The sequence below is a fragment of the Neopelma chrysocephalum genome, unplaced genomic scaffold (assembly GCF_003984885.1).
Source record: "Neopelma chrysocephalum unplaced genomic scaffold, ASM398488v2 Primary Assembly neopelma1_26, whole genome shotgun sequence".
In the NCBI taxonomy this organism is placed as follows: Eukaryota; Metazoa; Chordata; class Aves; order Passeriformes; family Pipridae; genus Neopelma; species Neopelma chrysocephalum.
Window position 1 is genome coordinate 15,011,932 of NW_020897695.1, and position 144,179 is coordinate 15,156,110.

The window sequence follows — 144,179 nt, forward strand, 5'->3', positions numbered from 1 at the left end:
ATGAGAAAACCCCTTAGATGTCCAACCACCAATATGAGGCTTAAAAACATTTCAGAGGCTTCACAAGTCCAAATTAATTCTGAAAAAGAATTTTGCTATTGAACACTCAGCAAGTGTGCCATAACAATTAACAACAATTAATGGCGTATGCTGATCTAGAAAACTTTCAAGTATATTCAAAATTTTTTCTTTTACTGATTTTTCTTTACCCCGCTCCTGTTTCCAGGCACTTCTTGAAAATACATATAGACAAGTGGTTGGGGCAAAGACAAAAAAAAAAAAACACCCCCCAGAATAGTTAGTAGAATGATGAAAGAGCACAAATTTCAATCCTTTTCAACAAGGAATTTCTGTTATTAGTCCTGGCCCCCATTCTCATACCCTCAAAGAAAAAAATCATTATAAGAAAAAACAGGAAGGAAAGCATTAAAAAACATGAAGCAGCAAAAGCATTTTTTTAAGGTAGCCTTCCAACTTCGGTAACCATTTTTTGCTATTTTTACAGTTCCACAGTTTAAAATAACTTAGTATAGTAAACAAAGATTTTTTTTATTTTTTTTTAATGAATGATATGCTATTCACATGGTATGAACTTCAACTCTATTCTGTAGAATAGTTCAATGACAAAATGATTTTTAAAAGGAAACATTCAGGGCAACTATCTACCGTGAGATGTCCAGTACACCAAAGCAAGCAGCTTACTTCGTTAAACAAAACAAAGGAAAACCTCAATCCCACTCAATTCAGTTCATGCTGTCAAAAAAAAGTTGCAAACAGTCTTCACACTAGTGGATCATTAAAATGCTGTAACTATGTGAATATACAGCTTCCTTTTTTTTTTTTTAAAAAGGCTCCCAAATATTCACCAATTTTGAAAGAATTTTAAAGGTAATCCAATCATCAGACCAGTTCAGTTTAACTACTGCTTGCACTTTAAATGAATTCAGTAGCATTTATCACTTGAAAGACAGCACTAACATAAGCAAATGCTAAATGAAGAAATCTAGCCTAACATCAGTGGAACAGACATGCATTATCAGCATGAAATATTTGAAAAATTTCCCCACCATGCAAACTGCGTCTTACACCTCTCCTTCGATCCCAGCCTTCTACTGCCCACTTGCTTGTCTTGCTAATATGAAGACACAAATAACTGAGACCCAGATCTCTCTGAGTAGAAAAAGCTTTCACAGAAGTTTTGGTATTGTTTTTTTCTTGCAATAGCCCTCTACAGATTCCCAGTAAGTTAGCAGAATATAGAAAGGTTGTGGAACTGGGTTTTTTTATCTAGAAAAAATGGTCATATCACTAGAACAAAAAAGAGATACTTAAAACAAATAATTATAAAATTATTACTCGGTAAATCTGAGTAGCATTTGCTTTAACTTTTTTCCCCCAAATTCATACTAGCCATAAATGATTAAATACGTCTCTAAAAAGTGAGTTCATAACCTGCCATATATTGTACAGAACAATTTATCACTTCTATTTAAGAATAATTTTCTATATTAGTTTGCATTTTTCTGTATTTTTAATTAGTGACATAAGACACTATTTTTATAAGTTTCACAACAAAGGGAACTAGTTATTTGCAGCAAATTGATAAAAGACTGCAATAAATTCAACATCAGTGCTGTACTATTTCTATTTACATTTAAAATGCCAACAAAAAATGCCCAACTCTCATGTCAGACTAACTTTTTTTGAGCTATACCTTTTTGATTGCTCCTTTCAAGCAGGAACAAGCTGCTAACAAAATGCAAGCTTACTTGCATTTTGTATTTGGGAAAGGCCTTCTTAGAACAAAAAACAGAATTTTCAGCATCAAGATTAAAGAAAACTTTAATTTCCTGAAAATTACAGACTTGTTGCTTTAGAATGACCAGTGCAGTCAGAAGAAAAATCTAAGAATCCTTGTTTCTCGGTCCTGAGACAGATTATCTGTGGATTAATTAGAAGAAAGAAGTGCTTAAAACAAGTAAAACAGAACAACAAAAACAGCTCTAAATCTTTAAATAATCATCCAACGAGGCAATAGAATGTTTTTTTGCCTGTCCCACTCATAATACAGCATTCTACATGGTCAAATTCAAATTCTTCTCTTCGGTACCTTATGTATGAGCCCCCCTTTAACCTCTTCTAATGAGGTATCTTCCCAAATAAAAATACAAGTAACTTTTAAAATATGAATACTTTACAGAGGAGAAACTGCTAGATTAAAACAACCCCTCAAAGCTGACTACATAGCTTTCAGTAATGCATTTCAGCTCCCCACAAAACCACAAAAGAAAAGGTTAAACATATATTGAGTACTGTTAATCATATTAAGCCAAAGACATTAATGGGGGAAGATGAGGCCTAAAAATGGGGGAACATGAGACCTTACTCCTCTCTATGTAACTTAAATACCTATGTGAGCACTACAGGATTATCACTTGCTATTCTCAGGGTGAAAGCCATCCTGGAATTGTGAAATGTGGGGGGAGTGAGGAACATATAAATTCAGATGGAAGAAGAGGTGATTAATGTGAAAATACAGTAAATCACATATATGCCAAAGTAAATGGAAAAGGCATTCAACCCATCCTCCGCCAGAAGAGTTTTCACTACCACACCTCCTGCTTCAAGGAACAGCGTGCTCACTGCTAGCCCAAACACTGAACTGTGATGGAAAAACACTTAAGAATACATAATCAGAGTGGCCCCATTTGCAGAAGCAAGCACATGGCATCAGATAAAATTCTTCTAGACCTGAAGTTTAGAGTGAGATGGGAGATAGTTTGCAGTTCGAAATCCAAAATGTATTTAAAACTAAGAAGTCAGTGTTTTTTACTTCCACTTTTCCTTTCCCATGCTTAGTCCAAATTAGCTATGCCCAGCACATTACCAACCACCAAACCTAAACTAAGGTAGCAATGTCTTTCAGGAACACAGGCCATCCTTGAGCTATACTGCTTCAGCTACGTGTTATTTTGGTTCAGCCTCTCTCCCATTCTTCCATTGGAAATAAAATTCCAAACAATCACATCTGGTTAAAACTGAAGGCAAAGTATATGCTACATGACAGGTAGTACAGGAAATGAGAAACAGCAGCTTTAAATTAGTTTACAGCTGTAATTGATGCAGCGGTTAATGCACTGAAGATGCAGTGATCTGCCAGACTGAGACACACAGGTTGATTTTACAACCACCTTACGTTATTTTACATAAACATTTCATTTAGGGGCATTATAACTGCAGTGCTCGACCTGTGAAAAACTGGTCCAATCAGGAAGCAAAGGTATCGACGAACGTGAATCTTAGTACAGACTCATAAACTAATTTAATACCATTTTGAAGCTATTTAGCTTATTAAATTACTTACTTTGCAAAGTATACCAACTTTAATAACAACTAAACCAATCTAAATGTGACTATATTTGAAATTTTTATGTATTTAGGCAAGTCATTTACACAAATTAATCCAGAAAAAAAATCACAAACAACACTGCCTCAAGGCCTAACTTCTGATTTGCCTATTTTAACCACCTCACTTTCTGAAGATATACTCTTAATAAATTGTAAATTTAATTACAACACTTACAGTTACCATCAGTTTACTGACTAATTTACAGAGGTGTATAACGAGAACGAAGTTCAAGTCACACTGAAAACTTGAAACACAACATACTGCAGTGACAGCAACTGATTTCTATTTTACACCCTTAACTTCAAGAACACAGCAAGACCTGCATAGAGTGTGTTCTGATGTACTCTGCTTAAAATAGCATTGTAATAGAAGTTATTTCCAGGACCTATCATATTCAGGGAACACAGAAATCTGATCAACAAGCTTTTGACACTGATCTAGTTTAAAAGGAATAAAAAAAAGGGGTGGGGTGAGGGAGCTCCTAAAAGCACAAAGATTTAAAGGATTTTGAAAAAAGCAGTAGCACTCAACATTAAGAGCATATCAAGCCAAAAATACGCTTTTTGATTTTACTATAGATAGGAGCCATCCTATTAAACACCCTTCTCCTCCCCCACATTATTACTTTGAAAGGTTCCATGAAATAAAGATACTGTATTCAGTTATTAGTTTAAATGCAAGTACAGTAAATCCAAATTAAATTGGAACTATTGAGATAATTCTCACTACAGAAACTCACCATTCTTTAAACCCAGAAAAATGTGGGGGATTCTGAACTAGTCACTTAATAATGAGAGGCAAGTTGAGAAATCTATTTTCAACAGAAGAAAGATGTTTCAGGAAGCTGAAATTTAATATTATACTACTGTTCAAAGCCTACATGCAACATGAAAACCTCTCATTCATTATGGATCCTTCCTTTCAGGAGCTCAATTTATCAAGATCATAGGATGAGTCAGAAAAATAGTGTTAAAACACAAATATGTCACTGGAGGAGATTCTTGTGAGGAGGAAGAGGTAGCAATCAGCTGGAGTCATATATTTGTTTTTCATAGCAGATAGGCTTTCTCAGCAGAGAATTACTCACAGCAATAACTATATCCACAAACTCTCAAAACTGCTTAAGACATTTCAATGCAGTAGTGACACAGCCCAAGTTGCTGACTGCTTTTCTTCTTTCTCCAAAAGCAAAAATCCTCTTTGAGACCCAAAGCCACTATTTTACCTTTCCCTGTCAAAAAAAAAAATTCTTCCGTTGAACTAGGTGAATACTAATATTTTCTAATATAAATTAAACCTTTTTCTGATGTTTTCTACAGCAAAGTCTAGGCCCACATGCTACTGCCGTGTACAGGCAAAGCCATTTTATACTGGAACAAATTTTTAAATACGCCGTTCTGCATGACCGCCGTTCTAAACAGGTAGAGTATTATCTACTATTACCTATGTTGGGTTTTTTTCACAGCCTCTTCTTAATTGCCAAATTCAGAATTTAAAAAAATTCACAAATAAACCATATTATCCTCAGGAACAAAAAAAGCTGTTGCACGTATTAGTAAAACACCTGTGCAGAGAATTTTCAGCACAACCTCAAGAAAGATGGCTTTTCAAAGAGAGAAAGATAAGGAAATAAATTCAGAGGTTATTCAGCTGCATGTTTCAAGTAATATTATTAATAAACATCTACTCCACACCTCAGTGAATTCACTAGGTGTTAACCTTAGGTATATCACTTATACTGTAATTACTTTAGGTAGCACTCTTATATTTACAATCAGTCTTGAATTCAGTTAACTGAGACATCTAAATCCCAGTTCCCCAAAAAAGCTATATGAAGCACTGGGAAGCATATTTAGCGATACCGCCTTTCAGGATACTACATTGCGATCTTCTCACACCGTGTAAAAGAGCAGACGCTATTATATTGCCAACTTCCCTGAAAGCAGAGGGCCAGCCACTGCCTTCACGCAGGTCACTCTTCAGCAGCAGTTTACTTATTTTGCAGGGTCCAAAAGAAGTCTTGAGCGACTGTCCCCACGTTACCGCAGCCCCAGCTTCACGGGCAAGGCGAGGGAAAAGGGCTGGCCAACAACTCACCGGCTTGCTGGGGTACACCTTGGAGAGGTGAGTCTTCAGCTTGCCCACAGTCCACTCCAGAAAGCAGCTGATAGTCTGATCGGTGTATTTCTGGTTGGGGGCCTTGATGATGAGGGTCACCGGGTGCTCCACGACGCTCTGGTCCATGCTGCCCGCGGAGAAAGAAGGGCGGCCCTTGCCCTGCTCTCCTCCTCCCCGGGAACACGGAGCCGCTCGAACCTCTCGGGGGGCTGCGGGCGGGTTCAGCGGCCGGGAGCGAACTTCCCGGGGGAGCCGCGGGAGTCCATTCTCGTGCCGGCGCTCCGGGAACCGCCGCCACAAGGGACCGCACCCTCGCCACCCACCCCGGCAGAGGGAAGGGCGAGTGTACAGCGCAGTACCCGGAACGCGCCCACCCGAACCAAACCCCTCTACCCGCAACACCGCCTCGGCCTCCGGCCGCCGCCGTCCGCGTAAAATGGAGGCCGGAAGCGCCGCCGCCGCGTCCCCCCGCCCTCCGCCGCTGCCTCCGACCGGCACGGGGGGGCGCCCGCGGGCCGGGCGGGGGCGAGGGGTGACGCAATGGTGGCGGGGGGATGTGTTTGGCCGCGCGGCGGTTTGCGGCCGTAGGCTGAGGCCCCCGGTAGAAGCTGCGGGTGTCCGGCGGCTGCGCGGCTAGATACGTTCATTCGCGAGTTCTCAAGGACTGGAAGCTTAAAGACTTCTTAGCAGCGGAATTAAAGCTTTGTTGCTTGTGTGTCTTGCCTCCGTCACCGCTGCGTGGGAACGCCTCTCTATATTTACCCCAAATATCCTTGTGAGGTCAGGAAATGCTATTTTATGGCCGGAATGGAGGCCATAAAATCACACGGAATCACAAAATAACAGGATGGTTTGGGTTGGAAAGAACCTTAAGGATCATCTAGTTCCAACGCCCGTGCCGAGGGCAGTGATGCTTTCCACTAGACCAGGCTGCACAGAGCCCCATCCAGCCTGTCCTTGAACGCTGCCAGAGATGAGGCATCCACAACTTCTCTGGGCAACCTGTGCCTGTGTCTCACCACCATCATAAGGAAGAATTTCTTCCTTATTCCTAACCTAAACCTCCCCTCTTTCAGTTTAAAGACATTCCCCCTTGTCCTGTCACTCACTACATGTCCACCATCTGTCTTGTAAGCTCCTTTCAGGTACTGGAAGGCCACAACTAGGTCACCCTGAAGCCTTCTCCAGGCTGAAAAAATCCAGTTCTTTTTACCTTTCCTCATAGGAGAGGTGCTCTGTCCCTCTAATCATCTTGGCAGTCTGGTCTCTCTCCCATAGGTCCTTCCTGTGCTGAGGATGCAGTTGGATGCAGCGCTCCAGGTGGGCTCTCAGAGCAGAGGGGCAGAATCACTCCCTCACCTGCTGGCCATGTTGCTGTCAATGCAGCCAAGGACAAAATTGGCTTTCTGGCTGCGAGCACACGTTTCTGGTTCATGTCCATCTTCTCATCCACCAGCACCACCAAGTCCTTCTTGGCAGGGGTGCTCTAGATCTGCTCATTCCTGCATTGTTAACAAGGGTTGCCTCAAACCAGGTGCAGCACCTTCCACTTGATCTTGTTAAACCTCATGAGATTCCTATAGGCCCACTTCTCAAGCTTGTCCAGGTCCCTCTGGATGGCATCCCAGCACCACTCAGCTTGGTGACTTCTGCAAACTTGCTGAGGGGCACTCAATCCCTTCGTCTATGTCATTAATGGAGATGTTAAACAACACTTGTAAATTTAATCATCTTACATGATTTTTCAGTTTCTGGGAAGAAAATACTTTAAGGGATAACCTTCAAAGTTGATGGATAAAATGACAATGAATAAGGGAAACATTCAGTGCATGAGACTTCTACTAAAGATATCTGCAATAAAAGTCGGCCTCATTAACTCAATAAAAACAAGAAAATGCTTATAAAAAATAAATTGTCTCTTGAGCAAACAAACAGTGCTTTCCTTATATTTCCTTCTGTCTTCAAATCCTATATGTAACTACAGAAGGCACAAGAGTTTCAGACAGGTCTGATTTTTCCAGTAGATAGTGTCCCTTTAATGCCAAAGAATCAGATTTTTCATGAAGCTGGAGTGAGGCATGGAGAATTTTGCTAATAAAGACAGGACTGTAAGGAGCTCAAACTTCTGAAGGGAAAGATAAAAAAGGAGCCTGAAGGAATATCATTAGCACCCGAGACCTAATTCTCCCTTTAAAATAAAACCTGAATACGGACAACAGATATTGTGAGAATTTGCAAAAACAGAGAGGTCTTAATTTTTATGTTTATTGATTTATAATTACTTTCCTCTACAACCACTCCTTTGCAAACCTTGTGTTTGAGATGGAGCATGAGGCCTCTGTGTTCCTATAGCACCTGTTATCCTTGAGATGTCTTATCAAATTGTAAATGTGGACGGCTGGTACTTGATAGCACCTTCAGCTGCAATATTTGATGTGCTCATACCAGTTTCCCAGACCTTCCCATGTTACATAAGAACAATTGTTTGCACTTGAAATTCTGAACATGCTGTCACTTCCAGAGCACGTAACTGGGAATTCCTAGGAATTTCCAAGAATAGACTACAATTTCCAAGCACTAGGCAAATATCTGTACATAAGGCAATATACCAAAATGGATCAGCTAGCTGATCATGAGCACTTGGAAGGATTAATATGCAAACAGTACGTTTTAAATTTTGCATTCAGGATGGTTGCAGTTTTATTGCTTGATGATTTGACAGTCTATACACACACATAGGATTTCTATAACACACACTTTAACTAGTATACAAAACCTCAGACTTGAGATGACAAATAAATCTCCTGAGTTACAAACTGAGAACAGTAAGACCTTTTCTGTGGTGGCATTTTAGAAGCTGCATGTTGTGCCAGTTCTGTAGGCAGATCCCTGCACTCTACACAGGCCCTCAGGAGTCAGAATAACACTTGCAACAATCTCATTTTAGGACTAAAACTTAGAACCTTGTAAAAATAGTTTGGCATTAATTTATGTTCCAGAAAATCATAGAATCATAGAATGGTTTGGGTTGGGACCTTATAGATCACCTAGTTCCATCCCCCCTGTCATGAGGGCACAAATGTCTTGTGAATATACATTGTGAAGAATCGTATCACACCAAGAGTCCACTTGATATTTTAACATGCAAGGAATTATGTCGTTATTCTTAATACCTGTCTGGCTTGACATACCTTGACACACCCACTGAAATCTTTTTGCATACTTGTATCATCTGTGACATCTCTGTAGTTCAGAAGAAAAATTGTGGCAAATCATTTTTAAGAATGCCAAAAAATTTATTTTTTTAAATAAAGGAATTAATGCATTAAAATGTTATGAAAGACTGAGGAATCATCTTCTGACTCTTGAAATTAATAAAACAGGTGCCTAAAATGAGAGTTGGGGCTTCTTATACAGTCATTAGACTATCCAAGGAAAAATTCAGATCATATAAGATCCTATGTTTCTAGGTTCTTAAGCAAGTTAGGCACAGAAGATACACTGTATGATTAAGCTACTAGAGAGCATCCAGAGGATTGCAATGAAGGTGGTGATGGGTCTAGAGGGGACTTCATCCAAGGAGCAGCTGAGTTCACTTGGCTTGTTGAGTCTGGAGGAGACTGAGGGGAGACCTCATCACAGTCAGCAGTGGAGGGCAGGCACTGATCTCTTCTCTCTGGTGACCAGTGACAGGATCTGAGGGAATGGTATGAAGCTGTGCCAGGGGAGGTGTAGGTTGGCCACTGGAACAGGCTCCCTAGGGAAGTGATCACAGCACCAAGCCTGACAGAGTTCAAGAAGCATTTGGACAACACTGTCAGGCACATGGTGTGATTCCTAGGGTTGTGCTGTGCAGGGCCAGTTGAACTTCAGTGATCACTGTGGGTCCTTTCCAACTCGGGATATTCTATGATTCTATGATTCTAGTCTATGCTGATATCCATTTATCAGGCTGGAATAGATCAAAATCTCAAGTTATTGGTAGTAAAATATCATCTCTGTTTCTCGATTAAATAATTCATTATTTTATTTATTTATCTTCTGAAAAGATAATGAGTGTATAGTCTAAACATTCTGGAACATTTCTTTCTTTCATTCCTCTGCAGAAGCCAGCAGGGGATAGCTTAGGCGCTGTAACACAAAGTAAAATCACAGCAGCTACAAGCTGAGTTGCAACCAACAAATTCAACCTCTTCTGTTATTTATACTAATAGTTGAGGTCATGTGAAATGACTGACCTGTATGTGGGATGACAACCAGAAAGAACTTGAGAATCTGTATGCTCAGACACATCAGTTCTCTCTGAGATTTTTTAAAAACTGTGCCTTACCATGAAACAATCACAAGGATTCCCACATTACTTCTTTAGAACAAATGACTTTGAGAAAATCGGTATTTCACTCCTTGCCAAGATTTTTTCTTGTAAATCACAGAATTTACATTTCAATTAATGATCTGGAAAACTTGATGTATTTGGAAGAAAGAGTGGGTTTGTGCTGTTTGTGCTTCCTTCAGTTGTATACATGAAGCCAGAGAGGTTTATTCCTTAAGAAAACTAAGGGAAAGGTCATGTTCACATGGGTTTTCTCACTCTGGAAGTGTGTATCATCCCTTCAGTAACAGAAATATTGCTAATTCACAACAGTACTATAGGAATTTCCATAATAGATTTCCATCAGGAAAAATGTCTTTGGAAGCCTTTTTGTTGCCATATTAACAGTACTGACAAACAGGTTTGACTACGTCTTTCAACAAGAAGTATACAATTTGTCAGTGTTATTTCTGATATAGAAATATCAGCAAACAAGCTGAAATGCATATGTGTTTAAATATAATAATGGGCTTCTCTGTTGTTTTTTAGGACTTATATGCTTATGTTTCCTGTATGTACCAGTTGATCTTCCCCTTAGCCTTTGAGCCCAGTGGAAAATTTCCATCAAACCTCACAAGGGGTCACAGTCTCAGATATTACAATCCTGAAGGCTTCAAGAATTAAGGGGCTATTAAGAGAGCGAGAGAGAGACTTTACAAGCATATTCACTGATAAGAAAGCTAATAAGCTTTCCCCTTTCTAGCCACCAGAGAATTCAAATGGAGCAGGCCGAAAGGGAAATACAGAACTACTTGCTTTCACTTGCAAATCATGTAAAGAACGTGACAGTTTAAGGCCCCACTAGTTTGCAATAGGTAGCTGGTGAACAGAGAGCAGCATGGCAGTGGGCTTCTAATGAATTAAACAGGGCTATGCAGTTCCAACAGTTGACTTCTGGAATAAAGTCCTACAAGGCCAAGATCTGGTTTCTAAGAGGGGTGTGAAGGTGGTTTTATTGACAAATCCTGAAAAACACTTTTAACTGTGTGCAATGTTACTAGCAGTGGTGATCCAGTTGGCAACACATGTCCAAGGCATAACCTCTTGAATTGGTTAAATGAAAATGTGATTCATCTGCAAACATTTTTGCCCTTGTGGTATTTTCAAGACTGAAGAGGAGTAGCAATTACCTATACGTTTTCCTTCTTACATTTGAGGTGCTTCAAAAGAGACAGACTGGTAAGATAATGTCTTGGTATCTTATTGTTTCAAGGGAAATCAAAAAGTAAATATGCTGGTTAAACAGCTGCAGTGATAGAAAAGTTTTAGGTGAGCAGTAGCTTTCTGGGACAGGACTTGAGTGGGCCCTTCTTTATTCTGTAAAACAGCAGTATAAAAGAGCTAGACCTCTGTGTTTTATGATGTCAGATCGGATCTCTGATTTGAAATCAGACATGGACTATGGTTGTATAGAATGACTTTTTAGTTGCAGAGCTACTGTGGAGTTTTATTTGGAATTTTTTTTTGTGTGCTAGTAATTATTCCTAAGCATGGGTTCAAATTAGATCTATATTATCAATAATTTGTCATCCATTTTAAACATTATAAGAATTATCAAAAAACATTGTTAAAATGTAAACAAAGTGGTTTTTTACCGAATGCTGAAGAAGAATAATTTCTAATAATAATTAAAACAAATAGCTAAAATGGCCATGGGAAATCTAACAAAACCCAGTAGTGTCATGATTTTCTTTTAGAAGAGCCTTTGTCTTTGTAAAAAATACTATTTCCATTTACCAAATTCCTTGTCTTTTTAAATTTCAAATAATTCTAAGACACTACTAAGATAAACTGGAGACAAATCAGCATCGCTACAGAGAAAGATCTTTCTTGCAAAGCAATAAATACAAGGATGTCTACTCATATAATTGATTTTTAACTTTCAAAAAGCCTTTAACCTTACTGCCCACAAGAGGCTACTGAGGACATCAGTGTTGTGATCCCACTTCTGCTTTCATCAGTAGCATTCTTTACTCGTGTGATGCCCCATTAACATTAAGGACCTAGCAGTTTGCCCACATGGAAGAAATTGCAGTCGGCTCCTACCCAGACGCTGATACGGTATTATATGATAAAGTGACACTGAGACCTGGAATAGTGTTCCTCACTCTAAATGTTTCCTTGTTTTCTGCTACTTGCTTGACTTTTTTTTTAGGTTATAAGCCCTTTGGAAGAGAGACTATTCTCCACAGTGACTAGCTGTAGACCAAGCAACTAGCGGGTTGTGCTTTACAGAAATTTGTGAAATGCGGTAGGTGCATAACTGTCTGCAGAATAGGGGCTTCTTTGTGCATTACATCATGGCACAGTCATGATAGGCTGCCCCACAGTTCTGGGTCCATAACTATAGAAGTAATAAGCCCTAAAGGATCTCTCTTAATTTGAGAACAAAGCAATATTTAATTAAACTAAGAAGAAACAAAGTGTGACCCTTTCTTCATAATTCTTTTTACAATAGTGTATAATTAGTGCATGGAACTTGCCATCTAAACGTACTCCCAAGCCCCAGTGTTCAGAGCAGTGTCAGGAAGCATTTGGTTAGAAAAGGGCATAGTTTATTGGGAAAAGAACTTATCCCCCAGTTAAGAACTGCCCAAGTGCAGTCTGAAGAGATGCTTGTTTCATTCTCTATAATATACAAGCTATGTTGAGGCATTGCCTATAAGAGTATCATCCCTTTCACCTCCCAGAAGCAGTGATGGACTCATCTGGATCAATGGCAATGTAAAATGTAACATCATCGGAAAGCTCACTCCTTCCTATAATCTAATTTTTCTTGGACTGTTTTTAGGTCTCAAAATCTAAGAAAAAAAAGAAAGCAACTTGGTGACAGCCAGAATTTTTCATGCTCAAAGTAAAAATTCCTCTGAAACACGACAGGCTCCTGATTTACATTACAGGTACACTGCCAGATATTTTAAAAGTGTTTTATCTTATCTTGCGTAAAGTTTGTGCCAGCATCCCTGATTTAAGCTCAGGTCAACACAGGCAGAAATGAGGATACAGGCATCTCCTGGCATATACTCAGATAACTGGCATCTGTGTGGTAAGTGTGACATGCTCCAGATACCTCACATTTATATTCACTTGAAGTGCAGTTGATCTATGTATGTGTGCTGGCCACTTATCATTTGATCTGCACTACTACACATCCAGTCAGGTTGCTAGCTATCCAGAAATCCCAGATATGAGACCAAATTCCTGTTTTTCTGTTGGAGCAAAATTTAGGGGGTGAAAGCAAGAAAGGACATGCATGGAAAGAATTAAGATATGTAAGTGAATACCCAGCTTTTTATTAAAGAAAGGATTGCTCCTCCACTAACCGCAACAGTGCTGTTTGTCTTGAGTTTGCCTCCCCAGCTGCCAGGACATGGTGCGAGAAAATGGCAAGGGCAGGGCAGAGCAGAACAAGACTGCTATTTCCAAGCCTTCTTCAGCATGCTCCAAGCATGGCATGGCCCAGCACCACTGCTTTCTTCCAGTGGTATCTGTGGCATGAGGAATGGAGCTAGGAGTGGGGTTATGGCAGTAGTGTCTGGGTGGGAGCAGGGTAGTGATGAAAATGCTTGAAATTAGTATGCAGCTTCTCCCTGCTTGCAACTGTGGTGCAGCCATTATCTCCTGGCAGTATCCCTCCCAGCACTGCCTTCAGGATTTCTCTCTCCCCCTGTACCATACACCCTGTATGTCCGTGCTACACAGTGAAAATAACCACATAATTCAATAATTGTTGGGCAGAGAATGTGCCTTTGTGAGGGGAAAGAGGAAAACCTTTTAAAATTGCCAGTCTAATGATTAAGAAAAATCTGTTGATTCTCAGGCTCTACTGCATAGCTGTATGTATAGCTTATTATTATTATTTATTAAAAAATTACCAAATGCGTGCTAAATATTATCCAATCCATAGAAAAGAAACCATCACTCTTCAGAACAAGTTATCATTTTTGAAGTTCCAGTCCTACAGGTTTGCAAATGTCACTGCACATGATTGGAGAATTACAGACTCTAACTAATAACTTTACTCATGAGCAATCCTAGGAAACTTAATGCATTCACTCAAGTCCATAAGTATTTACAGAAACAAGATCCAATTGTTCTGGAAATACATATATTTTGTGTACTTATAATTTGTTATGTCTGAGCCATTGTCTCATGTCTGTTGTGATGACACTCCTGTTTACTTTTGAGTGGAAACAAGCTGGTTTGGATTCTCCTTCTAAATATTTTGGCATGCTTGTCTTTGTGTGTTTGTCTTTTTAGATGTCATCCTGACATCAGTACTTTGAAAAATATAACCTTCTCAGCCTGAAATGCTGTTCTCGTAGCTATAAGATTATATAATAACATTTATCTCTGTCCATTAAGCATCACACTCTTATTTAAAGAAAGTTTTTACAAGTTTTTGAATATCATAAGAAGAGTCTTGAGTCTCAGTTTAAAGTCTCAAAACCTTTTTGCTCATATACATTGAGATTTACACTTTGTCCTGAGAATCTATAGTAACATTTCATTACAATAACAAGAAACAAAAAAATAACCTAGGAGGGGTATTTTGCCTGTAATTCTTGATGCCTTGGCTTTTGTTTTTTCTAAAAATTGCAAAGGGTGAATTCAGCCCATGGGTTTGTAAGCAATAGGGATTAAACATAGTTATAATTTAATTCAAGCCATGCTGAATTAAAGCCATGCTGAAGTGGTTGCAAGAGGAAGAAAGGCACAATTTCCTCATAGTGACACTTCAAAGAGAAGTCTTAGTCGTGTAAATCTGGATGCTCCAGTTCCAACAAGGGTAGGACTCATGTGTGTATGTAATCAGCCTTCTGCCTACAGAGCATTTAGAGCTTTCACAGCAGCACTGCAGGTTACACAGCTCCTCCTAAACCAAAGGAGGACCGTGGGACTTCATTCACCATGTCCATTCACCAACCTGTCATGAGGCTTATTGGGCAGAGTCAGTTGCTCTGGTCAGTTTTGATGCCTACAGTCATTTCATAACAATGCAAGACTTTTTATATTTACACAAAGTAAATTTCAAAGTATTTTACACAAAGTATTTCACTGAGTTTTTGTGAGTGCTTTTTGGACTGCTCAGCCAGCTACTTGTGCACAAAGTATGTCAGGTATTTTTTCAGTATGCTAGCATGGATATTGTTCCTGCTGAACCTTATATGATTATTAAGCAACAATTTATTTTCCTTTAGGGATAACAAAAGCCTTTTGGTAAAAGGGAGCTTCTTGACATTCATCCAGGATCTAGGTGTTACTGTCGCACAAATGATCTTTTTTATGCATTTTCATTCCATTTTCACACTTTCCTTATATACGAACTTGAAATGTTCTTCATTTGTTTGTTTTAATGAGAGTCTGTGGCAAGACATGGACTTCCTGCAAGACTCCGTGGTCTTAGGACATGTGAGCCCTCAGGTCACATAGCACATGGGGTATTGCATGTCAGGCTCCATTTTCAAACACGTGCATCAGCATACAACGTACATACAGCTCTTAAACATAAGCAAATATCCTCAATAATTCCTGAGTAAAACACATTGCTTTTGCCTGGTTGCTCCGACAACACTGTGTTGGTGTCCAGAGCGTTTCTCTACTTTTACGAAGTGGTCAGCGTTCAGCAAACCCCAACCTTGCATGTCAACCGCGAGATGTGACGCCATCTCATGCTTGGGAAAATACATGGCACATGCTTAGGAGTGCTTATTCACATAGCTACCTAACCAGATGTAAAAGCAATGAGTAATAGGGAGACTCAGCAAGTTCTAATCAGCTATTAATTGTGCGCTTCAGTAATTGGCTTCTGCTGAAAACCAGTTTTCCACAGGCCACAATTTTAGGATGGAAATGGCAAGTTAAATGAGCACATAAAGATGCTGTGGTTAACCTTGTCAGTCAGTAGATGGCTGTATTGCTTCTAGCCATCTTCAGGGAACGGCATTGTATTCCCATGGCCAAGAAAGAGAGCGCCCTTCCCCAGGGATACAAGGAGCCACTGACAGCGCACACAGACCTTTTCACTTTGTTTTTTTTCAGAAGGTTCAATTTGCACAATACTTTTATTTAATTATTTGTTAGTTGCACAAAATCTTTGTAACTCTCTGCTTGAGCAGTCTATCTGTTGCTGTTTTGTACAGCTTAGCTTAAGTAATTATCATCTGCTCTTGACGTTGCCTTAATTTCTCAACAATAGGTTACAAATGTGCCAGTATGAAGGGACTGGTTATTTCGACTGTTTGAAAGTGGTGTGTGAGTTTCTTCAGCTATGTGTGAGCTCAGCTCTGGTCTGTATTCATAGTCTCTGTTCTGGTTCCTCCTCATTCTCACCTTGTGGCCTAGCAATTGTACAAGTGATGAATTTCCTGTCAGTTTAAAACACACCAACACTCACATCACCAAAAAATTACAATTGCTTCATTGATTAGATGCAGCATTGAAAATGAATAAGGACAGAGTTCAAGCTACTCTTCCCTTCCAAAGAAACAGTCACACCACATTGGAATTGCAGGAGACTGCCAGGGCATCAGGAGGAAGCTAGCAGTGTTAGGCTCTCTCTATTCTGCAGAAAAAACCCCAACATTTCAGTTACCCAGAAAATCTATTAATGAGTTTTCTCATGCATTAAATGACCACACAAAACCCTCTTCTCCTCTGCCCTAAAAACACAAGCCAGCATGATGCCAGAAGAGCTCAGTGGTGGTGGAATTTGCAATGGGCACAAGGATATTGTACTGAAAAAAGAGACAAGTTTATTCTTTGGCAATTGTGGGCAAGTACATAAAAATTACCAGCAGGCATAAAAAGCTCAGGAGAAAAGATGGTAAACACTTTCAGATGCAGGTGGATTTATGTTCAGAAGTTGGTGATATCTGAGCGCTCTCATGGTACAAGGAAAGCAGCCTGTAAGCAGGATCTGCAGTCCTCTGAAAGCACCGGGAATGTTTTTAGGGGTTTCAATAGCCCATAGAGCTGCCAAATGTCATGCATTTCACTAAGGCTAGTGAGGACCTTCTCACGCTGACCTGGCTCTCAGCTGGTTTCTCAGGCACTCAGACTGGCGATGGGAAAATGTGTCAGGCTTTGGTTGTAGTTCTGTCTTTGGGCTGTTAGGGGCCCCCATGGCTCTGTTCCTGAGGCTTGTAATCATGACATGTCTGTAACTGGATTATGGCCCCAAGCAGTGGACCTGATCCATGGCAAGGGTACCAGAATAAAGGTTCCCAAGCTGACACATCTGCCCTCAGTTACAGCAGCATCCCCTCCAACATTTTGTTCCACAGGTAAAGTATCTTCTACCTGTAGAAAGTCCAAGTCAGAGCATCCACTGCTTTTCTCACCCAGCAATGTCTTACCCATCCATCATCCTTCTGCCACTGAAACCACCTGGGTCTGATGTCTGTTTCCTTACTGATGATACTACATCAGCCTTGTCAACAAACTTTGACCCACCAACACCCTTGTTACTTCTCACCAGCATCCACATAGCAGCCCTCTCCAGCACTGCACTACAGCATAGCTCTGCTCTGCATGACAGATTAGTGTGTGTTGCCTACTAGTCTGAAAATTGTTTGCAAGCATGTGTAAAATTGCACAAAGAGAGCAGGGTACCATTTGGAACCGCTGTTTCAGTCCTAGTCTGGGGCAATATAATGAGGACAATAATAATTACAGAATCAGAGAAACAGCTGAGGTCCATCAAATTTTCAACTTGGGGAAAATGCCTGCAGTCAAGGAATGACTGTGGAAATGCATGTGGAAATGAATGACCAAGGTCTGGAACAAGATAGGATTTATATTGCCATAGGTTTCATAGTGGATGGCAAAAATCATCAAACAGATTGAAATAGCAGGGGAATTCATCTAGAAAATGCTGTCTTGAGAGCTATGAGAATATGGAATAGTAAAAATCCCTATTCAGTGAGCGGTCAAGAGAGATATTTAACCTTTTTTGGACTGTACACATACGAAAACTTGTGTTAGATGGTTACAAGCTTTAAAGAAAGCTGACCTATTTTGTTGTTTAAAATATTCTGAGACTTCCATGGAGACTTATCTGATGCCACCTATATATAATGACCTAGATTTTAAAAACAGTTGGGAAGCAGATGTCTGGAAATCTGCTGTGAATTTTAACATTTTCCATGCAAAGATTGAGTGTAAACTTGCAGTTTAATTTCACTTATGAAAGGCTGAAATGCTTTTAGGACTTGCCAGTTATATCATTAGGATCATCTTGTTGGAGAGATGACCATGAAGTGACAACAAAGCCATCCTTTCCCAGCCAGATTCCTGCCTTAAAGGACGCTCAGGTAAGCACAGGTCTAAAGTCATTACTATCTAATAACTGTATAGTTGTCTGTGTGCCATATCTTAATGTGCTTCTTAGTAAATGGGTGTTAGTGTCACAAAATTCACTGGCACCACTAGCGCCTGCCGGCTGAGTTATCACAGTGACCAGCAAATGAAGCAGTGAAGAGAATGAATTACTTTGCCAAAATGAAGCACTCAGAATAAAACAGATATGTGATGATTTAAATGAAACAATTTAGAGGATGGCTTCCCCTCTCCTCAGATTAACAGGCTTCAATCTGCAGGTTTTTCTTCCCAGCTATATTCTCTGGAACTCACTCAACCATCCAAAGCATGGACTATATGAAGTGGCATTTCTAGAGTTCAGCAGGCAGGCTGCCAAAAGAATCTCTTCTACTCCTATTTTAACATGAATTTCTATGAGTTGGGGAAACAAAATCAAGCAGTCATATTATTGAAAGGGAATAGCTGGCAGAAAATATGGGGGGGGGGAAGGAAAGGAAACTAGAATGTCTCTTTTTGAATTTTAAATGGGAAAAATATCCCAGAGCTTCATAGGCTCAGAGGTCCAAAAGTCAGCAGAAACAATAAGTAGTAAGCTTAAAAAAATAAATTATGTAGAAGAGGGAAAAAAAGGAAAAATTGTAAAAATAAGCAAAAGCAAGTTAAAGGGTAATTAGTGAGATAAATAATACTGATTTCCAAAAAAATATTTCAGCAGACAGCAAGGGGACACAAATATGTTTTTAGTGGAAGCTGACCAAAGATAACTAAAAATTGGTCTTGGGAGCATAATTGGCTTGACTGTCACAGCTATTTAAATAAGAGTTTTGAAATTATGAAAGCAGTTGTGTGATACTGCTGAAAGTACTAATTAAAATAAAGCAGGCATTTCTGCAGGCTGCTAGTTTCCAAGGAAAAGGTTTGATTAGAGTTTGTTCTTGAAAACCTCTTTTCACAGCTTTTGGAGACCAGTGTACACATGGAACCAGAGAAAAGTAGAATTAACTATGCACTTTTCTCCCACAGTTTCATCAAGACCTTAGTGAATCACAGTCTCCTTATAAAATAAATTCTCATTTTAATCCTCTGCAAGTTGCAGAAGTGTGATTCCTGTTACACAAACAAGGATGACTCCAGACACAACAGTTATGTCTTGAGAAATATCAAGCTAGAACATCTTTCACCAGGGCAAATAAAGACCAAAAATTATAAAATACTATGAAAGCATGTTATCCATTTTAGCAGATGTCAAGGAATATTCTGTGTTATAGTAGTAATACTGAATGAAGTCAGGGCTAATATTAAAGTGATTATTGTTGTGCAGAATGATAACAATAGCAGACATATGTGCTATGAATTGTAACATACCAGGTACTTGTTCAGATGAATCTTTGCAAAAATTAAGTCTAGTGCAATAAATTGTAGAGCTTCTGCTTCTCAGAATAACATGCTTTAAACTATATCCCATAACTATTTGGTGGTTACTCTTGCCACTCTTTTTATTTCTTGACTGTAGTCTCATTTGTATAAGATGATGTTCCTTGAATATATTGAAGTCCAGTATGAGAGGGGACTTCAACCTATTTTATGCTTGCCTCATGGCAGAACAAACTGGTTTTGGGTGAGGCCAGCACCAAGGGTATCTGTATGTCAACTGGAAGGAACCAGGTGGAAACCCTGGGTGAAGGAAGGCTTGGAACGGTGCAGCAGAAGCACAGAGTCTGAGAGGAAGGCAAGCAAAAACCTCGGGATGGACAGAAAACCAATGCTACTAGATGCTTTAAGATCACCTAAGTAACATCCAGTAATTTTCACTTAACTGTTCTTTCAACTTTGTTTCAACTTCTTAGTGAGGTATTTCAGGACTTCAATGAAATGCACATCTTTTCAACTTTTCAACTGTGTTTCAACTCTGTTACAACTGCAACACAAAGAAGCTTTGCCAATGCCTCCCTTTCTTAAAGGCATTTCTGCAGTGGAGAATTTAAACCTCACAGAAGCCGATATGGTACTGCTGTCAGCAAAATGGATTTTTTTACCTGATTTTTTTAACTGCAAATGGAACTAAACTTTTATTAGTGTATACTGAGATTTCCAGAAATGACTAGTTATTGCCTATCTTTTATGCCAACTTCAATTAAGAATAACTCAGGTGGTAAAAACGTGTAGCCACTTAACCATCTCATAGCTTGCAAAGTTTTCTTCTCAACAATTTATAGTTCATGCTCCCTACAAACATGACAAGAGTCAATCCCCAGAAGTTAAATGAACTACATCCTCTGTGAATATACCAGCCCCCAACCATCTGCAGAAGGCCTGAGAAAATAATGCTAGTAGTATAACCCAGAAGGTCAATAAACTGATTCTTTCAATTCTGCACTGTTTTGGATTTGGAGATAAAAGCCAGGATGTGAGCTTTCTGAGGCTGTTGCTTCTCTATCTAGAGCTGCATGTTCATAAACTAAAGACAATTCAGGGCTATGTAAAGTCCTCAGCTTTTCACACTTATTTGATACTTCCTAATTAAAATTCCCCTCAGTGACAGGATGATTGAAACTTCTATGATTCCTGTTGTAGCTATTTTGCAGGCTTCCTTTATCTACATAAACATTTCCTGTTCTGCTTTCTCATCCTCCCCCAGTGTCCCATAATGGCTTCCTATTGTCATTTTTTTACCATTTCTTTCACTTCAGTCCAACTTGTTTTTTACTGATGACAACTCTGTCTGTAATATTTCTTGGGTTAGAAATATGTCACAGCTTCTCCCCAAGTGAACAGGTTTTCTGTGTGCTACTAAATGCTTTAGAAAAACTGTGTAGCATAATGTTTCAAATTCTTGACGGCATCTTAATTTGACCAGAGTTGTGGCACATCTAGTTCAAGTTCTACATCTTACCCTTTCATAATCTGTTTCTGCAATTCATTTGTACAACTGGGTAGATTATTATTCATAAAACACCATAGGTGTAATTCAGGTATAGTTTAGGTGCTGCATTTCTCTGTTATTTATACTTTACCTCTATAATGATTTACTATGGCACTTGTGATCTGCCTGAGATAGTTACAGACCACACAGCAAAAAACAAAGGAAAGACCAATGCTTAACAGCACCAGTATGGAAGCTAGTTCATTAAAGCCAAGTCAAAGTCAAGCCAAAAAAGAGGAATCTTGAGGAGGTTCTTAAGTCTTTGTTATGTGGAATAAGAGAGGCAGTGCATATTGAGGAAGGTCTGGGAAATGAGCCTGAGTGATGTTTGTCTATCCTCACCCCCACTGTTGTGCTCTGACCCAAAAAACTTTCCTCCGGTTACTGCTTAATCCATTTACCTCTGCTTCCTCTCCTACTGGCCTTAAATCATATTAGTCACTTTTACAGCCTTTGCTTCTTATTGTCTTCCTTTCTAGCCATAAAATGTATGAATATTCCCCAGCTACCACCACTGGCCCTGTCCTCCTTCTAGCCCTACCAGTCTCTTGTTTTTTCTATGCCTTCCATTTGGTGTGCCATCATCACGTGCAGTTAATCTGCAGCACATTTTGCTGCCAGTCACCTAAACCTCACCTACACTATAGCTGAGGGGATTATCCCAGTAACGCTTAAGGGTGCTTTAGGCTCTCTTTGGTGCTTTCCATTGCAAAAATGTACAAGCCTGGTCCTTTTCCCTCCCCTGAAGCCCTTTCATGAAATAGGACTTTGCAACAGGTAACTGCATACTTCTCTGAGATGGTGAGTGACTCCATCCTGTACACCTGAAGGTCCTGTTCTGTTAGTGCATTTCAGTTCTCAAGTAAGAGTGCTCCTCATTAACTCATATGTATTCCCATCATAATTGTCATTATTGTGTATGGCCACCAAATAATTTTTTTTGCATCGCTTTACAAAAAAAAGTGGCCATTTCTTAGGGTGCTGCATGTTGTTTAAGAGGAAGATGTTGTTAATATGGCTTCACCTAAATCTGAGGATTGTGTTGGTTATTCCTCAGCTGGAATGTCTCTCCAATAGTTCTTGTCTTTTGAGAAATTAGTAGATATGATATAATATAACTAAAGTAAGAGACAAAGGAGATAATTTATCAGTGCTTCTGTTGAAGGAAGGATTAGAAGAGAATATAGAATATAGAGTATAGAATATAGAATATAGAATATAGAATATAGAATGTAAAATAAAATAGTTCAGCTGGATAAGACCTAAAATGATCATCTAGTCCAACTGCCTGACCACTTCAGGGCTGACCAAATTGAACGTGGCATTAAGGGCTTTGTCCAAATAAATGCCTCTTCAACACTGACAGGAGTGGAGCATCAAACATCTCTATAGGAAGCCTGTTCCACCGTTTGACCATCCTCTTGGTAAAGAAATGCTTCCTAATGTCCAGTCTAAACCTTCCCTGCTGTAGTTTTCAACCATTCCCACAAATCCTATCACTGGATCCCAGGGAGAAGAGATCAGCAACTCAAAGGATATGCCTTCCTGCCCTTTCACCACCTTTGGTGCCCTCCTCTGGAAGCACATTTGGTGCCCAGAACTGCACACAATGCTCAAAATGAGGTTACACCAGCTCTAAATACAGTAGGATAATCACCCGTTTTGGCCATGTGGTTGTGCTGTGTGTGATGCACCTCAGAATGAGTTTTGTCTTCTTGGCTGTCAGGGCACACACTGCTGACTCCTATTGAGTCTCCTGTCAAACAGCACCTCCAGGCCCCTTTCTATGGGGCTGCTCTCCAGCCACTCCTCTTCTAGTTTATACTTGTGCCCAGCATTACTCTGTACTAGGTGCAGAATCTGGCATTTCAGGTGGTTAAATTTCATCCTGTGAATCATTACCCAATGCTCCAATCTATCCATATCCCTCTTCAAGGCCTCTTGTCCTTCAAGACAGTCAATGACACCTCCCAGTTCAGTATCATCAGCAAACTTGCTAATGGTGCATTCAATTCCTGCATCCAGATCACTGATAAATATATTGAACAGAACTATCTCCAGGACTGAGGCTTCAGGAACACTGCTGGTGGCTGGTCTCCATCTAGACATAGCCTGATTCCCAACAACCCTTTCAATTCTCCCCTTCAGTCAGTTAAAGCTTGAGCAAACAATATGCATCTTGCAATCTTTTTTTTAAAAAGCAAGTTTGTTTTTTTTCTTTGCCAGATGAATTTCTATAGCAAATGTGTGTTCTTCACACTCTGTCTCCTCAACTGATCTGAATTTCGTTTCAGTCTTGACAATTACATCATCCCCTCTCAGCCAAGTATCACTGGAGTGTTAGGGAGGGAAATACAGTCATTGATGGGGTTGAACCCTATCCTGTGGAAAGCCAAAAAGAGAAGGATCATTAGTCTGGCTTAAAGCAGCTACTGAATGTGGAATCACTAAGCTGCAAGGAAGTATGTTCTGAGATGTTCCCATTTGCCTTTGCGGAAATCAAGAGATACATAGCTGCATGGTAAACTGGTTAATGCTCCTGAACAGTTTTCTGGAGAGTTTTAAAGAGAGAATATTTCTATATTTCATCTTAGAAATAGTCATGGGAATGGATGCTGCAGTCCCAAGAAGCAGGTTGGATTAAGATGGAAGATGTTCCTTCCATCTTACATCCATACATGGCTTAATGGGTTCAAACATTGATCAGAATTAAGCATTACCTGAATGCTGATATTCTTGATACTCTCTTATATATAGTCTCTCCTTAGCAACTGATGGAAGGAGGGGAAAGTCGTGATTTCCTTGAAGTGCTGTACCATCTGTCAGCTCTACTAATCTTTTCTTCAAACTTATTTTGAGTTAGCTTCTTTTCTCCTTCCGACATTCACTATTCACAGGTTTGGCTATAGTGGGATTATTGTTATGTTCACTTACAGATTATGAGGTATGTATAACTGTTCACTTTAGAAATCTGAGGTATCTCATCAAGTGACATCCCATTGACGCAAATATTGACAACTAGTTTTCCACAAGGGATGTGAAGAAAGGAAGATAATCAGCATGACTCTCAGATATTTCTGCAGGCAGTGCAGATCGTTTTCATCTTTAGCATGACCCCACTGATCCCAGATAGCTTCTGTAGAAAAGCAGCCAGATCTTGAGTTCATTTATGCTGGGAGCTGATGATAAACCTTGCAGACTTTTACCAGAGATTAAGAGGACCATGTTACACAATGGCCATAAACAGTGCTAAGAAAAGTTTGTATTCCTATGAAAGCTGTGAATTACTGAATCTGGCATTTTCATATTTTTCTTGCACTTAAAAAATTATAGTGATTATACAATGCAATAAATATTATTCTTTTGTATTTAAATGTGATTCTTTTATTGAGTAACATCTGGATTATGTTTGGAAAGAAATTATGCAGCTTTTAAAATCTTGTGCCTGTTTTATTAATTTTAGCTTTGTACAGACTCTTTTTTTGGCTTTTAAGTTTTCTTCTTGCTGTCAGTAGGACTTTATTTTAGGGGTTTAATTTTTTGGACTTCCCTTCCGCAGTCTCTCCAACAGAGCACTAATGCTGAAGAGGTTAAAATGACAAAGAAGGTACATCCTCATACAATCAGGATGCTAAATGCAGCTGAGCAAAGCAAAGCAAAGCAAAGTGCAGATGCAAGACAGAAATAAAATATGCATCAAACCGAGAAGGAAAAGAATAAAGAAGTCAGTATGGCAGACAGTGAGAAACTAAACAAACACATTCAAAACACAGCCCACGAGGGAAGCAAACATGCACCAAGTATAATATGGAAGGAAAAGTCAGGCTTGGGCCATCCCCACTCATTGGCAGCACATGAAGAGAGTCAGCAAATGCAAGCTGTATGGGTTTCTCTGCAAACAAAGGCTTGATTTTCAGAAATGGAATTTTCTTCTTCCCGTGAAGCAGCAGATCGCTTTTTAAAAGTCCATCTCTCTAAAAAGTCAAGACGAATACCAGAATGTGGTTTAGTGTTTTGTCTTCTGGGGAAATGTTTATCCACACTCACTGGGGGTAATTGGAAAGGAATCGCTATAAATTATCTGTGGAACTTTGAAATTTATCTTTTTTATTGTGTCATGTTCTGGCAGTTAAGAAAAAGTAAGTTAATGTTGGCAGTTCAGGAGGAAAGCTGGAACAGGAAACATCAGGAACAGCTAATGCAGTGAATAGCTACTCACAGCATAATTTCTAATACGTGAATGGTACACATGCACCTGGAGCAAGATGTGCACATGTATGCCCATGTGCATGTACATGCACACCTCTGCCATGCAGACACCGAGGAAAGAGGCAGAAAGACTGAAGAAGCAAACAGCCTAAATGCAGCCTAAAATGAGTCCATGTTCACACATGTTAGACCTCTGTCCCAAGCCCACCCACAATGAGCCCTTTTTGTTCACTTTGCTAGTCTTGAAAAATGACAAAGAACCCAGGCATGTGGGAAAAAGCTAGTGGTTTGCTAAAGCTCTTAGGAGTTGGTCTGCTTTTTTAATCCTTTGTTAAATGTGCTCGCAGCCCAGACTACATCCTTTTTTATGTTTTGCAAATTGAAATAAAAATAAATAGCTAAAAGGAGCTTACTGGCAAATTTCTTTTATCTATGTGTTGTTATAATTCTGCTAGCAAACACAGAGTTTCTCAGAGGAGGATAGCCAGGGCTCAGGCCTTAAAAGAAGAAGCAGCAGAAATAAGGGAGCAGGGAGCTACATCCTTTGCCACCAGCCCAACATCTAGTACTAAGATTGTCATCCAGGGACAGAGGTGACATATTATGAGCTCAGGAAGATCTCATACATCGCATAGATGGAACTAACAACATTTAAAAAGATGTGTCATTTGAAAGGGTAATGAATAAAGATAAATGTGCCTTGTTCCATTGTCCAGAAATGAGCAGATATTCAGAATGGGGAACTGAATAAACCTATCATTTCACATCACTTACAATTCTTATACCAGAATTTTCACAGCCAGAATAACTTAAAGGGAAAGTGACACAGGTCACCAGTGTAGTATAAAGCTGAATGTCAGATGATGAGGTAAAATCCTCAGTGGCTGTAACATTACGAAGTGTATCAGAGGCTTGCGCTTCCCTGAAGCCAGTGCTGTCTACAAACAGCTCTCACAGCACTTGCACTAGGGGAAGTGCTGATGCAAACAAGGCAAAGTTAAATGAAGTTCAAGTAAAGACCTGTTGCCAGGGGGTGGAAAGGTTTAAGCACAACAGATGCCTCAGCTTGACAACATAAATTCTGCAAGGCCTCAAACAGAAATGGGTGATTACTGCCTTATGTTCCAGCTCTAATCTTAAATTATAGGATAGTTTCCTAATGAGGGGGAACATTGCTGGAGACAGCTGTGGTGGATGGAAGGGAACACTGCTATAATTACAGATCCTTGCACATTGGTGACAGAAGTTCCCAAACTCCAAAGGGAAACACCTTCATAATGTTTGTTTTTGCAGAATCAAATAACATTTTCAATTTGCAGTGGAATGGAAACATTTGAGTATGTAAGCCTTTAAACCAGATTGCAGCCCTACATGGTGCATGTTAGGAGCTGGACTACGTTGGCAGAGGTGAGTTAGTGTGCTGGGATCTTTACTCAGACTGGAGTATGATAATGGCGGTCAACTAGAGAAATGCAAGATATAACAGTGGCAACGGACAGAGAGAAAAAAAAGAAAACAAGGAGACAAGTCTTAGGCAGAACATCTGATATGGTAAAATCAAAACAAACTTGTTCCCTTCTTTCAAGATGACTGCTTGCAAGGGTGTTGAGTGTTTCATACACTTTCTTATAACACAGAGCATGTTAATGGAAAGACCGAGAAAATTAGTCTTGATTTAATACATTCTTTTTGCCTTTGTGAGCTATATAGAGACCACAACATGTGGTCTGCAAACTCCCAGGGTTCCACAAATGACTTCCAAGGGCTGCAGCAGAGGTAACTAAAGAACAACCTGTTGTCTAGACCCTATCCAAGGATCTGCCTCTCTCTGGCAAAGTTTATAGGAACAGGTATAGTTTACAGGTGAAGAAAACTCCAAACCACTGCATTTACGCTATTACTATTACATGAAAAGAAAGGGATACTCTTCCAATTAGTACTTCCATGGATGACTCATCTCCCAGTGGCATGATACGTAATTATATTTTCAGAATATCTTTGCTTCAGCCAGTACACAGAACAAGACCTGGTTATGTAATGAGCAACTGTTCAATGATTTGTGTTCTGGTTGTTTAATGGGGCTTCAGACTTTACTGTGCTGTATTCTTTTGCTCTGAAGGAAGAATTGTTTCTTCCAAAGCTATTTATTTATTGGCATTTAACATTATAAAATCTGAGTATTTCACAATTTTTTTAAAAAAACAAGCTCTGAGGTGAGTGGACAAAAAATGGGAGAAAATATAAACTAATTTAATATGTGAGATATTAAAACCTGAACCTTTTAAGCACTTGATGTTTGGGGGGTTTTTGTATATACAAAAAACATAGCCCCCACTGATTTTAGTTATAACTCCGAACACAGCACTTGCTCACATCAGGAATCACATTGATCACCAGGGAAATTAGGAGCTTCCAGGTACATATATACAAAGTTTGCCCAGTATGCAAAGAGTTCTGGAGCAGTGGGACAGAGTCTAAGGCAGCATATAAACCCTGGGGGCTATTTATCCATGCCACATCTTCTCCTTGCCCTCAGCTTTAAGTCCTGTACCTCTGATTTATCCAGTCCTCACCTCCACTCAAGTAAACTTCCCACTCACTCATTATCGTTTTGCACAGCAAATCCTAGGCCCTAGCAAATCCAAGATAAATGGACAACAGACATCAGCCCCATGTACAGCTTGTTGCTTGGACCAGCACTGTTACCTCTCTCCCTGTCTCAGTATCACTGTCCCCACTGCCTTTCTCCCATGCCATCTCAGCCAGGTTCAGCCCCAAGTTCTCCTTGTGGGTACTGCCCAGGTCCCCCAGCTCTGATGCTCCATTCCAGCTTCTGCCTTGCAGTTTACTTCATCACCTGTGTTCTCTTACTATCTCTGATGCTGGTTTAAACCTTTTGTCCCTCCTCTTGCCACCTCCAGGACCAATTTCCACTGTTCTGAGGCACCTGCTTTGCAGCTTCCCCCTCCCTCCATAGTGCCAGGCAGGGGATGCTGGTTGGAAACCAAGCTATGCCTCCCTCTCAATTCAGATCTCAATATTAAACATGATCTGCCACAGAGCCTTGTAAAATCTGTATGGGGGAAAAAGTTATTTTAAATTTGGACTGGAGTGTGCTCAAGACAGAAAAATCATCAGGGAGGTTAGCTGCTAAAATTGTGAATGCTTCTGTTGAACATTTGTGAATGACAAACATTCAAGGGCCTCCCTCTGCCTGAGAGATCTGTGGCTGGTTTGCTGAAGGAACGTAAAAGAGAGAGCCCTTTCAGCAAGACCACTTCTCCCTCCTCCACCCGCCCCTCCTGACTGCAAAGGCCAAATCCTCATTCCAAATTCCTTTGACCTGAACAAGATAGACATTTCACTTTCATCCTGTATCCGAAAAGTACAGCCATGCATATGTAGGTGTACCTAGTAGAGCCAGACGGCTCTGAACAGCTCAATTCTAGGAGCTGAATTCAGAAGTTATACCTGGTTGTAAATAAGGCTTTGTGAGGTGCGCAGACAACTTTAATAATACCTGGAGTCACCAGCCTCACCTACAATAACCGATTTCATTTGGAAAAATCTATACAAAAACTGTTTTGGTACAGCCTACAGTAAACATGCTTTTGTTTTATCCTTGTCCGCCCCATGTTAATTGTGACAGGTACAGCCTGACATCATTGTAATCTGGGAAACAGATAGTTAGGAGAGGAATTGCAGCCACACCAGCACCTAGCTTTCATCTGACTTCTTTTTGCTCTTTGATCTCTTAGCTGGCTAATTAAGAAGCTTGAATCAGCACCCTGCCAAAATATGTTGTGCCTTATTCTGTACCTTTGGTACTCACGTTCAGAAAAAAGGTATTGCTTATGAGTCTTTTCAGCTCTGTTCATTTAGGTGACCATATAAATGTGTGCTGTGTTCTATTATGGACCCTCCTCTTTTTTCATTTCCTATTTTAAGATGAATTGAGGGGGGAAAAAATATGAGCCTTGACATCACATTTTGCAAAGGAAGCAAATGCACTCCTCCCTAAATCTAAATGAATGGCCTTTTAAGGTGATTGCTGAATTAAATTCCTGTATGATGAAATCAACAGGCATGAGAAAGTTCTTATTTCTGGAAAAGAAAAAAGCTGCAGGGAAAAAAAAAAGAAAACCAAAAAAACCACCCAGTATGTGATTGCAGGACTGCAAGCTGAATAGGAACTGTTTACACTGACTCCATTAGGATACTTTACTCAGCTTTGGTATCTTCACAGGCTGAAGGGAAATGGGGATATACATATTCTGAGCCTGTTAAGCTTCCCTAATGTAAGACATGTGCATTTCATTGAAGTCCTGAAATACCTCACTAATAAGAAAGATGATTGAAACCCCAAGCACATCTTTCTGTTTATCATACACAACATATTTCTGACATACTTTGAGCAGTACTGTATGCAGCCAACATCAGTCTTTATATATATATAAGTGCCTGCTTTATATATATATATGCAGCTAAAACCTAGTTTCTGTAAAGACCTAAAATACCCTTAAGATAGAGTAAAAATAATCTCATTAGGGGAATGAGACACGTCTGGACCCTCTCAGGATAGAAGCTCTACCCAAGCACAGCCTGTCGCTTTAGCCTTGCAGAGGGAAATCACAGTGAACCAAACCACCATGAAATACAAAAATTAATCAGTACCCCTGCAACCTTGAAAAAAAAGAGCCAGAGACCTCCATGAAAGCCATAAATTCCCTTAGCGCTCAGGAGGTCACTAATGGTTGATTAACACTACTGAAGCACTTTTCTATAATTTTTCACAGGGATATTGCAGAAAGACAAGAACATTATGAACATGAAATCTAGCTCCAGGGTTTCTTTCCTCTCCTTATACCTGCTGCCCCAGTGTATCTCCAAAACCTGGGTCTGCACCAGACGTTCCTCCATGTCTTCCATTGTTGGGACTTCTCTTGTGGCTGGATTGTTGATAGGAATATGAGCTTTAGGGCAGGACATGTCTTGTTAGGTGCTGGTATTTTTATTATTATTCCATTAGCCAGACTTGCTTTAAGTAAGGTTAGAGTGATAAAACACTGATGTCTTATCTTAATTGTTCTCCGTGTTGCTACAGGCGATGGTGCTACTCCATAGATAACTGAATATCAGGGGAGGGTGGCTCTTTTAGAGAAGCCTAGATCTGCAGGAAGGAAGGGAATGTGACACCTCAGTATGGATTTAGTTTTAAGATAAATGAAGCAGAAAGCAGTGATTTTCCTTTTTTGAATGTAATTTGTCCTCCTATTACAGATTTACACTTGGTAAATTAGTTACTTGGACAGTTCAAATAGGGAATGGAGAAGGAGCTGAATGATGGCTCAAAGACTTTCCAGAGGCTCATCACTTCTACCACAACAGGCAGGGGAACAACACAGTCAAAGCTACTTTCTGTGTCATAATCTGGAGCTAACCCTGAACTGGATGTCTCAGCAGGGGATGTGACAGCATTACATTTCAACTTCTGTCTTCTTTGCTCTCTGTCTACTAAAACAGTGAATTCTGAGCTTTGGGCTCTACATATATCTTATCCATAGCAACCACAACACTTCCCTCAGATTTGCTAAAATGCAAGTCTTTAATTTAGATCAAGGAAGATAGATTTTCCCCCGATTCTCTAATTCTGAGCTTGACTGAAATTCAAAAGTAAGCATCTTTGTCAGCATCAGGGCTTCCTGATGGCCCTTCCTATCTTAAAGCCTCCAGACACTGGCTTAGTAACCCATGACCTTTGCTAGTAATCAGTGGGAAAGCGCTGAAGAAAAATTGCTGAGTGATGACTCACTCTACCACAGTTTGGTTGCTTTATCATTTTCTAGCGCTGCTGATGGGAAGATATTTTCTATTGTGAGAGGCTTGTTTTCCTGCTCCATAGAAACAATGATCCATAAGGATTTCCTGAGGAGTGACTTCTCCTTAGAGTAAGATTTCTTGTCTCTTAGCCCCTGGAAGACTAATTAAATTACCTATCACCCAGTCACTTATTACCTTCCTGTTACCTCTTGCCTTTTCAATACCTGCTTTATCACAGAGGATTCCTCAAAGGACACAGGCACTGGGAAGCAGGGTATGGAAAATCAGGGGACTCGTGGAAGGTAGAGTGGGGGATTGCACATGGAAGGGAGCAATGCTGTGGGTTCAGTCCTGGCTCTGCTGGCCTTTGATGTGAACTCCAGCTTGGAACAGCTGACCCTGATGAGGGTCATGGCAGAGGGCCTCTTTCTTCTCTGATCAGAAACAGTGCTTGGGGCTTCTTAAAAAAGCAAAGGCTTCACAGCAGTCAAGGTTTATCATTTTGGGCAGAAGGCCCAAAGCCACTACATTCTTCTCCTTTTATTTACAGCCTTGGGTGAGGACTCCTCTCCTCTGATGGTCGCAGATTGTAATGTTTCATTTCAAGCACAGCTGGCTGTTTTGGGCGGTTTACACGCAGAGCTGCACCTGCTAGACTGGACGCTAAGAAAGGAGATGTGTTCTGAGGGATACAAAGAGATTGTCTGATCCGTGACGGATTGCGTGGCACGAAGACCATCCTGTGTGACCTCCTGATGGTGAACATTGGTAAATATGTGTGTGTGTCTTTAGGTTGGTGGGGTAGAAGAGATGTCAGTCACACTGCATAGCTAGCTATTGTCCCTTTTTCTGCTCCCAGGAGGCCGGGAGAAGCAGCTGTACTGCAGAGATGCCAACCATCAGGAAAATACAGCAATTGTTTTATGAGTTTAATGCTATTTATCTTCTACTTTATTTACCAGAGACACATGTAATTCTTAGTGAAAGCCAGTTTGCTCAGGACAAAAGTCTTAAACATTTGCTAATGTGTTTTTCTTATTAAATAGAATTGTTATGTTTTAGAAAATCTAAGCTTTATTAAAAAAAACCAAAACACAAACAAGTGAGAGTGGGGAGTGAAGTACCTCCTCAGCTCATGCTGAGAGAAGACAGCAGCAAGTAATGGAAAGTAGGTCAGCCAGGTCTCATCTTCTTTTTCTAATTACTTGTCCCAGCCAGAATGGGGCCCCCATTGCCCTGGGAACGTCTGGTCCCTGCCCCAAGGGCTCACATGCTGAAGGGTGAATGGTCACTTTGTGTAACTGCATCTGAAGGAGTTCAATCACGATTTCCACCCAAACTGCAAGAAAGCTGCTGGCTTGGTATTTGCCAGCACAGGTACTGCAATCTCCTTCGTGTTTACATACAGGTATCTTAATGGCTGTGACCCCACAGTGAGCGCTGCCAACCTCTGTAGCAAGTGGAATTAATGGCAGCATAGAGGCCTGCTGTGGAGCAGATAAGAGGGATCTAGAAATGACGGAGGCTAGACAGCATTAGATAAATGGTGGTGAGAAAGCCTGCATTAATAGCAGTAATGCAGCTGTGTTTCCTGAATAGAAAGCAAGAAATTCCCTAGTGTGGACATACTTTTCATTGGCCAAAATGCATTCCGAATTCCTCAATAGTAAGGCAGGAAGTGGTAAAATCTGTCAGACAAAATGAACAATATGTTATTTTTTCCAATATCAAAAATACATTTTAAGTCATAACTATTACAGAAAAAACATTTTATGGCCAATCAGATTTATTTTTTTCTGCCATACTAAATTTTTCAGTGATGTACACCAAATGGAATTTCTGTACACTAAAATGTACTTTAGGAGGTTTGTTTCAGTCCAGATCAGTACTTTACCTTATAGGTGCATAATTCAAAAGTACTCACTGCTCTTTCAAATATTTGGACAAATAGAAATTTTGTTTTAGTAGTTTCCCAGTCAAGTAGCCAGAGAGAAAAGCAGAATTATGATAGGCATGAGTTTTGTTCCTTGTGTAAACAGCTGGATTTATGTAATTTCTGATTTAATTTTGTCACTTTGTGTGATTTTTTTTGGTTTACTCCATGACTGCAGTCAGTGTTGACTCTGTACCACAAGAAGTCTACAGCTCTGTACCTAGCTTGCCTCGGTTGGCCATTCTGAGAACATCCTACCAATATTTCCTGTTCCCTCCATTATAAAGGATCTCTGTCTTTTCTCCAATGAGTGGAAGTTACTAAGACCCACCGGGTGCTGCTGCCTGAGTTCAGTCAGCAGAGTAAACCTGCGATTCCTTCCAGCTTCTTTGCTTGTAGATAGAGAGGAAAGAGGATGCTAACTTAATAACTTCTCCCCATTGTGCCCCAGAGGTTAGGCACCTTGCCATATACAGATGTTATCAAAAATGGAATCATTTTATAAATAAACTGTGAATTAACAACAGTCTGGATAAACATTGGTTCAAGACTGATGTATTCCATTCTTTGAGAACATTCTTTAAATAAACTGAATATTTTCATTTTGTACTTCATTATGATTTATCACATTGTGGTTTATTTAAGTCTTTCAATGCTCTTTCTTCCATTTGCTGAATTTTAGATATGGAATTAAAACATGCTTGACTGCACAGTCTTCCTTCATATTTGAAGAAGCCATGTAGCTATCACAATGGATTAAGACAACCTACATTAAAACCCTGTCACTTTTGCAACTGCGTTTATGCAACAAGACAACAGTAGCTAATGGGTCCATCTAAGACATTGAGTTGAATGGACAATTTCTTCATAGCTGTGGTAATTATGAATACTCTGAAAAAGGCTGCTTTGCCGGTTGTAGCCCAAGAAAATTGAATACTATTCTCTTGTAGAAAATGCTCTGCAAGTATTCAGCCATCTTATTCCATTACATACCACTACAAAAAACAGTGAATTGTTTATTCATTGGAAGTTTATGCACATACACTACATCTTTTGAAAGTCCATAAATACTGCTTTAGCCTCCTTTCTGTTGAAGGCACAGGCTCAAGCTAAGACCCTTTCTAAAGGATGACTTCTCCATTTATCCACTATGGACAGCCCATAGCACTAATAGATGCATAATCATAAAAACTCAATGATCTCCAACTCTTTCATATAGGATTCCAACAGCTGCCTTTGCTCTCTGGACTTAGGCATAACAGAGTTACGGGGAGATCCACCCATTTGCAGGAAAGGGTTTATTTTGGGGGACATCCCCCAAAACATCAGGACCAAACTCTCAAGCCTGTCCAAACCAACTTTTTCAAGAAGAAGGGTTTTCCAGGAAAGAATGTTAATGATGTTGAGGTATCTTCACAATAAAACTCCTTCTGGTGTTACCAAACATATCAACTTTCATTTGGTATTTAGTTATGCCTTAAACCATTTATTTACTGTCTAGTAATGATTCATATAACTATATAGGGCTGCCAAATGAATTCCATTACCATGGGGATATTTGCAGACATTTTAAATAGTTGAGATAAATACAATAAACTAGAAAAACACCAAGAAATAAATTGATATAAAATGGGAGATCACTGGCTCGCAAACCAGAATTCAATACACTGAATTTTTGGACCAGCTAGCCAACACAACAGTAACTACATAAGCTGCTTAACGATACACTACGGGTAGAACAATACTACAATTCTTTTTGCAATAAATTAGTCAAAACACTTTTTAAAGAAGGGTAATGTTGGCAAGTATTTGCTTCCTACAAAACTGAACCCTCTTTTGTTAACATTCAGTTCTCCAGCTAGGTATTCAAGGAAATAAAGAACACCCAGCAACTAGCATGAAAGTATCATGTCCAATAGACTATTTTTATCACAGTATCTTTGGTGAAGATGAATAATATCTGAAAACAGGCATGGGCATTAGAAATAGTAGTATATTCGTAAAACAGGAAGTCATGCAATTAGGCATTCCAGGTATCTATACATATATATATATACACATATATATGAAATGGTTTTATTTAGTCTATTATAAAACAGAGATGTTCCCATGCACTCCATAGAGCACAAGATTAACTATCAAAAACTGCTATCAGGGTATAACCAAACAGTATATGCTTCCCATATATTTGACCACAGTTTTTAACCATGTTTTTTACAGAACATTAGGCATTCCATTGGACTGTTGGGGAAAAAAAGTGTTGGCAAGGAGTTTAGAAACACCCTGTGTAGGAAGACTCCATGCTGCCAGTTAATCCAAGAAGGATTCTTCATGACCTTATGACCCAGAAGTTGTTTCAAAAAACATATCTATGATACTATGAAAATAACCCCAACCTTAATTTTTCCACACTAATGCAGATTATGTATTTGCATTAAAATTTATACACGGTAAGGAGTGTGTCTGAAATTTGGCTCTGTAACAAGTACATAATTTCTTCAAAAACTCTCTAATACTTTACCTTTCTGTTATTATAACAATACAAGAACTTTCCTTGTCTAGAAGACCAAGGATATGTCTTGGGTTATGCTAATGCATCTACTTTGAAACAACCTCTTGAAATATTCTTGGCTTATATAGTGGATTCATCATCAAAAAGACCATTATCTTCCATTATGAATCCCAAATGTCTACATAACTGATTCTTTCAGAACTGGGCTCCATTTCTAGTATTGCTTGGTCATCATAGCAAAATCACTAAGGACTTTACTCCTTATGTAAAATAGAAGTTCAAAATGATGCAATTCAGAATATAAATACAAAGAAGTAATCTGAATTAATTTTCATCATTTTCCTTGATCTACGTTTTCAGTTTTATTTTTTTACCACATTATGCATCAATAATTTAACTGGATTGAACTATAATGAACTATACTGTTACATTCATATTTTAGCTCTTTGTGGTTTTCTTACGAAACATAGTTTTGAGATTTTTTCTGTTAACAGGGAGATGTCTATTCGAGATTGTATAATGCTTTAAACCAATTGCAAAATTTCCACTGTCATCCGTGGCAGCAGCCTTCAGCTAGTCCTATGTGTAAACAGATGCCAACCTCACACATGGTTTAAAAAAAATAAAAAAGAGTTTGCATTTTACTTATTGATAAGTATTTTCTATCACCTTTTGTTGCAAAGGACAAGTGAGTAGCTCCACTGGATTAACTGGAGCTATATGCACAGGTGTGTTCAGCTTAATGGCTGCCACTAGATAAACTATCACCACAGCCCAAATGACAGGTACAAATAAGTCATCCTCCAACAAATGCAGGAGATAAAATCAACCAGTGAACTATAAAAGATTGTATTCATTGGTTCAGCAACTGGCTTTAGGCTTGAACCTAAAGATCAAATGCACAAGGAATATCTGAAATTGAAAAGTGTGATTGAGTATCCAAAGTTATTTTCAGGAGGCATAGGGTTGGTGATCTAGTTCCGAGGCACCAATATTTTGTTTATACAGAGTAGCTGCTCAGAAAAAAACCTAGAAGGATGATCTAACTACTTTGGACAAATTATATGTGTTTGTGTGGTAGAATAGAAAGGAGTGGTGGTACAAGTCCTTCTCTCTGTGAAATCCTTTGCTCCTAATGGTTGTGACAAGCAATTCATTTAAGTGCCAGGTGCAGCCTCCAAGTGTGGATCTGGGAGCCAAGTCACATGCCAGTCAGAAGGGTAAGCGCAGTGCTGGTATAGGGACCTGCCTACCCAGAGGGAGCAGGGTCCAGGCTGGTCCGACTTGCAACACAAAGGGAGAGACTTGTTGCCTTGGAATGAATTTGGAGAGGACTCCAGACTGTCAGTATTTCAGTAACCATATCAGAAGCTAGAGTCACATTTTCATAGGTAAAGGAAAGAGAACAAAGTGACAAAGTGATTAAAATGCCAGTAAGTGGCACAATTTACAACACTTGGCTTCAGTTGTTCAGCATTTGTACCCAAGGCCTTGATGTGGCATACTGCTACCTCAAGCCTAATGTCAAGTACTAGATGTACTGTTGCTTTAGTATTTGCAAGGACAAAGCCCAGTTCAATGTTCCTAGCATGAAGTAGATGTCCTTTAATTGAAAGAGGACAACTGGAAAATACAAAGCCAGAGTGCTGGGACCACAGTGGCACAGGGTACACAGTACTTCTTTGCCATCAGAACCTGTCATTGACTTTACTTTTTATAGAAACAATGTGCTGATATGAATGAAGAGAATAAAGAGCTGACTACTGTACATACAGAATTGATGTTTCCATTCATTCTATAGTATTTTACTATTATTTATTCTGTAATATTTGATTTATTCTGTAATATTTTACATCTGGAATTAAAAAACCCCCCTCTGTCTATCATTTATGCAGGAAATTAATTTTAAACTCATTAATTCATTTTAAGAAAAACTATTTTTCTTTTGGAAAGCATAGCTCCTTTCCTGAATTAAAAAAAAAAAAAAAAAGTAATAAAATGTCACATTGCATTACATGTCTAAGTATTTTTTTTTCCCAATCTAATATGCAAAGCATGACAGCAGTACCTTATTCTACACTAGGAAGCACTTGCTAATATAAATAGGCAGTAAGTCCAGCTCCCCAAAGGCCTCGCTCTCGCAGTGGTGGCAGTGTGAGTGTCAGCAGACCCTTCATGCCCGTCAAGCTCCGCTCAGACACAACCGCTCATCAGGGTATGCTCGTCTGCAGCACTGGTTATTAATGATTACGCATCTGGGAATATGGAAAGCCTCTTAAGGATTTACTGAGACTTGCCCAACCCCAGTGGGGTTTACTTATTAACAAATAAACAAACGGAGAACTGGAATTACAGGACGCGTGCTACACACTATTGCTTTGCTCCTGGCCATCCGATCAGTCGCCGCTACTGCCTGCAAGCGGAGGGGCGGAAGGGGGAGAGGGGCCTTTGCTTAAGGCTCTGACTCCCCGGTGTAGGAAATACATTTTTCAACCTGTCAGCTCATTATCTTGCATCTGTGACTGTTGTACAAACAACGTTATTAGATAGTGCATTTTTCAAATAGTTTAACACTATTGGAAGCCTACTGTGTTTCCCGAGCCATGAATCTCACATGGGATGAAGGAAACTGCCATAAAGGTTGTATCTCACCTCACTTAAGGAAGTAATCATTATTGGTGTGAGTGCATAGTTAAGGGTTAGGCTGCTTTCCTGCTTCTACTGATCTATATTCCCTGCTACACAACTACAACTGCACAAAGCAACCATTTTCTACCTTAAACAATAAGTGCATGTGTGTGCCTCTCACAAGGATCACATCATTGGGTCGTAATCTATCAAAGCCTCTTTCTTTAGATAATTGAAGTAATGGATGTATACCAGGACGATACAGTAAACACACTACAAAACAAGAGATGCTGTATTTTTCCCGTAGCAATTGTTCAATAGAAGCCTGTGTTCATAAGTTTTACAGCGTTTTATAAGCATTTGCTGATGAATGTGTCTCTTTCTTATTGTTGCAGAGCACTTTTTTTAAAGAGCAAATGGCAAAACTTAAAAGGCGGCCAAGAGGTGTACATTTTATGTTGCTTCATTTGCATATCTGTAGAATAATCTTGTAGGTGGCAGCCAAAGAAGACAGTCATGATAGCAGCAACAACAATAGTTAGGATAGAATCATAGAATCATAGAATGACCTGGGTTGAAAAGGACCTTTAAAGATCATCTAGTTCCAACATCCATGCTGTGGGCAGGGACACCTTCCACTGGACCAGGTTGCTCAGAGCTCCCTTGAACCTGGCTTTGAAGACTTTCAGGGATGAGGCATTCACAACTTCTCTGGGAAACCAGTTCCTGTGCCTCAGCACCCTCACAGTAAATTTTTTTTCCTAATATCTAATCTACACCTACCATTTTTCAGTTGAAGCCTTGTTCTGTAACATGCTCTCAGAAAAAGTCCTTCTCCATCTTCCTTGTAGGTTCCCTTCAGGTCCTGGAAAGCTGCAATTAGGTCACCCCTAAACCTTCTCTTTTCCAGGATGAACAAACCCAATTCTATTAGCCCTTCCTCCTAGGAGAGGTGCTCCATCCCTCTAGTTGGTTGACGTGCTGCTTGTGAGTTTGCAAGGGTTTTCTGTTTCACGACAGCCCTCCTCTGAACACAGAAAAGAGCCACAAATACAGGCCTGACTCTGGAAACCTTTATGCAAACAAGTGGCCCTACTGACTTGGTATGCCTCCAAATAGGAAAGGGTTGATAGACAAGATATTGGGGTCCAATTAGATGTGACACTAGATGCCTCATACTACTGTTATCATGTGTATTACCGTTTTGCTAGGCAGTTTCTTGTCCTAGTGAACAAAGTGAAAAGGCAGCATTTAAAAAAAAATCATCCAATGTAAGGAGCAACAGATGTCCAAGAGGCAACACAGTACAAGGACTAAAGACATTTCTGGTCAGCATGACAAGCAGTGGTCAGAGTGGTCAAGATGGTGGTAGCCATTATTGCAAATCTGAGATTTAAGGGTGGGTTTGAAGGAGGATGCTGTGCTCATTATTCACTGTTGAGCATCCTCAGCCCCCTATCTTTCAAGAGCTACACTGTTTACAGGAGGGAGAATTCAGGACTTCACCCAGTTGGTGTAATGAAACTGGTTGTTTTGGCAAGACATTGCTTGGTACGCAGAGATCTGCTACACTCGCACAGCAGCTCGAAAGGGCGCTGCATGCATTGGACTCACTGAGCCAGCATGATTCAGTCTGGAGATGTACCACGTGCCCTACAAACCCAGGAGGTATTGGAGTTGCCACGCAGGAACAAGTCAGCGGGCTGCAAGCGCAATAATTCCATCACATCCCATGCTGAAGCTAATGATATGTGCAAATTCACCTAGTGAGTCACGTCTGCTTGCAGTAACAAAAAAATACAAAAACAAAATAGTATTCCTATGTCTCACTGGCAAGAAGAGACTGAAACTGGCTAGGCTGGTTGGGAACCAACCTGGCTACAACCCTAGTTAGGAGATTTTCTAAATAAGGTGAGTGGGTTTTGTTTCTGTATCTGAAGACAAGAGGGACACAGATGGGGTTGAGTTATGGCAGGTAGTGTCCTACACTTAAGTTTGCAAAGCTTTTTATTAATTTCACAAAAAGCAGTCCCAAAATTGTATGTTCCATCTTTGAATCAAATAAATAGAATCTGAAGAGTCCTGAAATTTACTTTTTGAGTTCAGTTTTTAAAGTTCAGTGACATACTTTGTGAAGTCTTTTGCTTTTGAAGGAAGAACAGCAAATGGCTACAGCAATGGAAAAAGTTTGGTTTTATTGTATTGTATACACAAAACACAGTATTCTTCAAACCTCAGGGACCCATTTGCCTTTGCTTTATTTCTCAAAATGAACACAATTTTGCAGAATCTTCCAAACCCTGTGAATTACTGTATGAAAAGAGATACTCCCCCCCCATACACTGCTATTCACAACACAGAAAAATGGGACATTAACCTCACATAAAACCCACTGGCTTGCATCTTGCTTCCTTATTAAGCCTGTGCCAGTTTTGCAGTAGATTTCAAAGGTGCAAGCTCACTTTTGTTTTTCCAGTGATCAATCCACACAGTAATGTTTTACTTAAAAGGGAATTCCCCAAAAAGCATCACTCCCTTTTTGAAGATAACCCCATCAGTTACATACTTTTCTCAACACTACATATCTGAAAACCAAGATAAATGTTTTTGAGCAATTTGAAGCCCTTACTACAATAGAGAAAACAAATATTATTCATTTTGTTTGTTTTCCCACAATGTATTTTTATGGGAGAGCTGCGGGGATCATATTTTGTATTCAGTGAACAACTTCTGTGGTGTAAAATGTCTCTTTTTGGTATTCAAATAACCACGAAAGCTATGTAGCTATATCTCATTGCCATGGACATTACCACCTAAACCAACCAGAATGAAAAAAAAGGTTATTTCTTACCTCATCCATTGTGAAAGACTCAGATTTATGAGATAACATTTGGCAGTCCTGTGACCAACGATAACAAAAATCTCTTTCCCTTGGGCACCCAAGAACCACAGTGTATTGTAACAGTTCCAGTTCTGAAACAGTGCTGAACCACATTGTGCAGGACTGCATACCTTTCCGAAAAGTTTATGCATTTTCCTTGTTGTCATAAAAAGTATTTATCAAATGCCCCCCCCCCAAAAAAAGTTGGACATTAGATAGGAAAGAATTAGATGGATAGAAATCTATGAGAAACTAAGGCAAACTTAGTGTCTTCGTTGTTGCTCCTCTCAGCCTGGCTATGACTCTACCTACAGAAATATTGCATTATTGAAAATTGTCCTTCTGCTGCTGAAATGAAAATTGCTTTTTCCGTCTTCCTAGAACCAGGGCACGCTGTTAAGATGTACTTATAATAATGTCAGCAACAAATTATATAATAAACAAAAAATTAATGTATTTTTATCTTTTTGCCAAATATCTTTCCTTATTAGAGAAATGCACTGTGCCTGTTGTGAAAGAAAAGGCAAGGAAAGGACCATATTTGAAAATCCTTAACACAAAAGAAAGTATGTTAAGTTTCAAATCACACATCATAAATACAGGTCTCCAGTATTTCAGTTTGGGCATAAAATATCCCAGAGTTTAAAAGCTCCAAAGATACCTGTCCCAAACATAAAAAGGAAAATACAGCACTGAGAGATGTATTGGAAAAGCCAAAAGGCATTTTTCTGCCTCTTTCGGAGTCCATGTTTTCCAGTGTCATTTCTTTACTGCAGCGGGCGTTTATCCCGGCTTGTAGAAGCAGTTCAGAGGAGCCAATTCACGGTCTCAGGGACGTGCTAGACCAGCCAAGGCGGTAGGGCTTGTCAGTGTGACTCCCAGGGCGCCGTGAACATCCCTTTGGCCTCCTAGAAGGATTTTACCTAGTGCCTGCCAACAGCTGCGTTCAAATGGTATTTTATTTTTATAATTTTTAAGTGAGTTTTCATTCATTGCGAGGGACTTGGGCATCCAATGGTGACTTTATGGGGGGGAGCAGAGGGACGAGTGCCTTCCTGTGCCCCGCAGTGCCGCAGCCCCAGCGCCCCCCGAGGAACAGGGCGGCTGAGGGGGCCTCGGCTCCTCTCCTCATACCCTCGCCCCCCTCTCCCGCCGGCCTCTCCCTACGCCAACTGCGTGAGCGGGCGGGCGCGGGCAGCGCGAGGCGCCGCAGCGTTCAATGGGCCCCGCAAGGCGCGCACGGAGCAGCGACGCTCCGAGAATCGCCCCGGCGCAAGGTGGGGGCGGTGGAACCGCCTCGCCCAGCGCGTCAAACCCGGCCGACATCTTTGTTCCGGGCAAAGCCCAGCCCGGCCGCCGCGGGGCTTTCGCGCTGCCTCAGCGTGCGCCCGGTTTCAAAATGGCGTCCGAGCGGTGCCTTTTTTCTCCGACACGGAGTGCGAGGAAATAAGAGCGAGACCGACCCCGGGCTGGGAGGGGCGGGGGAGAGACACGGGCACCGCGCTGGGCGGAGAAGCCGAGCCGGAAGCCGCTGCGTGCTCGGGGAGGCGGGCGGGGAGCGTGCTCGAAGCGGGGCGGAGGCGGCGAGGGAGAAGGAGGAGGAGCAGGCGGAGGCGGCGGCGGGAGTGGAGCCGCTAAGTCCGTCCGGCCGCCGGAGCAGGCGCGCGTAGGCGCCGTGTGCGGAAGGGCCGCGGCCCCTCGGCGGAATCGGCGTAGGGGGCGTTGGAGAATCGCCGGCGGGTTGGCCGGCGGGAGGCGCTCGGGGAGGAGGGGGCGGCCCGCTCGGTGCCGCCGCGGCTGAGGGAGGCAGGGCGGGAGGACGAGCAGCCAGCCGGAGCCCAGCGTCAGCAGCGGCAGCCGCACCGCCGCCGGCCAGCGCCATGGGTGAGTCTCCAGCCCGGGGCCGAGGCGCGGCGGGGTGGCCGTGACAGCCCGAGCCCGCGGCTGTGGGGTCTCCGCGATGGGTGGGCTGAGAGGCGGCGTGGGGGGGATACAGCGGGCACCGCCGAGCCTCCCATCCCGGCGGCCCCGCCGCGGGGCCCCCTGTCCCTCTGGCCGCCCCCCGCCTTCCTCATCTCCTCCGCCTCAGATGCGGCTCCAGCCCCCCTCCCCGCCGCCTCTCCCCACCATCCCAGCAGTCACTTCCTGCCTCGCCGAAATTGTATAATGCCTGCGCGGGGCTTGGAGAGCCGGGTGGCGAGAATGCCGGAGATATTTCTTCTCCCTCGCTTTTCTCCCCTTCCCCCCCTTCTCCCCCCCCAATCCCCGTCCCTCCTCCCCTTTTTCTCCTTTTGCGCCCAAATTTGGGAGGGAGGAATTTGCTGCTGCAGGAATTAAAGCAGCCTTCAAATATGCGGGAGAGGAGCGGGTGGGACTGGAATCGCGGGAGGAGGGGGAGGAAGGAAGGGGGCGCCCGTGCGCGGGTGGGAGCGTGTGTGGCAGCGGGAGCCCGCCGGCCGCCTGCCCGCATCACTGCTGGGCTCTCCTGCTGCTTCTCCCGTGCCCCCCCTCCCCTTTTTTTTGTTTCTTCTTTTTCTTTACCTTTTTTTTTTTATCCTCCCCATAGGGCGTTTTTGGAGAGCTTTATGCCGCTCGGGTCTGGCTTTTATTGGCTGGTGGCCGCCTGCGCGGGGCGGTCGTCCGCGCTGCCCCGCCGGCCCAGCCCCTGCCCTTGCGGCCCTGGGGGACCTCGAACGGTCGGTTTTAAAGCAAAACAGAAAGTAAAAATTACAATTTACGACTAGCTGCCCTGTATGAAGTGTCTTTTTGAGCGATTTCTGTGCGATCCCCTCGCTTAGCGAACCGGTCTTGCAGAATAAATTGGAGGAGTGCTTAGTGTTGGAGGGTGACTGGGAAAAGGGGCCTTTATGCAGGAAGATTTTTTTTTTAACGGGAGACTTAGGGGAAAGCGGCTAAACTTATTTTAGCATGAAGTTGTTGGCTTCACGCTGAACCAGTTATGTGTAAATGTAATTCCGTGAAAGACAGCGTTCAGGAATCTTCTGCATGCAGTTTGTGTTGCCTCCTGCAGATGGAATATCCGTGAACAGAAGACTGTCAGAACTACCCATTCACTGAATGTTTTTTTTTGGCCACTGGACTCTCCCTCTGACTGACAGTGGATTTAGGTTATGTTCAGTGAAAGGAAGGCTTCCATATACAGATATACCTATGGTCTGTATTTACATCGGGACCAAAAAAATGGGTTTGGTCCTTGTGAATATGCAGGCTCAGCTCCCATCAAAGTGAGAAGGGTCACTGCTATATCTCCACTAAAAAGTGTTTTTTTTGTTGTAGTAGTAGCTTTTCGGTGCTAAATGATAACTTAATTTCTGACTAGAACTTTACTGAGATACCAAACTGATATGATTGTGGAGTATTTCTCCTTTATAATTCTGTCTCCTTATATTTTAAAGTTTTTGCCTGCTGAAATGTTAGGAAATAGGAGAAGATGTATTTTTGTGTAATGTTGAACATCTTTCACTTGATGCCTGCTTAGTTTGTGGGATTACTCACATCTTTGGCTGTTGAGTTGTGAACATAGGAGCAGTAATTGATCCTGGCTTTGGATGACTGCATTCATTTTTTTGAACTGACTCGTGGATAACGAAAACTAATAAATAAAAATTTTACTTAGGAGAGAAGATTTCAATAAGCCATTGCATTAAAGGTCAATTACTGCCTTGTCTGTGTTAAAACCTGAATTGGAATGCAAGAGCATCACCTCTTCCGAGTGTTTGCTACTGTGTACTTAGTCATTTTGAAATTGACGCAGATGTACCAAGAGCTGTGCTATCAGTCCATGCACTGACAGTAACTCACGGCTTTTCCTTCTGCTTACCCATAAGGACAAGCAACTCGTCTCAGTTAAAACTGTGCCTCAAATGTCTACTCAGTGCAACAAACAAATGTGTGTTTCTGTATATATGGACTAAAACTTAATTGTTTATCTTATGCAGAAATAAAAGATCAGTTTTTTCTGCTTTATAAGCTAAAATACAATAGACTTGCTTTTTTTCACTTCAGATGTCCAAACATGCTCACTAGAACTCTTCATTTTTTCTTTATCTGGCTTTTAGCTTAGTGGTACTTAGTCTCATTCATGAGGCAGGCTCATGCTTCTTGTACTTTATTTTCTTAATTTCTAGTACCTCAATGATGCTGTGGTGCTGGTTTTAATACTACCTTAAAATACCCATTAAGACAACAAATAGTTATAAAATACAATGGCTGCAGATTCAAAACCTCATTTTGAACACAAAGTCAGTGAAGAAAAATTTGCCTCGGAGAAGGTGTAGGAAAGAAGTTTCTCCTCAGAACTGTACTGTGACATACATTTTTAGCTTTAATTTTTTGCCAGACTATTCACTTAACCTGTCTAGACCAGAGATGCGTATGTATGAGCGACATTCTATTTTCTGTAAGTTGGTACTCCAGCTCCTGAAATAAGCTAGTTAATTGCGAATGTGTTCTCTGTAATTAGAATGGCATTTAGTCACCATTTAAGTAGTTTAGTTAAGCCTCGTTTAAATTAGTAATTCAAATTTGGGGTAGTGTTAAACTGTAGGCGGTCACAAACTATTCCCTAGGAGGGTTTCAACGTCTTGAACTGATGTTTATGGAATAGATGTCTTGCAGAGATGGGAATGATGGCATAAGTGAGGTAAAGACGTTTCTCAACTGCTAGGGCCAGGAACTCGGTTCACAGAAACCAATGACTTCCTGTTCACCTTGCCAGAGTGAGTTTCATGTATGTCGGGGATGAGTCAAATTGGGCTTTCTTTGCAGCCCAGGTTTAATGGTTGCATACTGATAGCTCTGTAATGTCATCAGGTACCTCTTTTCCATTTTGTGGGGGTTTTTAACAGGAAAGAATCGAAACAGCACTTACTTACATAACTTGTAGTTTTGCCTTCTGCTGTAGTTTAATGCAGCTGCCCTGTAAAGCCAGGTATTTGCTGCATTGCGTGAACATCGCTGTGAAACTACTGTAAGTTATTACATCCTTACTTCACATTAAAAATCAAAAAGCAGCCAGTTGGCTCATAAGAACTTCTGAAGACAATATGTATCCACTTTCCTTTTGATAGAGTTTGAGCTAGAGCAATGTAAAACACACGCCTGACTGAACCTCGTTCTGATGTACATCCTGGGCTTCCTTCCCACAGAAGCCACTTAATCTTGTGCTTTTTGTGCATCAGTGCCTTTCCACGCTTCTAAATGTGCCTTACGGGAACCTGCCAGTCACATGCCGATTTCAGTGTTGGGCTGGTAGGGCTGCTGCTCCGAGCAGTGCACTGCCTGGCAGCCCTTCTTAAAGCCACTTAGGGGGAAGAGAATAGTTCCATATCTTATTTTCAAACAGCTCTTTGTGTGCCGTTTTCATGCCAGATATGTGTCATTTAATGCAGTGATAGTTCAGGATGCATTTGCAAATAATTTTGGAAGCAGTATTGCAGAACAATATCACTATGGGTGTTACATTCAGAAGCACTTAAGCAACTAAAATAGAATTGAATTATTTCTTAGTAGCGCAGAAGATTTAGAATTTTTTTTTGTCAACATTGGAAATAACATCTCAAGATAGCACTCTTTTTCATAGCTCTTTTTTTCCTCTCTTTACACTTAATAGTAGTGTGCTTTTTATTTGTTTGTTTTTAAAATCTGAATAATAAAGGTGTTGACATAAAACCACGAGGAGAACTAATTAAAATGTTAGGGAGATTTCTTCCTCCTTTGACCCACTGTAGCTTTAGAGGGATCAATATTAAGATACAGCATCAAGTTTTGGTGTGACATTTTTAAAATACAGCTTTTTAAATGGAAAGATTGCATCATACTCACAAAATATGTGAGACCTGAGGAAAGAAAAAAATTTACTTTAGACTGGTCTTTTATTTGACCACAGAAAAGATGTAAGGGTGGCAGTGGTCTTAGAAGTGTGCTCTTAAAGCAGAGAATAACCCATGTGAAGCTTTTTTTCAGTACTGTTGGGTAAAGCGTGACAGGAACAATGACCTGAAAGAAGGAAATACAAACTAGGTATATAAGGTGTGCTCTTTAACAGTGTTGGTGAGTGTTGAGCTACAAAGTAGTACTTTATCAAATTCCAATCAAAACAATCTTATTATATGTAGAAATCACTCTATCATACAGTGATGTTATTACAAAGAGACCTTTCAGAAAGGCAGCTGAAGTAATTGATGACAGGATTTCTGGAGTGACATTTGTCTGAGAAAGCATTGTAGGTCATTGCAGTTGATGCTGACAAAAATGTAAGATGGCATGAATGTAAGATTGTCACTGTGTTATGAGCAGGTAGATTATTAGAAGGATAATGCATGAAATATTACGTATTTTTATATTTTATACATAAAAAGACCATTCATGTAATGATTCATGTTGAACTTGTAATAAAATGAAACTTGACCTAGTAAGGTGGTCAAAATTGCCAAGAATGCATAAGTTAACATTAACATAAAATTTAAATCAAACCTTTTTTAATCTCATCTATGTATAATTTTTTCACAGTGTGCAGGAAATTTTAGTGTGCCCAGCAGTATCCTCTGCTTTCCTTTTTGTTCTTTCTTAAGAACCTTATCATGCAATTTCATAGCTTGCAGTGGTATAACTGGATTGCAGTTGAAAAATCCTGTCTTGATTGTGTGTTTTTTCTACACGCAGTATAGAAAAACCTCCAATGTTCCTATACTGATGTGATTAGATGAGCTTGCTGATGTAATGGAAAGTTAACCTTATGGTGGTTTTCAGCTGGACATGTGAGCTAATCTCACTTGTTCGATGTACAGTTTTCAGAAATGGTATGAGGGAAGCCTGACCTCACCCCTGATGGTCCAGTTCCTATGTGAGTCTGTTGACCAGCTGCTTGAGAGGAGGCAATTCTGTTGCTCTCCCCACCCTCACAGCAGTGCCTCTTCAACCCAATAGTGAGTCAGTTCATGGAGCTCAACTCATGGGAACTGCCTGCTTTTTCTTCCTCAAGATCATTTTTCTTTCTATTAGTTGAGCTCCCTGAACTTTTGTATCATGTGATCACAGAAGTGTTGGCATGGAAAAAGAAATACAAGTGGGCTCTAAGCAAGAGATGGAACTTCAGCCGACCATTTGGGCAGTAGGCACATCCACACAGTCTGGGTTTAGTGTCTGCTTTAGACTGGTGTAACATGGCACTGCTGTTCCCACCCAGACACTGAATCTTAACGTAGGCTGGAAGTTTTTGGTTTTTGGTTTTTGTTCGTGTGCCCAAGGCAGTAGAGATGCGGGGTAGTTGATCTAGTAGTACAACTTGTTTAGTTCCACTTTATCAGTGGTTAAGATAGGGAAGGAGGGAAACTGTGTCCTGTTGGAGGAATTAGTGCTAGTGGTTAAGAATGCAGTACTCATCTTGGTGCTGAGCTGGTGGCTTATCTAAGGATAAACACAAATGGGCAAAGTTTAATGGCTCTTGTTTCAGCAGCTATGACTCTTTGAGCACTGAATGGCTGAGGTGACTTGGTTTTTATTATCTGCTGTTGCATCGTAGCCTGTGTCGTTTATGGTAATGCTGATATTAACATTGGGACTTTCCAGAGTGATTTGCAAAACTAAAGCGCTGACTAGTGATGGCTGCAGAAATCTAGTAGTGCAGAGGGTCTTTTAGTCCTGACCAGATCCTAACTGTTAAGAAATCTTAAGTAAGTTGAGATACCAGTTTTAGCTAACTTCCTGTCATTTAAAAAAAAAAAGGCAGTTGTGAGGCCTTAAAAGCTGTTGCTGGAGAAAGGTAATTTTCTGGAAGCTTTCTGATGGCAGAGATTTTTCTGGCTGTGTGATCTTACCAATACTCACTGTAGTTTTTTAAAACAAGAATGTAAAACTCAGAGTATATGACTCAAAATCAGTTCTGGATGCCAGCTTAAAGGTAATTTAATGTCTTCAAGTTTGAGATAGTGAAAATTTCCAGAGTAGAAATGATGCCAAGAAACCCATCTTCTTATTTCTCCCCCTCCCCAGTTTAAGGAAACAAACACTTCCTAATTGTAGTTAGTAAAGGTGTACTAACAAACTAAGAGATTCAAGATTATATTAGTTTCTTCTTGGGAGGCTTTGCCAGATGGTTCAAAATCAAGATCTGAGTAATCCCTTGATGATGGGTAAAGGGGAGCCATCCTGTTGCCTTCTTCTGTGTTATTTTTTTAGCCCTTAGTTGAGGGAGAACTTGGAGGAGAATAGTCTGTAAACTGCTGCAATATGGTACTGAAGTTCACAGTCACCTCCTACCGTTCAGCTGTGCCAAATACTGACCTTCAGTGCTCTTATTTGCAATTCTGGGAGCATCTGCAAACCTGTAAATTTTCAGAGCGATGGAAAGAACTTGCAGTTTTTAAGTTAGTGACTGAAGCAATGAGGAGAAAGACTTTAGAGAGACGGGGCAAAAACTAGAGTATGTGGTTGTTTGTTGTACAGTTGTGGATTGGAAATAAAAGGAATCTCCTTTTCAGTCAGTTAAGGGAAAAATGTCCAAATGTTGCAAGTTCAAAACAATGCTGAAGACTAGATGCTGGAAAGGAGGAGAAGGTGGGGTAATGAGTCCCCATCCTATAAAAGTTTGGCCAGGAAAGCTGGGAATTTCAGCAGGGAGTTTTTCTTTACCAGCAATTTCAAATTTAGCAAGTTAATCTTTGAGCTGGGTGATGGTGTTCCTTTTCATGTTTTTAAGTGGGACTCTGTAAAAGGTCTTTGAAATTTATTGTGTTCTGAATCCTTGAACAGTTGACATTTTCAGCCGGTGAGTTCAAAATTTTATCAGTGCTAGGTATTTTATGCAGACCAAGTTAAGTTGTTTGAGTGTTAATACCTTACGAAGGGACACTGACAACTTGTTTGTCCAAACATCTGCAAGAGTTGATTTGGAGAAGACTTTGAAAGTGATGAAGACACAGCTTCTGCAAAGGAATGTTCAAGGATGGGCTCTAACATGATTGCTGAATGATTTTCACTTGGCCCTGGCTTTGTCTCTGGCTTCTTGCCTGGCAATATTCCTGCGAGGCATCCAATGTCCCCTTAGGTAAAGGTGACTCCTTTTTTGGCGCATTTGGTTCTTTGTTGCTGTGGGCAGCAGCAACGATCTGGTTTTCTTCTTGCTTTGAATTGTGTTTCTGGTAGTGAATTTTGGCCATTGAGTACTCTGGTGTGGCAGCTAGGTATGCAGACGATTTAATTCCCACTCTAAAATATAGCAGGGCTAATCATCTGCTCTACTGGTATACATATTTGACCATGTAATGCATGCTCTTCACAGCCAGCTTCCTCACTAATGCCAAAAACAAAAGTACTTGGAAAGTTGGGAAGCCAACAGCTTTGGTGCTGTTAGTCACTGGGGTGGTTTGCTATCCAGCTGTGGTTTCACTCCTTGCACTCCTTAGTTTTGTCATCCAAGCCAATTAGACTGCTGGTGTTCTGGATGCTTTTGGGTTGCCTTCCTCTTTGAGAAATGTATGCAGTAACTCCAAGTTAAAAATTAAATCTTTGACATCGAATAAATTAAATAAAAACTTAGGATTTCTAACTGTCAACATGTACTACAGATGAATGGTAGTTATACCAATTCTGTATTGTAATAGTCTTAATATTAAACCTGGTTGATAGATTTTATTTTCAATATGGACTGTTCTCTGTATCAGTTGCCATTGCAACCTGCAGGGAAACAGTTTTAAGTTTTACTTACTATCTTCCTTACACAATAATTAGAATAGAAGCTATCTTTCTGTGGAATCTCTCTAGCTTAAAAATAAAGGTTATTAAAAACAATGCAACCAGACAGCTGTGGTTCAAAACATATAAGTTTAACACATGGAGAGGTTTCTAATACTTGGCATAATTCTTTTATAATAGCACCTGTGTCTTTTTTAATCTTCTTGGTCTCATTAGAATTCTTTATATTCTAAATACAGAACTCATTGTGGAAATAGTTAAAAAGTATTAGCAATTTAGTAATATCCCTAAGGAGGTCTTTCAAGGTTTGCTGAACCTTGTAGTAGAAGTACTGAAACATAAAAATAAACATAATTTCAGCATATCATGAAAATTCAGTTTATAATTAAAAAGCCTAAATTATGTCTCTTGGTGTCATTAAAATATCCTCTCATGGGGGAAAATGGATGCTGTGGAAAAACACTTACTTTGCTTTGACTGATAATAAATATGGTAACTTTGAGCTACCACTATGCTTATTTTAATGAAAAAAGGTGTTTTAAAGGATTCATTGGTGACACCTTGTTAATATGAGATAGTCTCAAGATTTATTTTAATTTTGTCCAAAGAAATTGCTGGTTTGATCCAAAAGAATTGGTGTTTTCAGAAGTACTTGTGTTTCACTGTTCTGGGGTACTAGTTTGCTGCAGCACAGAAGTACAATAAACTTCAAAAGACAAGACAAGGACACGTGTCTTAAAATTTTAGCTTAAAATATCTGTCTTGGTGAAACCTGCAGGACTTCTGAAGGTTTCTATAGGTTGGAGGGTGAGGTGTTGAGCATAGAAACTAGTATAGGAAAATAAGAATATACAGTAAAACAGATGACTTCTACATCGGAACGAGTTGCATCCACCATACAGAAATGTATAGTAGAAGCCTAGTTATGTCAAATGAAAATTGCTCATGTTAACAGAAGCACCAGTGATGAAATACTGTAATTTTTCTCTTTCAAGGGAACACGCTTCACTTTGACAACGTCAAACGTACTTTAGTATTTTTGCATGAGTGATTCACCTTTCATTAGCATTTCTGCACCTACATGTTGAAGAAATTTTACTAGATCTGATAGTAGCCCTTTAGGCTAGACATGTAATAATGCTATTTCTTGTACTGCCATCCTTACAGCTGCTTGATGAGGAAGGAGAATGAGATATGCTACTAGGGAGTTCACTTTTGTTGGTAGTCGAGGCATCAAACAGAAGGAAATGCAGCGTGCACACCTGCAAATGCCTTTTTCGGAGTCCCTTGGTTGAAATACTGCCAGTTGGATTGCAGGAATCCACTCTTCCTGAAAAATTCACTCCTGTGCTTCAGCATATGTAAGATGCCCTGTTACTGCTGCTTTACCTAGAGATTGGGGTGGGAGTTGGTTTGCTTTTGTGGTGGTTTTTGGTTTGTTTTTTTTTTTAGTCACCACCAGGTGACTCTTTGAGTTAACTGATCAATCTGCAAATTCTGAAAAAAATGCAATGTTAAGGTGAGCCTGAAGGAACCAAAAAATGTTCAACAGGATATGGCAAAGGAACTAAATGATACAGTGTTTCTTAATACTTACTGTACCTTGTTGCTTTTTTTCAACTATGTTTCGAGTGCTAAGTGAGGCTCTTGAAAAGGGTCTCCACGTAGAGGCACTGACCTGCTTGGGGAAGAATTTCCATTTCCTTAGAAATTTTTTTTCAAACCCATGGTTTAGTTGGTTTCACAGGAGATGAAAATAGTGTGAGATAAAACTGTCTGAAAGATCCCACCATTTTGGTTTTGATTGGTAAATTTTTTTTTTTAATTATTTTAGAATCTTTTATTTACATGTCTTTTGGGAAACATCCACAAACTGAATAGACAAGAGATATGTTAAATATGAAGTGGAATACAGATACTTCATTTTAATTTCTGTTGGAGTTTTTTGTTTGTTTGTTTTTATTTTGTGGTGGGTTTTTGTTTTTTTCCTTGGAGGCTTTGTATCCAGGAATCTTTCACAGCATCTTTTAATTTTTTTTTTTCTTTTCTGTCTTTCATCTTCAACCCTTGGTTCAGTGTTTGTATTGGAATAAACATTCAGGGATGGCAAAACTGAGGAGGAGGAGTTAGGAAGGAGATTAACAATCTTGACAGACACACCAAGTGATGTGTGGCTGATGCATGATCTGGTTCTGTTCCTGACACAAGGTCCCCAGCTGCCATTTCATTTCGACCCCTACTTTATAGAGTGGAAGATAATCGGTCACTTTACTGTCAAATGTGATTTTGAGTTATATGCAAGTTGCTGTGTGATGATGGGTTTGTGTACTGCTTTCTGCAGGCAGACTGAGGCTTTTTTTGCAAACCAGAATAAAGGGGAAAATGCACAAAAAAGCCAAGCTTTAAAATTGTATTCCTGTACTTACAGATTTTATTTAAAATGCACAAAAAAGGTTTACTTCATTTGCAAGGAGTCACCTAACTAATTCTAGTGGAGGTTGAACTATTGACAAAAAATTGTTGTTATATGTGGCTGGCCTGAATATTTTGTGTAGTCATCATGGGTAGAACTTTTGATATTGTATGTTTTAGTTATGCAGGCCTGCTTTTATAGTTCAACAACCTTCCCCTCTCCCTGCCCCCTTCCTCCTCCCATCTGTCTATAATTAGTTTTGTTTTTCTAAATAGTTAACTGACTTCTTTTTCCTGTAGTTGTCTGCTTTCTTGCACTTTGGCTGCTCTAAGAGCTGCAGCACTGGCTGCTTTGGCTGTAGCTGCAGTGGTTGTGCACAGTTACTGTACATGGGCTCTGAAGGCTGTCAGATCTCTTTTTAACAGACAAGGTTTACTAGTTTGCCTGTTACATCCTCTTTGTTTTTCTTCAGAGTTTTCTGCTTTCCTCCTGGACATGCTGCCTGTAGCTCAACAGGTGGATTATGCTTCTACTCTTTCTGGTCCTTGCGAGCAGAATCCTTCTTGCAGAATCCTGTTGCTTTTAGACATCACTCGTGTTTGTTTCAGCGCTATCTTTAATAAACTAGATGATAGCGTCTGGCGTGGGAAAAGAGAGCCTAAAGCTCACTCTTCACCTATACTCACTATGCCTAGTGAGATTTTGAAGAATGGTTAAATTTAAAGTCCATTCACTGGATCAGTGCTTGAAATTATTAATTATTGACTTAGTCACCTTGCTACTAGAGACTGAAAGAGATCCTCATTTCTTAATTGTGGTTATGCATTGAAAAGATTTCCTTTTTTTTTTTTTTGTATCCTTTATGAAAAATATTTTTAATTTTTTCTAATGTAGGTCAGACCCTAGGTTCACGCTTGGAAGCCAGATTATCTTACAAAAGCAGGCTGCAGCTGATGCCTGTTTGAGGGAATAGAAGTGCTCATTTCCTTTCCATCAGTGCTAGACTTTTACCATGCAGATGTTATTGACCCAGCAGATATTTTTATTGTACTTTGAATAGCGAAAGGACAAACATGTTCACAGATGTTCAGTGTAAGTTTAACTTCACAAATAGATCTGGTGAGTTTCACCTTTATATTGATACTTCCATACATTTTAAATGCAAAGTTGAGTGGGGTTTTGTTTGATTGTTTTCGGGTTTGTTTGTTTGGTTTTGTTTTTAAAATGTAGATTGTGTATATCCTAATTTTTTTTTTTTTGGTGGAGGAAAGAAACGAAGTTAAGATACTGTGTATTATATTAACAAGTGCTTATGGCTTGTAGTAGAAGTTTGACTACACTAAGTACTGCTACCCAAAGCCACTATTTGAAGAATGCAGTAACAAAAGCTGTCAGTTGTAAGACATGCAGTTGCTGTCTGCCTCTGGGATATGGGAGGACAAGATGGGGATATGCATAAGCTGTTTGTTTGAGGTATTGCCTCGATATTGACAACTGGAAAAAATGCAGAGTTTGTTAAACTGTAGCAAGCTTTAAGGGGTTTTGAAGATGTTGGGAAGGCCTTCTTGGTGAGTTCTGGAGGCTTCTATGTGCTGATGTGGAGACTTTAAACAACTAGCACTGTTAGAAGAAATTAAATGTGTAAGGTGTAGTGCAGGAAATACAAGTACAGTGTTTATAGACTGGTCTTTCTGTGTAAAGCTAGAAATTGTATCCAGCTTATGTCTTACTCAGGCATAATGGTAAGACATTGCATAGAAGTACTGTGGCTGGAGTGTTTGCAGAAATTTAGCTAAAAGTTCCAAAAAGATGGTTTTAATGATTGAAATCATTGTTAGAGCAGGTGCAAATTCTTATATTTTGGCAGCACTGATGTCTTTTCAAGGTAAACTATGAACTATGTATAAAGAAAACTTGTTCTATGTCTAGGTATCTTACCAGATCAAATTGACTCCGTAGCATATGTAAATTCTAGCGTATGTAAATAAAATCCCAGTTCCAGCTGTGTGAAATAAGTTAAAAATGATCACCCTTTTTTTTCATTGTTGATGACAAGAAACATTGCTATACTATGCCTAATGCAATGGGTATCTGTGCCCTTTCTAATATTGCTTTATGTTGGGGTCAGATTTCAACAATTTTTGTATTCTATGACGCTTCTGGATATTTTTAAAAATAGTGTTTCCTTGAAGGTAACTAGGAAAAAAAGGTATCATGTTTCTTACTCTTAAGAGAAAGCTTGATTGAGAAGCACTAAAACCAACTTTGATTGGAAAGGACAGTGACTCCCTGATGTCACACTGCTTTTCTGTTGGGTCTTCTTTTTTTCTCTCCAGCTGTCTTCATTAATATTTGCTGCTGGTTTGGCTATGTCAGAAATCCTTGAAGAATTTTCTTAACATCATGTTACAGGCTGCTGGTTGCTACTAGTGCACAGCAGCTGCACTTACCCATGTTGAGTGTGAGCTGAGCTCTCAGGTTGCACGGTATAGAGGTAAAAAATGTCTTTAGCTCACCTTAGACTTCCATCTCCTCTTGATCAGAGGGATCTGATGTCAGACAGTGGATATTATGCCAGAGACTGTCATCTTTTGGCCCAGATGGTAGTACTTGAAGAATGACTTTAGATTTATCATTTCTGGACACAGTCATGCCAGAATAAAGGAGAGATGTAAATTATGGTCTCTGGGCAAGAACAAAGATGATAGACAGGCTTGAGAGAAAGAAAAAAAAAAAGAAGATTTTTTTTTTATTTATTTTTTTTTAATCGATATTCTCCCTTAGAACTCCTTGGAAAGCCACTGATTTTGGCTCCTTTCTCTCATTTGCATACTTAGAGCAGCTTGCTGCTGGCTATTTTTCCATTGATTCAAATGATGGATCTAAAAACACCAGCTCTGCAGCTGGTTTGTGTGGGCTGTGACATTTTGCTTGAGGGAGATCTACATTAAAATAACTATGAGTGCACAGAATGGATGCATCGAAGGTCAGCTAAGGCCAAATTTGTGATTATTTGTATGCCTTGCTTTCATTTGTGCTAAGTTAAAGCAGAGGTGATGGACAACTGCAAGAACTAATAGATGTTAGAAGACTTGATACAAAATGATAGCTGAAATGCAGTGTAGTGAATACACGTGATATTATTAAATGAAGTGATACACGTGGACTGCTGTTGCGCTGTATGCTCTGTGATAAGCTGTGAGCATTTCTTAAAGCTCAGGAGCAAGGTCTTAGGCCTGTGTACCATTCCCAGTATGATCAGCTCAGTACTTGGCCGGAGTCAAATAAGTTGCATGTTGGGGGGTCAGTAAGAAAGGATCAGAGTAAGTGATACCACATGATCATTCTGTGGATCTGTGAGTGTTTTACCTCTTGGATACTGTGTGTGGCTCTCACCCTGGCCTCTCCAGAAGAGTACAGTGCTAGAGCAGTGTTATGTAAGAGCAGCAGAAGCAGTCAGAGACACGAAATGGCTTCTTTTGAATGAAGTATGCTACATTATTAAGGCTGTTTTCCACCACAGATACTACCGTGCAGCAATAAAGCTAGCAGGAGGTAATTTTGAAATTATTAAGTCCTCCCTTTGACAATGTACAGAGGGAGTGCTTGCTACAGGGACTTTTGTGGATGCTCAGTTTTTATGATGCTAAGAAGAGTGTGCATGGAAGAGGAATTGGTCAAATGATATTGAAGTGTAAAAATGCCCCGATCTTAAATGCTAGAGAGGTAGATTTTTGGTTAATGTGGAGGTGTTTAGAGAAATATAGCTCTCAGTTTACTCTGCTGTATATACTACCTTAGACATATGTTTTCGGCCACTGTTGAAGACAGGAACTTTGGGGTGGCCCATGTGGCTGTTCTTTGCTGAGATGATGGCTTTGATCTTTGTACCTTTTCCACTCTAAAATAAAAATATTATGTGGTAGTGTGGTGAAATGAGATTCCATGTTCTGGTGAGCACCCGTGAAGGAAATAAATACCCTTGAACCCATTACAGGTTCGGGTAGCATATAGCAAAGAAAAAGCATGCTGAATAATTGGAGTAAAAAGAACTATTGAACCTGTCTTAATCATTAAATGGTATGAAGGTCATGTAGTATATTACCATGAAATTAAGCTGTCATATGTATAGAACAAACTAAATTAATGTTACTAACAAAGTAAATTCGGGGCTCTACAAGAGAGCTGTAGAGGAACTTTTTACAAGGACATGGATTGAGAGGACAAGGGGGAATGGCCTTAAACTGACAGAGGGTAGGTTTTCATTGGATATTAGGAAGAAGTTGTTTACTGTGAGAATAGTGAGGCATTGGAGCAGGTTGCCCAGAGAAATTGTGGATGTCCTGTCCCTAGAAGTGTTAAAGGCCAGGTTGGTTGGGGCTTAGAGCAGCCTGGTCTAGTGAAAGGTGTCCCTGCCTGTGGCGGGTGATTGGAAGTAGATGATCTTCAAGGTCTCTTCCAACCCAAACCATTCTATGATTCTACTTAAAATGCTGTGTCCTGAGCACAGTAGGTGGGAAGTATTGTGGGTTACTTTGGTCAAATGTAAGTAACTTTTCTTTTCTTTCTCACCCCACTCCTGTTTCTCTTTCTGGATCGCGGCTGCACCCGAATGGACTTTTTGCTGCGATGGTTCAAATTCATCGTTTTACTGGACAACTTCTGGATGTGTTCTATTGATACCTTCCATACTGGAAATGATGGAAACGTGTTGTTTACAAAGTAGCTGTAAGTATTACTTTGATACAGATGTTTTATAGCTATTGTGGAAATAGAAGCAGCATTAGGTTTTTAGTAGGTGAACTAAAATTAAGTAGCAGCTAGTTGCAAATCAGGAAGGGATAAAATTTAAGGGGAAGCTGTTGTAAGTATTCAAAACATGAGATCTCACTTGACACTATGATCAATACAGCGGAAGGCAATTCTTTAACAAAAAAAGTACTAATTCTTCTAAAAGCTGTCGCAGGAATTGAAGAAACTCAATTCCTAGTTTGTTCTGGTCTGTTTAGAAGTAGCAAGTTATGAAAAAATGCAACCATTTAAAAAACAGTATGTTGAAAGCTTCAGTTTTAAGTGGTGTACCAGAAATATGAATCTGACATCCATCTTCAGTGTTTTGAAAGGCTCTTTCCTGTGGAGTATAAATGCTCACATTAAATACAGCATTAATGCCCAGTGTAACACTTCATGCATCTTCATCTTTCTGATTAGTAACACTTATATTTCATTATCTAAAATTGTGGCTGTAATTGCTGTAGACCCACTTAACAGAGCAAACAACCCGAAAGTTGCCATCTGTTCTCTTTTAGCATTTTATACTCGATCTAAAAGTTCTTAGGAGTAAAACTATCCTAAATGTGGAGCTGTATATGAAGGAGAAGGGAAGAGAAATAACAATAATTCAGAACAAGAATTACATGTAAATCGATTCTTTTAAGCAAAAGAAGCATTAGCTACAGTTAATAAGGGGGTGAGCTGTTTCTGGTAAGCGTGACACACATTAAAAGGTATGTAGATATTAAAAAATGCAGATGGTTGACAAGTAGAACCATAAGGAGTGTCTGACTATGATTAGATATTTTACATGTGGTAGAATGAATAGCAGTTCCATATCCTTAATAGTTATTAAGGACCTGTATTGTTAAGGAGCTCTTTAATCTTAAAAAGCACCCACCTGCACGTCATGTAATATCTGAAGCATTGACTGCTCAGAGTTTTAGATTGTGATAGATTCCATTCCTCACACGTAGTTGTAGTGATAGATTGGAAAATTAAAACAAATATTTGGATTTTAAATTCCTGGCTGATTTTTTTTTTAATGTTTTGAAACCTTTCAGATGAGACTGTTGCTTCACCAAAGGCTATATTGAAACAAAAAAATCTTTGAAAAAGAGTTTCTTGATGACACCAGGCAAAGATTCCTACATTTAGAGAAATAATAACGTTTGTTGCATTGTGTGTATTTGAACTTGAAACTATAACTTAGTCTTTGTAGTGTTGTAGCTTTGCTTGACAATAATGGTTTGTTTGCCAGATGGAGAAATCAGTTATGTGACTTTAGGCAGAGAGTCCACTGATTGACTGTTGGATTGCAAAGAAGCTAGTTATTTTTGCATTCAATGCTCTAAAGTGGATAGTGGATTTATATGCATGCAAGGAAGGTTTGCTTTAATTAAAAAAAAATTGTATTTTTTTAATTTAAAAACTATGAGTTATTACTGCATTAAGTTTGTTCTGTCAGTTTTAGGAAAAAACCCATTGAAATAAGCATGAGTCAACCACATACCAGACTTGAATTAGCCATGCTCTATTGCATACAGTAGAAGAATTTGTTAAAAATTATTTTTTAGAATTCCTCCATCCTCTTGAAGATAATTTTAGGGAGTGGAATTTAAACTTGTAGACAGCACTTCAGCTGTGTGGATGTATATAACTCTCTTAAACTCTGAAACTGAGGCAGTAGCAGCATCACATCCCATCCTCTTAACTTTGTGTGGGCATAAAGCCTGAAGGCTGAAATCACTGCTCCATGAGAGGCAGTGCCTTGTGTTGCTTTAAGTAGACAGTTGTCTCAGAAAGTATCTCTGTAAAATAACTGTCTTGTCTCGTAAGGCAATCCTCAGACCTGCTGTGATAACAAACACATTTCTAGGATTCTGCTGGAAGAGTGATTTAAAGGTAGCACAGTTGATCTTTGGAAGATCGCTGGCTCTAGTACAGTGAGGAAGAGGCATTTTAAGCACTTTCAGCATTTTCATTAATGTGGTGAGAAGAAGTAACGGCTAACATCCAGAATTCTCCTCCTGTTTCATAGTAGAAGCAGTGTTTTGGGTAACTTCTTCACCGTACAAGGCAACTGAAGTTTGTTGCAAGGCCTGCTGCATTGGTGGAGTTCTGGGTTAAACATGAAGGTATCTGGTTGTGTGACCCAGAAACAGGGGGTGTCAGGTTAGTCCCCATCATACTGAGGCAGTACCACCATGAGTTGGAAATGTAGGAAACTATTCATAGTACTTGCCTGTGTTTCAAATGGGCATTGGTACAAAGTTGATTATACTTTAATTTGTTTGCACATTCACACTCTTGCGCTTGCACAATTGTAATGTCACAATTGTACTTGCTCAAAATACTGTTAGCATAGCTGAACTGCTGTGCCAGTTTTTTGGCTATCCAGTCAAAAAAAATCAATTTTCCTGATTTATTGCTGCAGTTCATTGCACTGTCTTGAATATAGGCAGCTTAGGTTGTTGAGAGGTTGGGTAGACAGCACTTTTCTACAAATGTGAAAATGAAGTGAACGTTTAAATAACTAAAAAAAAAACAAAACAAGCCAACTAATAATTCACATGCTTTTCTTTTAACTTTTTTTTTTCTAAATATTTCTTGCTTTAGCAACAGAAGAACCTTGAAGGATATGTGGGGTTTGCAAACCTTCCAAATCAAGTTTACCGGAAGTCTGTGAAGAGAGGATTTGAATTCACACTCATGGTAGTAGGTAAGTTTCTTTCTTTGAGTAGTGATCATTGGAAGTATTTTGTTGTAGTTCTTAAAATCTGTGATGATAATGTAAATGTGTTTTGCATGATCTCATGAGAAAACATGGATCTTTCCCTGCTAGACTGATAAATCTGGAGTGGTTAAAAAGAACATGTTATCTGATATGCAAGTTGATGAGGAGAAGAATAAATAATGAGAACTGGATAGTTCATAGTGTCTTAAGAAAAACATTTGGTGTGGATCTAGTCTAAAATGTGGCTTGCAAGTATGACAGAAATAATTTGAACTTGGATTTTCATTTGAATAAAAAAAAAAAATGAACTTTTTTTATGATTGAGTGCAACATGGCAAACCTTGTACATAACCAGGCAATAGGATCCTGTATATCCTGCACTTCTGTGGCCACAAAACTGTGCTACAAAATCAAAGCTTTAATTTAAACAAACCTTTCTAGTTTGTATGGTTGCAAAGAATACCAAATGTAAATAGTTTGTTCCCTATGGACTACAGAAAATTGGAAACTGTAGTTAGTGTGAATGAATAATACCATCCAGAACAGTTCATTTAGGCTTTAGTGATGACCCAAATTGTCAGATTTCCTGCTAGGACATCTGATTTATTTTTTTTTCTCATTCTTTTGAGTGCTTTTATGATAGTTGACTGTTAGTAAGGTTAGATACGCTTGCGCGTAACTGATACTATACTACTGGATATGTGACCCATTTTTGACATGGTAATGATCAAAATAATAATAATTTTAAAAGTGTTTTGTAATAGCCAACTGTTGCTTTGTTGGTATCTAGCTTTTTCCTTTGTAAATTGGTCAGCTTGATAATGCTTCGATGTTTTGTCATCGAGACAATGGATATCTTCTGCTGACATTGTGTACATGTAGCACATAACATAATAGTACTGTTGACAGAGTTAGAAATAAGGGTCAAATTGGTGAAAACTCACTGGTCAATCAGTGAAAACTCGATGTAGATAATTTATAATTTTCTTTTGATTCCGGAAGTGAGTTAGAATTTTAAAATTTGAGCGTTTCTTTTTTCCTTTGGAACTTGATTATAGGTTCCTTTGTAGTCTGGCATCCAAGTACATAATTCATTATTTGGTACAAAACTCTTTAGTCTGAGATAAAATTTGTGTTTCTGCTATCTGCATGAAAAAAAGGAAGAGGAAGGGAGGAAACTGTCTTCATAAGTGGTAGAAATAGTGATGTATTAGAATGGGAGAAAGTCTGTAAAATTACCGTGGTGTTCTTACGTTTGCCTGTAGCAAAGTTAAAAGCAGTTGCACTTAGGAGAACTGTAGAAGGTTATGACTGACCAGAAGAAAAATGGGTCCAAAATTAGATTGAAAATGAGATGTTGGTCAGAAAATTTTGTTCCTAGTTTTACTATTTTTGTACTTACTACTAAGATTTCATTCATTTGCATGGAAGTTTTAGCCATTGTCTGGAAGTTTCCTGAATTAAAAATGTATCTAAATCTTTTCTTTTAACCCTTAAATATAGAAATCAGATGCTTGAAAGTGAGTGTTTAAACAAAATGATGGCTAATCTTTTAATACCCTAACATCTGGGGAGGGGTGGGGTAGAGAAATGACTTTGTTTCAAAGTTACGTGCCCTGAAAAAACGTCTGTTTTAAATGTGAGGATGCAACAGTTTGTGTATTACTGGTCACTTGTGTTGGTAAATGTTGCAGTGTAATCTGTGGTTAGATTCTTAGAATATTGATTATTTATTGCTGCATTCATCCTTTGAGATAGTGTTCTCTGACTTGGTTTGAGGTCTTTAGCTGACATAATGGTACAGTTCTATACAGTAAATGGAATTACCTGTAGTCTATTTGTTAAAAGTTAAATGTTGTGCTTATCTGTGTATGATCAGTGCTGGAATAATAACAATACTGAATGTATTATCTCTTGGAGATAATCTAAAATATTCTCCTACTCTTTCTACTACCAAGAGTCATGTGTGCTTGGCTACCTTTTACTGTAGATTGCACAATTACTAATCTGCTGGCTATCTGCTTTATTTGTTGGTACTTGGGTGTCAGTATGTTACCTGTTTGTTCTGAACTGAAAAATGAGAAAAACAATGCTTGTGGTTGCTAAATGAGTACAAGGAAGAAAACAAATCATAATCGAGGTCTGTGATCTCTGCGTCCAGCTATTTTTGGGTGTCTGTGAGGCTTGATATTGCAGCCAGTGCATTTGTACAGAAACTATTTTCTAGTTGTCAGTTTAGTCTGGAATTATCAGTTAAACTTCATAGATGTGCATAGCATGATGTCTGGCTTCTTTGTCTTGGAATGTGTAGGATGAAAAGTCACTGGAGCAGTGTTTTGGGGGGCTTGTTGGTATGGTTGTATTATTGTGTGTGTTTCAGCTATTGTAGAAACAATTCAGTGGTCAGTTTAACAGTGTAAGATATTTGGGACCTAGCGAGTATTAAGTACAGCATCAAACAGATCTGATGTTACTCCCAGTTGGAATTTTTGCAGGGATATTGTTCAGTTTTGCAGAACCTTTCTTGTGCTTAAAGTGTGAATGTACTCTATAAACTGTGTATTTTCCCAGTTATTGCCCTGGAGATGATGGGGCTGCCCATAGCAGCATGTGGTGGCTTCCTGCACTTCTGTTATGCCAGCGAAGTTGGAGAGTGGGCTTTGAAATTTGGGGGTGCGTAAGGCTGAGCAGTTGTTGAATAACTTATAGCATGGTTTCTAGGGCAGGTTATCTGCTCCATATCTGGGCTAATCTAAGCTGATTGGGGGCATTCCTTTCAAAGTGGCCACATTTCAACCATGTGGCCAGTGTTCTGTGCTGTAACTTACTCTTTGAGCCAGGACTCATTAAGATTAATTTATTTGAGGCTTGTGATGCTAGTGAGGTCTTTTCTGTAAGTATGGTTGCTAATTTCAAGGTGTTCTGGTGTTTACATTAAATGTAACCAAAGGGTGAAGTGGTTATGAACTGCACTCATGTATAAGAAGTGGATGTTTAAATACCCTTTTTATATTTAATGTTTTAAGAATCATTGAAAAGTTAATTGTAATAGAAGTGGTGTTACTTTATAATATTTACCCATAATAAGCATTCCAGCATTTGTCTCATTAAACTATTTTCTCTAAGTCATATTGTTTCTTCTGTTAGTGTTTATGAACTTTTCATAAGAAATTGAAGACTGAAATATCTCTTTGTTTGCCTTATTAATCAGTTGTCACTCTCAGTTATATTCTCAAAGGCTAAGCAGTAGTTTTTGTTGCACTGCTTCTGAAATGACTTGGTTTATTGAATAAAAACTAACAGGCACCTCCTCTGAGAATAAGACATAAAGTAGGCAGAAGTATGCATTAAACTGAGCTTCATTCTTGATGCTTTCAAAGTAAGACATTTAAGTAGTGATTCCACATCTGAAATATTAAAGCTCAACAGTGGAAAAAATGTCAGGCTTGCCTTATTAGGCTGCTTTCTTCATAATCTTGTATAACCTCTTCAAATATAAGATAGTTGTTGAAACACTTGAGAACCCGACATAAATATTTAGTCTGTTTGAAATCCAAAGTGTATTCTCTGCATTTCTCTGCTGTATGGGTTTTTTTGGCGGACAGTACATGCCTAAGTCAGATGCTTAAGGAAAGAAAACTTCACAGTTTAAGAAAATCTTAATTGTTGAATTATAGTTCTATCTGTTTATTAATATAATTACACTTGCTAAATAGTGGGTGTATGTTTTTGTTTTAGTGTAATGCGGTGTGGAAGAAATAGTTACTTTTCAGTATTTCTTCCTTCTAAACACGGAGTCAGGAAATCCCTCTTTTGTTGGTCTTGTATTGAAATGACACTGGTAATGTGATTTGAACCAACACCCAAATAGATGCAAAGTCATAATTTTAAAAAATTCTTTTCTCCTGTGCTTTATGTACTCAATAATAATTATTTGTAGTGACTTTTCCTAGAGCTATATACTTTAAGCTGTTCAGGCTTCATGAGTCTTATTAGAGGTTGGACTTTCAAATTTTTTTTTAATTAAAATCATCTGATTTGCAATGTGCAGAACACTTACAGTCAAGTGACTTTTCAGAGGACCTTTCTACGAAGTTCATAATTCTTGAGCAACTGTTTGGTAGCTTTGACTTTGAAAGTTGTCCTGAAACCTGTCCTATAGTAAATTGTCTGTTTTGTTTCCAAATTGTTGCTTTAGCCTTGTAGATCACCTGTGGTTTACAACTTAAAAGGAAGATGTCACGCAATATTGTCATAGTGCTTAGTTTGTAATTATATGCACACTCAAGTGTTTTGGTTTAAACATGTTTTTTTGTCATGGATGCAAAGAAAAGGACTGTATTTTGCAACACTTGAAGTTATGTTAAAGTAGCAGCACACTGATTTTAAAATGCTTTCATTGTTCACTGAAGAAAACTTGGACCGGTTTAATACTGGTGTCTTCTGGTGATGGATCATGTTCTGATTAGAATTACCACTTTCATTAAGCATATGATAGGTTAGGAAGAATAAATAAATGAAAAATAACCTGTGGATGGGCAGTACAGTTTAGTAGAAATAGCTGTGGGATGTTCCCAGTTCATGTTGATCTGCTGTGATTTGAAATCCTGTTAATTAAGGTTTTAGTGGTGTCCCTAGTACTAACATATCTGAGTAGGTGCTTGGCCTTTGGTGTGACCTTCATTACCTGGTTTCTTAGGATCAGGGAACTATCATTGCTGGGTGTTCAATGCCTAACCTTGACATTGTTCTAGAGGCCTCTAAGCTCTACTACCACACAATTATAGCTTAACTTTCTTTTAAACCTACTGGAGGGGAAAAAAAAGTGAGTTTTGACCTTTAAAGTAAGTTCTTAGCTTCCCCGTGTTACGTTGTTGCATTGGAGCTTTTCCTTGTGTTTACAGTCAGGAGAGTACACTGGTGTACAGCTCTTGCAAAGAAAAAGCATATTATGGAAAAGAACTGGCAAAGTTTCTTGCATGTGTTCTGCCTTCTTTTCCCCTGTGACTTCTCACAATACCTCAATTGCTTCTGTCTCCTGCCCCTGCTACATCTTTGGCTGCAGCTCATCTTGAGCTACTTGCTTGGTGACTGCCTGCCTGTCTGGCCAGTACTACTGTGCCAATGGGCTGGGGCCAGGTTAGACGGCACTCTTTCACTTCTCAGGGTTACTTTTCCGTAAAGAAAAGTCGAAGTCTGGGTTCAACTGTTGTAGTGTGGGAGATATAGCTCCCTTAGGAAACTAAATAAAAAAAAAAAATTAAGCTGCAGGTTTTCTGTTGACAGGATTATGATGTTTCCATGAAGTACAGAGTTGTTTTTAAGGTTACAAAATTTTTCAAAGAAGGAATTTGGGTTCCAGTGATGGTGTCTACAAAGTATTAAAATTGATGGCTTAATACTTACATGTACCTGATGGAGATGCCAAAGCAAAATAGGTTGGAGTAGAATTGGCACAGATAAAAACTAAGGAAATTGAAAACTGGTGGAACTCAAAATGGAGGCAGTGCATGCTTAGAGATGATGTGTTCCTCTGGAGTAATCTCTGTTGTTGGAGTAATGCTTTGCCAATAGCCTGTCACTCCTTTTTGTGGAAAGAAGTTGATGAAAAATTTTTGAGAAGACAGAATTGATGAACTCTGAAGATCATTCTGTGAAGAAGTGAGTGTCTGTTCAAGATGGGAGAGATCAGTAACCAAACAGTGAGTTTACTGGCCTGCAGTGCATGATTTTCCACTGAGTTACTTTCAGATGAGAGCATATTCATGTGAGTACTTGGCTTCAATTAGAAAAATCTTCTCTCATACTTTTTTGTTGGTTTATGGGTGGATTTTGTCTTTTTTTTTCTCCCTCTTCCTTTTGTAATGCAGTGAACTACAGTTTACAACATGCTTGCTCTTCTTACCTCTTTTTTTAGTCTTGGAAAGAAACCTGCATAAAGTCTAAAACCTGATGGAGGAAGAGAAACTTTTTACAGTGTGTTATTGTTGAAAGTTTATTGTCAGGCAAATTCAGTTAATCTACCTGTTTGAGCTTATCTAGAAACCATAGCTCTTGAAAGACTCTCACAAGGTTCTCCTAAACGTAGTGGCTTTTAACCACTCAATATGGGAAAAAAAATCATCTCCTTTTTTGTTAAGAACATTTTCCTGTAGTAGCCTAAAGATTCTAATGACCAGAACTAAAGTTGGTGTTTAAAAGGATTGATCTTCAATTCTCATTTTTTAATTGTTTGCAATTACAACATTAACTGGAATTGTGGTGCTTAGTGGATAACTTCTAAAGAGCCTTTGGATTTTTTTTTCTTATAAAGTGTTTGGATGCAAAGCTTCTTGAGGAGATTATATGAAAGCCAACTCCAGTAAGGTGCCTCTTACTGGATACTTGCAGTTACATGACTCAAATTCTGACAACTAACATTAAGTACCAAGTATTAGTATATTAAAATATTACTTTGTAAAATTAAGGTAAGATTTTGTAAGGCTTAGGTTTCTGAATATAGACAAAACTGATCTCTCGTGCAGCAGCATTTTGGTCAGAGCCTAATTTCTCTATTAAAATTCTTTGTTTCCTGATAAAGGTTTTCATGGGAAGAGACTTTTACTTCTAAATGTGTGGATGTGAACCCATAATTTCTCAAAAATCTGCCTGTAACCTAATTGGCTTTTAAATGTGATTTGATATGATTGTTTTCCCTCTGATTTTGCAAGTCAGAATCCATTTGAAACTGTTAAGTTTTCTTTTTCCATTGTTTTTCTGTATGTAGTACGACTATTGCATGCAACTTTTATTTTGGGTTTTGGATGTTTTTCTTTTGAGCTTCTGAGCACACTTACTGATAAGTTAGAGTTTATGCCATACTCTTGTCTAGAATTACTTTTATTGAAGAGAATGAACATCTAATAATAATTTTAGTTCTCACTTCTGTTTGGGTATTCTAGTCTGATAGTTTTTCTAGTCATTTACCATAATACAGTACTTAAGGCAGAATATCTAGACTTTACCAGTGGTTGGAGGTTTCGTCAAAATACTTTTTTCTGTTTGAGTTCTTGTCAGCCTTTACTTTCATCCTGGTTTTTCATTGTAGGTAGTTTACCAGGAGCACAAATGTAAGAACTCTTGCACTCTATCTTGGAATGGTGCTAAGTTTCCATCAGTGTTGATTTAAACTGTGTTGAGTGTGTAATGATGGCATTCAATGCAGTTCTTTCCCTCTGTTAAGCTTGAAGTGAAAGCTCCCTAATTTCTCAAGCAGTTCTAGCTTTATATCACTGACGTTTTGTCTTCAGTCATTGATGGAATCTTAAGCCAGAAATTATGCTGACATCTTATAACTGGAGCCACACGTGTGTCAAAGTTAATGCAAAGTGCATCATTCTGGTCCTTCTGTTCATGAAACTTCTGCTTTGAAGGCTAAACGACTGTTTCATGGGGCAAATGCTTCTTCAGAAGGGCAGAAATGGTCTGTGATTGCAGAAGGCCAAGGGCTTAATTCCCTTAAAAGTGAAAAGCAATGCAGTGGAAGGACACGGATAAACGTGGGCCAGCTAAAGGCATCAAGTGTTAGTTCTAACAGCATCTGGCCATGGTATTTTACTGCATGGGAGTGGTGCTGCTTTCTATGTAAGATGACAGCTTGCCTCTTGGAGAAGAATCTGAAGCATTCCCAGGTGACATCTCAAACTGCGAAGAGCACTGCCATTTGAAATAGCAGTTTTGCAGTCTGAAGTCATTGTATGTTAAGTTTTGAATTTATGGGCTAATGCAGAATCTTGGGTTCACTTTCTGTTTCTGTGAAAGTGAAAGCAGTGGTCTGAAAACAGCTGTTAGATGTCTGTGGAGCACTTTGCAGTACAGGATAATGAGCATTGTGTTAGACTGAAGAAATATGAAACAAACCACTGCTGAAGTATATAATTATCAGATAAGCAGAAAGTGACACTTGATAAACTGGAACGGCAAAGAGCAACAAAGGGGATTCGTTGCACACATGCATCAGTTGTTATTGCCTGGATCCACATTGTCCATGTCGTCTGTCTTTTGAGATAGAAATACTATGCGTTGTATTCAAAAGCATGGTAGGGAACCACATGTTTTAGAAGTGAGTGACATAAATTTTCAGTTTGTTCCGGTGTTTTGGAACTTGCTGTCCTTGATCTATTGTCATTTAAGACCTGTATTTTTTGACCTTAAATGTTACTTGCCAGAGATATAACAAAATGTTATGTTGTTCTACTGGGATGGAAATGCTCATTTTCAAGGTTCTGGTTGTCACCAGTCAGACCAAGGGTTCACTGAACTAAAGGATTTTGAACTGTTGCACCAAATGTAGTTGGATTTGTATTCTTTTGGAATAATCTGTTTTTTGTTACTAGTGAGGGAATCTCAGGAGTATTCTGAGTTTGTCTCATGAAATATCTGAATGGTTTACCCATGGTATAATATTCTGGTGAGGAGCTAGTTTAGCTTTCATTTATAAATATCCCCTGTAACCCTGTGATGTAAATCTGTAAAACATTTACTTTGTATCTGTATTAAACTGTGATTCATTAATTTACCTTCACATCTGCATGATTTTTCTGATGAGGAGATATTGTTAAAGTTTCTGTCCCATGCTGCAGGGGGTTTTCTGCGGGTTAACTTCTTTGTCTTGAAAGTCAGCAATTCTCTTTTACCATCTGTTCTTCCTTGGTTTAATGTATGAGACAGTTTTAATGTCAGTTTCCAGTCATTTTTTGTTCCACTGTCTTCCTTAATAGCTATTTTTATCTACCATTGATGAAGATGGTTTGGGTTGTTTTCTTTTTGCCACCCCAGAAAATGCTTTACATGACAAGGGGCACTGCCTGTCAAAGAGGCCTTTGAGCAACTCATGTAATACCCTGCATTAAAAATATCCTGTCTTTACATAGGACTGCAAGAATAAGTAACAGAAGGGGCTTTTTAAAGGACCTGAAGACAAGCTTGACTCTGTACAAGAGTTTTCTTGGGTCTTGAATGAAGCGTGATGTGTTGAGAGGTTAGCGACATAAAGTAGTGTTCAAGTTTATGTTGAAGGGTATTTCCCTTCTGAACTTAGTACATTTCCATCACCAGATTTTAACCTTGTATCTCCAGACTTCTGGCAAAAGACCTCGGGGAGGTAGAAACTTTTGACATGGTTGCACGTGTTTGCAGCTGCCCATTCATCTGTGCTCTCAGCAATGGAATTTAAGTTGTGAGAAGAAATCATATAATCTGTTTATATGTGTTAAGTGTATGACACTCCCTGCTTTGAAGAAGCCAAAGGTAACCTTGTTACTATGAGTCTTCCAATGCAGGAAGAAGTAGCCTTAAACAAAATCACAACTACCTTGTTTCCATGTATTCTGAAGCCTCTGGGAGGGAACTAACACAGAAGTTATTTTCAGCAGGAAAAGTGAAGCTTCTTGTCCCACATCCCAACTGTTTTCCATGGCACCACCATTTGCGACCTGTCAATTACCTGAAACTCTAGCAAAGTCAGACCTTGAAGAGAATGAGCTTGCTTGCTATGCCAAATCCCCTCCCCTATGTAGGTTACTGTATCAATAAAATAGCACTTTACGTTCACTTGTTCTGTAAAGTTGTGCTGGAATTTTTCCAGTTTTATTCAGTTATGATCTGGGATGCTTACAGTATGTGCAATTTTTATTTGAATTATTGTTTCAGGGTTATATATTGTCTCCTACTTCGTGAGTAACTGAAGCTAAAAAACTAAACCAGTTAACACTGCAAGGCAATGTCTTCTAACAGTGATTTTGCAAAATCGATACCTACTTCTGCTATCATACAGGTAGAGCTTAATTTAATAATGCACGACTACTTATTAATTCACTTAATAGACTAACGCAGTCTAGTGGTTGAAAAACTAAATCCATGTACTTTCTGAAGAACAAAACCACACTGTGTTTCTGAAATACAGTCCTTGCTCTGTACATTTTGATCCTTTTACCTGCTGTTGCTGAACTGTTCGATAGTGCAGTCACTCTATGATCAAACATTTTTTAGTGACTGACTGCAGAGAAATGAGTTGAGACCTGGATGATCAGGCCAGATTTTAGCTTTAAGTATTCCTTGAGTTGAAACAATTTGGCTGGAATAATCACAGCTATTTCAGTCTATGTAATAAGTAAAAGGATGTGATTTTTATACACTGTTAGACTGTGGTTTGAACTCAGGACAGTGTCCAAGTTTTTATTTGACTGTAAATTTATCTGCTTTGGTTGATTTATGTCAAATGGCAAGCATTCAGATAGCTGAATAAAATAAAGCTGACTCAGAGGAAGTATTTTATGAACTTTGTGGATACTTGGACTGTTTGAGGTTCTACTCAACAGTTTCTGCTTTTACAATAAACACATTTATTCTATAACTAATCGAAAAACATCTTCATATACCTGTCTAATTAGACAGAAGCTAAGACCTGCAAGTTCAAGACAACAACTGTACTGTGTAATCAACAGACAAACTTCTAGGTAGTATATGTATATCTTCTTATCCCCCAGTTTTGGCACTCTTCTAAAGTATATTGTCTGGTCCCTTTTTTTTTTTCTCCTAAAAATAAACTTAATTTCTTAAAGTAATTTGCTTTTGGGGTACAGTGAAGAGTGCTCTATTTGTATTTTCTAATGCCTATTAAATGGTGTTGAGTGGCTGACTGAGACCAGGCAAGGATACAGACAGCAGGATAAGTAGAAAATACAGGAAATCAGGAGGAGGATCATCATTATGGCAGTAGCTGAAATCATGACATCGTACTAATTTGGAGAAAACAGGTATCTGTAAAGATGGATGAAGAGGTCTCCAGTTGCGTGCCTCCTGCAGTTTCTTGACTATGCTTGTATAGAGCTCTTTTAAAAGCTTCAGAACAGCCCTCCTGCTAATAAATGTTAAGCAGCAATTTCTTGCTTGAAGTTTGTGACTAGCTGAAGCCTGTGGCTTTGGTTTTCGAGAAGTAAATTTTGAGTTTAATAGCATCTGGTCCTGACTCTTGATGGTGACTGTTTTATTATTTACTATTTGTGACTTTTCAAAGACACATGTTGTCAAGAGATCAAAGTAAAAATCTGTCAATTGGCACCATGAGCTTTGGGAGATAAGTGATATTTTAAGGAAGTATCACTGCTTGCTTGGATGCCTTTCTACAGAATTGTGGAGTAGTTCTGGTTGCATGGAATCTCAAAAGTCATCTGGTCCAGCCCTTATTCAAAACACTTTCATGTACTTTTTCTTAAGCATCTGCTTTTGTCTTCTCTCAAGAGGAGGATATTGGGTTAGATAAAATAAGCAAGATCCTATTTTGGAGTCACAGTTGATGACAGTGGTCTGGTATTGGTTGCATTCTTGAACTTCTGATGAAACATAGGCTCTCCAGTCTGGTTATTAAAATTACTTGACAAATGTTTCTGTCAAATGAGTTCTGTCAAACCAGATAACTTGATAGTCCAAGCCTTTACAGAGATAGACAGTATTATCATCTAGAGATTCATCGTATGATGAGATGCTGCATAGGAGTCGTTGCCATTCAACTTTCTCATTTTTCCATTGTGGTGGTTTCATTTTGCTCCAAAAAGGGCTGAATTACAAAAATACTTTTATACTATTTCTACCAGAAGTAGAGCTCGGGAAGATGGTTGTGGATAGTTTGATAGGACTCTGGAATCCTTGTGAAGCTAATACCTTTTAGAATTTGTCTATCGTTAAATTTGTGTCCTGATGTGCTTTGCTGTTGCTAATTAGGTGAAGTTAGGGCACTCACAGTATCAATTAGAAAACGAAAATATTTTTCTGAAAAGTAGATTTTTTTTTTAGCCAAAGATTAAATAGGGTTGCCTCGAAATAGATAGAAATGGATAGAGACTAGAATTTGATTAAACTGCATATAACGACAGTTTTAATTTGAATATGCAGAGTGTGAGGACCTTTGTTTATGTTTGTCTTTTTAATAAACTGTTACAGCAAAGACAATGCAATTAATAGGTAAACCTGTAGTCAATTATTGTATTCCTCTAGCATTTTTAAAATTGATATGTTATTGCATCTTTTTTTTCGGTGCTACTGAAAAGCAGGGCAAGAAAGGCTTCCCTGTTACTGGTAATATGAACTGCTGGCAGATCGGGAACTTTAACTGCTTATTCAAATAAGATTGTTTGTCAATATTATGTATTTACCAGTTTCCTTAAATGACTGCTGCTATCATCTTAAAAAAATAAAAGTAAAATCAATTTAATGCATGTGGAACATGATTAATATTTAAATAAGTAGTTTATTCCAATGAAATAATAATAATAATATAAAAAAAGCAACCATGCTTCCCTATAGCTGATGTGTTTTCTACTTGTCTTCATGTTTCTAAATGGCTTAATGTCAGTATATAACACTCAGGTTAGGTTATCTTTGACTTGCAAATGCAAAAATAAACACTAAGGTTAAGACCCTTGCCTTAGTAAAGAGGATACTTTTCTGACTGCATTTAGTGGGTTTGGAGAGTCTTTTCATAACTTTCTCTATGTGCTGTTCATATTTGTGCTTTATGGAATGCTCCCTTTTGACAAGGTGCCCTCTCTCCCCAGTAAAGTGGTTAGAGGGTTAATTTGCATTTTCATCCCTGTCCTTGGCTGCATAACTTTTAATTCTCCAGAACCACCTTCCCTATCCAATCAATAAGAGTGGTGGGATTATTTTTGCTTTGCTTTTTTTCTTGTTATTATTTGTAATTTTTTAATAAGGAGAAGAAAGCTGCTTGCTAATTGTCCAGCTACTGAAAACTACACCTTTGCAGGTATACTAAGAGTCAGTACTTTCTAGAAAAGCATCACATCTCAAGCTGTTTTTGTTTGTGTAGACACATTGTTAGTACTTCAGATGAAGCTTGGAGCTGGCTCTTCTTAGTTAAGAATATGAGAGTGTCTCAGCACTTTTAACTCTACAGAAAAGATAAAAGATCAACTTTGACACAGTTAGAAATATTGCAGATTTTTGTGTCTTAGAGAGGTAGGTGTATGTGCCCAATTTAGTTTGGCAGTAATTGCTGTATATTTCCTCTCCTGAGAATTCTCCCCGTAATCTATCATGTTAAAATACCTGATTTTTCATGTAAGATATTGCTGGCACACATACTAGTACTGACAGTATTATCTGAGTGGCATGGACAACTCAATAAATATTACCTATATATTATGAAGAGGCAAAAATGTGCAGCTTCTCTTATTTGTAATGAACTGCAGTGTCAATTTGCTGTTCCCCCCCTTTTTGGGTTTTTATATAAAGCCTCTTCATAGATGAAGTTTTATGGTAGATTTTGTTACAAACTCATCTTGGGTTTCTTGATACAGTGAGAAGCTGTTAAATGAGGTGTCTGTAAAATAAATAAAAATAAAATTTAAAAGAAAAAGTGAGTAACTGAGAATTTTTTTTTCCCAGCTAAGAAGGCTAAGATAACTAAAAGGAGTGACTATCTTTGTTTCTGTAGACGTTCACATGTGATTTTTTTATTGTACCTTGATTACATTTATGCTTCTGAGAATGGAAGATCAAGGGCCATATATTGCATGCCTTTCTACCTGTTTTTTTCAAGCTGCTGTGTCATAGCAGTATCATTGAGTATATTTGGCATCCTTTAATGTCCACTAAATTGTACAGATCTTGTTTCTGATGTTTCTGGCTCCAGCTTTTTTGTTGATGTACTTTGGACTCTTTCCGGAAGGCTTTTTATTACTTACTGTTCAAAAAACAGTTTTAGCTCTTTCTACATATTCCGACAAAGTGACTGCATATGTCAAAACATATGTATAGCTTCAGAGTTATCTGCTTCTAGCAGCAAGCAAAAGCTGTGGTTCTTAGAGCTATTCTGGGAAAAAGTGAGGACTTGATATACTGGGTGTGAAGGTGGGAAAGTACCGAAGGGGAAGGTGAAAACAAGAGACAAAGGAAACATCTTGTATTGCTTCTCAGTCTGGAGATGTAAATTTTGATTTGCAAAAATAATTAGTAATTGAATTTCCATGGATAAAAAGGTGGAAAAATGTGACTGGGACAGATATTCCTGCTGTGTGCTGCCATCTTGGTTTGAATTCCACAATTCAGATTTAGTGCTGATGCTGCTACTGAAGTGGAAACCATGTGGCTGGCTGGTGATAAGGTAGGCAGGGACAGCAGAGAACTGTGGCTCATGGAGAACCTTCCTTGCTTGGATCTGCTAACTAAGGTGAATTTCTGTTCAGCCTCTTGCAGTATGCCACAAGAGGTTGTCAGACCCATGACCCACAAGGATTTCCGTTATCTCAAATCTGCTGAATACCACAGCTTTTTCTGATCTTTCCTTGAGGCGAGGTTACACTGGAATAGTGCAGTGGAGTGAAATAGAGGTGATATACCTTGTTTCCCTAAAAGATTAGGATAAATGAGTTGCCACTTAACACAGTTTGTTACAAAGGGGATTTCTTTTTGGCAAGGGAGGCTCATTGCCTGTCTGCGTGAGTCCTTTATGCCCTGGACGCTGTGCGTAGACACTGCTTAGAATTAATGCAATTGCCTATCTTCTTTAGAAGATAGCTTTTGTAATTGGTCTAAATATTGTATCGTGGGGAATTTTTGAAAGCATAAATTCTCTACCTCTTTCATCAGAAGCTTTTTTTGCTTTTTTTTGTTAATGGGAGTGAGCTCATTGGGTGTTTCCTCTTAAATGTATTTTAGTCTTGCCCTTTCTGTTGTCCAAATATCACTAAACAAATCCGGTAGTCCTCTTGGTATCACTTACTCTGGTTTATATGATTCATGTCTAACAAAGACAGACACTGTAAAGGTTAAGTGCAGAATTGGTTCTTGCACAGATGTGGCGATCCATTTGCCCTTTTCCGAATCATGCTGTGGATCTATTGACTGCCACGGTTTTCTTGCTTTTTGCCTTGTAGCTTGTTGGGAAGTTGGGTCAGTTTACTGGTTTCAAAAGGTGCTTGACATAACACTTTAATCTGAGGTCTCCATCTAAAACTGTGGGTCATGATAAATCAGCTGCATCCAGAACAGCAGAGGATACTGTTGGTCCGGAGTGCAGTATGGCTTAAAAGAATGCAAAGGAATATATGGAAGTTATTCCAAAGCTCTTTGCCTTCTTCGGCTCTTTTGAGACATGTAATCTCTCTCTAATCTGGTTATAGAGACCTTGAATATAGGATATGAATTTTGTATTCTTTCTAATAAACAAAGCATGGATATGGAAATTATGGTTCTGTGTTTTGGCTGTTTTTTTAAGAGTCTTACAAAGTAGCAAAGAAAATGTTGACTACTTTGTTGCAAACATTTTTTTAATATAAAATATAAGTTTTGCTAAAATGCAGTAAAATATTAAATTTATTAAAATATTACCTTTTTTATTTGCTTATATAAGTTGTTGTGTAATGCTGTTTTTGAATGGTGTTGGGGGGGTTTGTTGGTTGTTTTTTTTTTTGGGTTGGTTGGTTTTTTTGACCATGTCTGTATTTGCTCTTGGCCATATTTGAGTTTATGCATGATGACTTTGACTTGTACTGTGTTGATAATTTATCTACTCAAGCTTGTCGAAACTACTCTAGCTTACCTTTCAGAACAGGCTTCTTAATGTCTTAGTTCTAAGCCTGCTAATTAGTAGTCAGCATTGGTCATAAATCAAAACTAAGCACTGTTGTGTATGCTCTGAACAGGATTAATTGAAAAAGCTTTCTGCCTTGTTACAGGCATGTTTTTCTGGTGCTTTTTGTTTGAGGATATATGAAATGTAGTAGTTGTCTAGTGTTGATCCTTCTCACTTAAATGCACCCAAGTTCTAAAATAGTGGTTTATCTATGCTTTGGGTCCAGTAGTGATTTTGGAAAGAAACCAGTAAAAAAAGATAAGGAATGACTTTAAAGCTGCAGTGTTGTGGGATTTTTCTGTTTTGTCTTGTCAGTAGTACTAATCTGTTTACTTTTATATAAAACTTGTATGCGAAGAGGTGCTCAAATATGTTGTTTTTTGTGAAGTCTCATGAGATCTGATACATAATGACACATTCCTGGTAGGAGTATCTTTACCATATACTGTGCCATCTTTCATTTTCAGAACTGTGGGAATAGAGATTGCTTTAAGTTTCCTCTTTTAAGAACCAAAGGTACTTAATTCATTTTCTTTTAATACATTCATATGTACTTGCCAAAATACTGTTCAAAATAGCCTAACCATGTTCCGCAGCTTATTGCTGCCTGGGTCAATGGACTAATGTTAGAATTGTAAATAAAATATATTCAATGGGCTGGGAAATCTCTCGAGAGTAGAAGTGTGGTTGCAAAAATCACATGGTTTTATGTAGGCTCTTTTAGGTTTGATTTTTTTGAGCGGGATTCATGAATAGAAACGAATAGAACTAATTTCTAGTCCCTCTCTAATAGTGGAGTCGAGGGGTTGCTCCCAGTAATTATATTCCAAGGCACCAAAATTATTACAGTTCTCAGCTTTGGCTCTGGGAGGGGGAGAATCTCTGCTATTTTACGGGAATCCTGCTGCCTTGGTTGGCAAACCACCACCATCTTTTTGGTGGGGTCAGTGAAGTGTCTCTTGACTTGCTGGTGGTCCTTTAGTATGAGGAGATGAGGACTAGAAAGTACTGTTCTGCTGTAGATGAAACAATGCTTCTTTCTGCTTCTGAAGGGAAAAGGAGTAAACAGAGCAACAGCAAGGCTCTGTGTAAGGAAGCTGGAGTCCAAAAGCATTAGTACAGATGTATATTAAATATAATATAAGGAAAAAACTGTTTTGGGTGTGTTCCTATTTGGTTGAATAAAGCTTACTTCCTCACTCCCATCATTGGGTGTGGGAAGACAAACCCTAAGGTTTTGAGGAAAAGGGGAGAAGGGAGGTTTGTTTCCTTTTGGGATTGAATATAAATTATACCCCTATAATTAGATAGTTTATCTAGGAAAAAGCTTTTAGATAACTGAGGCAAACAGCAGTGATCATGGAAAGGAGCCCCTTGAGACTAGGGAAGTATTCTGCATTCAGGTTTTAAAATTAGTGCTTTTATAGCCTAACTCAGGATTGTAGATGTCTGTGTTAACTATCAGTGCTGTTTTTTCCCCCATACCTTTTGTTGGGCACTGGAACACTTGTCCTTCCTTGTGGATGGAAGACATAGTAATCAAGCTGCCTGTTGTCAGATCCCTCTTAGTCCACTGCCTCACTAGATGACACTGGGACTTCTTGAAAAATTTCAAAAGGTGCTGAAGACTAGAAATGTCATATAATTGTATAGACACTTTGCAAAATTCTCATAGGATTGTTGGACTTTTTCCTCCCTGGGGGACAAGATAAATAAACTTTTTCTGTTCTACAGTTGGTTAGTTGGCTGATCAGTTAGCACAACTGTTACTGGCTAGCAAGTCTCACTTGTGTTTCTGGTCTGGCAAAACAGTGAGCTGTTCAGTTTTAGCTCTGATCGAAATTTCCTTTTTGAAGTGGATCTCCCAGTTGTTCCTGCTTACTAGGTTTTCCTTCACATCATGGGGCAATCCAGCAGCATGTGAACTCGATTTCTTTCAGGAAAAATACTAAATCAGAAGATTCTGTCAAGGAATACGGCTAATAGGGTTCATTTGCTGATCTGCATTGAGGCTTTTGTTAAGGACATTTCTCAGGAAGAGAGAGAGTCAAGAGGGCTGAAAGAGGAACCTGTGCTAACAGTTTGGTAGGAAGGGAGGACCTGGTGTCCAGAAAACCAAACTTGATTCTCCTAGTTGAGGAACAATGTGTACGATAATAGAATTTATAAACTTTTTTGTAAGTCTGTACTTGCAATAAAGCCCACATTAGCTGTTTACAAATGAAGGCAATTTTTCTGAGCATAACTGTTTCCAGTAAAAGTGTAAGTGTGGCCTTAGGTGTAGTCAGGTCTTAGTTCTTGTAGTACAACTTTTTCATGCAAATTTTGCAGTGTTTAGTGTTTCTTGGATGTAGGAAGTAGTTTGTGTTTTCTGTGAAGTGACTGTGATTTTTTTTAAAGGATATAAAGAACCAAGGTGTCTAGTAGCAAGCTTTAGAAGTCTGGGGGTTTTTTGTGTGTAGAAACTCTGAGAATCCATAAAAGCACATGACATATTCAACATGCAGGCTGTACACTGTAACTTAAACATTTCAAGTTAAATTGAACTAGAACAGTTCTGATTGCTCTTACTGATAGATTACTTTGTCAAGTGTTGCAAACTTCTTGGTGGTAAAAGCTTCAGGCTTGTTCATCTTAATTCCATAAATGTCAAGGCACTTAGCATAAACAGGTAGCACTTGAGGATTTGCAGTGGGTTTGCTGCATTTGCTTTTCCTAATGAGGAAATTAGCAGATAGTTCTTTTTCCTCTTTGATGGATGGTGGGATTGTAATGATTCCCCCGCTACAGTCTGTTCCCATTTCTGACATTTCAAGATGATCAAATAAGCATGAGGAAGCTTGCAGGAACATAGGTATGGTACATCTGTAGTAGACTTGAGGAGCTTTCAAATACTTGCTGAGGAAAGGCCTATAGTCATCATGATCTTTATGTTTAGGAAATTGATTCTAACAGCAAAAAGAAACCAGTGAAAAATAATTTTAAAATCTAGTTGGTATTAAAGATGTGAGCAGTTTTTTTGTGCTACTTTACAGATGCTGTGAAATCAGTGTAGCTTGGAGCAAATCTGACCTGATTTGAAATGACAAATTTAATTCTTAAGAGTATCTTGTATCTGTTATCAGAGGCACTATAGCTGAAAATGGCTTTTCTGTTTCTTCCTGTGCTGCTGACGTTACTGTTGTCCGATCACTTTAAAGTAACTCTTTGTAGGCTATTTATGCTTAAATAAGAATTTAAAAAATATATTCTTTGGGACTGAGAGAAACCATCCAGGTCACTTTGTGGCCTCCCCCAATCATGGAAATTTTCCCTTTTAATCATTGCAATAAAGAGTTTCAAATTAAAACATGCTGGGGGCCTCTCCCCCAAAAAAACCAAACAAACAAAACCAAAACCACCAACCAGGGCATTTGCTTTTTGTTGGAGTACCCTCAGGATGCCTGGTACAAGGACTTCAGGAGTGGCTAGTTGTAGTACTTTATTTTTCAAGATATGTTTCAGTTTAAATCTTTATTGCATGTGTTTTTAGATGGCTCCTTTCAGAATCATAGCTGGAGATGTGTTAGGAAAAATTTTGACCCAGAAAATATGCAAACTTTACGTCCAGTCCTTCAGGATTGTTTTAAGCAGCAGAAAAGGCACAGCTTATGCTTATGATGGGGAAGGCCTTAAATCTAGGAAGAAACAGGAGTATACGTCTCATTGTTTTTACAGGGGCTAAAGGCCCCCTGGATGCTTCTTTTTCAATAATTGGGCAGTTAGCTAAAGAGAAGGATAATTTTTTTTCTTTTTGAATTTACTCATATGGATGAAAGAAACAGTACAGCATCCTGATAGGGATTGCAGCCCTGCATCTCCAATTGAGGGGTAATTGTAGTAACTCTGGTGTACAAGTAGCAAGTTAGGACCAATTACAAGTAAGTCTGTTGGTCATGAAGCAATTTAGGCATATAATTGAAATGAAGCATTATTAGAGATGAGTGGGGAGGGAAAAATGCATCTTAATGGAAATTTGGAAGAAAAGATTGTATTTTTCAGGGGTGACAGTGCCAACCTTGATCTTTATTTTACAGTATAGAAGAATTTAGATCAAACTGTAAAAAGTAGTTAACCTGAAACACATGATGTAAAGAGGAAATTTGTTGTGGTTGTTTATGGTGAGTTTATTTTTGGAAGGAATGTTCTTGGGAGAGCAGAGGGCTTATTGATGTTACACTGTAACACAGCTCAGTGCAGCAGATTTTTGCTGAAGTTTGAATCTTGCCTAAAACCATTTTCCACAGCTTTCCAATTGATTTTTCTACCGGACTATTCACTGCAGCATAATTGGATGCTGGGGCGACTAGTGCAGCTCTCCCAGTATCATACTCAATTTAGGACTCTGTCCTTGCTTTCACTCTGATTAGTCTACGTAACTTAAGTGCCTCACTGTTAAGAAGCCTTGTTCAGAAGCAGTGTAGATTTGGGCTACCTATGTACAGGTGCTATTTTCAGATCTAGTTAGCAGTATATTTTTCAGTTTTATTCAAACTTACTTGTACTTTTTGAAAACTTTCCGACTTTCTCTTCTCCCAGTTCCCCTCCACCCAACTCCAGGTCTTCTGTTGATTCTGGTGTGTGCTTGCATGCTGGTTTACCTTCTGATGGGCATTGATGTTGGAGATGCCTTCCAATGCCACACAACTACTGAATCTGTTGTCTTCATACTTTTAATTCCCTACCTTTTAGGCTGCTTAATTACGTCTTCATTTTTGTGATCTTGACTTGGCTGTTGTCTTGTCTGTACGTTTGAGAACAGAGTTCCTGATAACACTGTAGGTATTCAACTACGAAAACCAGCCTGTTGTTTTCATCATAGTCAGTTTGAACAATAGCTGATGTTACTGAAATGGGAAAAATCCCCTACTGCCTCTCTTTTTACAAGGCTATTGTACTACTAGTTGTATCGTTTGGAAATGGCTAGGAAAAATCCAGACTTGCATCTTCCTTTTCAAAAGTATTAGGATCAATGGAAATTCCAGTCACAACCTTAGATATGACTCTGTTTTGGAGCTCTTTACGTCATCTGGCTGCTTTTTTTTTTTTTCCATATCGATACCGGTGGATTTCTTTGACGTGGCTCTTTTTTCCAGCAACCAATCTGATGTGGCAAACTGTCTTTTTCTAGGTCTCCTTAGATCATTTTAGTGTTGGTAGATCTGTAATGTGACCAGCATAAAGTTACTACTGGAAAACAGCCAGAGCTGCTGTCTCCAAGATGACTGGTTCCTTTGAGAGGCTTCTCATCAGAACATGGCAAGGATGATTAGCATCACAGATATTAATGGATAAAACACTGTGCAGAAAATAATTTTTTTTATTGTGGCATTGGGTTAGCTGTTAGACTTGTTTATTTCAAGGTTGAAGTTTTTCTCATTTTCTTCTAGATTTTCAATAATTGCACATCTTCAAAAACTGTAAAACTTGAGTGTGTATTTTCTTTTCAGTATCATGTGCCTCTCAGCTGCTTTTCTCAGAGGAGGTTATGGTGACTTTTAGTAAAATGAGACTCGAGTACTTTTTGTTGCAAAAAACCCCAAACCCCAAGCAAACAAAAAAAACCCCAAAAGACCCCCAAAACAAACAAACAAAAACTGAAACCACAACAACAAAAACCCCCAAAAAACAACCAAAAACTTTAAAGGTTTTCTTGTTTAATGAAAAGCAGAACAAAGTGAAAGTGGAAAAAATTAAACTCTGCATTCCATGTGTGGTCAGCCTTTTTGACTAGTTTTTCTGTAGAGCTTTTTCTTTTTTTTCCCCCTGAGTCTTTTGTGTTTTTTACAGATGCTAGAATTCTCTTTTCACGCTGTTTATTACTATAGTGAACAACCATTTTTAAAGATGCTTGGATAGGAAAATTTGGTTGATGTAGGGGGTGTACGTGGCATAAGAGGACGGAAATGACTCTTCATAGTTTTTAAGTACTTGAAAAAGCAAAATGTCCTCAGTGGCATTTATAAAGTGTCCTTCTGATTTAATTAGGAAAAACTGTGATCCAACAATAGCAGCTGTTCCTCCAGACTGAAGTTCAGATTTTAACCTGGTATAAGTCTGTGCTGCTGCTGCTGAAAGAACTAATAGCTCTTGGTCCAAATTGGATTAGTGTGCAAATCCAGCTGGAGTGTTTTCTGGGAGCTGCAAGGAAGGTTAGTCTTATGTCCATTTGCAGCATAGCAAAAGGAAAATCTCATGTCATTGCAAAGGAAGGGGTGGTTTGTAGGCTGGGATTTAATTTTGTTTTCAGTAGCAGTGCTGGTGGATATAGCAGTTGTGAGGCATTTGTTTCAGAAAGTTGTCAAAATGAGCCTTGGTTGCATTGGACTAATGTTTGGTCTTGACTAACAATATAATGTTGTGGTTGTAATAAAGGATCTCTGTTTATGTCTGAGATACTTCTTGAAGAATTTTGACTACTGTAATTGGATACCTTCCTACTAAAAATACTAAATGAGGCTATGCACAAGTCAGTCTTATAGGAAACAATTAAAACATATTCCTAAATATATGTTTAAATATTGTATTTTGTGAATTCTGTATGTATCTGAAATTTTTGAGAGCTCAGGGGAAGAACACAACACACAGCACTAATCAGCTGAAGTCATGCATGAGATCAGGTGATGTTAGTGCATGTACATAACTCTTTGGCAATGTGCTTTTGAGTTGACACTTTTTTAAGCACTGGTTGTTGCAGCTGCTGCCCAGTGTGGTGTAGGATGAAGGCAAGTATTTGTTCCTTGTTTTAAAAGTGCAACTTAAATGTTTGTAAATGATACATCCTTTAGCACAGTCTTGGCTTTAAATTAGTTGTGTGTTTCCAAATGAAACATTTGTGAGGTATGGAAATCTTATTTGTATGCATTTTCAAATGACTCCCAAAGTTTTTATCAAATGGGGAGTTTTCACATATGCTAAACTGTGAATAACTAAGTACACGTTAATCAGATGTGTCTTACTTGGCCTTCCATGCATTACCGAAGCTTAACTTAATTTTTTTTTATAGTCTAATTGGTAGAGGAGGAACATGCATATAATATGTCACTTTGAAAAACAAACTTGAATAGGAGTATGGTAGTTGCTCCAGTGAATTTTTAAAGATGACACATAAGGAGTGGGAAGATTTTTGCTGTGGGAGAGCAATATTAGAGTTCTTCAATTCAGATTTTGAAGTTCAGATAAAATGAAAAACCATGGTACTGCAAAAGTAGTATCCTCATATTCTAACTTGGGGAATGTAGAAATTAGACTGTTTCATGTGCTTCTAAAACTATAAAAGCAAGAAACTTTGAATTCCGCAGTGAAACTCAACCTTAGAGTAGCAGAAATATCGAAATAGAAGATGAGGTGAGATTTTGTGATATTTTTTATTAGAAAGGCTAATTTAAAGAGACACCATTACACTGCAGTGGAGGAGAATTGCAAGATTTCTCTGTTTTACATCTTGGAGACATACTGCTGAAAAAATGTGGAATTTATTTAAAGTTGCTTATTTAGAGGAAGCTGACTGTTGACAAGTATTTGTTCACCACTTTTCTGCTACCTCAGTGCCAGGCAGAGCAGAAACCAAAAGCTGCAACTCAGCAGGCATTGAGACAGAGCATGTCAGATTTTCACTTATTTACCAAGTCAGGGTTTTTGGTGGTGTGGGGTTTTTTTGTTGTTTGTTTGTTTGGGGTTTTGTTTGTTGGGTTTTTTAATTGCATTTGACTGAATGATTTAAGAATTTATGTGAAAAAATATTCTAAGAATTATGGTTTGTATTTCTTTTAACTAAACTCACAATGCATATCGTCCTCACCTTTGGTAAAGGACAAGCCTATGACTTACCAGATTCTGCATTCTTGGCTCTGTGCTCTGTCCTCTCTAGCTGGCAGGAATTCCAGAAGGAGTCCTGGTCCACCTCCGATGTCTGTCCTTCAGGCTCATCTGCTGCAAAACATAGCAAGCACACTAAACAGGTCTTGGGATATCACCTTATCTTCAGACCTGTCCGCTTCCTTTCAGCTTTGTGAATGTCTGCTTCTGTTGTTGGCTACAAAAGCAGCTCAGTTTTCTTCTAAGTAATTACTAGAAAACTGAATAGTGGTGGCTGCGTTTTGGAAGCAGTGGCTTGGCATTTAAATAAAACAGTTCTTACCATATTAAAAAGGGTGTAGACTTGACAACACGAGCTTATTCCAACCTACCTCAGCCTTTTTTAGAGAGAAGATACCCATTTTTATGACTCCAGGGGAAGCTGTCTTATGGAAACAAAACCATGTAACCACCCCCAAATAATTGAGGTATCAGATTTGTGTATCTTGCCAAGGTTGCTTAGAACTGGCAGCGGTGTATCCAGGAGAGCACATCCCTGCAATGCTCTTCCTCCTTGTTTGGCTAACACTAGACCAAATATTAAGAAGTGGAATTATCCTAACTTGCAAATAACATTGCCCTAACTTTTCATTCCTTATTACCCCAAAAATCATATCACTGAGGTAGGGTTACAGAATTCTGTCTAGTTTATCTGTATCTTTCTCTTGCCGCTTGTGCCAGTTAAGAGTTCTGTCATAACATAGTTTCCTTTGTGCTCCCTGCAAGAAAAAGTGTTTCCAAGGACATAAGGAGAGAAGGCATCAAGAGGCAAGATATAAGATATTGAAAGAAATTTTGGCTAGCACTTGAAATCCTTTAAGTTCAGTCCTCTGACAAATTTTTGTGGATTTGCTTAATAGCAGGATGTCTCACCTGGGATATTGTGAGAGCACTCAACATTTATTTCCAGTAGTTTTTATTCTGTTTCTGTGTTAATTTTCAAGGGAAGAGCTGATGCAGTGTTGATTAAATCATATCTAGGTGCTCTTTGTATTCTTCTGTAGAGAGTCATTAGGTTCCATGTAAATAAAAATTTTATTTTTTGTGCTTTTGGAATTTTTTGTGATATCCATGCCTCGGATGTATCAGTCGAGTGGGGTTTTGAGTAACATGCTGCCTAAAGTACTTCACCTTTCTCTCCTTTTGCTCAAGTTGATGTGTAGTACTTCTTGTTCTTAAGTAAAATGCAAGCTATACAGTCTCTGAGATGTTGACCCTGTATCTGTACCAAGTATTTTAGTCTTTAAGTAAACCCAATCACTCTTTCTTATTTTCTCATTAGCATCTCAGAACCCTCTGTGGGTTTTGTTTCTGTCTAAGTAATGAAAGCTCCTACTGTGACTAATCTGTGATCTGCTCATTAATACACCATTCATTCTTTAGTCAGCAAATTTTAGAAATTATGTACCGGAAATGCTGTACAATTGGTTGTCAACAGTAATGTAGAGATGAAAAATTTTGTTTTCCTGTCATCTTTCTCTTAATTTTTTCTTAAGAATTCATATAATCAGGGAATTTAATCAATTATATTTTTCCCTGTATTTGCCTCCAGAGAATAAGTCCAGCTCTGCAGCTTTCTCTAGATGCGTAATTCTTGCAAGTGTTGGTCTCAGATGTTTGCTTTCTTGGCCTTAAGCAGCGCGTCCTTCTTTAGCATTTTTCACAACAGTTTTTTGTTCCTCTTGCTTTGATTTTTGAAGCAATGTGGGTTTTTTTCTTCTCTTGTGAAGGCTCTCTGTTTTGGCTTTGTCAAAGCCTGTGAAAATTCAAGGTATATCCTGGTTACGAGGTTTAACCATAGGAGATCTGTTGTCCTAGAACTCTGTAGCTTCTGTCACTTCCAGTTGAATTCTTTAACCCAGTTATTTCACAGAGAGCTTGTGCATTCAGATTTTCCATGTAGGTCAGTTTTGACAACTTCCTGTTACTTGTGATGTCTCTGAAACTGCATTGCAGTATGACTACAGCTTAATCAGACACAGGAATTTTATTTCACCTAACATAGAAAACAAAGCAAGGTAGGCTTTGGCAAGCCTAGACCGCAGCTGCTAATTGTGGACTTGTAATTCCATGCAAGCTTGGATGCTGAAGCCCAGCTTGTTGCATTTCGGCTGGTTTTGGTACTAGATGTGAGTGGACCAATGCCATGGGGTGTTTTTTTCATCTGTAGCAATGTTTAACAACTAAAAACAAAGTGGGCTTGGTTCCTTGGTTTTGCTGGAAGAAAACTTTATTTCTAAAATGCTGAAAAATTGCTTTATTTGCCTCATGTTAAATTAGGTAACATGTCCTATTTTAAATGGCTACTTTGCAGACACACTGTTTATCAAGAGCAAAGCCTGTATATGCAATTAGAGAAAATGTGACTTTCGTCATAAGTGCCACAAATTCTTTGACTTATGAATTATTGGTGATTCTTTTGTGACAGAGAAGAGGTCTAGCTTTAAATGCAGATTTTTACACTTGCACTGCTTTGCAAAAAGAAGGGAGAGTGTTTGACTTTCCTCATCTCTGGTGGTGTCTTTCCCTCATTTTCCCATCCTGAAGCCCCTAGAGCTCTAGATTGCTGGATCACTTTGTGTCTCACAGTGCTGCATTATGAATTCTAGTGCAAGATTGGGTGTAGGGAACCATTTCTCTTGTCAGTAGCCAAAATTTCTCCTGTGAAGTTAAGTCATTGTTTCATGGCTATTTTGATCTGTCAGTTGTAGAAAGCTAGACCTGCTTCTGCTTTGAGGAGAAACAATAGTACTTGGAAAATGTTATGCAGGATCTGTTGCAGTATTCTTCTGAATACTTCCCTTCCCTGCTAATGGCTTTTCTGAACTATTTAAACGTCATCCATGGCAAGAACGATATGCCAAGAGTCTGTCCTCAGTTATTGCACTTTAAATTTCACTGTAAGAAAATTGATTGCCTTACCATATCCTGAATGCTGAAATTTTGTTGATGCAGTTGCTGATAGGCAGAAGTGAATTTATTGCTGCTAGACTTCCCTGTTACTCTGTTCTGCTAGGAGCAGCTTTGTGGCTCTAACATATGTTGCTTCCATAATTTATGCTTTAGATTCAAGTTGTGAAATGGTGGAGCTTTGGCTTTCTTCCCTTTATAGATGTCTAGAAAATACAAAGTTGATCTTTTTGCAAGATTTCATATGACACCATCCTACATGGAAGATTAGATATGTGGGAGCAGCAGGGTCCTGCTCCTACCCTCCTCCTGATGGGTTTCATTTGGATGTTCTTGCATGTTTATTGAAATGTTGGCTTGTTTTTAGCAAAGCACTGAAGACAGGAACTAGCCGTTATGAAAGCTTCTAAAATCAGACATAAAATTAAAAACATCTTATAGTCTCTGTTTTTGTGGTTGTCTATAATGACATGGCAGAGAATCATTCCCCCTCAGCAAGAGGATGGTTCCTTCATACCATTCAGTGTAGTTCAGGCTCTTTGATTATTTATGTAGCTTCCCTTCTGTATAAAAGCAAAAAAGTGCGTGTTGCAGTACCATCAAAGCCATTGCACACTTGCATAAAGCTGCAGGTGCTGTCATGCACATAAACTGTGATTTGTACAAGGATGAAAGAAGCTGAAATGCATTATTTTTTGTCTTCTGACAAGCTTTTTACCCCTCTTTGCATCATCAGCATCAAACTAATAGAATTATATTTTAAGCAGCAACTGTCACAATAATTAGAATTTATAAAATAGAAAAATTCAATTAAAAAACTGTCTCACTAGCTAAAAATAAAATATGCTTTGATGTAAACATTCTGTATATGTAGGTTGTGAGGAAGTACAGCATTTTTCAGTTGAATTTGATCCCTTTGTAATAACTCTTTAGGGCTATCAAATGCGCCATCAAATGCACTTCATCACAGAAGAAACATATTGTTGGATGTCTTCATTCTGAAAAAGAAGCAAAGCAACTGCAGCTTATGTTTGACTGTACCAAGGAACTCTAAATACAGATTACTACTTAGAATGCAGTGGAAGCTTTCAAAAAAATTGTGCAATTTGTAGAAAACCTGTGTCTCTAATAAGCTGCAAGTCCCACGGGAATGAGTTACCTTCTCTCATCAGAGTTAGCATCTTCTGAATCTGCAGTTCCTACAGTTTCCAGTTAATAGATACAGTGACAAAGTCTGGTTCATTTTCTTGGTGATGATACACAGAGCATACCACTTTGAGCTATTTAACTGAAGTCTTGGTTTCTGTGATCACCAGAAGTCTTTTCCTTAAAGATGGGTGGTTCTTTGGCAGTCTTGTACTCCCACATGGAGCTCGGGAAAGCATCTTGAAATTCCTACGTACAGATAACACAAGTGGTCATGTTCCCGGTGGTGCAGTTGTCTCACAGGGCATAAGCATGAAATACTCTTTCCCTGGTAGATAGACAAGTAATTCTTGGTGAAGAATAGAAAAACTTCTGGTGATTTTTTCAAGAGTAACTTATAGTGAAGAAGTAGGAAGTAAAACATGCAGAGAGCACACTGACAAATGTTCAATATTGGTTAGTCACCTTGATCATTTGATATGTTTAATGAACTCTCACATGGAGTCATAAATCTAAGAATGTAAGTCATGCTTCAGGGCTTGGATTTTAGAAAACAAGATCCTAAAAATATATAAGAAAACTGATTCTGGATTTTCAGAATGATGTGGTAGCTAGAAGATGTAGTGTCATGCATTATCAAGAAAGGTAATATATGAATCAGGAAATAGCAACCTCCAACTGAAGTTATATATAAAGCTGTAAGCTGGGTTGGACTGGACTTCCTGTCCACTTATATTGGAAATATTTGAATATGAATGGCAGAAAATTAGCAGTTGAAGGAGGTTGAAATATGCTACATTCTCTATGTGCCACAACAATGAACAGTGAAAAAAGCATCATTAAGATTAAGGATTACAGTTCAGTTCTCTCATCATGCAGAGGAGATGCTGGCAGTCTGAGTTTCGAAAGTCATAAGAATAGAAGTTGAACTGGAAAAAACCAAACCAAGTTAGCTGTGAGTAGATTTTCTAACTGGTTATCAAAGATAAGAATTTCTGGTTCATTTACGGGGAGTGATTTAGAAATGGAAGATTTATGTAGCTCAGTTGAGAGGAACCTGAGCTAGTTATTTATTTTTTTTACCTGAGCGCTGCTGTCCTCCATTTACGTGGATTGCATGTCATTGTTCCAATTTTTTAATTGTTAATTCCCCATATGTGCTTGCCTTAGTATTATTCTGGAGACTATTACCATGGTTTGCAAACCATGGTTTTAGTGGTTGCCAGTGGTCTCTTTTGATCCCCAGAAATATGTTTGAGATAGGTATGCTTGAGACATAAAAGAGGAAACTGAATGTGTTGGTGTTACTTTTTTTCTTCCTTGATCTCCCTTTTCCTGTTGCAAGCTTGTCTCATTTGTGTAGGAAAAAAGAGAAGTACTTGATTGGTGTTTTGTTCACAGAAGAAGAAATCTTGCTATCCAGGGTTAATTTTAAATGATGTGCTGTGGGCCATCTGTATAAAGATGCTAATGCTCAACAGGTAATTGTTAACCTAAGTGTATAAGCAAAGTTCCAGTATTTGTACAGCCATTTAGAAATCCATGGATTTGAGAAGGGTTGGAACTTTTGCTAGTCCTGTAAGGGCTGACAAAAGATTTTCCTTCACAAGACTGACAGAAGTATGTTCACAAATGTACGTGCTCGTTTCTACCAATGAGTGGCCAGCTCCATGTATTTGAATGTGACTATAAAAACAGCTTGATAAAATGTTAACATTTTGAAACACTAAGTTGCTGATAAACATGAGACACAAAATAATGAAGAAAAAGAACACTATTTATTCAGATGAACTTGAAGCCTATGTGAAACATTAAGTGGGAGATTAAGGGCAAGGTAAAAGCAGTACCTGGACACCAAAAAAAAATTAACCTTTTGGATTCAGGATTACCCTGCAAAATAAAAGTTTGTCTTTTTTTTCTTTTTAAAACACAGCATAGGATGTTTCTAAAAATCATTCACTCTAAATTAGGCAGCTAGATCTAAGTGCAACATGATGCATTGAGTGATTAGAAGTTATTACTGCTGAAGAGGTTCTATTACATTGCATCTTTTTGCCAGTTCATGCAATGGTCAAAGGGCAAAATCTCATCAGAAATGTTTACTGAAAATGGAGAGATGCGTTTCATTTGGGGTGTATTTTTTTATTTATGTTAAGGCAAATTAAATTTCACTTGTTTTCCCTTCTCCCTTCTGGTTTTGAGAATCATATTCACAGCCTGTTGCATCCCTGGAAGGTGATTTCTCAGCCTTTCCAGAAGGGAATCCTTTCAGGGGAATTTGGGTTGAGCAAGGTTGTGTGTGGGGAGGACAGAGGGTTATGTTTGTGTTTTTTTTGTTTGTTTGGGGATTTTTTTTTTCCTGTTTGTGTTTGTTTGATTGGGGGGGGGTGTTGGTGATTGTTTGTTTTGATTTGTTTTGGGTGTGATTTTTTTTTTTCTCCTCCTTACCATATTTCTGGCAAAGTTCAGAATATTTCAATATGCCCAAAAAGGCAGCTAGAATTGTTCACTGCTAGAATTGATACACTTGGTTTCTCTAATTCTGCTTTCACTGTAGTCAGCAGAGAAATTCCTGTTTTATTACAGTGGAAGCAGCGTTACTCGCCATAGTATAATACTGAATGTTCCAGTTCTGCTTTTTATCTACAGTTTCAGTGCAATTGTTTAATTTAATTTTATAGCCTTTTATTACAGTTGTTCTAAGGCACAACTGCATCTAGGATTGGTGTATTGATGAAAACTCTTACATCTAATGCCTCAATTACTGGTAGCAGTTAAGCAGTTTAAAGTGTTATAATCTGCATCGGCTGATTAAAGTTAGCATAGGAAGAAGTGTCTAGGAGACTGGGCACCCTTGGGAACAAAGTGGTGCAGACATATCCTTAGCATACTTGTCTTTTCACTAATTTCAGCTCAAAAGTGTCTTCACATCCTTGCAACCCTCAGGGTAGAGGAGGGTGAGTAGGGGGACAAACCCCCAATCTCTTGGGGTGTAATGTTTAGCAGTTCAGGGACTGCTTGGTATGGAGTACCACAACTGCAGGAGCCAACTAGGGCAAGCTGCTGATTTTCCATCACATTCTTTCAAAGCTGAAAATCTTATTTCCATATGTTGAATTTCAATAGCAACTTGACAAGCACTGATTTTCAGGAGAAGTAGTTCTCAATGTTTTCCCACTTAAAATTCTTTAGCATGTTAAGATCAGCAATAACCCTAATAGAAGGGAGAAGGGACAATTATTTTTTATACTGAAGTAGAACCTGATGCACAAATCTTTCTTCAATATTGTAGAGAGCCTTTTGCAAGATTATGGTCAATTTAAAAAGCAAAGTTCACTGAAAGGATATGAATTGTACCTTGTGAAGTCAGAGCCACCTTCTTGAGGCCTTAAGTAGGGTGAATAAAACCCTTCAGTTTAACTGGAATGATATGTACGTCGTGAGCAAGGTTGCAATGTGGAGAAGGTTAAGCTTCAAACTGACTGCATCTCTAAGATTATAAAGTTGTGCTTTTCAGAAGCTTCTTTCTGTTGCAAACTTAGGGAAGCCTCTTGGCTGCAGCTGACCCTGACCTTAAAGGTCTTGCAGAGTAGAAAAGGCATCTCTTTTACAACCAGACCCTTTGAGGCACTGGGTTTACTGCATAATTCATGAGTGTCTAATGCATCTGACCACAGAAAAGAGCAAAATATGTAGGGTAGTGATGAAATGCTTGTCAGCAGGCATGTCCCTTCTGGCTTACATGAAGCTGTCCTGTTGGGGTTAGTGTTCCCTGCATTGCTAACTTGAGACCATAACAGGAGTATCTCCTTTTTCCTTGGCTGCTACAGCCCATCTTCCTGCTGTAGCCAAGCCCCTGCTCTCAGCGTGGGTTAGTTCATCTGTCGAAGAGGGTGGGGTTTGAAGAACAAGCACTGCTAATAGCGTAGACAGCCGGCAGGAGCTCTGGTTGCAGTGTTTCATCAGCTGCTAATCCGTTTACAGTATAGTTAATCAGATTGCTCTGTTCGGTGCTGCACAGACTTTGTGCCACACTGCTGTAATCGAGATGGCTTGATGTGTATAAGCTAGTTTGTGTATGAACTGGAGACAGCTATTACAGTGGAGACAGGGGCTTCTCTGCTGAGGTTTTTAAATGGTTTCTATTTTGTAACTCTCTTGCCATAACCGAGGGCATTTACCTCAAGACAAGTTTTGAAGCTTTCTTAGTCTCTAAATCAACACAATATTTGTTGGGGATGGAGCAATTAGTGTGTTAGATTTCTTCTTTTCAATGTGGGGGCAGTGCAGCCCATTCTCCCTCAGTGAAAGTATGGACTTAGCCCCCAAATTCGTTAGTTTAAAAGCAAAGTTCTGTTTGACAGTTTCTGTTTAGGTCAATGTACTGACAGACTGCATACGAAACTTAAAAAGAAAGAAAGTGTAATGTTTTTATACTTTTTTTTCCTTAGTTCTTGTGCCAGTGTGAATTGTTGTGTTGAAGTAGTTTCTTTACAGTAAGAAACTAAGCAAAATACTTGTCTTTTAAAATACTGTAATAAGTAGTTGATCTGACCTTGTCTCTGTAGAGCTGTAAATGGAGGATAATCTTTGCTATGGGAATTGTAACTGTATTTGCTTGGATTTTCATGACAGTAGTGTCTCCAGATTCTTTAGCAAGGCTGTTACTTATTGTTGCTCATGAACAAATTGTGAAAAAACCCAAAATCCGCTCTCCCTACTGTACCCCAACAAAACCCAAAATCTCAGGCAAACCACATAGTTTGAAATTTCATTTTATCTCTTGTGGGTTTAGTAGTTAGACCAAACTAATCTGTCTTTCTCCCTCCCCCAGCCTCCCACCCTTTCCCCCTTCTTTTTTCCCCTCCCTGACAATAAGACTGTCAAATAATATTTGAAATAAAGGAGATAACTTAATCTGCTTTGGCATTATGGTAAGAGGCCATATCATCTTGTTTACAAAATTTAATGTAATATCATCTCTCTGTGTTGTAGTGGGAGCAATGAAGTGCTAAGTGCATTCAGTACTTAATGTGATCAGAAAAATTAATGTCAATAGAATGTGACAGTTGGATTTGAAGGGTTTTCTTTGAAATTGGAAAAGATGATAGATTCTCAAAGTCTTAGAGTGCAGTGCATGTTTTCAGGTGCCGTGTTTCAAGAGTGTTTGGAATGTAGATCTAAATGTTTATACTTAATGTGATACTCCTGGTTTTACTGAAACTGTTCTGTTTTCTTCTAGGTGAATCTGGACTGGGAAAATCAACATTAATCAACTCATTATTCTTAACAGAACTGTATTCCCCAGAGTATCCAGGTCCTTCACACAGAATTAAAAAGACTGTACAGGTATGTCTTGGGGGGGGGGGGAAGATACAGCTTGAACAATGTAATTTGCAATCTAGTAATGTAAGGAGATACAGTTGTTACATAAGCACCTATATTTCAAAATACATCCAGATATGATGTGAACCATTAAGAAATATTCAATGTGTCTCAGTACATCTTAGCAACAAAACTTCCAGGTTCTCAAACTTGTGGCCTGTTGAAATGCAGGAGTTCTGCAGGGCTTTGTGTGCTGCCTGTACATTAGAAAACACATACGTGTGCAGTCCTGTTTGAAAATGTAGTGTTTATTATCAATTAAAATATTGAGTAAATCTGTAGAAATAGATAGATGTGCATTAAAACCCCTGACTGTTTAAGACAGGCTTTTAGAGACTGTCTGTATTAAAGGATTTGACTGAAGTGCGAGGACCTCATGGACCGAGTATCCATGAGTCTTCTGCAGACCGTATTCTTTGTGGTACCTCATATGCCTGTTAAAAGTTGTTATTCTGAAACATATCAGGGACTGGGGGAAGGGGAACCTGTCTGACCTTAAGGACAAGACTTACATAGGCAAAGATGTTCCTGCAAGTGAGCGATGCAACTGAAATATTTGGTCAAAAATTGGAAAACTGAAGTTGATCCATTCATTTTGTGTGATAACTTGTTACTGATCAATTATATTTTGTCTCAAGAAAAGGAGCATGCTCTTTGTGTAATAAAAAGGTTATTAAAAATAGCAATTACCTCATACTAAGAAATAATAATATTATGGGTAGTTTAGGAAATCATTGCATTTCAGTGGGGTATTTTCTGCCTCTACAGCTGAGCAGCTGAATAAGGATATGTGAGCTTTGCTTATATCTCTTGATGTGCCCTTGTTTAAGATTTTGGTGAAGATAGCTTGTGACAATCTAACTTTGTACAGGTGAGGACTGGGGGTGCTCACCATTGCTGCTGTTGTTTGACAGAGTTCTTCCAACTGCAAAATTATAGTCTTAGACCACCTCAGCTGTGGCTGAAGTGACTGGGCAATGACAGAGTTGTCATAAAGTGATTAAGCCCTGTGTTGGGTTAGGAGGGTAGGCAAGGTGCTAAACAGATGTTGTAAAGTAGAGTGCTTTTTAATTGAGTGGGATCAAATAATTGTGCTCCAACGCTGTGATCCACTGAACTTACTGTTTTGTGGGACCTCTGGGATTTTTTTCGCCTGGGGTTTTGGGTAAGACTTTTTTTAATCCAATCTCAGAACACAGAATAATTACCACAGTACCAGGAAAAAGTTAGTTATATTAAGAAGTTTAAATGGTATTGCTTGTCAGTTAGCTCAACATCAAAGCTTGAATACTGTTGCAAAATGCATTCATTGCAGAATATAATTTTTTTCATTTGGAGGAACGCTTTTGAACATTCTGAGTTCTATTAACAATATATTAATACTTTATAAGCTTTAGTCATGTCTATTAGGCTATTTTATCAGTTTAATGTAAAACCATAGTACTGCAACAAAATGGACTTAAAAGCTTCTTAGCAGGGGCATCAGACCATTATTTGAACTAGCAGGGTTGAATTTATGTACTTGGTTCAAAGAGATATTAAGAGGGATGGAAGACGTTTGCAAATAGTTAAGCTCTGGTATAATATGCTTATTACTGAAATAATCAGTGACTGTTGGAAAACTAAGTAGAAGGGTGACTTTTTTGTTGGAAGAGAGATGTAGTGGGATTTCATTACTGATGATTACACATTGATTTAGTAGAAGATAAAAGAAAACAACCAGGACATCTTTCAAAGGTAACTCACTCCCATCTTACTTAAAGGTGCATCAATGTAAAAAAAAAATAAAATTCTGTGTGGAGTTTCTGGAATTTGAGTTAAGTACTTTCATATGTTAAGTGGCATGTTATGTTAGATGATCTGTTCATTCTGACCTTCAGAGGGGGGTTGATTTTTATTAATTTACTGGTTGAATAAAAAACGCCATCCTTTTCAGGAAGCTTCATTTAATGATTTTTTTTTTTTTTTTTTTTGGCACTGGAAAGGGATAAAGAAAAGGGCTTGAACAGAGACCAGATTGAAAAGCCATTGCATTTTTTCATACTTCCACTGTCTGGGCTAAAGCTTGAGGGTGACCAAGAGCTAGCCAAAACTATTTTCAGTAGTGAATTGGGGTCTAATATAACTTAGAAAATAATATGATTGGGATGAAATACACTTAAAGACCATCTTCCCCTTTAGAAACTACTGGTTATTTTATCTATTAGGTATTTTTTTTAGTATACTTGCAGTGCAACATTGCTGTGCTTTCAGTTATTTAGGATGAATGAAAAATCATTAAGTGTAGTATTTTAAGAAGGAAACTGAAACTATCTTATTTCAGGGTCAAATGTTTAAGTGGGGATAAAATTGTTTCCCCCTACAACCTTGAAAATTGTGTGTGCTAGTAACTATGTGTATGATATGGAGATGTTTCCAGTCAAATTAAATCAAAGAAAAAACAGTTGGAGCTGCTGTTTGGATCCATTGGATTTGAACTCTTTGCCAGTGAAAACCTTTTTAAGTTGAGGATTGAAAGGATTTTGTAGAGTATAGATGAGACAGGCCACCAGAGCATCCTCAAACCTTCGTTGTAATAATCACCTGCTCTTATATGGTGGGAATAACTTATTGACCAGGAATTGTATAAGAGGCTCTCTCCTTAATAAATATGAGCTGTGGTTTGGACTGGAAAGCCAATTGCAGTTTGAAGTTGTTTTCTGAGGCAGGTCCTTCATATTAATTTCATGGAAAACACAGAAAAACAGTTAAAAGTAAGTAATTTGAAGTCAAATGAATTCAAAGAAAACTTACTCAGAAATGAAGGGATATGAAATATGTTTTCTCTGATCGTTATTTGACTGTCTTAAGTGGAGTATGGTAAAAAGCAGTTGAGCTCTAACAAACATCAGGTCATGAATGCTGTGTAGTAACTGCCAAGGAGACCCGTGTGACCCAATTGACTGGAGTGCATGGGAAAATGGCTGTTTGGAGGAGACTTTTCTTAAAAAGTTTTAAATTCCAAGACTTGAACTAATGTTTTCCATGAATCTCTTGGGAATACTTGTAAATCAGATGATAGGATGCATTTGGATACTTTAACTGAGAATTACACTAGTTTACAGTGATTTTTTGGATCTTTTCCAGATGTTTCTGCTTTCTGTGCCTTTGACCATATATGGGTACATTCATTTGGGTTAGAAAAATGCAACTTTGCAGAGGCTTTATGGCAGGTTCTTTATCTACTGTCTCCTACTAGCAGAACTTACCATTTAAAGTGTATGGTGGATTTGGTCTGATTGTCCACAGCACAAGCACAGGACATTTAATTTGATGAGCTCATGCTTCTTGTTCCATAGGTTTTTTAAAACCCTACTCTGATAGCAAGATACCTACATGAACTTATGAAAAGTAAGAAAAAATGTAAATCCTCACCACCCAGTGAGGTATTAGCACTGCCTGCAGAGATTGTTACTGTAGGCCATTTGTCAGAAGGTGGTTTCACAAATTCAGCCACACATATTTTACAAGCATACAGAATCAGGGAAAATGTTTGGTGTGGCTTTTCTGAGGATATCTTGACCTTTGTTTTAGTTTTTTATAAACATAGGTTCAAGATAATATTTTATTAATTGCTTCTTCTGAAAAGCATTCCTTCATGAGTGCATAATAATTTAATGGTTCTTGCTGGGAATTTTTGGGCTGGAGAATAAAGTCGATACCTTGTAGTGCTTGGCAAGAATACATCTGTTAACATTATCATCTCTAGTATTTTACAAGTGTTTTGGATTTCTTATACTTTCAGAGAGCTTGGTGATAGGAGGGCTATGTGGTTACTATATACAAGATAGCAAAAAGAATGCAAGGAATTAGAAGTTAATCTCCTTGTGTGCTAAAGCTTGTGAGTAGTAAACTCTTGGCTGAGTTGACTATGGCTGGGGATTACTGTCTTGAGTTCTGGCATTGACTGTGTACAATAAAATTTCTCTATAGAACTCTTGAGGAGGGGGGAAATACACTCATCACGATTAAAACATAAGTTTTGAAAGCACTGCATGTATACCTAGGTTCTCATGGCTCTGAACTGTATGCTTTTAGAAGGATAAGAGTTGTGAAAGAGTAACTTGGTGGTGTCTTAGGATGCTGTGTGCATGGGGGGTTTTTTTGTTTGGTTGGTTGGGTTTTTTTTACACCTTCCTAACCTGCAATAAGGCCTGCTCAGGTAGGAGCTTGAATTGGGTGGCCTTGAAGTCCAGCCCAGCCTGGATTCTTCTGTGACTAGCATTCTGGAAGCCCAGTGTTGGGGACTTGTTTCCTGTATCTGCCTTACTGATATTTTTTTTCCTGTCTTTTTGTTATGTGAGGAGCCAGCTCATGATGATTGGTTGCTGTAGGCAGCCATAGTGTAGCTGTGTCAGTTTTTTGAGAACTAACATTGGAAGGGATTGATCTGACTTGGGTAGGATCCCTACTGATGAATAGTTAAAAATAGCATCCTGCATACTTAGAGATTAAATATGAAGCCTTCTTTGCAGTTAGGTACTGTTTTCTGTGTTTGTGTATATTCTCGTCTGAATTAGACTCAGTGTTTTGCTTGGGCAAGAGGGATTTAGTTTGACTTTCTGCAGGGTGTCACTTTATCTTGTGGATTTACATTGCATCACATAAGCAGCGATTGCAGCGTGTTTGCAATAATATGCAGGTGTGGCTGTGAGTCTGTTTCAATTATATGACAATGAGGGATGTGGAAGAGCTAAACTAGCATTGATAGGATCTCTCTCAAATCTTGAACTGGTCAAGAGACTATCCAGATAGGATTTATTATCCAAGTTGCCACTCTTTCTGAAAGTTCCTTAGTGAATGTTCTTGCAGGTGTTCATCCAGTTAAATAGAACTTTTTTTTTCCTCTTCCCCATTAGGGTTTGGGAGACTTAAGAAATGTTAAGCAATGAGCACCAAGGTGTCATCACTGTGTGCCAACTCATGCGTGGCTCTGGACAGATGGCTCACAGTTGATTTCTTGAATCCATATCTAGAAAACAGTGTCACTAGTGATTTAATAGAAATTGCTTTAGTATCAGGGGAAAAAACAATGATTAAATGTGTGAGCAATTGGAAAGAAGCCAACATGATAACGTGAGTTTGTAATTTCTTACTGCTGTGTATCACTGACTGTTACAACAGCGATACAGCACTTTCTCAGGCAAATACACCTGACGTTGGCATTATCAATAATTACTGAGATATTAGTAGGAAGGCGGTAGCAGTCCATGTGCTGTTTAGCCTAGATTTTTTCTGTCATGACATGCTTAATCTGTTTGATGTGCTTATTGCAAGGTGACTGAGCTGTGCTGCAGATGGGTGGTCACAACTGGAGGCATGAATTCCCACACCCAGATCTTGCATCAACCTTGTGCTGATGCAGTTGACTTCTGAGCCAGGTTTCCATCAGTGACCTGGGCTCACAGGAACCCAATCCATTATGGTCACATGAGGTCTAGTTCAGCAGATTGCAGCTAGATTGTATTACTTTCCAATATCAATCTGTTTGTAACAAGAAACCATTACTTTAAATTGTTCCATTCCCAACATTATGCTAGCTGAAGAATAAATGTATTCTTAAAAATACATTAACAGGACTAGAAATGTAGTGTCTAAGGTGCTTAGGGAGGATCACTTTTGAAAATGTAATTTTCTTAGAAGTGACTGAAGTTGGCAATTTCATCACGTTTAATGCCTGGTTAAGGTTTTTCCTGTTTAATCAGGAATTAAGATACTGAGATATCCTACATACTTAGAGGGTTCACTGACTTTATTTAAATAATGACCTTTTTCTTTTAAAAAATAATTATTATAAAAATATTGGGATTTTATAAGCAAAACACAGACCCAGTATGCCTCTGAAGCAGAAGAGTCAGCAATTCTTTGCCAGACTTCTTTTTCATTGAATGCTTCTCCCAGTGTTTCAGATAGGTGACTAAATTGCTAAAACTTTAATCTTACCTTATTCATTTTACAGGTTGAACAGTCAAAAGTTTTAATCAAAGAGGGTGGTGTTCAGTTACTACTCACAATAGTTGACACACCAGGATTTGGAGATGCTGTGGATAATAGTAATTGGTAAGAAATTCTTTGTATGTTCTCTGACGATAATTCTGAATTGCATTTTGTATATGTGTGAGATATAATACGTTGTGACATATTTTTAAATGCAGGCTTCAACATTCAGTTAAAATATTAACACTTTTAAACTTTCAGTTAGCTGAAAAGTTTTAACTACTCTAATTCCAAGTACCTTTATAACTTGAGTGAAATACTGTGAGCTTTTCCCTTTAAACTGGATGATGCATTAGGCTCTTTATCCACACGTGCAGTGTGCAGAACTGATTTCTGTGTCATCATAAGATGTGATCAGTGAAGCATATTCCTTTGGCTACTGTTCTTAAGTATTCTGTTTAATGCTATTACAATGAAGGGGATTGTGTTTGAAGGGATTTTTCAGTGAACTCACACTTTGTCTTCAGAGCTTTGTAACTCAGTTTTGTGTTGAGGAGCTGGTCTCTTAAAGTGCAGTGTTGAAGTATCCTAATTTAAAAAAAAAACAAACCAAAATCAAAACAACAACAGGAAAAAGCCAACCCATGGGGAAATTGTGAACATCTGCCAAGACATTTTTTTTTCTTTACATAAATAATGTAACTTACTGATTTTTATTCATGTAACCTCTACAGCTGGCAGCCAGTTATCGACTACATTGACAGTAAGTTTGAGGACTACCTGAATGCAGAATCTCGAGTGAACAGGCGGCAGATGCCAGATAATAGAGTGCAGTGTTGTTTATACTTCATTGCTCCTTCAGGACATGGGTTTGTATTACTGTATTTCTGTCTCTTACCTCAGATAAATATACAAATTTGTCGGTCTTAGTTATGTAAAGTTCCAAACAGGATTTTCTTAATGGTCTGCAAATCGTGCTTATTTTCAAATATGAGCTTGCTTTGGCTTGTCAAACATTAGCAAGCCAAACACCAGAAAACATGATTGCACATTATTTACACAGCAAGAAAAATAGAATTCTAACAGCTAAAAATACATAGACGTTCACAAGTGCCAGGTCTGTTTGCGATCTATATGTCTTTTGATCACATTAGAAGGAGAAACTGATTCACAGTTCAAGCAATGGGATTTTTCCTTTCTGTTCTTCCTGCCTCCCTTTGAATTTGAATGATAAATTGAAGATGGGAAATTTCATAGATCGTTGTAAGCATACTTTAATTCACCTGGCACGTAATATTTTGTCTAGTGACAATTCCAGTACAGGCATTCTGATTTCTTTCAATTACTGTGTGATCTTGCACCCCTGCTTAGTTTTTAACTTGATCAGACTTCTATCTAGTGGTAGAGGGGAGAACTGCATTTCTAGGATGTATTAGATACAGATTGACTATATCTGAAATTAGTTGCCTAGCATTTTATCATAGCATTATAACTGATTAAATTGATCAGAGACTCTTAAGTTATACTTCAAAACTAGAAGGAGAGGATAAGTAGCCTATTTTATTGTATGGGTCAAAGGTAGTAAAACTTGTTGAAGGGAATGATGAAGGAATTTTGAAGCATATTCCTCAGGCAGTGAAAATTGCTAACTATTACACTTAGCTTCTGTAGCTAGCATTGATATGGGTCTAATAATTTTGAACTGGACAGAGACTTCCAAATTTGGAAAGAAGTATTAGAGGGAGTTTTTCTTATTTAGACTTACTTTTATTAAATATTTTGTTGTTGTTCAACATGCATGTTTGTAATGTCAGTTTTGCTCAACATGCACATCAATTCTAAATATAATTTAAATAAAGGGATGATGATCCTTTTCTTGTGCTAGTAAATCATTTTTGAGCTAACTTTCAGATTCTGCAAACAATTCTCTTAACCCCATACCCCCCTTTATCCATTAGAATTTTCTAAATCAGTGGGAGGTACAAATTATTCTTAAGGAAAAAGAAAGATAATGTTTCCAATAAGCTAAGGTTTGGTAACTAAATTTGTGAGGCTAAAAGCTGTAAAAGCATATTCCTTGCACAGGTATTTCGTGTCATTCTTGGGGGGAAAAAGTGTGAAGTTGTGCTAGGTTTGCATAGTGTTTTTCAATTACTGGAATAAATGCTTAGAATTGTCATGTAAGTAAGAAAAGTAATAGAGAAAATTGGTACTGCTGTTACCATTCATTTCCTCTTTTAAGATATTCCCCTCTCTGAAAGGACATAGCTCACTTCCTACCTGGTTTTTGTGGTCATGCAGTCTTTGTTCCTGTTTCCTGTGCAGACAGCAGCGCATGTAACCTGTCAAGTAGTGTCCTCTTCACTCTTGAAGCATGACTATACTTACACCAAATTAAAGCATTTGTAGGTGAACTTACTTCTGCTCACCCTTATGACTTAATACATTTGTAAAAGCCCTCTTGTTATAATTTAGAAATTAAAAAAATTGACAGATTAAGTCCTCCCATTTAATGCATCCCACTGTTTTTAGCTGGTATCCCCATAAACATCTGAACTGATGAGTTAGTTTGTGTGGGAGCAGGAGGAGAGAGGGGAGGGGCAGGGGGAGCATTCCAGGTAAGTGAATGGGGTGATAATGAATTGCACCATCTTTCTGCAATTCTGGAATCTTTATGTAAAGCCTTACTGCTCAGTCTCCACTGTAAACTCAAGTCCTTGAGGTGAGCATTTTTGTTTTGAAAGATTCTGCTTTGCAGCTGCCCTTCAACCTGGTGTTGCTGCCCTAGGTAGCTTTTTCCAGCTCACAATATTCTGTGATTATTTTTTTTTGAAGAAAGTAGTGGGAAAGGAAGGATATGAAGGGGAGTGGATAATCAAAAAAGCACTCATAATCTAGACATGCCATTAGCATTGGCTATTTAATGGAAACGTGTTGAGAATTCGGGAAATTAAGTGGCAGGTAGAAAATGTTAAAATGAAATTAAGTATGTGTTCTTCAACATTTTCTTTATTCATTTTTATATGGTTTGGAGAAGCAGCTAAATTTGAGTACCAAATGAATATAGTTTTAATGTTCCTAATACTAATTTATTTTATATGAGAAATAATCTTGTTAAATCCTTTAAGTGAATCCTTTAAGCCCAACTAAACTTGCTATAATTCTGAAGTATTAATGCGTCAAAAACTCTCTGGCTTTACTTCAGCAAGCAGGAAATATTGACCACTTTGATTCACATGGATGGTGAACATGCTGTCACGCACCTGCTCAATACCCATACGATGGTTGTTTTAGTTTTTATGTTATTGTCATCCACCTTAATAATTGTCTTTTTGTTTTACATAACAATTTAGAGATGAGATGTTTCTACTTCATTTGTGCACAGGCCACAGAAGTTATTGTCTTCAGCAATCTAAGATCTAAAAAAAAAATAAATCTCCCAGCCCACTCTCAAGAGGAAACACAGTAATAAACATGACTTTCAGAGCATAATTCGCAGCTGTAAACTCTTATCAGTCAGGCTTTAAATGGGATTATCTTCTGGCTAATGACAGGAACTTTACTACTTTCATAGGAGAGGTCTTATCACTTGCTTAAATGAGTGTAATTTCAGCTAGCAGAAGTCTCATGACTACTAGTAGTATTAACATATTACTTATTCCTCTGGTATGATACAATTTAGGGGATTTCCTGTAGTAGTTGCAGGTAGCCTTTTGACTTTCATTCAGTCATCTGTCACTCATAAATCAGTGTTTCAAGAATAGTTGTCAGGACAAATCTCATCATTTGTAAATTCTTGTTTAATTAATAAAAAATAGCAAAGCTCTAATGCTGTTTTTCAGACTTAAGCCTTTGGATATAGAGTTTATGAAGCGCCTGCATGAAAAAGTGAATATCATTCCACTTATTGCCAAAGCAGATACACTTACACCTGAGGAATGCCAACAGTTTAAAAAACAGGTGAGTTGAAAAATTAATATTTACAACATAGGATAATTTATTAAGTTGATCCCTATAGAAATGGTGAGATGTAACCTACATGAAAAGTTTAAACCCTAAAGCAATGACCTGAGACAGCAAAGCTAAGTAATTTATATCTCTAGATTTAATTATAATTCTTGGTGAAATAATCTTGTTTTTGTCCTCAGGGCAAGAGGTTTCAAGTGTAGTATGTTTCTTGGCAAGTGAAATAATTCACTGCTGAGATAAAAATCAGTAAGGAAGGAAAGGAGCTTTCAAGAGTTAGGTACCTAACAGAAGTTGTGTGTTTTAAAAAAAAAGGTATTTAAGAATGTGAGAGTATTATTAATTGTGTTGTGGTATTCACTTTCATGTTGATGCACTGTATTTATTAAAGAGACCTCAGGTATTAGATGAGAATCAGTATACCTACTCAGTCTTGGGCTGTGGTAATGCATTTTAAAGATGGTGAGATAATTGTAACATTGATACAACTGATGTAGTGTCTTTGTATTTGTAGAATGTATTTGGCATCAGTGTCTGCAAGTGGCTTATGTTTTATTTTCAGCTACATGATCAGAGTAGAAGTAGATTTAAGCTTTTTAGTATTGTATGAAGAGGATGAGGAGGACCCAGAACAGGACAAGACAAGACAGGAAGTTTTATTGAACTCTGTCCAGTCCTAGTTTAGAACACAGGTTCTGAAAAGATGTCATTGAGGTGTTGTGTGCAAAACTCTAAAAATCAGAGGACAAAATGAAAGGAAAAAATGGTGGAACACAGAATATTTCTAAATATGTAAGCAGCTTTATCATAAGTTGAGGTTAAATAGGGGAAACTTTCCCAAATCAAACTTTGAAAATAAGTCCTTGCACGAATTGGATACTTATGTTCTTATAAGACTGCAAACTCATGAACCAGAAATATTCCCCAGGGCTTTGCAGTGCAGCTGTCAACTAAATGGTCTAATGTTTTTCCGTTCTAAAATTCTGGAAAACTAATCATCTTGTTTTTAAAAATACCCTTCAGAGAAATGAAGCAGCAAAACAGTATGGTCACTTTTTTGATGATGCTGTCAGTTTTTATTAAATTTTTGTTAATGCTTGCAAATGTTTTTCAACACAACTAACTGCTAGAGTCAGTCCATCAGTCATAAGCTCTATTAAAAGAGGCAGGTGATCCTGCTTCAAGCAACTGATGCTCAGGTGTGTTAGAAACAGGAAAGAATAGGAGTGACAGGAGTAGCTATTGTGGGAACTCAAAGGGGTCAAATGTGCCTGCAGTTATCTATTCAAATATTTTATATTTTGAAGGGACTCAATTGCGAGACTAGTCTGAGAACTTAAGTAGGGTTGTATTAGTTTTTGCACATTCAGGCAGAATTTCCATTAGGGTAAATCTGTTGTTTGTGCCATCATAGAAAACTAATATTAATTTTTGCTGTCTTGTATTGGTGGATAATATTCTGTTAGCTGTGAGGCACTGACTCTGATCCTGTCTTCCCCCTGGCTTAAGAGATGGTCATACTAATAACCCATTGGAGTCACCTGATGGTGTTAAATATGTGCAAGTTTTGTGATGTAACTTAGTCATCTTAATATGCAAGGATCTTACATATCAGACATAAGGAGGGAGAATCAGATTGCAGCAAGAAATATCGAGTTACTACAGAGTATGAATTTCTCAAACAGATAACACTTTTCTTTTTAGATAATGAAAGAAATCCAAGAACACAAAATTAAAATATATGAATTTCCGGAAACAGATGATGAAGAAGAAAATAAAATTGTTAAAAAGATAAAGGTAATTAATTTTCTTTTGAAAAACTGCTTATGGAGTGGCAAGGGGGGTTGAGTGTGAAAAGCATTCTGTCATTAATGAAGAGCCCACCGATATGTGTAGGAGATAGAAATCAAATGCAAAGCTGTCCTAAGTGTCACTGTTCCTCGGCAGGGGCAATGAATGATACTATTAAGTCATCTGTCTAAGTCCTTTGGCTAAAATTCAGAATGAGAGCTCATTTAATGAACTCTAAAAGATCACTTTTTTAATTTCATGACTATTTGACTTTTATCCACCTACCACTTGTTTTTGGTTCTGAGCTTTGAAGGAGACCAGGGTTGTCTTTCAGACAGAGGTGTGCAGTGGCATAGAGTATGTGCATTTCATCTAATAGTTGTCTGGATGATTGATATACTGAAACCTTAATGGAGATGAATGACTAAAGAAAATCAAAAGGACTGTCAGGCTGTTGACAGGCTTCTTCTTAGTTTACTCATGTTTTTGGTTTGTTCTTTTATGTCGGAGTCCATGTTGTATATGTTTCTTGAGCCTTGCTTCTGTTTGTTCAGTAGCTTTTAACAGCCTGCAAGAGCTTTTAAGTTTTTTTGTTACTGTGGGAATCACCTAGGATAGATAAACACAAATATCACAAATGGAAGATGTCCTGGGACTAAGCCTAGAGGAGAAGAGCAGAATAAAAGCAAAGACAAAAGTCTGAAATACTTAGCTTTGTACTCTGTTCCTTTCAGCCACTTGAAGCTGCTCTTGGCTCCTTTGTTGCTTGATACACTGGAGGCATTCTCGGTTCAACTGAAAACAAGAACTTGAAGTAGTTCTTTGCCAAACCTTTGAAAACTGGATATAAGATCCAGCCAAAGTAACAGTCCTTGTAGCCAGTGGGAATATGAATTGGTAAATAATTAACTGTGCGATTAAGTAAATAGGAAATGGTTTGCCTGTTGCTTAGCTTACTAAGTAACGTTAATGTCTGTTTCTTAACTAGATTTACAGAATACAACAGTATAAGGAATTTAGAAGGGGGTGTGTGTATATATAAGTCATTAAACTAGGCAGAGATCAGTAAACATCACTATTCTTGCACTTGGGGTTAGCTGCACAGCAGTGTTATAGCCCCAAGCTATAACATGGGCATGCTTTCAGTATCTTTTGGCAGTAAAAGTCATACTTTATCTTGTAGGACCGTTTACCTCTTGCTGTGGTAGGTAGTAATACGATCATTGAAGTCAATGGCAAGAGAGTTAGAGGAAGGCAGTACCCATGGGGTGTTGCAGAAGGTAAGGCTTTCTTGTGATTTTTTTTTTTAATCCATTTAAAATTTATTAGCCATTAGTCTATATTTGAAATGTTTGAAATGCTTAATTTGAATGTTATTTGATCTGGAAATTTACTGAATATACCATTTTGTTATTCTGATAATACTGGAACAAAGTAAAGGTTTCAGCAATACGTAACTTTGCAAGCAGATACCTGTTGAAGCCTCAGTGAGTAGTTGTAAAACCTGTAGTGACTTACGGCAGGTAATGATGTGACTTAAATTACAACTGTTTTCTAGCTTTCTCACATTAATTTTTTTCGTATAAAATATATGTATTCCTTAGATTTTTCTTTGTAGAGGATACACATTATAAATATTAATTTGACCAGCTCCTTTATCATAAGTTCAGTTTAAAGTTTCTGGAAGAATTTGGTTTTTTCCCAAAACATCTGAGTCTTAATTGCTGGGGAAGGTCCCTGGTAATGAATAGAATACTTTTTTTTTAAAATTTATTTAGAACTTACTTTCTACTGCTATAGAGACTTGAAGATAACTGCATGTTCTTCTGGCAACCATTTCTTGTGCTTTAATGCCATTCACATATTTCTAACAGCAAGACTTGCACCATGCTCTGCAGTGAAACAATCACTATTAAACTGCTTCTCCATGATCGCTGAATTTTTTCCTTGTGATGTGCATGTATTGAATAAAGAGAATATTTTTCTTTTCCTCATTATTTCTGCCTTCCAAGGGCAATGGACTATAAATTGGATGCAGTGTAAAATAGACAAAAAAACCCCCAACCAACAAGCAGTGTGTGGACCAATACTTTAAAGAGAAATGCTGTAACACTTTGAAGTGCATGTCTGGCAGGAAATGAGGTTTGGCAGAAAGTAAAAACCAGCTGCGCCAGAGAGGATCAAGCTTTATTTAAGGCTCTTGCGTTGCCATTTGGAGATGTACAAAATGGTGCTGCTTTTCTTTATTTTAAAACAAATCTGTTAAAGGATTCCTGTTCATGATTGTACAACTTTGTGAAGGGAAGAGCTAGCCTAACTAAAAGCAACCTCTTTAAGTGGCTTTCAGTCTGTCAGCCAAGGACAGAACACTCAGAAATGATGCTTTTTTGGAAGTATGACTTCATTTACTATCTGAGTGGAATTTACCAGTCTGTAAAACCATGGAATGAAATAATGCAGGAGTGCAGATACAGGACAAACACACACAGAGTCTATGTTCTGCACTTTTCTGTAGGATTCACTGAACTTACCTGGGCTATTTGAATTCCTTCTTCCTGTTTTTTCCCTTCCTTCCCGCGAAAATGTATGTCTTTACTTCAGGGACACATTGGAAACCTGCCTTGTGCATTTCTTTTGTGTGCGCTTTTCTATGTTGCCTTCTCTGTCTGCACACACCAGAGAGTTCTGGGGGTGCGCATTTTTCCCCAGTGTCATTTCATTATCTATCAGGGAAATGCCACTCAGAATCAGCCTCTTCTACATTAATAGGGTGATAGGCACAGTGGAATAGGTGGCATCTAATGACAGCTGCCCGTTCTCTCTTGATGTGTAGGTAGGTGCATCAAATTAAATACACAACCTTCCTTTCCTTAGTTAATAAAGAACTAAATCCACATAAAAATTAAAATGAAGACTTCTGCAACTCATTTAGTGGGGAAGGGGGAAATAGATTGCATTAAGTCTGTCTTTTAAAGGGTTTTGGATATAGCTGGACCTAGACTGGGGTCTACGTTAGTGTTGGATCCTTAAACAACTGTGCTGGCAGTGCCTCCAAGGGATCAAAAAGTTAAACTGACAAAACTGTGTTTCTGTTGTGGTAGCTTATTCTGCTGTACTGACTCAGAGTACAGTTTGTCAGTGTGGCTCAGGGGAGCATAGGAATTCTCTAGTAAGATACTGTTAACACGTTTTTTCAGTAAGGAAAGGCTGGAAGTAATCTGTTGTTGGAATGCATGTAGATGGATGACATCTTACCTCTGTAAGGCACATATTTTGGTTGGCATCTCAACAAAAGTTTACTTTTTTTTGCAGTTGAAAATGGTGAACACTGTGACTTCACAATTCTGAGGAACATGTTGATAAGGTAAGTAACTTACAGGTAACATTAACATTGTCTGGTATGTCTGAGAGCTTGGGAAGTCATATTGGAGAAAAAAGGATTTGAGATAGTTCATGTTAATCCCCGTATTTTTAACTGTAAACAGTATCTTACACTTTATCGATGTGTATCGATATATTTGCAAGCAGTAGTGTTGGTAAGGATTTTCTTTTTTTGTAATAGTTCTCTTTACTTTGTGATTGCTTGTTCTTGAAAACTGTGATAAACTATAGGAAGCTGTGTTGTCTGTTAGTGCTGATGTGTGCTCAGTTGTAGTGATGTGTACTTACTTGTAGGCATTTTTCAAAATATTTGCAGTGCTGCAGTTGTCTACAGCAAGACTGCCTGTGCTTCATTGTGTTAGGTGCCAAGTCCTATACTCACACCAGTTCACTAGGTGACATCTGCTGTAACAACTCTGAGTTTGATTATTAAGTTTTTATTTTCTCCAGGCTGACAATGGAAAACCATGAAAGGAAGCTAATGCTTTTATCTTAGTCTTTAACTTTACATTTAGCTTTTGTAAACTTAAAAGATAGTAACTAGGAAGTTTTGCCTTGTTGTTTGCCTGACATGCGTTTTCTTACCTACTACAGTAGTAATACACAGTTTTCACATCTGTCCTGACAGCTCTAATTTGATTGTTGGAATGACAACATTGTGTGGAATGGGACATTAATGGAGGGATGTGATTTAATTAAGTCAATCTCCAAAATGAACATGGACTGATTTTTCAGATAGTATTTTGTATTAGAGCAGTAATCTGATAAATTACCCTTATTGGCAGAACTCATATGCAGGACCTGAAGGATGTCACTAACAATGTACATTATGAGAACTACAGAAGCAGAAAACTGGCAGCTGTTACATACAACGGTGTTGACAACAACAAAAATAAAGGGCAGCTAACAAAGTAAGTTCCTGTTAAGGTTGTATTGCACTTTAATATTTTTACTCTGCTTTTTTGGTTGTTTGCTTTTGTGAACATGTGGTGTGATTTTTGGGTTTGGGGTTTTTGGGGAGAGGTGGTGGTGGTTTTGTTTGTAAATAGCCTCCAGTCAGTTGCCTCTTCGCTGTGTCTGAACACTGTAGGCCTCTTGTTTATTTACAATTAGGGGTTTTTTTTCTATTTCATTAAGGTTCATGCTAGTTTAACTGAACATGTTAAATACTGACTTTTAGTTAGATTCAGTTCTGAAGAGAATCCTTACATTTACTCTTGCAGTTTTATTTCACTGGTATTCAATGCAAAGTTTTTGTGCATTAGTGTTTCTATTTTGGTTTATATGTTACTTTTGGGATTATTGGTTCTTCTGCATGAATTATCCATACTCTGTGTTAGGGATGTCTTTGAGAAGAATGGGTTAATATTTGTTTGGAAACTTTGAAAATCCAGACCTCCTACTGTCATCTTTGAAATGCTGCTCTGGCCACTTATATAGCTGCTTATCATGTCAGGGAAATTATTGCAGCATCATTATCTTTTGTGAGAAGAGTTACAGTGCAGCATTTTGGAGCTTTTGTTGCTGTTTTTTTTTAACTTGTGTCATTTTAATTACCTCTGACAGCAAGTTATTTGCCAACCTAATGAAGTTATTGGAATATTTAAAAGTGGGCTCTACTGTATTCTGCATTGCATACTGCTTTTTGAGAACAGCTACATTCTGAAGTATTTTACCTGCTCTGCATGCACCAATTGCATCAAAGTAATTAGTCGTTAAATAATTAATAATTAGTGATATTCTTACCTTTTGTACTATATTTAAGTACAAATTTCTCAATCAAAGTATAGGGTACTATTCTTTTCAGCTAATGGTATGCAAAATTACAGCTGTTCTTCCTGAAAAAGATTCCTGAAATTAAATGGCAGTATCTGCTATTTCCATTCATATGGCAGCTACAAAGCCATTTTTCACTAAAATGTCTATTTTACATCATCTAATGCTTTGAATGTGGCTGTGAGGGAATGATTTAAGTGAACATGATTTAGTTTCATCTAGTGTGAGCCTACACGAGACTTCCCTGCTCAGCACTGACAAAAAATGTAATAGTTTATGTCAGTTATATCAACTCTTCGGAAGTGTACTTGAATTTAGGTAAAGTTTGTTAAGTCTTAAAAAGACTACTTTGCAAATATGTGTATCCATAACACTGTGGTTACTACTTCTCACAGTCATGTTTTTTGCCATCCTATTATCCCTGACTCGTATCTCAAGGCTTCTGAGTACACATAGCAAGTATGTCAGGTGATAATGTAGTAACAGTAGTGCAGAATAGAAAATTCTGTATTTCCTTCAGGACTTCTAACTGCTATTACTATGCTTTTTACTGTACTGCGATTTGCAATTACTGTACTGAAAAGCGAAACTTTTTTTCCCATTGTCATTTGGGATATCAAAGGAAGTTGTTTAGATTTGTGTGTGTGTGTGTGTGTGTTAATACTGGGGGGTTTTATATACCTTTCAAAATCTTAATGTTTTCCTTAGACTTTTAAAATTCGGTGACAACACTTTCACCATTTTTTGTTGTGTGCCTACTTAGATTGGTGTTAGTCTGCGTCTACACACTCAGTCTGTCACTGAAGTAAGGACTGGTTATTCTGCATTCTTAAAAATGTTAAAATTATTTTTTATTCCTGTATTGCAGACATAGCAAGATGTTATTTTATACAAAAATGCATCTGCGAGTAGGTTTCAAAACTCTTTTTGCAATCTTCAGTCCCCCTGCCCCAGTCAGTTGCTGATAGCATTGCTGATACTTCCTTTTGAGGCAGAGTATGCACGAAGAGGATCTAGAATTACTGTGCTTTCTGAAACATGCTTACCTTGCATCTCCTGCCACCTCAGATCACTGTGCTGTCCCACCTGAGTATTTCCAGGTGACCATGCCTTCTGGAACAATTTTCTCCTTTAGAAATCTGTTGCTCAGAGATGCAGTACTGCAGCTCAGAGATGAATGAATACAACTGGTGCTCTTTGCTATCAATTTTTGGGTTTGGGATTTTTTTCAAGCAAGTTTTTGCAGTTTGTTTGATTCAACCATCTGAAAGATGATAAAACCTCTTTTAAAATTTGTAAGGAATATTTTGAACCTTTTTCTAGAGTTTGTTCCCTAAAACATAGGGTGACTTAATAAGTAAATACATAAAATTCTTGAATGCATGTACTGGTTATGAGTCAGCTGATGCTATTCTTGTCTTGTTACATTATCCATATGTTGAGTTGCAGCAATTTTTTTAAGCTTTAACATGCTTTTTTTGGCTTCAATGTTTTTTTTGTAGATTTTAATCTAGAATAGTTGAGTCTGAATAGAAGGAATTTTCCTACTAACCATGTGCTCCCTGAAAATTCAGGGGGATGAACAGATATTAACAGTTTATCTGTGCCTCCCCTCAGGAATTTTACGCTTGCTTGCTTGCCTTTTGAAAGTGTCTGTGTCTCAAAATGGGGCAATATTTGACTTGTCCTCTGGGAATCTGGTTGTTTCATGGGAGACAGATCCTGTATCTCTGTGTGAGAATGGAGACAGGCTCTGATGCTATCTGGTGGTATTAGAAGCTTATGGTTAAACACAGATATAACTAACCTCTGGCTCTGGAAATTCCTAAGCAGCTGTTTATTGGAAACTGGGAGGGTAGGCATAAGAGGAGATGTACATGCAGTGGTGCTTGTAGTTTTCCAAAGGTTTCTCCTGCTGGCAGCTGTTCTGAATTGACCTTTTGTACCTTTAAAACAGCTGTATTTTTATGATCTTAATAGATCTTAGTTTTTCATGCAGCTGTTAACATATTTCTTTGAACAAAAATGCACATGTGAAAACAAATAGAAGTATGTGCTACAAGTTTTAATAATACTGTGTAGATAAATTGAAACAGTTTTTTTCTGTCCAGTTAATAATTTTATCTATGATTTGTCTCCTTTGGTTTGGTGAAACTCTGCTGTTCTGTAAGTAACTTGTTAACCTAAGAGCAGTCCAGAGCATGTATTTTCCATGTTTATATAGGGTTTTTTGTATTTTAGGTTTAGTCTGATTTTTCAAGTTTTCAGCATAATCCCAGCCATTAAAAAAATAAAATGAAATGTCAGGGTAGTCTTCACATTATGTGGATAACTTGCCTCTTTAAACTTTGTTGTAATTGTAATTTCACACATGTACTATGTGATGTGAGAAAATTGGCATTTGGTCTGAAATTTAAAAGTTGTAATTTGAGAAGTCTTTTTCGTTTGCTGTATGAAGCTGCTATCTTCAGTGGGTTTAAAAGTAAAGTCTTATTTTTATTGGAAGTCGTATTGTACATCACAAAGATGTGCCGTATCCATCTACTCATCTGTTCAATGCAGGGTAACAAAATACATAATGCTAAGGTCCTTCTGACTGCTAAGCCCAGACTACTTCTAGCTCCTTTTGCCTGTATTTGTAGTGAATTTCATGAAATGGTTCCAATGTTGTAAGCCCATCTCACAGGATGGTGAGACAATATCAGAACTTGTTTTTTCAGCCCTTTTTTCTCCTCCCGTGGCATCAGTGCTGCGCTGAGCCGAGGCACGCTGGGTGAAGCATCCCGGTGCCCTGGGGAGGTGATTCTGCAGCCGAGCCCGCCCGAGCCGCCGCTGAGACCTCTGCTGGCCGTGCGATCCAAGTGCTCTTCCTGCTGCACCAGAACATTCCCGGGGGCTCAATACAGTGTCCTCTGCTAGCTGACAAATTCTAAATGAAGAGATAAGCCTCGAGATGGCATTGGTTTCCGAAAACTTGTGTAGAGCAAGTGGTTGTTCATGTCACTAAAATATTTAAAATCACTCTAAAAACACAGATATTCTAAGGAAACTAATTCTGAAAGCATCTGCACATCAAACCTGTGTTAATATTGACATGGTGTAGTGGTTAACTGACTGAACTTGAAATAAATGTAGCAAGCTTTAACTAACAGTCTTTCCTTTTAGTATGAAAAATTTGCTTTCTGGGGAGCACATAATTAGCTTTAGGAATCTATTATTAATGAATTTACTTTTTTAATTATTGCTTTTTGGTTTTGTGGTTTTATTTAAGCATGCTAAGCTAAGCCTCTGTATTTTTTGTTTTTTAGATTTGACACAGTTGAAGGCATGTAAGTGGTCATTTAAATTTTTCCAAAAAACGTAAAGACAAAAATTCTATAAACACAAAAAGGATTTAACTGTTTAATGTTTCAAATTTAAAACAGTTTCCTGTTATCCCGCGCTTGGCATTGTTTTTTTTCCCTAGCGGTTGGTTTGTTGTTTTTTTTTTCTAAAGCTGTGCTATTGTAAACTTCAGGAATTTATAAATACTTTCGGTGGCAAATATCTCTGTAAAAACCCATCCTCTTTAGAAACTTTCTGGCTAAGGCTCAAGACAAATTTGGTCAAATTTCAAAAATCAGTAGAAGTGCATAAATTGTGTAATTCCACCAGTTTCTATCCATAGCTCCATCATCTTTATATAGATGCTCATAAAGAATTAGTGGAATTTTCATCTTTATCTGTAAATTTACAATTTTTTATTGAATTGGGGATTTAGTAACTTAAATCTTTTCTGACTGTGATTTTATCTTATTACTGGCTTGCAGAGGTTCCACTTGGGGCATATCTAGAATAATTTTTAATTTTTGAAGAATAACTTAGAGGGCTGTTTTAACACACATCGTCCTAAATCAATGTTTTACATCTTTGTTTAGTGGTTTGTTTGGGTATTTTTTCTTCAGCTCTTTTTTTTTTGTGTGTGGTTTGTTTTTTGTTGGTTTGTTTGTTTGTTTGTTGGTTTGTTTTGTTTCAATGGCTTGTATAATTTTTTCCTGAAATACAGGGTGATATGCTTCTACCCGTGTCACATACTTTGGACCTAATAAAAACAGTTGTGACTGTGTTGTAAAGCTCTCAGCTGTAAATGCTTGCTTGTTAGTTCATCAAATTTTCTGTGCAGACTGATTTTTTTACCACCTTCTCAAATACAACTTGTGTGACATCCCCATTAGATTAAGTTGTAAATCAAAGGATAGTTCTGCTCCCCTTTCAAGTTAAGACTGCACCAATGATTCCTCAGTATTCAGTCTACTTCCTAGATTAATTTTTGAAGAGCAGATACATTTGAGAACTTTACACTTCTAAAAGGTAACAAGAGGAAAATAGTCTTGTTTTGACAACTGCTTAGTTTCCACAAGTACTGCTATTTACCTCTTCCTTCACTTCCTTATTATTTTTCTGTATTATTCTACTTCACCTGTGTATAACCATTAATTTTTCCCTGGAAAGGATTGCTAGCACTGGCCTTTTGAAGGACTAAAGTAAAAATTAGTCTGAGGATCAGACTAATTCGGTGCTGTATATTATGCAGCATCTTACTCAGAAGTCCAGGCTTTGCAACTATTAGTTCAGATTCTGTTTAATTTTATTTTTTTAATGGAAATGCCATTTTCTTCCTCCTCACCCCCACCAATTTTTAATTTTAAAATACTGATGTTTGAGAAAGAAAATGTATGGCCTTGACTTAATATGGCATTGCATGCTTTCACTGTATGGCTAGTTGATGAAAATGGGTGAGCAGAAAGGATAAAATGAGCCAATAAAAGTCAAACTAAATCTTAGCTATGTTCGATATGAAACTTCCATTCCTTTAAGAATGAGTCGCAAATTCTGAATCAAAAAAGATATTGCTGATTATGTTTCAGTCCTCACTGGAAATTAGTCAAAACTTTTCTCCTTTTAAAATGCCTTTTCTCCACGATTTGAATCAGAACAGGGCTTTTTTTGTTTGTTTTGTTGGTTTGTTGTTTTTTTTTTAAGAAATGAAAACAAAAATCTTATTTTTAATAGGGCTTAGGCTTGCCACCTCCATTTACAATTTGCTGGTCTGACTGACTTTTGCATACATTACAGTAGATATCGTCTGCTGGTTGATTGTAACGGTTCTAAATATATTCAGTTCTTCATTTTTACCAACACAGTAGTTAAAACTTTGCCATTTTAAGCTGTACATACTCAAAATTGAAACAAGAGGCCAGTGATTTGTTTTGATTGCTCTTTGTTGAACAGCATAGTCTTACAAGACTCTATGTAGCAATCATCACTAGATCATAATCATCCTGTTTTATTCGATACTTAATGTGAAACTTTCTATTTAAAACCCATATCACCATAACATGGATAGCAGGCTTATACAGCTTTCAAAATTCAGTAGAATCCAGAAAGTAGTTACCATAAAGTGTATGGAAAAATTGAAAATAATGTACGTTATTTTTATACATTAAGTTTATTAGTAGCTTTTTAAAGGAAAATCTTCCAACTAACACTTGGATGAAATACTGATGTTCAGTTGCCCAAACCTTTTTCTTGAAGCTGATACCTCTTCAAAACCATGACCACAGTATTCAACATAATTGTAATGTTAACTTACTCTTGGGCTCACTTGGAACAGTAAAGATTTAGAGAGAAAATGGGACTTTAGTCTGCGGTGCTCTTAAATTTTTTATTATGTCCATTAATTTTTGTATATATTTGAATGGGAAAGAACGAGACGCCGGAAGTTCACTTGGAAGGTGCTAAATTTTGTTGTTCTTATTGTAATATTGATTTCCTCTGTTTCCATCACCAGGTGGTTTTACAGATAGAAAGTCAAGAGTTTCTGTTAACTTAGATGTAATGTAAATCAAATGTGGGGGAGGAAAGGATACTGTATGAGATGTCTTTTTGAGTAAAGCTTAATTAAACAGTTAAAATAATAATGCAAATTGAATTTAAACTAGCAGTGCCTACAGCGACGTATTTATCTTAATGCTTCAGCATTTTTATCTTGCTTTTTCCAGATGCCCTAATATAACAGACAGGGAAAAAAGTTCTTATTAACTAACTCCTTCTTCTGGATTTATGGCAGGAGCCCATTGGCACAGATGGAGGAGGAAAGGAGGGAGCATGTAGCCAAAATGAAAAAAATGGAAATGGAAATGGAACAGGTGTTTGAGATGAAAGTCAAAGAAAAAGTTCAGAAACTGAAGGACTCTGAAGCTGAGGTAATCAAAATGTCTTAAGCCCCAATATGTGTGAGGCTGTACAAGTGTACAGATAGCACTTTTTGCCAAGACTTTCCAACATAATTGACTCCATAGTTGGATTTTACATGTAAAGACAAACAACACAATTTTTCTTTCTCAGCTTGTTGTCTTTGCTGAAATGGTGTAAACTTGAACCTAAAATGCAATTTTAATGTTCACATGCATTCTGTTTTTATTTTCACAGTCATAGTATGTTAAAATACTCTTTAACTTTCTTACCTTCTCCCTTTTCTTTGAAATATTTTGGGACTATTTTATTCCATGTGATTTTAAAAAATCTTGAGACTTTTAGCGCTTACATAAGCTAATGCAGTAATGATCATTTGCTGTGCATATTGCAAAAGCATTTCAAGAATTTGGTATGATATTTATAAGGCATTATCTAAATGAGAATTACTAGGCTAAGGAAGAGTCAGGGATATGTTTTTGTTACTGTTCTGGTTATCATTGGAACAAATTTAATGGATATTTAATTTCTGTCACCTTCAGGTGAAGTCCTCACAGTGAAGCTTTTTTTACAGACTTCAAGAGACCCTGAAAGATCTTTTCAAGGGACTATTATAAGTAGAAGTTTAAGTAAAACTAATTTCCTAATTTTTGAGAAAGCGGCTTCTCACAAGAATCCTAATAGAGAAGTTCAGAACTGATGAAATTCCTAAAGAAAGTTTGGCTCTAAATTTGAGGAAAAGTGAGGAAACTTGGAAGGGTGGTTAAAATGCTTGGCAGCCTAGGTACTGTAAGGAGCCAAGGCATACTGGATCAGAGGGAAAAAAAGTCAATCTAGTTTTTTTTTCTTCCTTTTTTTTTTTTGAGAACTAAATAGATAAGGATATACCAGTCAGCAATTTAAGGATTTTAAAGCTAGGTATTTTATCTGGGTCATGGTTTTTGTAGTCACTGGATTTATCCTTCCTCAATTTCTGTCTCAAATCCTTCTGAACCCGTTTATACTTCTGGCCTCCACACTCTCCTTGTTATATGAAAAACAAACAGAAATATTTCTGGTTTTCATGTACTATCTCATGACTTTTTGACTGAGTGTATCCTGTGATACCAATTTTTAATGTCCATGCAATTGACTCCTTTTTTTTTCCTTCACTATTCATGGCTTCATAAACTTCTGTTGTATTTTTCTAAATGTAGAAAATTAGGCAATAGACACTGCTGAGTATAGAGCATGTAAAAAAAATGTAGTAAAGGAAATATGTTTTTGGGATATTTTCCATTAACTGTAAAATGAAGCTACGGGATTAATACTCTTTTGGTTTCTGTTATTGGCAGTACCTATGACCTTAGAGTTTTTGGTCTGAATCACTTTCTCTAAAGAAAAAATATACTGCATTTTCTTGCATTTATAAGTATAGTTGCTGATCTTTGTTATTGCAGCTCCAAAAGTTGCAGTGTTTTCTGCACCTAATGACTCTGTTCATTGCTTCCTGTAGCTGCAGCGACGCCATGAACAAATGAAAAAGAATTTGGAGGCACAACACAAAGAATTAGAGGAAAAGCGTCGCCAGTTTGAGGACGAGAAAGCAAACTGGGAAGCTCAACAACGTATTTTGGAACAACAGAATTCTTCCAGGTAAATTGGAGTCTTGTCCTGCAGTTGAAAGTAAAAGTTCTGTAGCTTTCTGCTAAAAGGCAGTTTCTGATATAATAATGGTCCATGGCCGTTGACCACTGTGGAAGTGTCACTTAAAAGCCAAGAAAAATCATGAGCTGCTTTTAGCTACAAAGGAGCATATATCAGCAGTATTGGGAAGATGATTAGCTTCTAAAGCAGATTTTCATCTGCAAAAACGTATTCACACAACTATATCTATGTAAAAAAAAAAGTCTATATTTGAAAGCTACATTGCATCAGACTTCTGAGGGATGCAGAATTAAAGCTTTGAGAATTAAAATGGTTAATTCCCCTAGTCCTTGGGAGGGGAAATCTGGTGATCACTGCATTGCTTGACTCACACAGTGCAATAACTGTGTACATAACAAGGTTCATACATTGTGTTGCAACCAGTTAAGCTTTATAAAATGCATGTTTTAAAAGTTGAATATTAGTAATTTTAAAAAAATCATAACATGTATGCATTATTTAACAAACTTTTTTTTTTAAATGTCATTTTAGAACCTTGGAAAAGAATAAGAAGAAAGGGAAGATATTTTAAATGCATCATTTTGACCACCAGTTATGTATTAGTTGCCAATATGCCAGCCTGGACATCAGTGTTTGTTGGATCCGTTTGACCAATTTTGCACCAGTTGTATCCATAGTAATGGATTTAACAGCATGACAAATTTTTGTTAATTTTGATGGAGAATGAGATGCCTTGAATTGTCTAGGGTGTTGTGTACTTGGAAAAATAACAGCTCTAAGTACCTTTTTTAACTTTTTGTTTTCAACAGGTGTCATTTTAATGCAAAAGAAAACATTTTACTGTTGTACAATCATGTTCTGGTGGTTTAACGGTTTACAGGATATTAAAAAATGCAGGACTCTAGACGGTTTTTAGTGAGGATAAATTGCCATAATATGATGCAAACAATGCTTCTCTATTATTATTATACATGAATTCCATTCAGTGCAGCATATACAATAATGTAATTTAGTCTAACACAGTTGACCCTATTTTTGACACTTCCATTGTTTAAAAGGACACATGGAAAAACAGAAGTTGTAAGCTTACAGTGCACCTAAGCTTTTTATAACAACCCTTTTATGTTTTGGATTCTTTAAATATATGCTATTCTCATTTAGTAACTTCTTTAGCCAGAAGGATCTCATTACTGCTTCATTTTTTGTAATAACATTTAATTTAGATATTTTTCCATATATTGGCCCTCCTAAATAGAATATAGCTTCTTTCATATGGTAGGAACCAGTGAGTAAAACTTTCCTTTAACTCCCTTTTTACATTTTATGGTAAGTAGCAGGAAAACGCATTTATAGGTCATTTCTAGGCAAAATTGTGGAGTTAACTACCAACCTGTTTCTACCTGTGTGCAGTCTTTCTTTATTTTACTAGAAATGGGAAAATGGCCTCGAGAAAAAATCACCATTTTGCATTTAGCTGTATTCATATACTGCATTTCTGTATTTTTGTTTGTATTGTAAAAAGTTACATAATAAACAATGTTGTGATGTAACATGCTGCTGTGTCAGAAATTTTAACGGACTTGAACAGCTGAGTACTTCCCTGGGAATGTTTGAACTTTCTCTCTTCTGTCTGGACTTGACTGATCTGTGTCTTTGATTCATCTGAGGAATTACTTAAATGTGTAGAAAACCCCGTTTCCGTGGCCATGCTCTGACTTGGCAAAACATGTGTATCTGTCATGCCCAGGAGAGGGCACCAAGTGCCGGCAAACCCCGCGCTGTGTCCCACCGGCTCCCCTTCTGGCAGTCCTGCTTTTCACACTGTCTTTACGGCTTCTGCAAGCATTTATGAGGATCTAGTGAGGTGGGTGTGTAACAACACATTTGCAGCCTCTTCGGGTATTTCTGTTGGGTTAACTGTATCAATTCTGATAAATGCAATAGCTAGGAAGTTGACAGTTAAAATACAGCCTGTAAGTTGTTAAAAAATTGATGGGGATTTCTTATGTCTCTTTGCCTATGGAATAATGAAGAATGTCTAATTTTTTTTCAGATGTCCCTTGTGTTATCCCTGCTGTCACTCTGTTTCTGCTCATTTTTCTTTTACATGAGTTATGCTTACAGAAATGTGATTTATTCAGCTAGCTTCCCAAAGAAACAAAGGCATTTTCAGTAGACTGCTTAAAGGCCTCCTTATAACTCATTTCATGTGTACTGCCTATCTCTCTCAGAAGACACTGATTATCAGTAAGTGGAGATCACTTTCCCTTTCAAGTAAACAGAACTGCAAAATCTGATCTGTATGACATCACAGAGGGTGTACACTGCCTGCATCTGCCCCTTAGGTTTCAGTTTAATTCAGTAAATTGAGTAATGTAATAACCAGACAAGAGTTACTATCTAGCACAGAAGCTGCAGATTCTGAATTGCTGTTTGGACTCATCAAAACTCAGGGTGAACTCTGTGTGGGTATGCTAGTGCTTTAGCATTCCCATGTTCTCTGAAATAGAGATTTGGTTTATCAGGAAACTTGTTTTCACTATACTTGTCTTCATTCTCCCCACTGCTATTCTCCAGCCTCGCGCACACACACACTCAGGATGATCAGAAACTTATATAAACTCTAGTTAGATCTTTTGTATTAATCATAGAATCACGGAATGGTGTGGGTTGGAAGGGTTCTTAAAGATCATCTAGTTTCAGCCCCCCCATCATAGACAGGGACATCTTCCACTGGCACAGGCTGCTCAAATGCCCATCCAACCTGGCTTTGAACACTTCCAGGGATGGGGCATCCCCAAGTTCTCTGGGCAACATAGGTAGTTTATTATATTGCATTTGTATTTGAATGGAAATTTAGAGCGTGTGTTCAGAGTTCTCTTCTGAAATGAAGCAGTGCCCTTTTGGGGAAGACTTCTGTCACCTCTAAACTTGTTTCTTAAGTGCTTTGGCTTTTTATGGTAAGTTTGGGCTGCACCAGGGTTTTTTTTAATTTAAAAAAATAAAATTATGAATGATGTATGAACCTGTGCAGCTTGCAATACAGTAGCTGTGTAGCCAGTACAAAGTTTATAAGCTACAGAAGTACTGTGATACAGCCCACGTTGTTTGGATTTTTTTTCTTTCACTGAATAAACCATAAAACCTCACCTGCTCTGCTGAGGCACAAAACAAGAGGTCTTAGTCTTAGGGAGCAGTTCTGTGCATCTGCTGCTTGTTTCTGTAACAGTAGTTGCTACAATAACATAGTCCTCTCTCTAGGCAGTCCTGAGGCTGGAAATTTTGCTACTCTTGTTTGCGAATGAAGATCTCCATTCAGCTTAGAGTGTGTTCTGTGAAAGACATAGGGAGGGAGAGAAAATAATCCTGGTCCTGCCAAGCATGGCACTGCAAACATCCCTGTTGAGTGTGCAACCGTGCTACCCATACATTTATATGGGGTTGTAGATGTACTTTTATATAGAAATAGGTATGAAAAAAATATTTTTATATATGAAAAAATTAGTAAAGACTGCAAACTTGGGACTTTCTTCTGACGTAAAATACATTCCTGTATCGGGTAGCTTATCTGGCTAACCATAATAGAGGTTCAGCATCCTTAGTCTCTGGATATTGCCACTTCCAGCAAGAAATACAAAGTTTTGAAGGAGTGATGTTGTAGTTCTTTTGGCTTTCACTGCAATTTTCCCGCTTGGTAGGCAGTGACCTGCTGATGCCCTGACTCCTTGAAAAGCCACATGTTGGACCTCTTTGGTTCAGGTGAGATTGTATCATCAGAGTACTCATGGCCAGGCTGCCAAAACCAAAGCCATTCCTCAATTTGCGCCCCAGGGAATGAGGCAAATGTACATTTCCTTTTCATTATTTCCAGAGTAAGGATAAAAGAGATTCTTAATTGTTTGAGCATTGGGTTTGTCTTCATTGATTCAAGAAACCCCTCAATCTGATTTAAATATAATTGGCTTAAAATAATGCTTTTAAAGGTTTCAATATAAGTAAATCAATATATGGAAGTCAAGAATTGGGCTGGATCACTGGTTCATGATTTGTAAATAAGCAGAAAGTGTAGTTGAACTTGTGGAGCAAACCAGTATATTAAGGTTCATCTTCCTATTTGTACAGCATTTGTCAGGCTTATTTGGGTAGTGAAGGTAGGATATGTTAGTGCCCAAGGTAAGGATATATACTTTTCCCTGTGGACTAGCTGCTGAGATTGCTTTTGCATACAGTTTCCAACCCATAATGTTTACAAGCCTCTCTTAATGCAATTTACATTTCTCCACTGCCAACATCTCAATTTCCTGATCTTAAGCAGTTTAAGGCTCAGCAAAGGCAATTACTCCCTTTCCCACAACCCATGCCCACCTCATTCCCCATTCTGTTGAGTATCTTCTGCTGGGTGGCTGAGGGATTTGGTGGCCAGCCATCAGGATAGCCTGCCCCTGACTCCATGATCTGCTGTGCTGCTCTTCCTGAAAATGGGCTGCCTGTAGCAGCACCTTCAGGAATGGAGTGCCCTTCTGGAGCTTTGCTCCATGCTGTGGGTTTGCCCACCCCACCTTCCTGTTGCCACATGGTTAATTCTCCCAGGAACTACTCAGCTGTTGCTCTTGGCAGCTTCCCTTGCTTCTAACTAGTCACAAATGTTCATCGTTAGAAATGTGCACAACATCCTGGTAAAAGTGGCAGAGGTCTTCTTCAGGAGGTGTGAATGGGATTCCTCCCCCGCATCTGGATCTAAACACCTGCTGATGCTGGAAAAAAGCGCTGTTCTCATCCTCTTGAGGTTGTTGGCTGTCTTTGGCTATGGGCAGCAGTGAGGAAGCACAGTGAACAGAAGGCCTTTCCTTCATATGGTCACCAGGATATACAGCAGTGAGACTGGAGAGTTTGATCTGTTCAGCAGGTATCCACAGCTGCCTGAGGCATCCTTGCATGAGCAGGAGGGGATGCAGAAAGGTATCTGAGACTATGAGTGGGAACCCAGCAGTAGCACTTGGGGACCTGGGCTGGGATGCTAGGTAATGCTGCTGCAGAGGCTGCAGCTGCAAATAATCCCTGCCTGCTGCAACCTGTTGTTGTTCTGCTCTATTAAAAGTGGGTGACCATGGGAACAGATCTTTGAGCAATAACATGAGAATAAACTGCTGACTGGCATAGAAAAACAAATCAAAATCTTGATCCATTCCCCTCATGACTGGGAAGGCAGCTCTGGCTCTCTTTCTGTAATATGTCACCTTTGCACTGTTATCTGGAGAGGTCTCTGAGGCAGCCAAGAAACTTGCTTTGTGCAGACAGTGCAATTTTTTAATGAAGGTGATCATATTTCAGCTTGCCCTGGGACAGCTAGACCACATAGGTCAAGATAAAACTTCTGCTTTCGCTTTACTAAGGGAATATAATTCCTCTGTCTTCTCTGATGCCCCCAGCCCTTGGTCTGCTAGCAATAATCTTCACAATGAAAGGAAATGGGAAAAGCAGTCTTGTCACAATGACCAGATTTTTGTAGTTTATCAAGATTACTGAGAGGCAAGAGGAATTCCTTTTCTGCTCTCAAGACCTTCTCATTTGGTAATCTTCCGAATAACTTGTTTCTCTCCTTCTGGAGCTGCTGAGTCACTTCTCCCCAGACTTGACTCATCCAAGGTCCTGCATGTGGGTTGGGGCAATCCCAAGCACAAATACAGGCTGGGCGGAGGAGCAGCTCTAAGGAGAAGGACTTGGGTGTGTGGGTGGATGAGAAGCTTGACATGAGCCAGCAAAGTGCACTGGCAGCCCAGAAAGGCAGTCATGTCCTGGGCTGCATCAAAACCAGGGTGTCCAGCAGGGTAAGGGAGGGGATTCTGCCCCTCTACTCCACTCTGGTGAGACCCCCCTTGGAGTGCTGCATCCAACTCTGGGTCCCCCAACATAGGAAGGACACGGGCCTGCTGGAGCAAGTCCAGATGATCAGAGGGCTGGAGCACCTCCTATGAAGACAGGCTGAGATCACTGGGGATGTTCAGCCTAGAGAAGACTCCATGGAGACCTTAAAGCAGTCTTCTGGTACTTAAAGGAGCCTTACAAGAGAGCTGGAGAGGGAGTTTTTACAAGGGTATGGAGTGATAGGACAAGGGGGAATAATGGTTTTAAACTGACAGATAGTAGGTTTAGATTGGATATTAGGAAGAAATTCTTTACTGTGAGAGTAAACAGGTTGCCCAGGTAAGTGATAAGTGCCCCATCTCTGGAAATGTTCAAGGCTGGATGGAGCTCTGAGCAACCTGGTCTAGTAAAAAGTGTCCCTACCCATGGCAGAGGAGTTGGAACTAGAGGATCTTTCAAGTTCCTTCCAACCCAAACCATTCTATGGTTCCTCGCTAAGAGGAAGGCTTTACTTTATATGGGCCAAGCCTGAGAATTGTGCTGACAGCATTCAGGCTTATAAAGGCCTCTGAGTACTTTGGAAAGTCACCTAAATTGTAGTTTTCTTCAGTTTTCCCTCTGGAAACACTAATTCCTGTCTCCCTGCAGAAGCAAAATTTTATTTTCTTGCAGGAGATGCAGACCAGGAGGAAGGGTCTTGGCAAAATCAATGAAACTGATTTGGCCAGCTTCAGTGACTGAGTGTCCTGCCACCTGGCATGGCGTGAGTTCCCTTCCCTCTCTGCTGCTATTTCAGCGGGTTTAGAGTCCACATGGAATGGATTGAAATCCCAGAAAACTAACCAAGAAAATAAGAAAGGAGCAGAGTAATTTCATTATGTCTGGAAACCTTACAGAAAGTAAGTTCAGACTAAATCACCATAATTCCCAAGGCTTTGCGTCTCCATTCCTGTGTGCCAGAGTCTGGTGGGGTTTCTCTCCTGTCCCCACAGATGGATGTAGCATAGTGCCCATGTGCTGTACTTTCCCAGCCACAGCCCCTGGTCTGGCTGCCCAGCCCTGTCCCCAGTATCCTGACTGCATCACAGCTGATGCATCTTCCAGATGGTTGTAATTAGTAGATCTTTCCCTAGAGGCATTTCACCAGGGGGAATAGCCATCCAATGCTGCTGTTTCATCAGGTATGACTGCAGAGCAGCCCAGGCTCGTTTTACTTCATTGCTCACTGTTTGCCAAGCTCCTGTCTCACAGAAACACGAGCCTTTTTGTTTAATCCTGCACAAAGAGTAATACTCCAATCCTCAATGCTACAACCTAATTCTTTGAATTGCAAATAAGAGCAGCAGTTCCACACCTGTTCCTAGGGTGTTTAGGCCATGCATGCTTTACAGTTCTTTAGAAATCATTTTGAAAGTCCCTTCTGTCTTGAATTTGCTTTTGGGTACCCAAGATTTGTCTATTCCTGAAGGTTTGCACCTCATACTAAGAAGCACCAGGGAAGAAGTGGCAGCTGAGTACACACACAGGCCACTCTGAAGGCTTTTTGGGTGATGTTTGCTTGCTGTAGGTGCCCACCTGATTTGCAAACCTGATTACAGTGAAGAAACTGCAGAGAAGAGAGTGTTAGGTGGTCTGTTGTGTTTGCCAGCAGTACAGTGGAAGAGGAGTTGCTGACATCTGAGTTTTAAGCACAAAAAAAAGTCATCTATTAGTCCCTGGAACATTCAGTACTCCCCCAAACCACACTTAATGGGCACAGAGGTTCAAATCCCAGGAATGACACAAACCATGAGGAACTGATGTCTGCCCCTATTTAAGCAGCAGGTGGCAACATCCTCTGCCTGATGAAATTCAACTTAGGATTTCATGAAGAGTTTACTTTTCCTTCTCTTGGAGCAGGAGAAACCTCAGACTCTGTTTGTAGCCTCTGCCTTTCTCAAGAGCACCTTGGCAGTGCCTCGAAAGTAAAGTCTGCAGAAGCATACTGGGGAAGCATCTTGACTACTACAGTTCCTGTTTAGAGAAGGGGGTTTTTAACCCTATTGGTCAAATGGCTTTCACTGAGCATAACCTCAAGTCAATCAGTGATGTGCAAGGGCACGCAGGAATGCCTCCACGTATACTTACAAACACTTAACCTACATAGTGACTTTAGTAGGTTTGGGAAAGATGCACGAAAAAAAGCTTTCCCTAAACACAAGAATGTGCACAGGTGTGTGTTTTAATGGCTTCTCAAATGGGCAGTTGAGAAAAATGTCTTCCCATTCCCAGAATTTCCCTGCAGGTCCGCTAGGTGACCCCCAGGACTTTCCTCCTTATCATCCTGCCCTTGTTTCTCCAGTCTCCTGCTTGCCTTCCCCATGTCCATACCCAGATCCTCCAGTCCTGGCCTTTTCTTTTCCTGTTCCTACAGTGGCTGATGTGTCTATGGAAAAAGATCCCACAGGGCAGCCTCCTCCCCACCCATCCTACCCTTCTCCTCCACCCCCCTGTTGCTCCTTCCTGCCATTCACCTCATCTCTCTTCTTCTCACTGTGCCTGCAACAGCTCCTTGTACTGAGGGTTTTATTGCTCCAGTGAGCAAGAGGATAATGAGGCAAAGCCACTCAGGAACTGCTGTGCTGGGCAAGTAGAGTTCAGCCCTCTTGAGCTCCTGTTCACGGCTGTTCCTTGTGTGCTCCAGCTCTCTACCTTCTTTCTCCAGGGACTACTCAGCTGTCCTGTCTGAGACTGGCTCTGGCCTGCAGGGAGAGGTGTCCTGATGCTGAGATGGGGTGTAGCAGAGCTGTAGTCCCATGCATTATGGATGTGTCAGATCGCAAGCTGGGTATCCATCCTGAATGACATTTTAAAGCGTCTCTCCTGCTTATTCATGCTGTTTTTAATGATGCATCACTTTTCCTGTTTAAAGGGTGTTACTGTTGCTGCTGTTCTTTCTGGCTCCCACTGCTAAATCTCAGCATCCTCCTGAAGTCTTGCGAGGGCCTTGGTGAGCTGCAAGCAAAACATGTTAAATATGAATTCAAGCTCTAACTTGAAATATCCTGGCACCCCATTGATATCCCAGTGGTTAGGCCTGAGATGCACTGGCTCCACCAGGCTCTCTGGCTTTATTGCAGTCCTTGGAACCACAAACTTGTAACTGGTCCACAGCTGATAACTCAGGCATCTTTGAACCTCAGCTTCAGAAAAATCTTCTGTAGACCCACTGACCCACCTCACTGTTTTTTTCTGTGTGCTTCATCCACCACATTGCTCCGTCTCGGACTGGTGGGATGGGGAGGGGCATTTGGGATTCATCTCTAAGGGAGAAAGACTATAGCTAATTTTTAAATGGGAGCTGTTTGAAGAAGCCTAAAATTATGATACTCCTGGCATAGGAGGATACAGGCAAAGGGCCCAGAGCCCATACAGAGTGGTTTAATGGTATGATTTCTATGAGAACACCTGTAATTTCTTCTATGTGCCACCTTAACATTTGTGTTTTTCTGAAACATACTCAGTCTCTACTTTCCAGCTCTTCTTATTGAAGGATAATCCTGAGGGCCAGAGGTAAGGTCACGTATTCTCTAAAGGCAGAAGAACTAGCAAATTAAGTGAGTTTATTATGGAGAAAGAAGCAGCCAGAAAATTAAGTCTGATCACACGATCACAGTACAACAGAAGGCCTGTAACTCTGTAACTGTGCAGACAGTAAATGCAGCCCAGAAGTTCCTGGAAATTGTGGAAGAGACACACATGACACTGATTTAAGAGATACTAAAATATTTCTGTCCATAAAGACAGATGGTCAGCAGTAGATGCCTGAAAGCCCAGGGAATTTCATTTGATATGGACGAGGAGGCCAGTTTATGAAGTCACAAAGTGATTGTAAGTAGTGAGGATCGCTGTGTGCATTGGAAATAGGCAAGCTTCCACTTTCTATTTCATCTTCTGTTCTTGTGTTTGTATTTCTGGCATGTGATTCATATTGCTTTTTCCATTTGCCTCAAATTTTTCCTTTTAAAATCTGCTCTAATCATAGTTCTTCCCAAATTCCAGGTTTACATGTCTTCCTGCCTTTCCATCTACAGTGACAATCCCCAGCCACATGAGAAATGTGGCTGCATGGAGAAAGCATGCAAGCAAATGTTTCCATTTACTTAGAAATTTAATTTTCATTAACATAAAAGTCAAGAACTTAACACCTGCTCCTTCCTACTTGATGATATTGATTCCTCTTCTATGTCCTCTTCCTGCACCAGAATTTGTAATCCATAGTCCTGTGTGGATGTGGTGGTCCCGTTTGGCGAGAGTCTGGCAGAGATGGATTGAGTATGGGCTTACAGGAGACAGTGTAACCCATGCATATCCACCTGAGGGCATGGAGAGAGCTGGCCACCATCTTTGCAAAACCTCTGTCTGTCACCTTTGGATTGTCCTGGAGGTCCCAGAAAATGGAAAAAGACAAATATCACTCCTGGCTTCCAAAAAACACTCAGAAGAAATGTATGCAATTCAGCGAGGACAAATGCCAAGTGCTGCAAGGGGGAAGGACCGACTCCTGAGAGCAAAACTGGGTATCTTGTGACTGAGAAATGAGGAATGTTGACACTGCTTAAAATGCTAAACAAGAGCAATGTTGTATATGTCTGTATTTATGTGCGTTTTTGTAGAGACTGTGTCTTTATATACAGGACATAAAAAGCTGGCCCTGGTTTTGCATGGTAAATAGGAATGTCCCTCAGCAACTGGTGTCCCCCCTGGCCTTGGCCTTGTCCCATGACTAAGCAGGGTTTCCTGAGCTCCTGGGTAGCTCTCACTCAGCCTTTTTGGATAATGCCTCCTTACTGGCAGTTTCTCTGTTTTCTGGGAATGTTTGCTTATGTTTGCTCATGTTTGCTCCTGCAATTCCTCCCATGGTGCTGCAATGGCTCACAGATGACCGACCCAGCAGCTGGCCCTGGGGAGGGCAATGCCCTCTGGGGAGCCTGGGGCCGTTGCTGAGATAGGACTATGGGATGAGTATCCTCTGTGGGCCTCTGGAGCAGCCCCCAAGACCCTTGGCTGCAGGGAGAGCACAGATGTTCAGACTTCCCCAGCATCCACAAGCTGCATATTGGGGTATTTACATCACAGTGTCTGAGTGGCACTTGTGCCTAATTCCCACAGAAAGGCAGCTGCGTGGCCAGATGTTACAACTCCACTGACCTAATTCAGGATCAAGGGTCTGGCGCCTGCCATTCCTGCCACATGTCCCAGCATCCAGGAGACAGGAGCAATCACCCCAGCTTCAGGCACCTTGTCCCTGAACACTGCTGTTGTGGCTGTGTAGTGCAGCAGCACCTGAATGTGCAGCCAGCACCGTCCTGCCTGCGGTGTCAGCTGTGCTCCAGACCGGGATAAGCGCCGGATGTTGGGCGCACGCCTTGGTTCTCAACGTGCTGAGCCAATTTGCAGCACTCCGTGAAAGGATGGTATGCTGGGTTTTCATTGAGGGCTGATTTCCCAGAGGAGGGATTTCTGTCAGGGATATTAACTCCCTGCTGGTTCAAGCTCAGTGCTTTGAGCGGCTCTCACTGATGTCTTAAAAATAGAGATATTCTTATTAATATATCAAAAAGACTGTAAAGGTCCTCATTCTCCAGCCAAATATGTCAACACCCATGCACCAAGCACCATCCTTCCTGCCACAGCCTTGCTGGCATTTGTCTTTGTCCAGAGGAGAGTCAGGAGGTTGCACCCTTTTCCTCAGGATCATTACTTTGTCAAAGAAAAGTTTGGGCTCATTGAAACCCCGGGGGTTTTCACAGACCTTGGCTTTACTTTGATGCCTCTCAAGAAAGCCAATGAGTTATGTCCCTCTGAACGTTCCCCTGCACACCAGTCAGAGTGGGCTGGTGGCCAGCCTGGGTCCAGCAGTACCTATGAAGAAAAAGGTGTACAGGAGCACTTTTGAACTTGAGCTACTTACAGATGGCAAAAAGTTGACAAATAAGCTGGGCATAAAGTGCTACCTACCTTGGGCATGTAGTGATAGGAAAAGGGGTAATGGTTTTAAACTGAAAGAGGATAGGTTTAGATTAGATATTAGGAAGACATTCTTTGCTGTGAGGGGGGTGGGACACTGAACAAATTGCCAACAGAAGTTATGGATGCCTCCATCCCTGGTAGCTATTGCCTTGGCCAAATCCCAGTCTCAATGATGTCTCTCCTGCCCATGTGGGGAGTGATCTGAAGGTATTTTTTCCTTCTTTATTAAGTTGGGGTACTGCTCTCATGTGTCTCACTCTGTTTCAATGGCCACCTTTTCTGTCACCAAAGGAAGTTATCTCCGACTACATTTTCCAGGTTCATAAATGCTGGTGGATAAAAGCATACCAAAGGCTTGGCCATGGATTGTCAGTGGAAGGTGTAGCAGCTTCCACATGAGTCCACATGCCTCTTCCAACCATGAAAAACCCTGCTCATTCCTGAATAGTGATGCTGGCATGCCGCAGATCCTGTGGTGATTTTTTTGCCTGAAATTTGACTCGAATGAGGGGAATACACATGAGGGTCCCAGTGACTTGTCTAGGAGGTATTGGCCCTGCAGGAACCCGCATAATTCATGGTTTTCTCTGTCAAATGAAGGGCAGCAGCATGGGGACAGTTAGGCTGGGTTTGGAGTGCTGAGTGTAGGCAGAGGTCCAACCCCCTGCCTCTCATTTGCTGTTTTATTGGCCAGCTCTACATCTGGCAGACCCAATTCCAGGTATGAGGGCTCAGACATGCATGGAAAAGGGCTCTGCACAGCCAGAGAGCTGTGGCCAGTCTTCACGTATTGTATATCTGAAAACCCCCCCATGATTTTGCATTATTTTTGTCCTTAACCCACATTTGCTGTCCCTCCTAATTTCTGCTGTTGTTTACAGAAGCACTGGGGGAGGATTTCAAGCACACTGCTGTGGCTCTGACCCTGAAGACTAAACCCCATGGAGAAATGCTGTGGTTGGTTCAGCCGCAGTGTCCCAGGCTGGGCTGTTGGGAGCTGGAAGTCGGCAATCCTGGCAGTGGGCCCAGCTGCTGTTCCTGGCTCATGGCACCCACCAGTGACTGGCTCACACTGTGGAGGCACCAACTGTCCCTCCTGGAATGCTGAAGGTGGAAGGTAAAAATACCTCCTTAGTCACACACTTGTGAGATTCCTGGATGGAAGATGCTAAAAACAGCACAATGGTTTTGGACAAGCTGGATTTCTTGGCAGTGCTATCTGCAATTAGTCTTCCTCCTGGCTTTGCACTGAAATAGAGGTGTAGGGTTAGGGCTGAAGAAAAGCAGTGCTGCCCTGGGGTTACATGCTGGAAGATGCACCAGTAGACCTGCCTTTTTCCAGCTTTCTTTTTGCCTTAATGAATCCAAAGAGAAGATCTTCACGGGCAAAAAAAGGATGCCCTGAAATCATGAGGTTGGCTGGGAGCAGAGCAGGGGCAGGGCTGGACCAGCCCCTGCTAGTTAAGGACATCAACGCTTTATATGAGAAAGGGCATTTTAATAGTAAGAAATGGTCTGAACAGACCCCATGCATATAAGAAATGGAAATTCCAAAGGAAATAATATAGTGGGGGAAAAGCTGGCGTTTTTTTCTCCATGGAACAAGGTGAGGAGGGGAGTCTCTGCCTTCCCAGACCTGCTGAACTTCCCTGAAGCAGCACATCCATTTGCGACCTACCCATCCAGGAGATGCCTGGAGTGAGGAGGAGCTTGCCCTGCCTGGGAGGAAAGATGCTCAGCAAATGCAAAGGCTGCACATTCCTGGAATGTTCCCTAAGGAAAAATGAGGGATGCTATGCCCATTATAGGCAAACGAGAGTAGAAATTTAGGAAACTCTAAACTCTAAACCCATGTAAAACTCTTTTTTACATGGGAAATCCAGAGAACTGTAGGATATCCTTACTGTGGTATAAATTGTCTTTTGTAAACCACAAGTTTCATTGACGTTTATTTCAGTTGTACCTACTTTCTAAAAATACAAAAAATTAAGATGACATGAGAAGGAAAGCCAACCCCTGAAATAAGCAAGGAGGGAAGAGAAGACAAGAGACTTGTGTGCTCCTATTCCAGTGAGTTGCAGGAGCTGTCTCAAGCAAACAGGTTGTCTGCAGCCTCAGCTCTCCCTCACGCATGCCTGTGCCAGGGAGCTTGCGGGAGCCTGGCTGCAGGCAGCACCTTCAGGCAGTTGCCTTTGGCCAGAGCCTGGATGTGACAGGGTGGTTGGGCACCTGCACTGAGGAGGATGAGTCCTGTAAATAGAGCACAAACCCCGCTGTGGCCTTGGCGTCACTTAACCCCGGCTTCCTGCAAACGCTTCCTCTGGCTGCTCAGAGCCCTGCAGCAGCTAGGCTGCTCCCCTGTATAAATGCAGACAAATTTGGTGGGTGCTCAGGCTGAAGCAGCTGGGTTATGCTGAGACCTCAGTGGTTTGAATGTTGACAAGAGGTGCTGTCTCTTGCCAGTGCTGCCCCACACCAGTAATGGCTGTTGAAACCCTCAGTGATGCCGGCGCATCTCCTGTGGTCACTTCCCCAGGCCCAACATGGAGTGCAAAACAACAAGAAACATTGGAAGTCTGAGCTATTAGTAGCCAGCTTCTCATTAACTCCTGAAAGAAGATTGTGACCCTTTCCCCAGCCAGGGAAGGCAGCAGAGCAACAGTGAAGGGAACAGCATGATGAATGCCATGTCCTTGGACACTCTGGATTTTGAGTTTCTACCTCAGGGAGGCAACAGCCTGTGAAAAATGCCTTTGAAAATCAGTTGCCAGATAACCATTGGGTGAAGCAAGATGTAGCTTGGGTCACCAGCCTTTGGGCTGAGTACCATGGCTGCTCTCCACTGCTGACGATCACCCAGCAGGCACCCAGCAGGCATGCAGCTCCCCTTCAGTGAGCTGTGGGCATAGCCAGTGCTGCGGCAGGATGCCCAGCTCCCAGTAGTGCTGCTGCTGCTCTCCATCACCTCCTCAGGAGCCGAGCTGCCTGTTCCTCATGCAGGGAAAAAGGTCTCTGCCCAGTGGAGACAGCTGAGGTACAAGGTGAGGGCAAGAGAGTAGCACAGCCTTGCCCTGTGAGGCCTCAGCAGTGCTCATCCATGTTATCTTAACTAGCATGCATGGACAGGGGAAGCCAAATAACTTTAAAAATATCCATCTACATGCTGTGCAATGTCAGCTGACTGCTCTCTGGGAACAGCTGCTGTGGAAAGCTGTCCATCCCAGGGAGCCGCTCTCACAGTGCAGGCATGAGCCCAGCGGATGGGAAGTCACAGGAAGGAAAAGTAAATTAGGAACCAGAACCCTTCCCATTTATTTTTAGCAGCAGAAGCCAGTGGAGTTTACAGGAATTTCTTCTTCTTCCTCTGTGTTCCTGTTGACTTCCTTCTTGGTGATGTTACAGCTTCGGTCAGCGTGACATGCAAGCAGATGCAAAGCAATGAATAAGCCCTTGCCTGGCTATGGGGAGGTGTGGGATAAGGAGCTCTGGCATGGTTACTGGTGTGGGATAAGGGGCTCTGGCATGGTTACTGATGTGGGATGCTTCAGTGTTTTGTGTGCCCATGCTTAGCCTGAATGGCTTAATTCTCAGTGCCGTCGATCACAGCTTTCCTCAAGTCAAACCTTGCTTAGAGTTCAAATCATCCTTCTGAAACTATAAACGTCCCCAAATCTCCATCCCCACCTGCCTGTAAGAGGCAGTGAGTCAAAGCAGCACTGGTGGCAGGAGCCGCTTGTGCACTGCCCCTCAGTCACTGATAGCAGGCAGCAGCAGGGGATGCTCCATGAGGATGCTCTCTTCGGGGAGAAGTGGGAAAGCAATTGCAATTTTACGATGTGTTGGGTCCTGCTGGGAGCCCATCATGCTGCTCCAGATCATGCAATTTCATTACTGTTTAACAGCACATCCTGTTTAATTAGCCCCCCTCTAAGCAGTGGGAAAGGGATACTATTCCAAAGCCTTCTACATCAGCTTTTCTGATCTGAGTGGGGCAGAGGTTCCACAAAACCTTTAGACACGAGAGCTGGTAGAGAGCACACCAGGCAGCATCTCGCAGCAGGATAATGTTCCTGCTTTCCCTTCCCTGGCAGGTAATAGCAAGCCTTGCCTTCCCCCTCTGCCAGTACCCCCTGCTTCCCCTCTCCCTTTCTGGGGGGCTTTGTCCCATTAGAAAACCCATGTACACCCATCCCTGGCATGACAGGGGATTCAAATACCTCCTCAGCCATGAGGGAAGCGGTAGAGAAGCCCTGCTCCCAGCCTAGCCCAGCTTCTGGGTGTCGTGATGTGTAATTCATGATTTGCCTTTGCATATACCTGATTTTACCGATCAGGTAATGCAGGCTAACCTCGCCTCCTGATGGACTTTGTTCCAGGGGCTACAGATGGGATGGGCAGAATTATGGCATGGAGAAACCCTATCCCATCCCATCTCATCCCAGCTGTGGTGCTCCCCTGCTGCATTCTAGCTCAGGGCATCCAATCTCTCCTGACATAGAGTCCTCAGCACCTTCCTGGAGCAGTAATAGTGAGTCACTGCTGACCTCCATCAGCTGGCACTTAATCCCCAGAAGCTGCCAGTTGTGGGGACAGGTTATACAGGGACCTGAGGCCCTCTCCTAGGTAGGAGGGAAAGAGTTTGAGGTTGTTTTAGTGCTTTGGGCAAGTTTCCAGTCTGTTGAGCATGCGGTTGTGTGGGGGACTTCAGAAGAGATGTTTCAGCATCCAAGAGCAGGGATGGCACATAATTCATGCTGCAGAGAGTGGGGGGAAAAACTGAGGTTTTAAACAAAAAATGTTGCTCCCTGTTTTTATTTCTTATAGACTAAGCCCTGAAATTTTAGGTACCTCTGTTCTTGCTTTAAGTGCTTTTTTGTGAATGGTTTGGACTGTGAGCTGCTGTGTAAAAGCTCCTCACATAGCATGTTTTACCTCCTAAATGTGCCTGGGTGTTGTTATCCCTGCAATGGAAACCAAAAATGGAAGCAGATTATAGGGTCTAGTGGTAAAATGAAGCATCAAGGGCTCCCTGCCATGGAGCAGCTGGCTTGCAGCTCTGCAGGAACAAAAGAGTTTGTCTGGACAGCTATCAGGAGGAGGGATGGTGTGGTGAGGTGCTTTGTGGCTTGCCTGGAAACCATTTCAGAAAGATGTAAAGGGTGACAGTTTTCTGCCTGCAAAAGAGACTGGAAGTAATTATTCAGAAAACAGCCTTTGGAAATGAACAGGAGCCTAGGAATGCAGTTTGGCTTCAGGAGCATTTGAAGAGGGTTTGCTAGCAGTCCTGAGTGAGGGGTGTGCAAGGAACTGTGTACCTGGATGTATATTTATGTGCAGCTGAACTCAGGAAGCCACCAGTTCACCTGGACTTGGCCCAGCTGGTTCATGTGGCTGTGCAAACTCCTGGTAGCTTTCTGTCTTCTGGAGGCTTTCTTTTTTCTTTCTACTCATTAAACCAGAAAAAGAACAGCTTCCAGCATAGTGGTTTGAATGGTGAAGCATGGGTGAGATTTTGGGGTGAAAGTCATCTGTGTTCCTTGCCTCTTATTTCTAGATAGGTTGTATGGGGAAGGCATGATCATGTCTTCATGCCATACATTACATGATCTTTGTGTAAATCATAGGGCACGCCTGCCGTGTTCAGCAGAAGACATTCTCTTACTGGATTGAGCTCTTGGACAAAAGTTGTGCTGGTGTTAATGGCTGTGATCTTTCAGCTACCAAGGTTTTCACTTGCTAGGCTTGTGCACAACTCCTAGACACTGTGTTTGGGTGATGGTTTTAAGCTGCTTTTGGAACAGCGACAACTACCAGCTGCTTGTGGTGTTGTGAAGAGAGAAAAAAAATTCCTCTTTTCCAGCCTTCATGGAGAAAAAAGGGAACAGCAGTTTGTCTTTTATTCAGACATTGCAATGGCAAAGCTTGCTGCTGCAGTAGGCAATGCTCCTGTACCCGCCCGCTGGGGAAGGAGGGCATGTACAAGTTGTTTTGATGGGAGACACTGGCTGGGTTACTGGCCCTTTGCTTGAAGTGGTTTGGGATCACTGTGTGGGAAGTTGCTACTGATTTGAGGTCAAGGGACTTTGAAAGCCCCCATGCCAAGGTGATTCACTTCTTGACCAAGTAGGTGATGAAATGAGCTGCCCTCGAACCTGCTCAGTGAGGCTGTGATCAAACATTGCCTCACCTGTTGTGCCCAGGGGACCTCTGCTGTTCCTCTCCTACAAACATGTGCAGGGCTGCAGGTGACCCTGCATCTGTTCTTAGAAATAATAACAGCAAAAAAAGCCCCTGCCCCAAAAAGTCTTTTCTGGGCAAGAACCAGAGTCTTTCCATATCCGCTGTGCTCGCTGGCTCCTGCCATCTTGTCATCTCTCTTGCGAATGAGCTGCACAAAGCTGCTTTTCAGAAAACACTGCTGTTTTGTAATTTTCTTTGGCAAAACAAGTTCTTTGCAGTTGTCTGAACTTTCCATTTGTTTAAGCAGTTTACAGCCATGTTGCTCAGGGGGGTCATTTGTACAAAGCTGAATAGCTGCAAGGTTGGAGAATAAATGTCAGACTTTCCACTCTTGCCTCCACCCAGTATTGGCCAGCTGTGGGTGACGCAAGATGAGCTTAGCTTCACCCTGTTTAATGAGTCAATGAACCCTGTATCTCTCCTGATATATGGGGTGACTTCTAAAACGAAAGCTGACCTCTCAGGCCTGCCTGTTCCCTGGGCAGCAAGAGCCATGCCTCCATGCGTGCCCTGCAGCAGTGAGGAAAACAGAGAGCTTGGTCTTCTAATCCATTGGCTCTGTAACAGTTGTTTTTTTATTCTAAATAAAGCTGCTTTGGAGATGGCAACAAACAGCACCAATGGGCACTTGCAGGTAGGGGAGGCTTGTGCCAAAGCCATGACCAGAGAATCTCTCTCCTTATTCCCCAACCAAGGCTGATTCCTTCTGGGTCTTGTGACCCTCCTTGTCTCACCCAGCAGTCTTTAAACTCTGGAGGAAATCTCTCTTATCCCATCATCCAGGACAGAAATAAAACCTCTGCCAAATGTGTAGGGATACTCTGGTCAGGGCTTTTTCTGAGAACTATGGTGAGAGACCAAGTGAAACATCTTTATCCATGAGATGGAAATATCAACTAGCACAGAGTTGTGTTCACTCTTTACATATACCTAATGTTGAGCACTTCTATTACTTCCTAGAGGAGGCAGCTTTAGGACCAGTGAGGTGTCCTGCTCTTTCACCCCAAAAAGACCTCAACAGCATCTCTCAGATAATGTAGGCAAGATTCCTGTTTGCTTCCAGTTTATAACGTGCAGAGACCTCATGAAAAAAAGGAACCACCTGAAGCTAGCAGACTCTACTAGGCAGTGATTCCCACAGCTTTGATGGTGCAATACAGCTTGCTGGCTAGCAAGAGACATGTTTGCCAGGTTGGCAGCCCCTGTGCATCCCAGCCCTGCTGCAGAGTCCAATTTGGGGGTTATGCTCTGTGCCTGAAAAGTGAAAGACTGAACATTGCCAGGCTGCTCAACTGATTTGCATGACAAGGGGATGTTGGGTTTCCCAAAAATATCTTCAGTGCATCTCTTAGGTTTCATTTCCCTGTGGTGGCTGCTTTCTCAGACGCCTACACTTCCACATCCATATGCACACATCTCCTGCCTGCTGCAACAAATGTCCCAGCATCCCAGGCTGTGTGAAAACTGGATCCAGACTTGCTTTCTGTTGGAGTAAGCCAGAATTTCTGCTTTGCACTGTGTCAGGTGGTGCTGCTCCCCTGTCCTGCTCAGGGACCCAAAACCTGTGGTCCATGGCAGGGGAGAAACAAATCTAAGCCTGTAAAACCCTCCCAGCCGGATGACACTCTTTGCTCACTGTTCAGCTTCTTTTTGGGTTCATGAAGCAGTGCAGTGACAGCATCTTTGTAGACTCCTCTTTGTGCTGTCTGCAGTGTTATGCCCTGTATGTTTTTAGGTTTCCCACATGGAGCAACACAAAAGCAGGGGCACAACTTCCTTATGGATGTGCCAAAACATGGTAGAAGCTGCACCCCTTTGCTCCCTGGAAGTGCCTGTGAGGTGCCTGTGAGATGCCTGTGATGGTCAAAGAAGAATTTGGGAAGTGTTGCTGGCTTCTGTAGGATAGCCTTGACAGTGCTGGGAAATGCACAGAACTCCCATGCCATCAATGGCAGGATCAGAACCTCCACCACAACTCAGGGCTGTGGAAACAGCCTAAACCACTGTCTGGATGTGAGCTCAGACTGCACTGTGTCTTGATGGAGCAAGAAGGACTTGAACTGAACACTCACCTTATTAAAAACCCCAGAAAAAGCCCGGGATTTTTTTCTAGCAAGACTGAAACCCCAGTATGCACAACCCCAGCCTGGCACATTGCCCAGCATTGTATTAGCAGGACCTGAACCAGCAGGAGAGACCCACTTCCCCAGAGCATCCCTCTGTGCAGGTGAGAAGATCCAGCCAGGCAGCCTTCCTGCAGTCTCCATACCATGTGCATGTACCTGCAGCACCTGACTCCAGACCTCCAGCCTCCCATGTGACACAAACAGGAACCCTTGGCTTTGCCAAAGAAAGGATGCTCTTGTAAACTGGGTTTTCTGTTCCAGCCTTGATGGGGCTGGTGACTCATTGTCCTACTTCAAAAACTGTGACTGAATTAGCAGCTAGTTGTTCTTCTCCCCTGTCCTTTGTGCCTCATTAACCAATTTAGTCTCTAATCTGAGGTTTTCTCTCTATTCCCTCCTCTTTCCATCCAGAGCCCTTTGTTCCTGTCTTCCTGCTTTGGCTTTGCCTTGACAAATCTCATTTACTTCTTTCATCTGTTGACTCACATTGTGCCCTTGGTCATTCCAGACAAAACCCAGTCTGGGGGCTTCCAGAAATGCTTCTAGGAAAAGAGAGAGGGAGCTGGAGTGCACCTGTTCACCTCCAGCCCCATGTAGGGACACGCATGCACCACCCCACAGGAAGTCCTGGCAGGGAGTGTGAGGCGCTGTATGTGGTGATGCACTGGCAGGACTCTCAGCAAGGCTGGTTTGATCATGTGGGGTTTACAAACAAGCACCACCAGGCTTGCTGTGCTGAGGAAAAATTGCTATTTTTCCTCCCACCTGCCCCCCTTGCCACCGCCTCTGTGGCAGCGGTGGTGAAAAGAACTGTCATCTACTCTTTCAAATTCTCCTGTGTGTAAGGATATGGCAAAACCACACTATGATGGGGAAGAGGAATCAAGTATTTCTCAAGGGAGTATTACAACTCCCCTTCATGAGCAGAGCAGCTGGTGTCCAGTCAGCACCATGATGTGTGGTTTACTAGTTGAGTAGAGTAGGAAAGGGAATGGGATCCCAAAGTGCTACTTCAGAGAGGAAAAACTTGCATGATTTCAAGAGAATGAAAAAAAAAGTTAAATGCAATGATGCATCTGCTGGTCTGGTACCTGCAGAGACAGCAGCAGGACTGAGCCCATGCTGTCCCCTCTCTCCAGGACCAAAGACTCCAGGTGTTGGGCTATGTTCCCCATCAAGGTCTGAGGCAGGGAGCATGGAGATGGTTGCTCAGGACATCCTTAGCACCCCGAGACTTTGGCAGGAATGTGCTTCCCACCTCCCACATACTCATGCTTGAGGTACCCTACAGTAAAGAGAGAATTGATACTCTTGCAATAACCTGGGAGGTTGTTGTCCTTGGTGTGAAGAAGAGTTGAATCAGTGTTCAGCTGCAGCTGATGAATGAGCTGTTCATGAGATAAACATGCCATTTGGTGACTAGCCAGAGCATTAGTTAGGATTTATGCAGGGAAAGTTCAATCTTGCAGAAGTCGGTGCATGACTGGCATAACCAAAAGTGTGAGGACAACCAGACCCCAAAAGCATAGCTGTTGGCTTTGCCTGCAAGAGGTATTTTTCTGAGCACAGCTGCCAGAGTTAGGACAGCATGTGCTTCCTAAGAGACTGGATCAGAAGCAGTGAGATCCTGGATTTGCAAACATGACAGGGAAGCAAAGTCCCTTCTAAGCTGACTAAAACTCTGAGAGAAGCCAGATGCCCGCGGCAAGGTTTAGCAAGCTTGCGTTTCAGGAGTCCTTATTTCAAAAATCGTGCACTGTCTAAGAAATAAGTTAGGGACTCACCAGATCCACCTATATTATCACTGCCACTATGGTGAACCTCTGTAGTTACTAGCTGTGTGTAGTTCTGCAGCAGCAGAGCTGCAGAAGACAGGAGCATATCACAGATGGGGAAGTCGAAGCAGGTAGGAATGCTGGTGCTCAAGGGTCACTAAACCCATCTTTCCCATGTCTCTCTACTCCACCGGATGGGCCCCTCTGCTGGCTGCTGCTCTAAAGCCAGAGCAGCTGTTGCCTGTCATGGGAGCAGGAGAGTCGGGCAGGGTATTAATGCTTCTTAATTAACAGGATTGTCCAAGTTTCCTTACTGGCATTGAAATGTATTCCTCACATAGCTATGCTCTATGCATTGCAAAATGGCCACTGCTGCTACTTTTATATGTGTTTTCTGAACTGTTTTTCATTTTTCTGTGCATCTGTTCCTTGCATGGTCTTGCTGGGTAGCCAGCAAGAATGAAGTAAGAAAAGGGAAAATGCTGCAGTTTTCCATTTGGGCAGCTTTCTCCAAACATTAAGAACCCTCCTGAAACTTTGATCTTTTTGCTGTGTTTATGCTGGGCACCCCCCAAAATGGCATCATCTTAAATCACTACTTTCTTTGAAATGTGAAGGCTAAGCTGTGGTGGTTGGCAGAGACGGCAGGCACGGTAACCAGTGCCAACCTCCCTCCAGAGCGCCCACAGCCGCTCTGCATCTCCCACTTTCTCCTTGCTCTTCTCCACCAACTGCTGCATGGAGGGGTAGAGGTGGAGGGAATTGGATGTAATCCATTTAATATTACCTCCTTGCTCTGAGCAACTCTTCAATGTGACGATTTGCTCTTGGCAAAAGGAAGACCTGTGCCATGAAAGGCTTTCCTGCCCACGCGCCATGTCCCTGCATGGTTGGAATCAGGCTTGTGCCAGGCAGGAGGTGCCACCTTGCAAAGCCTTTGAGCTGCTGCCCATGGAGAAAAGTAACCCTAGGAGCAAGGCTATGCTGCCTCTTTCTGTACAGAATGGCAAAACAGATGGGCCTTCTCCCTCCCTCTCTGGTTTTTCTCCTTGTGAGGGATTTAGATATCTTGGGAACAAACAGGATATATGACATTTCTTCAGTGTGATGGTGTTTTATGACTGGAATATCTTGACACCTTAGATGTAGTATGAGTGAATCTAGCTGTTGCTCATTCTGTGCAAACATTTACCAGACAAATATTTCTGTCTCAGGCTGACTTCAGGTACGGGTCATACCCAGGTCCCCTCTGCAGCCTGTGGAGAGATGTTCCTTCTGAACATGATTCCTGCTCAAAATCACACTCTGGTCTTTTTTTCTCTTCACAAATTATGACCTTTAAGAATAATAATAATAATTACTAAAACCAATCTCTAACAAGAATGATTAAATCATTGCCTTGGTCTCCTAGGCTAGATTCAACCTCCATATGTCCAGGAGGTGCCCTCAGTAATTCCATCTCAGTGACAGGCTGGTGGGAAGTCATCGCTGCAGAAGCTGTGGCACAGAGTGGACCTCCTAGCTCCTTTCGTACGGGGTGGCAGAGATATTGCTGTGCAGATAAAACTGTATGGCAAGAAAGACTGAAGAAGCTGGAGATAGGTTGTATGGCAGTAAACTCCGAAAATTGTTTGTAGGGTACAGGGAAGATTTGTTTTAAGGCAGCAGTGACAATAGCTGGAGAGAAAGCACTGGACTCTTCTGTGCAATTCTGTCACTGTCTGACATCTGATGGGGAAGCTATTTCTTCATCCCGTATTGCCATCCAGGCTTGGACTTCCAACTTAAAACAGAGCAAGTAGGAAACCTAAACAAAATGCTGAGAGGTGCCTTAGCATAACCCCCATCTCAGGTAAGCCCAGAGATAGCCTTTTCCCCCTTGTTCTGCCTGTTAGGTTTTTTTTTGACCCTCCCTGTGGGCAGAACACCAGTGTGCTCAGGTTGCATTCTTCCCTTGTCTCTTCAGAGCTGTGCACATAGTCTGGCTTGCTCCCTTAAGACAGAAGGGCAAAGTAGCTAAGGTCTCTCAGCCACAGATTTTATACAGTGTCTGTCAAACTCAGCTTTTCTCTTGCTTGTATTTTATATTATATTAATGGGTTTGGATTGGTTCACAAGCCAAAGCTTCAATCTAGGCTTTGGTCCCAGAAGAATTCAGCAATTTAACTTCTCCTTGCCTTGGAGTGAGGGAATAAATCCCTATCCTCTGAGTGCCATGCTGTGCAGAGTTCCCCATATTTGGAGGTGTTAAGACAGGTGGGTAGCATATTTCTGAAGGAAAGAGTTTGGGAAGCACAAAGCATTGGCTGCTCCCATCAGAGTCAGGTGTATAACTTCAGCTGACCTTCCAGGAGACAGTGTTAGAACAATGCCCAACGCCCAACAGTTTTGAAAAATCCCACTCCCTTAAAACTGTCTTCATTGTGGGCATCTCTGATCATCACAGAAAGTAATTCAAGCCTTCCCAGTCTTAGAGCAGTGAGTAACTTGTGGTCCCCACGGTCGTGGCAATGCTTGGGGTTGGTAGGCTTCTGTGCTCCTCTTCGCGCAGTGTGGCAAGAGCTCAGTCCTGGGGGCTGCAAAGCTGGTGAAGCTGAACAGGCTCCACACAGAACTGCTGCTGAGGTTTTTTTGTGTCCAAAAGAGCATGGAGAGCTCACTGGCCAAAAGCTTCCTGATAAGTATCAGGCTGTCACAGTAGTGGGTTACCCTATGCAGTTGTTGAACCTGCCCACCTTCATGTGGGGTGGAGATGGTCTGAAGTAGTCCTTTAGCATGGCACTTGTATTGGTAGGAAATCAACCCAACCATGCAACATCTAGAGCAGAAAGTTTGCTGCTTTGCAAGGAAGGCAGAGTTTTGCTGGGCTTTATTTAATTGGAAATGATTAATATTCCCCTGTTGCTATAGCTCCTCTGGGGCTATTCCTCTCTGCCACGATTTTCGATTAAAATGTTTTTAACGCACTCTTTGCATATCTTCTATTCACATCTGAAAGCAACCCCTGAAATATATAAAAGGCAAGTGAAGGAGGAGGATGGAAAGTTAGGAGACAGATAACTTTTCAGGATGCACTGAGAGGCTGTCTCTGGAGAAGACCTGCTGGCAGGTAGTGCTGGGAAGCTGGTTAAAGGCTGTGCCATAACCCAGCAGGCAGGGAGTTGGGAGGTTGGCAGGCATTTCGGCATGTCCCAGTTGACATCTGGTGCAAGGAACGAGTGGGAGGGGAGGAGAGGAAAAGGCAGCCTGATTTCTCAGAGTTAGCTGCCAGCTTCTTCACCTTCACTGCCTTGCCAGCTCCTAGAGTTCATAGTCGTGAGGCAGCCCATCCTTTGCTTGAAACTGTGAGTTGTTATTACACCATGGAAACATCTTAATCTCCTCAGCAAAAAAGCAATATTAAATGCCTGGCTCTTTCTAGGGTGGTGGTAAAGGCATTTTTTCAAACTCTGTTCTGCAAGCAGGAGGGCCAGAAACACCAGGGTGATGAGTAAGAGCTGATGCTCTCTCACAGTGGTCATGGGGACCAAGCTCCCACTGCTGGGATGCTGCCCAGCAGAGATTTCAGGCAGTACTTGTTGCTGTGGTATATGGATCTTCCACACTTCCTATGGATTTCTTGTGTTTGGATGGCCCCAACCCAAAAGTCTGACATAGT

General features: G+C 39.7%; 2 protein-coding genes across 9 annotated transcripts in view; one reads left to right on the forward strand and one right to left on the reverse strand.

The window, feature by feature from the left end:
• Positions 1–5,965, reverse strand: part of HERPUD2 (HERPUD family member 2) — a 22,656-nt gene extending 16,691 nt beyond the window's left edge. For 3 of the 6 annotated variants that reach the window (XM_027675671.1, XM_027675670.1, XM_027675666.1), the window contains exon 1: positions 5,507–5,963. In XM_027675671.1, coding sequence (XP_027531472.1) covers positions 5,507–5,653 — 147 coding nt within the window. In that variant the 5' untranslated portion in view covers positions 5,654–5,963. Of the gene's footprint in view, positions 1–5,506 lie in introns of all 6 variants that reach the window. The other 3 variants (XM_027675669.1, XM_027675668.1, XM_027675667.1) reach the window with 2 other exon arrangements.
• A 36,945-nt stretch (positions 5,966–42,910) lies between these two features.
• Positions 42,911–120,053, forward strand: SEPT7 (septin 7). 3 transcript variants are annotated; one of them, XM_027675672.1, is made up of 15 exons: positions 42,911–43,011; positions 57,978–57,982; positions 60,647–60,749; positions 93,590–93,696; positions 99,731–99,831; positions 100,443–100,577; positions 103,551–103,668; positions 105,379–105,471; positions 106,649–106,745; positions 108,778–108,829; positions 109,632–109,757; positions 113,931–113,951; positions 116,732–116,867; positions 118,352–118,491; positions 119,035–120,053. In XM_027675672.1, the coding sequence occupies exons 1-15, from the start codon at positions 43,008–43,010 to the stop codon at positions 119,072–119,074; spliced, it is 1,278 nt and encodes a 425-aa protein (XP_027531473.1). In that variant the 5' UTR covers positions 42,911–43,007; the 3' UTR covers positions 119,075–120,053. The 3 variants fall into 3 exon arrangements, with proteins under 3 accessions (XP_027531473.1, XP_027531475.1, XP_027531474.1); XM_027675673.1 differs by lacking the exon at positions 57,978–57,982 and adding an exon at positions 44,915–44,916 and having other exon boundaries at positions 42,913–43,011; positions 119,035–119,344; XM_027675674.1 differs by lacking the exon at positions 113,931–113,951.
• Positions 120,054–144,179: the final 24,126 nt, after the last annotated feature.

Coding starts and splice junctions, on each gene's coding strand:
- SEPT7 (XM_027675672.1), top strand. Junction 100,578..103,550: donor ATTGCTCCTTCAGGACATGG/GTTTGTATTACT, acceptor GCTGTTTTTCAG/ACTTAAGCCTTTGGATATAG. Junction 116,868..118,351: donor TGAAGGACTCTGAAGCTGAG/GTAATCAAAATG, acceptor TGCTTCCTGTAG/CTGCAGCGACGCCATGAACA.